The 124,534-nt window shown below is 38.2% G+C and overlaps 1 protein-coding gene across 1 annotated transcript; it reads left to right on the top strand.

Annotated features, from left to right (window-relative positions):
- Positions 1 to 12,128: 12,128 nt before the first annotated feature.
- fam135b (family with sequence similarity 135 member B) lies at positions 12,129 to 113,976 on the top strand. Its single transcript, XM_038281754.1, has 20 exons — positions 12,129 to 12,346; positions 40,112 to 40,208; positions 44,493 to 44,572; positions 65,963 to 66,102; positions 78,866 to 78,936; positions 79,065 to 79,238; positions 80,764 to 80,890; positions 87,450 to 87,609; positions 91,999 to 92,048; positions 92,811 to 92,966; positions 95,384 to 95,457; positions 95,553 to 95,707; positions 98,067 to 99,951; positions 106,492 to 106,658; positions 106,754 to 106,845; positions 106,934 to 107,031; positions 109,304 to 109,455; positions 111,660 to 111,770; positions 112,343 to 112,456; positions 113,625 to 113,976. The coding sequence occupies exons 2-20, from the start codon at positions 40,132 to 40,134 to the stop codon at positions 113,828 to 113,830; spliced, it is 4,089 nt and encodes a 1,362-aa protein (XP_038137682.1). The 5' UTR covers positions 12,129 to 12,346; positions 40,112 to 40,131; the 3' UTR covers positions 113,831 to 113,976.
- Positions 113,977 to 124,534: the final 10,558 nt, after the last annotated feature.

Genomic DNA, 124,534 nt, shown 5'->3' with positions numbered 1-124,534 from the left:
TCTTTGCTCAGCAGCTTCGCTCGTTAAAAAACAACCTATCAGCGCACAGCTCATCTAAATATTCATGAGCATACCATAAAAGGAAGAAAACCTGTCCTTTCACTCTAGGGCTTTTAACCAGAGATGGCAAAAGTACTCACTTTCTGTACTTGAGTAAAAGTACAGATACTTGTGTTAAAAAATACTCTGGTAAAAGTGGAAGTACTGATTAAACTTCTTTACTCAAGTAAAAGTAACAAAGTACAGGCTTGTAAATTTACTTAAAGTATAAAAGTAAAAGTAGAAACCACTTTTTTCATGTCGTTGCCTACATTTTAAATGGATGTCTGCCAATAGGACTAGATGTGCGTTGTGTTAATTTTCAATCATCTCGTCGTCCATGCTACTATGCTAACGCCACCGCCACCAAGCTGCAATGATTTGCCGCCAATGAATACCGCCGAATCTGTCGATTCATCTTGTAGTGGTGCATCAAATGCAACGTAGATTCCCATCCAATTAGATTGAATTTGGTATTGATGACGTGAAAAATAATACTGGTAACTCCATTGAAATGATTCAAAACTAAAGTAACGAGCCAATTTTTAAAAATGTAAGGAGTAGAAAGTACAGATATTTGTATAAAAATGTAAGGAGTAGAAGTAAAAAGTCGCCATAAAAATAAGTAGTAAAGTAAAGTAAAAATATCAGAAAAATCTACTTGTGTACAGTAACGAAGTATTTGTACTTCGTTACTTCCCATCTCTGCTTTTTACCAGGCTTGCATTAGGGCTCATAGAACAGCAAATTTGCCATTTTCAGCCCAATTATGGTACACACCCTATTCAGAGACCTTAAGGACCAGCAACAAATACCCTATATAACCATTCTATGACCCCTTCTAAACAATTAAAACAATTTCTAAAGGAGAAGAATAAATAAATGTATTCTTTTTATTCTGGATATTAAATTAACAATATCAGCTTGTTATATTTTGGAGATAACTATGAATTTATCTTGTACACAATAAAAAACTTCAAAAATACATTTTAATTCTCTTTTACCAAATTACACATAAATAATAAACAATAAATATTCCAAAAAAGTTAAATAAAAAAAAAATCCTCTTGACTTTGTATCCAAATTTGAAACTGTTTCACTTCCCATCCAGGAAGCTTTTTCAATTCAAAACATTTTGGAATTGAAAGGTTTCCTAGATGGAAGTGAAACATCTTCAAACTTGGAAACAAAGTCTATTAGTTTTAACTTTTTTGGTATACATAGGATCAAATATGTATCTATAGAAATATATAGTAAATGAATTGATGTATGTAACCATAAACAGGGTTAAATCAGGGCCAGCTGGAGTTTCACTTGATTTTTCTGGAGATATTTGACACCTTTACACGAGTTGGCTCCTACTATAGCAGTCTGTAGTTGAAGTGCTGATGTTTAAGCATCATGGAGGTCCATCCTGCTGAATAAAAACCAATTCAAATGCAAAAACCCAACCGTCGTTTTCCTAGGTTGTTAAAGTCTTTTGTTGTGTATAGTTTTTGTGTTTGGCCATTTCAGTCAGTTTTCACTCCCACAGCTTTTGTATCCTTTTTAGCTGATTTGTATAGATTTAATGCATTATTGAATCATCTGTACTGTTTACAGATTTTGCACTATGAATCTCTAGAGCTCCACCAGAAATAATGAAATCTTTATTTCTTTTCCAATTGATGCCTTCCATTCCTAATTTGTAAGTTTAGGTCTTGATCCTTTAAAATTGAGGGAGCCTTTTTGCCTTGTGTTAAGCTGAGTAAAAGTCATTTAGAGCCACAAATATTGTCTAACCTCTCAATAAAATACAGCTTGTTATTTTTTGTTTAATCTCTATTATAACAAATCTGCTGCTATTTCAAACAACCAACATTTTATTTTTCATTTTTAGAACAAGGCAAAACAAAATATTGTTCATGAAGATGAACCATGAATATTCTTCCACAAGATATTATTTGATGTAAAAAAAAAATCATAACTATCATAATTTCTGAGCTTATAAAAAAAGGCAGATCTAAAGGCATCCTAAAATTTTCTTTGAAAAAAGACAAAAGCTTCTGAGACTGGTATTTGTTATTAGACTATATTAGCTGCTTCTTAATACCATTTAAGGCCCCTATAAGGAGACATTTTAGAGGGTACAAGACCTCCGGGATATGTGGACAAACATGTCTTGTTAAGTTTACAGCTGTATCACCCAATCTAAATTAGTATGGGGGGAAATTTGTTCCATTAATTTTTTAAAGAAAGAACACATTTTGTAAATGGAAATTGGAATATAAATTGCTGAAATTAAATGTTGAGGTTGACTTTTGTTATTTTATTCTTTTCAAACTGTATTTTAACACCACATTCTTTTCACTTCTGTTGTGTGCTTTTTTTTTTTTTTTTTTTTGCAGTGAATACACATTTCTATTGGTCTGCATGGATGTTAGCAACATTCCTAATGAAGCCAGAACGGAACTGGACCGCTTACCCTCATGTGATCAGAGACTCATCCGTCTGAGAAGCAGCTGTTTAGCATTTAACCAAATCTGTTTGAAATCCAATCAGCATCGTTCCTACTTAAAAGACTTCAATCAACAGCTCAACATGCCACCAACAAGCATCTGAGATGGATCGCATATACAGGTGCTGGTCATAAAATTAGAATATCATGAAAAAGTAGATTGATTTCAGTAATTCCATTTAAAAAGTGAAACTTGTATATTATATTCATACATTACATACAAACTCATATATTTCAGATGTTTATTTTGTTTAATTTTGATGATTACAAATGACAACAAATGAAAATCTCAAATTCATCATATCAGAAAATTAGAATATTGTGAAAAGGTTCAAAATTGATGGCCCCTGGTGCCACACTCTAATCAGCTAATTAACTCAAACCACCTGCAAAAGCCTTTAAATGGTCTTTCAGTCTAGTTCTATAGGCTACACAATCATGGGGAAGACTGCTGACTTGACAGTTGTCCTAAAGACGACCATCGACACCTTGCACAAGGAGGGCAAGACACAAAAGGTCATCGCTAAAGAGGCTGGCTGTTCACAGAGCTCAGTGTCCAAGCACATTAATAGAGAGGCGAAGGGAAGGAAAAGATGTGGTCGAAAAAAGTGTACAAGCAAGAGAGATAACCGCACCCTGGAGAGGATTGTGAAACAAAACCCATTCAAAAATGTGGGGGAGATTCACAAAGAGTGGACTGCAGCTGGAGTGAGTGCTTCAAGAACCACCACACACAGACGTATGAAAGACATGGGTTTCTGCTGTCGCATTCCTTGTGTCAAGCCACTCTTGAACCACAGACAGCGTCAGAAGCGTCTTGCCTGGGCTAAAGAGAAACAGGACTGGACTGCTGGTGAGTGGTCCAAAGTCATGTTCTCTGATGAAAGTAAATTTTGCATTTCCTTTGGAAATCAAGGTCCCAGAGTCTGGAGGAAAAGAAGAGAGGCACTTCATCCACGTTGCTTGAAGTCCAGTGTAAAGTTTCCACAGTCAGTGATGGTTTGGGGTGCCATGTCATCTGCTGGTGTTGGTCCATTGTGTTTTCTGAGGTCCAGGGTCAACGCAGCCACATACCAGGAAGTTTTAGAGCACTTCATGCTTCCTGCAGCTGACCAACTTTTTGGAGATGCAGATTTCATTTTCCAACAGGACTTGGCACCTGCACACAGTGCCAAAGCTACCAGTACCTGGTTGAAGGACCATGGTATCCCTGTTCTTAATTGGCCAGCAAACTCTCCTGACCTTAACCCCATAGAAAAACTATGGGGTATTGTGAAGAAGAAGATGCAATACACCAGACCCAACAATTCAGAAGAGCTAAAAGCCACTATTAGAGCAACCTGGGCTATCATAACACCTGAGCAGTGCCACAGACTGATCGACTCCATGCCACGCCGCATTGCTGCAGTAATACAGGCCAAAGGAGGCCCAACTAAATACTGAGTGCTGTACATGCTCATACTTTTCATGTTCATACTTTTCAGTTGGCCAACATTTCTATAAATCCTTTGTTTTTATTGGTCTTCAGTAATATTCTAATTTTCTGATATGATGAATTTGAGATTTTCATTTGTTGTCATTTGTAATCATCAAAATTAAACAAAATAAACATCTGAAATATATGAGTTTGTATGTAATGTATGAATATAATATACAAGTTTCACTTTTTAAATGGAATTACTGAAATCAATCTACTTTTTCATGATATTCTAATTTTATGACCAGCACCTGTAAGACTTTGATTCTGATGACCCTGATTCAACCCTCGTCTATCCTCTTCTCCACCATCCTCTTCAAGCTCAATCTGGCTCCTTCTCCATGCTGCTGCTTGCCCGTATTGAAGTAAAACCCTGGACTCATACTGCTTTCACAAGGCATCCGCAGCCAGTCAGAACATGCCATGTTGAGCCTGGTTCTGCCAAAGATTTCTACCAAATGGGAGTTTTTTCTCTCCACTGTCACTCTATGCTTGCTCTTCATGAAGATTCATACGAACCTACGCCTTGTTCCAGCTGGCTTTCATCTTCATACCCACTCATTCAGCAGTTCATGAATGTAATCAAAGTAAAATGTATTATTATGTACCCTGCTAGGACCCGAACACCAAATTCTTAAAATATTGTTTGAATAAAACTCTTCTAAATGCCAATTCTCTTTCTGTGAGTTTTTTTTTTAGGTTGAATTGTTTAATATACGAGTCAAGGGTGAGCTCTTGTTTTGGGCACAAAGTGAAGACAGTGTGATCTAAAAAAGGCAATTTTAATCAATCAATCAATTAAAAACTTTTTCCAGACACATGGTCCATAAAAAACAAAAACAACAATAAAAAGACACACTCAAAGTAGGATTCTCGTTCAAATTGAAAACAATTACAAAACATAAAAGTTAATTTAAAGGGGAAGTTTACATAAAATGACAATATAAAATGTGTAAAAAGTTTATAAAAAAACAAACAACCTAGTGGTAATGGCAAAGAGCTTGGAATCCTGAGGTTCTCAGTTTGGGCCCCACTCCCACAGACTGCCACTGTGGGTACCTGAGCAAAACCCTTAACCCCACACTGCTCCCCTGACGCCACACGATGGCAGCCCACTGCTCCCTAAGGGGATGGGTTAAATGCAGAGGTTAATTTCTCTAATGTGAGATCAATAAAGTTCAGCTACTATTATTAATTTGCATGTTTTCTAAACCAAGACCAGGCTTTGTTTGGGCTAACCTATAAAGCTCAACACTAACTTTGACATTTTAGATCAAAAAACCTTCCTGGATGGGAAATGAAACATCTTCAAACTTGAAAAGAAAAATTCCAGTGGATTGTTTTTAACTTTTTTGGAACGACTACTGTATGACCTGGATGACTAAGAAGCTTCATCAGCATAACATAACAAATGTTTACCTAACATAATAGATGAGCTGTCCTGAACTCTAGCGTTAGCATTGCACATCTCGCTCTAAGCATCTCTGGATTGTATGTTGCATCGCTAGTACCAACTGATATGATAGAGTAACTACAGATAGATTGCAAGACATTTATTCAAACCTCAGTTCCTCTACTTCCTGTTTTTTGCAGTAAATTGTAATGTCAGCCTTTGATGGTAATTATGCCCTAATCCCTTATTAAATAGCTCCAAAGACCCAGCGCCTTGAGAGAAGATCAAATATCCATTTCTACTCCAACAATAAATAATCCTGCTTTTCCCCCAGGTTCCTCGGACCCTGGTTTTCAACAATATTGTAACAAGAACATAAAATCCCTTAGTGACCTAGTTGCAGATCATAAACTAATGTCATTTGAACAGCTTGCTAACATTTACAAGCTCTCCAAACAGGAATTCTCCCCTTTCTTGCAAATAAGGCATTATATTACTCAGAGCACAACCCTTATCGACCACCCTGAAACATTTGTTGTTGAGAAAATTCTGTTTGATTAAAAAGTAAAAGTGTCTATGAGCTCACTTTAGCATACACTGAGCGGAGTTTGAGCTACTGATGTGCGGAGGGTCAGGGGTGTGTGGGGGAGGGAGTTTTCTGTAACCATAGATGAGGACAAGTGGGATACTATCTGGTCTTGCAAAAGGGATTTCAGTTTGTACTCGGACAAGAGAAATACAACTTAAGATTTTACATAGACTACATATCTCACCCCATCGTTGCAGCCTCTTTAACCGCTCCCTTTCCCCTCTCTGTTTCAAGTGCAAAATTGATGTGGGAACTCTAACTCACTGTCTCTGGACTTGTAACAAACTTCAAAGATACTGGGCTGAAATTACAAGTGAAATGGTGAAGCTTTTTCATATTGATTTAGAAATGGACCCTACGCCCTTGATTCTGGGTCTGCCATGTGCCTGTCTGAAAACAGTGGCAAACAAAAGACTGTACAATATCTTAACCTTTGCAGCTAGAAAATATATTATTGTGCAATGGTTCAGTGACAAAGTTCCTTCTGGCTGTGGTTGGCGTAAATTTATTTTTGAACTATTTCCTCTGGAATATCCAACAAATATTGCATCACAGTGAAGACCGGTTTTACAGAGTATGGTGCCAATTTTTGGACTATATTGGACCGGACCTCTGCTCCACACTATTACCGTAAGTGGCTTGCTGTTGGCCTGAACAGTATATGTGCATTATAAGACTGATGCTGATGAAGGTTCTCAGTCATCCAGGTCATAGTCATTCCGTAAAAATTCAAAAAATATCCACTGGACTTGGTTTCCATGATTTGAAGACGTTTCACAACCTCTCCAGGAAGCTTTCTCAATTCAAATGAGAAAGCTTTCTCAACTCACATTTAAATTGAGAAAGCTTCCTGGAGAGTTGGCGAAACGTCTTCAAATCTTGGAAACCAAGTCCAGTGGATATTTTTTGAATTTTTACGGAAATATAAGACTGATTTACCACATTTTGCACCATGTTATATTTTCATCTACTATTTAAGAGCTGTCATGTAGGTTTCTTGTTTGTTCTGTGTCTAATATGATAGACACTGTTTGTTGAAACACCGAAAAAACTATAAAAAAAATAGCTCCAATGGATTTAAATATATGTAAGTTTCCTTCTTTTTTTGTTAAAACAATTTACTCAAAGTTCCAATGAAGTTTGTTTCATAACCACATAATCCTAAAAGATTTTATAATAGGATGAATAAAAATCATAAAAGTTTAAAAATAAACCATGAATCATCAATGCAGTTTGCTAGATTATGCATTTGCTATCATGGCTGTTTTAAGAGCTGTGTCCTCACGGCACAGCCACTAAAACTTTGAGCATTTTGGTTCCCTCATCCTGGCAACTGTCTTAAGCTGGAGGGGGAAAATAAATCAATGAAGCTCCCATTTTAATCAAGAGTGCTTGGAGCTTATGGCCAAATGTCCTGAAAGAAAAGAAGCAATTGATTTTGTTTTTGATTTTTTTAAAAGGTGAGTCTTAGAACAAAAAGTGAGGCTTTTTCCAGCAGCCCTGGCTGGTGAATTAGGGTTGAAGAAAGACCTCAGGGAGAAAAAGCAGTACTGGAAACAGACACACTGTTACCATAGCCAGCAGCTTACATGTCATGAACATTTATATTCGTTTGTTACATAATCCTCCCTGCCCCCTTCATGTGACAAGTGATTAGTCTGAGAGGAGTCATTTAACCATGACAGATGGCATTTTAATTGCTCCACATGATTGTCAGGAACAAATGACAAAGCGGTTGGTTACTTTGCTTTGATTGTGTCCATAACAACTGAAGAAACTGAAAAAAAGTCCTTTAGAATCTTCAAAAATAAAAAAGGAGCACATAGTTGAATATTAAATGCTGTTATAAATAATTGTAATCATTTTTCTCAGAGTAGAAAATCATTCCCAGCCAAATAGTTGCTCTTTGAAAAATGTATTTCCATTAAACTCAAAGGTCACAGCTTTTTTTTAGTAAAAATAACACATCAACCAAACATCTGGAGTGGTCCAGAATCAAAGTATTAATTTTACAGAAAAACCCCCAACAACATATACCATATAAATAGCAATTTTATAAATTTTGAATGATTAAAATATTTAACTCTGGTTATCATGATAACTTTGACTCAAATGGGTTGATATTTTCAACCTAGTATTTCAATGAAGTCATGCGAAAAAAAGCAAAACATCGGTCAAGCTTTTGAGGGTTAGTTCTTACTTAATGAAGCAACACAGAAGTTGTGGCTTTTTCTCTGAACCACTGAGTTAAATGTTTGCTTAACAAACCAAAGGTTAGAATTAGCATTATGGAGCAGCAGCTGGCCATTGCATTGCAGGCTATTCTCCAACTCTGCAGAATCTGTTTGTTCAATCTCTAACGTTCTGCTCTCTCTGCTTTTTCTCTTAGTAGCTTTGCCTCGTCTGTTCCTGTTTGGCTGTGACTCCATCCTGGAGAGAAATATCAGCTGTGCTGCTGCCATCAACACCTTTGTTTATAGATGTTGGAGCTCGGCCTGTTTTTCAGTGTAGTCCTGTTTCTCTGACTGTGAGTGGCTGGATGTATTCTCTTCATCCCCTGACATGGGATGAATTGGCGCTATGGACATAAACTAAATTGAATTGAATTAACAAAAGAAGCCAAATGACCCTCCATTCCAAAGGGGAGGACCCGTTCGTCCATTTCAATTTGCATGTTTTCTAAACAAAAACAAGGTTTTTTTGGGCTACTCTATAAAGCCTCATACTCAACGCTATTTCTAAAATTTTTAATTGAAAAAGCTTCCTGGGTTGGAAGTGAAATGTCTTCAAACTTGGAAACGAAGTCTAGTGGATTGCTTTTTAACTTTTTTGGGAAGCAGCTGGCCAGCATGAGTGGACCACTTACATTATAATCAAATCTGCCCTCTGCATTCAGCCCATTCCTTGGGAAGCAGTAAGCAGACTGCAGCACCCAGGAGGCACTGTGGTGTCGTAGGTCCTGCTCAGGGAGCCATAGGCTCAATTTGAATGCATCACTAAAGCCACAGCCGAACTGCATCCAGAGTCACCATAATGACCTGCAGATTGGGAGCAGGTGTGAACAGAGGAGTCTAGAAGGGAGCTAAGGAAAAGGAGACTGACACAAGAGGGCAAGAGAGGGCAAAAAGGATATAACTAAGAACTCAGATACAATCAAAAATAACTAGAATAACACAAAATAAAACAATGAAAACTCAAAGATAAAACTTAAACAGAAAAGAAACCATGACACTTACCTCAAAGAGAACAGTGCATACACACACTATTGCATAGTGACACGTGAAAATGTTTGTACCTTTATATATTTTGGGTTTTATAACAGAGAGCTTCAGCCATTTGTTAATATCTTTACGGATAGCTTTAGTTTTACATTTGAGCGACATAATTCCTCTCTGTTTCTGTCGTGTAATGATGCATGTAAGACTGAAGGCTGGAGTCTGGAGCTCCTATCCTACCCTGGATAGAGTTCTTATTGTTGGGTTATTGCTAAAGGTGAAGGGATTGTAAGTAGGAGCTTCAATTTGTCGTATTTGGAAGAATCCATAATCTGAGGTCTTGATCGAAAATCTCGTAGATCATACCAGACCCAACATGCCCTGCTGTCTCACCATTACTTCTCCACATACAACCAGATGGCTGTTTTACATTGCAACCACAAGCCTATTGTAATTTATTATAATTCGTTGTGTTAGGTTACCCCCAAAGAAGCCCAGATTTATTAAGTTCACGATCAATGTTTGTAAATATATTCATAAATACAATTTTGCAAAGTGTCTCATTTTTGTTGAGTGTGTTTTTCTTCTCTGATGTAAGATATAATCAAATGGTCATGGGTAAAAAACTACTAGTATATTATAAAATAGAAATATATTCTCCTTAACATTTTACATTTAAATGGAAACACCATTGTTACACTGAAATATGGTGGAAGTTGGTTGTAGTTTAATGAAAGGGATAAATGCAGGGTAAGGAAACTTTAAAATAATACAATTACAGCACTGGACCCATGAAGCTGGTCCTGGTCCCTGTTAAAGCTACAGTGTGTAATAATTACAGGGATATACAGTCAGAAATGTAATATATTATACATAACTATGTTATTTATCATCATCTACGAGCTCAGCCTCTTAACCTTAATATTTGCGTTGCCTTAGAATTCGTTATTTATAATTACATAGGAGCGGGTCTCGCAGCCATGGAGGCAGACATCTTTGCGCTACGGCAGCGCAGAGCCAACAAACTAGCGATTGCGAGATCGCCCATTACGCTCGAAAGTAACTACGGCAAGTTGAGAGAGATGAACTGAGACGGTACTGAAATCTATACCCTACACAGACTAATTAAATACTATCTGTAAAATTATCTATGTAAACAAACCTCATCACTTGAGAAGGTAGGTGATGCGGACGTCGTGGAAGACATTTTGTCCCGTAACGCTCGCCGTATTGTTGGGGGGGAGAAGCGGTGGGGGGGAGATGTTCATGTTGCTGCGGTCTGCAGTCTGGACGTTAGATGTCACTGAAAATTACACACTGTAGCTTTAAGGCCAACTGTTCTGAAAAAAAAATAAATACAATGCAATAATCTAAATATAAGACAAAATAACTGTATAATGCAAAATAATTGTTTTTTCCATTGATTCCAGTGGGCAAGTAAGATAACTTGTCAATAGTGATCTATGTTGTCTTGACTAAGTGCATTATACTTGATTATTTCATTGGCAGATAATCCTATTTGCATGTTCAAATTAAGGGTGAAGTATTTTGATTGGTTAACCTATCCCTTCTACAGGACATAGTAGTGTTTTCACATTAGTGGCCTCATACTTCCTCAATAAAGCTACTGTCCACCATTACAATACTTCTATAGCTGGCTAAACCCTCCCAGGAGTGAAAAAAGAAGCAGCCAATTTAATATACGACATTACATGCATTTCAATCTTATTTTTGGTGACTATGATGTAGCCAGTGTGAGACCAATTTAATATCGTAATTTGTGCAATTTAATACTTTTGCCTTGATAATATACCCTTAACAATAACTTAATGAATAGAGGATCATAGTTTCTGTTAGAGCAGAAATCTGCAACCTTAGCTTTTGGCTCATTTAGTATTCTTAATGATGCACTCTTACCCTGGGGTATCAAACAGACGTATAATAATAAAAAGATCTTGATCATTATTTTCATTTATATAGATGTAGCTTTTGTACATGTTTGGTTCCCTACATATAATCCAACTGTGCTCCATGGCATCCTGGATTATTCAGTTTTTGCACAATTTATTCTCAGCACACTTTCTCTATTTATTGATCGTACCCTTCTCTTGTTATATAACAGATTTTTTTCATTAACTCCTTGCAAGCAGTCACACGACCCAACGTGACATCCTTGGTTTGTTATCACAACACTCATTCTTCCGTCTCTCAGCACGGTCATTCCTGTTGAATTACCCTCTTCTCTTTTTTTGTTTATTAAACTTTATTTAGAGCTTTGCACTTAATAAAAATATAATATTTTCAACAAATACTGTACATTATTTACAATACATGCAATATATAGATGTACAATATAAAAATGACAAAATAAAATATGAAAAAAACACTGTACAAATATGCCTTTGAACTGCAACCAATCTAATATATATACATCTGTGTATATATATGTAAATATACATATATATATATATATATATATATACAAATATATACATTTTTAGACAGAAAAAATAATTAGGAAATATAGTTATAGTCGATTAATTACAAATATTTCATTGTATTTACTATTATATTTTACATGGGCAGTTCGACACTGAATAAAGATGCAGTTTAATATCCATTATGATGGGGGGTGTAAGGTCGAGCTCTGACGTCAGCTCGACCTGCCTGACGCGCACATCACCGTCCATCAGCAGGCAATAATAATAATAATAATAATAATAATAATAATAATAATAATAATAATAATAATAATAATAATAATAATAATAATAATAATAATAATAATATTGATCGGAATTGCTGATCTGCTGCATTCAGCATGTTTGGATGTAGACGCTGCGTTAAACCCAGAGAGTCACTGCGCGTCGCAACGCTGCCGCACTTCCCGAAATTAAGAGAGAGAGAGAAACGAGCGAGAGAAAAGAGAGAGAGAGACGGAGCTGAAGCGGATAGAGCAGCGGAGAGGGGCTGCAGAACACACAGAACGAATATATAACCATGGCAACAGCAGCAGCAGCATCACAGGCACGAGACGCTGGGATATAACGCTGCATCTTTCTATCCGCAAACAGCGGCTGAACTCCGATGAAGGACTCGCGCTGGACCCAAAGCCTCTGCAGACATCACTGCTAAGGTGAGGCTGCTTCATTCTCCCTGACACCCTCTTCCTCCTCTCACTCCTCTTCCTCCTGCCCTTGCGGGATGCCTTTCGTCTGGATGTGGAGGAAACAAATCTTATTGTCATTTTAAAGGGAGATGTGTTTCACTGGAGAAATGGTTTCTTTTGCTGCTTCTATGCATCTTTGTCTGACCTGTTGTGTCAGAGACCAAAAACACACAGAAGAATAAATAAAATCATGTATAAGTTTGGAAGCAAAATCGGTTTATGAAGAGTTTGCAATGAATCCTGTGACCTGATATGTCCTCATTCATGTTTTAAAGAGGTGAAACTGTTGGTAAAAGCTCTGCACAACCTGTGCTCTCCAGGTTGACTTACTCTCTCTGATGGTGTCATTTAAAACAGAACCATGGTGTCTACTGCAAACAAAGACAAAGGTCAGGAGCTGTGTTTTTGGCCCAGTCTGTCAACACGGGTGAACACAGGCCGATAGATTTTAAAGCTACACCAGACATTTCTGGGAACTTGATCAAACTAAGTTTGAATCCTATAAAATATTTCAGTTTTATATATCTTAGGAGTGTTTACTTGTATTCTGCATGAACGCTGCATGCATCTATGGAGTGAACACTAATCCATTATTGTTGCAAAGAGCATATCTTGTTTTTCCTCTCCACTGTCGGTAAAAGCATGCTTAGTGCTACGGATTGCATTCGAGTTAATGAGTCGATGGTTTTCCTTAGATAGAAAACTTTGAATTAATATAACTGTATGATCTGGTGAACTGTGAAGTACCTTGAGATGACATGTGGTGTGAATTGGCGCTGTAGAAATAAACTGAATTGAATTGAGTAACTTTGCTATTTAATTAGAGTTTTTTTTCATGTGATCTAGGCATATTTTTGTCATAATGTCCTGACTGTTTGTATTAATGAATTCCAACTTGGCTAGCTTCATTGTTTAGTTTACTTTATAGTTACATGGTTAGCTAAAGCTAACGTTAAAAGCTTGGAGATGGATTTACTGTAATGGGGATGGGCAACTCTATGGGGTAAATTAAGTTTCATTCTTTTTGAAAGCAAACAATGCAATTTAGAAATAGAAAAAAAAAAGCATACCGCTTTGTAAATAGAAATTTTAAAAAAGCAATCCAAAATTGAAACTTTAATATTAACTTTGCTGTCTTCTCATAATTTGTTTTGTTTCTTTTTTTACTGATTACTTTTCTTTTTTACTGTTTTTAAACATTCAAATTTAAATTTCCCATTTTTTTCTTCACCAGGTTAAGGTTCATGAATAGTATTCTTTTCAAATTGCATTTTACAGATCAGATCCTCTTCCCTTCTGGGGCCGGGCTTTCCTCTGTGAGGAGTGAAAGTGGATTTTATCGGTCTTCATGGGGCATGAAGTAAAAAGAATTTGATCTGTAAAATTCAATTTGAAAAGAAGGGAATTTGGAAAACTCAATCTAAAAAAGAGCAATATAAAAAAATAAAATAAAATCTGTAAAAAAGGGAAAAACAAATAAAAAAGCATTTGAAAACTAAAATCTAAGAAAAAAGCAAAGTAAACACCATCAACACCTCATGGACAGAACCACCTTCCCACTGCACCTACAAATCTACTGATGTTGGTAACTTGTGTTTTAAGAGATAAATGTTCACAGATAGGTTGGCTTTCTGATAGAAACTGCTGTTTACTTTGAAATCAACTCTTTGAATTAAACACCTTGATTAACAGCGAACCTTTCGAGGAAATAACTCTCACAAAGTTGAATTAGACAAAACATTGAATCAACACCATACTTTCAACATACAATTTAATTCCAGTTTATTTATATATCTATATAGCACAAATTCACAGCACATATCATCTCAAGACAATATGGTCAGATCATTCAGTAGGGGTGTAAAAAATAATCGTTTTGTATCGATGCATCGATTCAACAGCCGACGATCCGATGCATCGACGTGTCCGCAAGAGAATCGATTCATGTTTTTTTCTTCTCCGGTCTATTTTCATCCATTTGCTCCTGGACGTAATTCAGACTCCCATGCTGCGGTGGCGCTAAACCTATTTTGCCTTCCTACCTCGCTTCCTTTAGCCACGACCCTCTTTCCTCTTGCAGCATTTTTTAATGCAAGGCCTTTCAGAATCTATAATACAGAGACGTTGTTGTTTTTCAGTGAATTAAGGTTTTTTATAGGCCCAGGTGGAATAAGACTTTACTACTTCTGTTATTTGCTGTTGTTTCTCAAATAAAAAGCATAACGATATTACAGCTTCAATTGATTTATTTCAAATTTGAAACGTTGTCTAGCTTGTAAGCTAAAAAGAAATTAACCAATTAATGGAAATGAATTGTGGTGTATTCTTGAGTATCGAAAATAATTGAATCGTTGGGTGAGGAAATAGATACTGAATTGAATCGCGATGGTGATTCAATTATGGCACATATGGCACATATTTACTTCCATATGGGATTTACACCACTATTATTCAGTCTATTTGGTAAAAAGTGTCCATCTTAATTTTTCGTTTTCAGTTACCAGTTATTCTGCTTTAATATTTGGTTTATTTTCCATTATAGCAGTCTTTAGTTACTCTCTGCTGCCCCCTTGTGCTTGTTTCCTTTCCCTTTTAGCTTCCTTGTAGTTAGTTCCACTCACACCTGCTCCTTACTCAGCCTATTAGTCCATCCTTTGTTTTGTTCCCCTTATATACACCATCTCTGCAGTCACTCAGTGCTGTTCTTTGTTGTTGTTTAGTTGCTTCTTCATCTCTGGTTTCCCTCGTGAGTTTTTCCCTGATGTTGTCTAGTCTTTTGGTTCTTGTATTTTGCCTTTGTTCTTGCATCCTGTCATTGGTTTACAGGACACATACATAAAAAAATATTTATCTAATAAGAAATTAGATTTTGCCATGATTGAACAAACATATAAAAAGATGAAGATCAGGAGATATAGATTGTTTATATTGCATCCATGGCTTGTTTTTAGCTCAGAATGCTTCTCATATGGCTTAGAATTTAAGACAAAGCATTTTTCTGCCATATTGTTTACAAAAACCGGCATATTTTGTGATGTTATCAACTGAAACGGAAACAAGGTAGAATCTGCGTGGGAGGTTTTGTCTGCTCTTAAAAGACAGACACTAACACCATGAAAAATAAAGACCTGCTAATGGATGAATATCTCATTTCTTTGTATTTAAAGCCACCATTTGTTAAAATTATTGAATCACACACAAAAAAACATTGTAAAATAAAAGATAAAATGTAAGAAAGATAAAACTTTTTGGAAGACTGCATGCACAGATGGAAGGCACTCATTAATAGGTTCCCAGTGACTCAGAGTTGTAAAAACAAACAGCGTTCACATGCAGCTCTCTAGAGAACACAACAGGCCCCCTTAGCTAACAAACGTGGCATTTTAATTCTGCAGACTGGCATAAATAAAATAAAAAAACTCTGATCATATTTTAATTTTAACCGGAGATTGTAAAGATCCAGCTCCAGCTCAGCGTGCTCTGCTCACAGGGATTTGGCGCTGTGATTTACCAACACACAGCATAAAAGCACCACAGAGGATTTTAGAAAGTGCTAGATTATGCCATCACATGATTGCAGGGCTGCCTCAAAAGGTTTCTGTTAGGGCCTCTGCATATCCGCTTCCAGCAAATCCTCTTTCAATATCCTCACTGTCATGTTGAATTTAAATTGAGAATATTCCAAAATACTCATTTGAAAGAGAAGCTGGTAGCCCCTGCCTGTCCAGGCTATTTTTAGTAACAGGCCTTTGTTTAGGCGTGCTGCAGAGGGTTTGGACACTAATGAAGGGATTAATGCTGCAGATTAATGTCAGGCCCTTTGAGTTCTGCTCATATTCATTGGTTTAAAGCAGAGGGAAGGTGGTTTCTCTCTGTATCACGGGGACACCGACGCCATAATGGCCTGTTCCCAGTCCTTCCACCGTAACCACGTTGCATCCTCATCCTTCCCTGTCAAGCCAGGAGATGTCAACCAGCGATCCCGGCAGAGCTGATGCTGACGGAAGCGACCTGAGGTGGAGGGCAGTTTGAGGGCAGCCCAAATTATTTTATTTTCCCTCTAAGGCGCTGGAAGTAGATTTACTGCGACCTCAGGACCCACAACACAACATGTCTGTGTTTGTGTGAGCCTGTGTCTGTGTGTGGCATGTGTTAAATAGAATTCAGACAACAGATGCTGGTTGCAATTACAGCTGTTTAAAGATTTGCTGAAAAACAAGAAAGAAACATTAAGCTTTTTAAAGTGTTTAAAGAGAAGAATCAAAGCATTAGTTACTGTATGTTGCAGGTTATGCATATATATATATATATATATATATATATATATATATATATATATATATATATATATATATATATATATATATATATATATATATATATATATATATAGGCAGGGGCGGAGCTAGAAGGGGCACCAGGGGTGGCCTCATTTTTAATCAGCACCAATATGGCGAAAATTTCAGTGATGATAATGTTTTTCTTATTCAGAGGATATTTTGAACAAAAGTTCAAAGTATTTAATTATTCCATCTCAGTGTTAAACTTAACAAACCACATAGCATTTCCTGTCTTCCTGTTGCTATCTAGATTTCAAAGTAAAAGCATACGTAGAAAAAAACAATGTGCATCTCCATGTTTACACAAAGCATTTCTGCTTTCAGTGAGGTTTATCCACTCTAAAAAGGATCTGTGATCAATAAGGGTGTGCAAAATAATCGTCATGACGATGCATCGAGATTTTAATTTTTGTGATCTACTGCATCGATTTTTGAGGGCAAAAATCGATTATAAAAAAAAAAAAAAAGAACAAATAAAATACATGGATGGTTGGCGCACATCAGCCAAACCAAGTGGAATACAACTTCCAGTCCAGCAGATGTCGCTGCGGATGTGTTGACGCCCGCTGCTTTGTGTCACAAGCATGTCCGGCTGTGGGATACTGTGACGAGTCATATGAAATAAAGTTCCATCACATTTCAAGTCAGATGCTTGGATGCATTTTGGCTTTAAAAACAAAGAAGGTAAAAATTAAATTGATATGATGCACGACATTTGCAAAAGGGGAAATATACATTTGAATGTTTTCATTTCATTGGTTTAAAGGCACTGCATGAAAAGTGGGATTTTCGTCAATATACGGCACTGTAGATTGTCGTGGAACTTCAGGTTAGCGGCAGTTTACGGCAATTTGCAACCTTCGCCGAAAACTCCCGGAAATTGTCAGAAATTGACGTGGAATTTCTTAGGCAGTGTTCCCCCCATGCCTCCCCCCCATGGAATTCTAGGGGAGGCTTTAACATGTAAATGAACATGCTGTGAGCTATACAAATGCAAACCAGGTAAGAAAATCTCTGATACAAAGAGATCAGGTATAGCCTCTTACATTTTAGGTTGAATTGATTTATTTAATTAAAGTATAGAGACCAAAACAGATCTTTAGCTGACAGAGCAATACATTTAGAGCAGTAATTTTTTTTTTTTATTTGCATTTAAGATAAAAAATAAAATGTTGTCTGTCAATATGCTCAATTCACAATTACTTAAGTGGAAAAGTTTCAAGAAATGATTCTGAGATGATTCACTTTATAACATGGCGCATTATCCTGTTGGAAGTAGCCATCAGAAGATTGGTACACTGTGGTCATAAGGACATAGGTCAGCATGCTAAATTGGTTTTAAGTGGCCCAAAGTGTGGCAATAAATATCCCCCAAATAGATGGTAGAAATAGATCAGGCTCAGTATAGCCTAATTATAGACTCTTACATTTTAGCTTGAATTGATTTATTTAATTAAAGTACGCTAGATTACTGTGTATGCAAATGTTATGTAAAAAAAAAATACACAAAATAATTTACTTCAAAAATTAGTTTTAATCAGAATCAGTTGGCTGTAATGGTTAATTTTTTTTTTTTAGATTTCCACTTTTTTTTTTTTTTTTGTTATTGAATATATAAGAAAACAATAACAATCTCAAATAACAAGTCAATAACCAATATTTCAATACAAGAAGAAATATCACAACTCCTGCTTTTGAAAAATAAAATTAAATGCACAGGCTGGAACAAAGTATAAAATAAAATAAATAAAAATAAATAAAATAATAATAGTAGTTAAAGTAAATTAATCAGTGGGGACTACCAACTGAAATTCTTCAATTAACTCAAACAATTTAATTGCATTTAAATTCTGCATCTTTCTCAGACATCTTTTGAAAAGGGAAAGTTCATTTTTGAGAGCAGAGATTGAGAGGGAGCATTTTGCATAGCGACATTTATGGATATAATACTTTGTTACAATTATTAGAATATTGATTAAAAATTCCATTTTTTTTTCTTTAATGGATAAACCGAATTGAATGTTTTGCCAGGAAATAAAATCTAAATTTATTGTTTTAGAAGACAGAAAGGTTCGAAGTTGATCCCATAAGTTTAATACTTCTTTACATTCATAAAAAAGATGTTTAGTTGTTTCCAATTGAGTTGTACAAAAGCCACAATTCTCAACATTAAACTTAAATCTCTCTCTTAAAAACTCATTTGAAGGATATATGTTATTTATTATTTTAAATTGTAATTCTTTATATTTAGGAGGAATTGGGAATTTCAAATAATTTGTCCTAATTTTGACTATCATAGATTTCTTAAAAATTTGTAAGAGAGCTGTGCTTTTTGTTCTTCCTGGGTACATATTATTTATAGAATATTCATTCAAAAACTTGTTGTTGCATTTATTATCTCTAATGTCCACCTGCTCAAATTCAATCTTATGGAGACAAACAATTGCAATTGCAAACAATTTATAGGAGCGACGCGAGCTCTACTCGCGAGTCCTTCCGTATAACAATGACGTCGTATGTGATTGGAGGAGCCTGATGAGCCTTCGGCCCCATCGTCCAATCACGTGTGAGCTTTTGTGCACTACGACTTCTCGCGAGACCAGCATATTAGCAGACATGTTTGTGTTACTACACTTACCCCCAGATTCCACATACTCCGTCAGCGCTCCGCTCCGCTCCGCCCCGCTGACGTACGTCGTGCGGAGCGCTTGTCTTTCATGGAAATCAATGAGAACTGTTCCACATCCACCGCTACTCCTCCGCACGTCTCCGTCCACGTACGTCTTCTCCGTCCGTCACCGACAAATTACGGAGCCGAGCTATTTTTTGCTCCGCTCCGGTCCGGCCAAGTCAAGATCCGCAATTGCAATCACACCATACAGGAAAAAGAACATCGACAAATTCCGGTTCGTCAAATTAAAATATAGTAGCAACAGATTGGTGACTTTGCGTGGAACTGTTTATAAAGCCGTATGTTCGGAAAGGAAGCTCGAGGCGGAGAAAAAGCTAGAGAATATATATACGTATATATGTGTGTGTGTGTGTGTGTGTGTGTGTTTACATACATACAGGAGTCATGGAACTCTGCTTACAGCTCCTTCATATTTCATGTACACTAATAACTTGTGTAGGCCTACATGGTTCTGGTTGATGGCATTAAAATCATTTCTAATAGCAATAAAATAGCATTAAATTAGAGTCACCCACTCCTGTATGAACCCTGTGAGCGCTTAATTTAATATGGCATATTAAAAAAATCCCACCATCATCCAGCATATGTTCAGTTTCTGCCCAAATATATAAATATATATTTGTAGATTTTTGTAACAGAGATAAGGTTAATTCAAAACTGCTTTTTTTTAATGAACTTGTTCTCTACAACTCAGCATCTCTTTTCATTCCTGTAATAAGAAGTTTCTTTTGAATGGATTTGATTAAACTTTAAGTCCCTCGGTATAAAATAAATATTTTAATGGAGATGAGAAATCTGCTTCCTGGTTGGTGAATAACCAATAGTTTGGATCCAATCATTTAAATAAACGTTTTTTTTTTTTTTAGATATTTATATATATTTATAGATATTTTTTAGATAATATCTGACGAAATTGTTTTTAGAAGCATTTTTATTAAAGAATCATAAATGCAACGATAAACATATTTAATTAATTTTAGTGCCAATTAAGGCCTTGATTAAAAAAAGAATTAGGAATTGTAATTATTTTTAATGATCCGCGGAAACCCTGGTTCATCTGGCGCATGCCCTCTATGATCTCCAAGGAACTCGGAGCGGAGTGGACGGAGCAACAGCGGCGGCTGTAGGCTTTGCTTTGTGCAGGCGGTCTGCAGCGCAGCGGGGCGGAGCGGAGCGGAGCGCAGACGGAGTATGTGGGATTTCGGGGTTAGAAGAACTTAATCTCCAGTTACCGTGTTTGTATTTTGTTGTTACGTGAACAATGGCTGCACGACGTCTCGCGTTCAACTCGCCTCCAACTGCTCTTAGTCCACAACTTTCGGCCAGCCTGCAGACTGACGAGAAGAAACTGCTGATTGCTATCAGCGGACTGTCTCGTCAGCTTGCTCAACATACTGCCGACATGAATGAGCGCTGGAGAATTCGATGCACTCTAGGTTGTAGTCCATAGAGGACAAGATGGCGGCTCTGCAGTCGACCAACTTTGCGGGATATACAACTCGAGGAAGAGAAGACGGGTGCACAACGCCACGCTAGTGGTAAATATAAGTTCGATTACTGGTAGCTATGCTAAAAGCAGCCTAGCTTAGCTAGGCAAGCTAAAGACAACCTAGCCTAGCTAGGTAAGCTAAAAGCAGCCTAGCCTAAAGCTTTATTAAAGTGTATTTTTTGTGATTCACAGGATGCAGTATGCCGTCTTAACAACTCGGAGACTAATTGCAGGCGCTATGAACCGGAGCAGGGGTAAGGTTTAAAGAATATGCTTTCATTCTGCGGTAAAAGGACATGGATACGGATAAATACCGACCATAGCTGTACTTTTTTTTTTTCACAGACTACAGTCGCCTCACAATGAGGCGGTGACCTCCTATTTGCTCGGATTTGCACGATGTTGATAAAGACGACATTGTGTGTAAGTGACTTGTTTTAATGTTTTCTCCTTCCTTGTTACTGTGACTTGCGTTTGATTTTTTTTTTTTTTTATTCATACCTCTCTCATTTAATTGTTTTCCAGCTGCCTGTAAGAGGTATTATGAGACGGTATGCAGGAGCTTCAGATACACGCTGCTAGCCAGCACGCTGCGTGCGGAGGCTGCCAGGCTATCTGCTCGGAGTCGGGCCAGAAGAAAGAGGGTAAGACTTTATTTGGTGACTATTTTTCAGGTGCATTAACAGATGTGTTGTGTCCGTATGCAGTGCGCTGATTCATTGTTTTTTTTTTTTTTCAGCTGCTGAAGGCGAGGCAGAGTGTGCTGGCAGATGAGGAAGTGGAACTCTGTAAGTCCGCCACCGTCGACCTCATGTCCGACGAAGAAGATGGCGGCGTCGTCGGCGGTGTCTCTGGATGGATTGTACGGTCGCCGCCATTTCGTAGGCCGGATCTCACTGAACTCTGTGTTAAGCTGCAGTCCCGGTTAGAAGCGATGCCGAAGTACAGGGCCACGCACAGTATGCGTCTGCACATCGGCCCTGCCTCGGAGGGAATGCTGCCAGTTACCTCCAACCCCGATGAAGCAAACGGACCGTTCACGGAGTTTTAATTTTTAGAAACGCATGTGTTTGGATACGCGTTGTATATAGTTGTGTGTGTTTTAATAAAGCTCTTTCTTTGCATAAACAGCTTCCTGGCAAATGTTCATTTCCTGTATAAATTCATTCATGTCCTTGATGGTAGCATAATAATTGTGTAGTAGTGTAGGATAACATAAATACACAGCATATGAATGAATGAATAAATATATGAATATATATATATATGAATGAATAAATATATATATATATGTGAATAAATATATATATGTAAATATATATATATGCCAACCAATCACGAGCGACTTTACTTGTTTAAAAAGAAGTGGTTTCGTCCAATACTCAGTAAGAAAATTAAAGCCTGGCGTGGCCACGTGTGGTTTTGCTGCCAATCACGAGCGATTTCATTTGTTTGAGAATAGTGGTTTCAGCCAATACTGAGAAGGTTATTCAAGCCAGACCTGGCCAGCCGCGCGGGTTTGCTGCATTCATATGCTAATTAGGGCCATTAGTACAGCTGATTGCTCTCCACATACGTCACGGTACGTTTTCGACAATTTGTGGCACGACAAACGCGGACAAGCACGGGTTGCAAATTGTCGGAAACTGACGAAAATCAGGCAGATCTGCGGGAGTTTACGGGGACGAAGATCTCACTTTTCATGCAGTGAGGACCACTGTAAACGGCACTGATTATCCTTATTTTGTTATTTTAAGTTTGATGAATCCTAAGATCTTTTTGTCAGTGTGTCCACGCCAGTAATAGTAATATTTCTGTCCAGTATTTGTTTTCATGGCAACACCTCCAAAAGTCGTTTCAATAAATACAGCTATGTATGAATTCAGTTTCTTTCAGTTATGTATCAATTGAAGACATGATCCAGATCACACCCAGCCAGTCAGCCACTGGTAAGGGCTGTATCTTTTTCTTACAGTGTTCAGTGAAAATATCGCAATACATCGCAATATTTCAAGTATCGTGATGCATCGTGATAGAATCGCATCGTGGCATGTAAATCGTGATTCGAACCGAATCATGACTTCTTTGCCAATCCCCACCCCTAGTGATCAATGCACAGTAATGTTTGATTGCAGCCATCGTTGGTAGAGGAGTTTCTGAAATCTTTAAGCTGAAGCAACAAAAACTATTTTTTATCGGTTAAAACTTCCAACCATTTAGTTATTATAACCTGGAACCTGGAAGCTTTGTTTTGCTGTCAGGGTTCTGCCCTCTGCTTGAGTTTATTTTTAAGTTTATTTGTGTTCAGTGTATTTGTAGTTTCTTTCTTTCTTTGAGTTCTTAAGTTACCGTCGGTTGTCCCCTTGTGCTTGTTTTCCTTTCCCCTTGTCTTCCTCCTTGTTGGTCCTGCCCACACCTGCTCCCAACCTGCTGATTAGCCTGTTGGTTCAGTCTCCCATATTTACACCACCTCTGCAGTCACTCAGGGTTGGTTTGTTCTGTCAGGTTTGGATGGAGGTTTTTGAGGACCCAAAGGTAGATATCAGGGGGCGGAGTTGAGTCTTGCAGATTTAATAGGTAACTGAGGCAGAAATCCAAAAATATATCTGCGTTAACTGCGACACACATGCAGACAATCTGGTTTCTGAATATAAATCAGCGTTAAGGCATTAATGGAACTAGCTTATGACGACGTTTTCTTACATTTAAAGTATTTATATATTAGTTCTTCTGTGTTCCTTTTTTTATGTCTCCTATAACCACAGTCGGCCTCAGCAGAAGGCCACTCACAATGAGCCTGGTTATGCTTGAGGTTTCTTCCTGTTAAAAGGGAGTTTTTCCTCTCCACCTTTGCCTCATGCATGTTCAGGGTAAGGGATTTCTGTTGGGTCAACAAAACAATGCAAGCAGATGTCTACTGTCGCCACTTGCTCATCCTCATCAGCAATGAAGTCTAAGTGCTTCGATAGAAAGCTTTTAACCAATCTGACTGGATGAACTGGATGAGCCTTTCCAAGTGTTGGTTCTGTATAAATAAACTGAATTGAGTTGAAAAGTTTTCGGAAAAAACTGGAATACATGCAAATGCAAATTTGACCTTAATTTAATTGTTTTCTTCAAAAACCTTCAGAAACAAAATTATGCTATGTTTGGGTTTTCACTAAAATCAGAAAAGCATCATCACTATTTCCCCTGTAAGGCGCTGGTAGCACATTGTTGCAATATCTATATGTGTAGATCTCAAACATTAAGTTAGACAGGATACAATTTTTGTTTTCAATGTAAAACATAAAATAAAACATTAATCAAAGGTCCTACCTACAGTTCAGCTTTAGCTGATTAATCTTTCCCCCCTCGTCATCGTCCATGATCTGCATGGAAGGAAACAGCGTGTATCTTCCTTGATTGACAGACATATGCTGTTAAGGCTGTCAGCGTGGGCGCTTTGAGCTGTTCTTCCCTGATTTGATTAACTTACAGATATATTTCCAAGAGCAGCAGCCCCTTCAGTCATTAAATTTGCCTTTGTGCTCTTGACCTTTCTCCTGTTGGGGAACGACACTAACTCAGCAAAGTACACGGTGTACATTCTCCTTTTTATTGCCAAGTTAGCTCACAGCTACAGGAGCGCGGCCCTCCTCATAATGAACTGGTGAGTCTGCAGATAACTGATAACTAGAGCTGCTAGTTTACAGCAAAGCTCAGTGAATCAGAAACCAAATTACAGAAGCTTCAGCAAAATTCAGAACTGCAACAGCACAGACATGCCTTCATTAGATAATTTGCTAAAGGTTCAGGACACAGGCATAAAGCTGACTCAGCAAACGCAAGGAATAGAGCTTTGGCTTCCGGCCAGTTCTAGCAGAGACCACCTTCCTCATAAAGCACTTTACTGCATCTGAGAACTGTACTGTTTTGTTTTTATGATGCATTGCTCAGTGATTTAGACATCGGGCCAGAGAGCACCAGGAGGCTGGTGAGAAAAGCTGCACTTTAAGACATACCTTCCCTCATTTCTATCTATCTTCACCAGTTAATTAAAGGTATTGTGGAGGATTTTTTAAAAGACCTGCCTTCTCCAATAAAATAAAAAAAAATGTGCGTGCAAGAGCGTGCACAAGCCCATTTCTCCTCGTGCACACCCTGCTTAAAACGTGCTGTTCTCATAACGTATACAAGCTGACTGTGTCCACACACAGCGGCGACTATATAGCGGACTTTATAGCGAACTCAGTTAACTGACCATTTGGAAAGATGGTCACTGCTTTTTGCTCCGTTGGTCATGTATCTCCTCCTCCACTACGTGGTGCCTGCACCATCTTTGTTATTAGTCACCACTGTCGGGTAGCGACAGCCTATGGCGACAGCGTGCCTCTGTGACAATAAATCCCACAGAGCTCTCTGCGCAAAGCATTCTGGGATATATCTGCCTCTTCTGAGGCCTTTCTTTTCTTCTCATGGGCCGTTTCTCAATTCTCGAGAACGCAAGTACGTACTCGCGTTCTCGTCAAGTCCGTTCTTGGCGAGAACGCAGGAAGATCGGACTTGACGAGAACGCGAGCACGCAAGCATGTATGTGTATTGGAACAGAAGCGTACTCGTGATGTCATCAAATGCAACGTTCTTTAGCATTTCTTTAACAGTCAAAACTATTTATTAACGAGCGGTAGTTCACACATACCTAGACTGAGAGAAGTGCACTACAGACGGGGTAACATTAGCCCTGGCTGCGGTTACCGTCGGAGGTCTGCTGGTCACTCTGGTCCGCTCAACGTCGGACTTTTTTTTTTTTTCGCATTAACTCTGTAAACAGACCACACAGGGAGGCTTAAATGAATAATTTTATCGCCTCAAACGATTTCAAAATGTACTTTTGAAGAACAACAGCAGCAGAAAAGGGAATGTTTAACTTAACACTGTGAGCGCTGTCTCGAATCAAGCTGCGGCCACGGGGCATTCTGGGGAAGCGGTCAGTCTGAAGAACGCACAAGTCTGCTCTGTTGCATGCTCGATAAAGAGGGCGGGGTGAGAACAACATCCGGGGATTTGGTGCGTTCTCGATCTGGCGTTCTCGAGAATTGGAACGGTACTCGGGCTGAGGCTGATGACGTGTCACGAGCACACGAGAACGCTCAAGAACGCATATTGAGAAACGGCCATGCACTTCGTAGACACTTTTTCTCTTACGACCCTCGGCCATTTTAAAGAACCGCGGTGAGAAAGGTGAGCTTCAATGACTGTCTGAAACTGTAGCTTACCATAGATAAACGCCTGAAAGTGCGAATGCGCAGAGAAAGATAGCTAACGGAACGAGCACGAAGGACGGCCTTACGTAAACATATCACCAGAATGATTGACAGTTAGGAGGACCACTTTTTTAGATGATCCATCTGGAAATAAAAGACTGTCCTCTATAATTTTAAGATAGATAGGAAGTTGACATTTAAAGTTACAGTTTTTAAAGCAACAGTGTGTAAAAAATTTGGCATTTTCTAGCTTTAATAAATACATATTATACCAAAGTCCAATAACATAACAAACTTTTGAGCTTAATGAGTTTTATCTTTATCTGAAAATGCGTTGTCAGTGTGGAAGGAGCTTAAAAGAAGCAAAAAGGACCGTAGATCATTCTACCTTCTTCTTTCTGTTGCATTCATGAACCATCCGCATTCACTGCCCGGTGTAAGGACACAAAATTAACTGATAACAAGGAGAACACAAGTCTACATCAGAGCAGCTTTGACCATGTAGGGATGATTTATTTGGGGGCGGGGCTTCAAAACAGATGCTGAGGTCTCAGGTTTAAAGTTATTTAGTGAGTCTGTTCCTCCAGGAGAGACGGCTAGGTTTTTGTTAGCCTAAGCAGGATGTGCACCAGTGAAATTCTGAATGGCTACTACTCTGACAGCTGCTGTTAGAAGTCACAGAAGTCCTACCAGCTAACACACGTAGGCTCCTTTCAGTCCTGTTTTCAGAGAAACGATTTGTGTGTTTCATCGTTTAATGGACCTGATTTGACCAAGATGAAACGGTCATTCAGCAAAGAGTAGAAAGTCCCTCCGTGGCTTCCGTAGTGGGTCTCACATGTTTGACAGGGAGGCACCAGTCGCTGTTTTTTTTCATTCATTGTCGCACCATTAGATAGAGGTTTTATTTACACACTGTCGCTTTAATATATTAACTATCAACACAAATCAAATAGATTATTCACAAAAGAAAAAGGAGAGGAAAAAAACAATGTCACTTAGTTTAGAATTAAAAGAAAATGTCTTAATTGCCTTAAAGACAACGGCGTGTAACAATTAATAACAATAGCGAAGCGCACTCCTATGCCTTGCTTTTTAGCATGGAGTTACAGAAGCTCTATATCCTGTACAGGTTTGTTAAAGCTGAACGATTTGGCCAAAAATCTAAAATGGGATTATTTGAAACTAATATTCTGAGGTTATATCGATTTACCACATTGAATAACCACAAGCTTTTAGATGTTTTATGAGTACAAAACACTTGGAACCAAAAACCAGACGACTTTGTGGGAAAAACTCACATGGGGACCCAGGAAAAGAGGAGGAGCCAGCACTGAGGAACAGGAAGAGTATATATGGGAGATTGAACAAAGACAGGATTAATGAGCTGGCTGGGAGCAGGTGTGAACAAAGGATTCTAGAAAAGAGGTTGGGAAAAGGACACCAACACAAGAGGGCGACAGAAGGCAATCAAGAAATGCCTAAGAACTCAAATATATCCAGAAAACACCACAAATACAAGTTAAAACAACAAAACTGGAAAACAAAGAAAAACATGGATCAAAGTGAAGTGAAAACTCAAAAGAAAACTTAAACAGAACCAAGACTGTGACTTAAACGGGTAAAACAGAGAGGGCTGACAAGTTTGTCCCCTTTCAGCCACAGTACTGTAGTCAAAGATGGCGACACAACATGGCTTCTTATTTTGGGGGCACTGCCAACTACCTATTTATAAACACCTCATTCTAAGCTATGGGAAAACTTATATTTTTGATTTGATTGTTAGACTTTGACAGAATATGTATTTATGAAATTAATACTTGATGTTTACTAATTAGTTACACGCTGTCCCTTTTAATCCCTCAATACAATTTTACAAAAGCTATTAATTAAAGTATTTTTCCGGGGAAGAGATGACGTCAAACCAGTCCGTGTTAAAGCTGTTGGTGTAAAATGAATTATAAGGTTTTATAACAGAGACAATTTTTTGATTTTTTTAATTACATCTTCCTGTTAGCACAGTTCTCCCTACGTATTACACTGAGGTCATCGATCCCTAATATAACAAAGGGCTGCAAATCCATTGTGGTCTTTAAGCAAAGTTCAAAAAGATTAAACAGAACAATTTAACTGTAATCTATTTAGCCTTCCTGTATTCTGCTGAAATGCTCAGTCTCTCTTGCAGCCTGAATGAAATACTGATATATCTAGAAATGAGAGTTTACTGCGAATGCCTTCTAACAGCGCCTCTTCTTGACTTTATCTTTAAACACGTCATTAATACTTAAAGAGATGGCTAAGACTCCTTTCGTTAGCTAACTGTGTTCACAACTCATTGATGCGTTATTGTGGACCTTAAGGTGATTACCAATGGGGGATTTTATATCAAGATATTTGGTTTTCTGACTGTCAGGACTGATTAGGGTTTAAGTATGTCTGGCTTCATTTAGCAGCAATTTTCTGAGTGCATGTCATATCAAATGGTTTAAGTTGATTTCAGTAAAATGTCCTGCGAAATTATCAGTTGGCTATGGTGAGAAACAGAAATTACTACCCAAAATTAATACAAATCAATACTATTTTGTATTTATTATTTTTTTTTTTGTTGATTGATTTTGTAAAAAAAAAAGAAACCTTTGGGTTAAAAAAATCTGTTTCCAGCAGACATGACCAGCTTTTATGATCAGCGTTATTTTCTTTTAGGTGCAAGTAATTTTTAAGTCTTTTATTAGCTCTATTTTAGGCAAATGACATCACACTTAAGATGTGTAAAACATTCCGACATATCTCATCTAAATTTATATTATCTATTTTTACCTTTTTACAGTTTGGATATTATAGTAATTAACTCAGCATGTGCTCCATTAGTAGATAAAGGATAAAATAGTCCAAATCTCAGTACATATTGTTGGATTTAACTGTCAGAGGGAAACTTCTGCTACATTTATCAGGCTTTTTTCATGGTAGTTTTGGCTGAAATAATGCATCAGATTATTCATGATTGTTTGCTAAAATATTGTCAACTAATTAAATAAAGATTTGATATACAACTGGAGAATACAGATTCTGACACATTCACTTAGCTGAAAAAGAAACACACTCAAGGCAGTAAATGTGCCATAAGTGTATAAAAATATAAAAACATTTTCTATTTAACATGAGAAGCTTTATTTTTTTATAAATTTGTTCTTTTTTTGCAATAATCCAGAACTCCTTAGTTTTATCTTCACCTGATTCATATTCTGCATAAAATCTTCTTCAAGGCACCTTTGGTTATCCAATTATTATTTGAAAACTAATGAACAGATTAATTGATTAGTACAAATAATTGTTAGCTGCAGCCTTAATGACGATACTATGAAGCACTGGGTTGAATTTAAGTTAGGCTAAGTCAAAGCAATGTTAAAGTCGTCATTTTCATCAAGATACTTTCAGGATGTCTAGCGGTAAGACCTGAAATTAGATCTAAGGGGAAAGATAGAGAAAGTTCTCCATAAATAATGATGATAATGATAAAATAATAATAATATAAAATAATAAAATGCACGATGCACAATATAATTGGCCCCCTATCGGCCTGTATCGGCCTTAAAACTGAATATCGGACATCAGCCACCCCACCGATATTTAACCCGATATTTGATCAGCTTCAGAGTTTCTAAAGTCTAAAAAAAAAAAAAAATACTACTTCTTCTTCTTCCTCAAAAACTTCTTTTTTACAGACTAAAAAACTTCTAAAGACGAGGGAAAAAATATTGATACATTAAAATATCCCAATATCTTCATATGCTGATATATTACCATTTAAAAACACCATATCAATCTCTTTTACTAATGAAATATTGCTATATGTCATTGTTATGCTACGAAATCCCCCGAAAATTCACGAAATTTTGCCATATTTTTATATGTTGATATATTGATGCAGTATCAATCTATTTTACTAACAAAATCTCACAAGAATTTGCAAAATATCTCGAGAGTTTGTAACAGAACGATGAAATTTCACGAGATTTTGAAAGTAAAATTGATCGATACCGCGTTTTTAAAAATCAATTTGATATCAGCATATGAAAATATATTTGAGTATATTATTTTTCAAATTAGTCAGAAATGGATAACAAAACTGCTATTTTCAATGACTACTTATTTTTGTCCAGCTTTAACATCAGTATGGATATTGGTTATCGGATAAATGAGTTTTAAAATATCGGCATATCGGATATCGGCCAAAATCCCAATATTATGCATCCCAAATAAAAATAATAGCGAAATATCACCATCACATGCTAACAGTTTAAAATTTGAGATATGCCCCACTGGGCCAGCTTGCGGACCCACCCTAACGTCAGCATTTTCTGTCTCTGATTGGTCAGTTAGAGCAAAATGATTACAGCCAAGTTAAGATAGCGACAATATGCATTTTAGTTTCACTTTTGTTAAGATTCTGGCCTCAATGGTTGATATTAAATGGAGATAATAAGACTTCCTGCACCATGACAGAAGGATGGATTTTGATGTAAATAATCAGCATCTGTGGTGTGTGAGATTTATTTTACTTCCATGCTTTATGCTGTATTTAATCTGGTTATTAGATGCACATTGCATCTGAAATGCTACTGATGTAAATGTGGCAGAGCTGTGGTTATAGAGGATTGCGGTTGTCTTAACTGGGCTTCCTGCTTAATTGATCCCTGTATTCACCCTCACAATAATCTTCCTCTTGCTTATATCTGCGCTTGATATATTTCATATTTGAATACTATTGTTGGTGTGTTTAATTAAAATGTGAAAGTGGTGATATTAACCATTTGACAGCTATTTTTGCAAATATGCAACAACCCCTTTGTATTACCAAGATCTCACGTGCATTCTAGTTAATGTACCAGTTAAAACACATTCAGTGAACATTAGGAGTATAAATCACACCCATCATTCAGATTTGATTTTCTTCGCTACTCAGGAAGTCAGAATTACGTTCATGAGCAAGTGAATAAAAATAGACCGGAGGGAGAAAAAAAAAATGAATCGATACTCTTGCGGACATATCGGTGCATCGGATCATCGGCTGTTGGATCGATACATCGATACAAAACAATTAGTATTTATAGATAGATAGATAGATAGATAGATAGATAGATAGATAGATAGATAGATAGATAGATAGATAGATAGATAGATAGATAGATAGATAGATAGATAGATAGATAGATAGATAGATAGATAGATAGATAGATAGATAGATAGAAAGAAACTTGGAGGTCAAGGTGTTAAGAAGTATAATAAGTTGAGGGGTTCCTACTGCAGGCCTAGGAACCAGATGCACCGCTGCAACTGTTTCCATCAGATAATAGATTTTACTCCTACTGTATAAGTGGCATCTCTTTAGGTCAAATAAAGGCCCAACTTTTGCTCTTCTTTATAGAATGGAAATACAAACAAGTACGACAAGCATTTCTGTTGTAAATGTCGTGAAACATTGGCACTATCATACTTAGGCTAGGGATGGGCTAAGACCTGGAACAAATGATCCATTTATGATTAATTGTCAATAAGGCTTTATTGAGTTAACCTTTTTCCTCCATCAACTGATAATGTCAACTTTCTTTTAGTGTTGTAATGCTGCAAACATCCAGATGATGCCTCTTTTCAGTCCTAAGCAGGCCCTACTAGTAATCGGAAAAAAGGTAACTCCAGAGCCAAAACTTGAATCGATCCAGAATTAATTCAAGATTATTCACAGTTTAAAGGTGAAAAGGATGCAGAATGAACTTCATATAATTCTGTTTGCATACAGTAATACTTGATAAAATCCTTATGTTGACCCTTAAGTACTGCCCATTTAACCACATGTATAAAGTTGCTGCTAGCAGTTCAAAATCTTTCTCAGCACAGGATGCTTGATAACACTAAAACAGATCAGTCACCTTCCATCTTATTGAAATTAAGTGGTAAACAGCCTGACAGCATGTCAGAGCGACATATTCTGTCCGTAAATGATAGTTTTACATCATCTGTACATTTGAAATCCATTTTCCGTCACGCTTACCCCATGCAGGGTTGTGAGGGGTGCTGGTGCCTATGTCCAGCTGTCTACAGGCGAGAGGCGGGGGTACACCCTGGACAGGTCCACAGTCCATCATAGGGCGACACAGAGACAAACAGGACAAACAACCATTCACACACACACTCACACCTAAGGAGAATTTAGAGAAGCTAAATCAGAGATCACATAAGAATGAGCATGAAAGCCATTTCAATTCAATTCAATTCAATTTCAATTCAGTTTATTTATATAGCGCCAAATTCACAACACATCATCTCAAGGCACTTTACAGTTCAACCAGATCATACAGTCAAATTGATACAAAGTTTTCTATCTAAGGAAAACCAGTTGATTGCATTGACTCAAATACAATCCCCCACACTAAGCATGCTTGTAGCGACAGTGGAGAGGAAAAACTCCCTTTTAACAGGAAGAAACCTCCAGCAGAACCAGGCTCAGTGTGAGCGGCCATCTGCCGAGGCCGACTGGGGTTCAAGGAGACAGAAGCAGAGATACAAAAAGCAGCTGTAAAAGGCGGCCCCGTCCAGGAAACACACATTTCACTACCCTTTTACCTGGTGTTTCATGACACCCTAACAGTTATGTTTTTGGACTGTGGGAGGAAACTGGAGTACCTGGAGAGAACCCACACATGCTCAGGGAGAACATGCAGAAAAACCCTGGGCCGGGAATCAAACCTGGAACCTTCTTGCTGAAAGGCAGCAGTGCTACCCAGAGCAGCCTATACATTTGAATTTATTCATATTAATAATGTTAATTTGATAAAACACAATACAACAAAGTTTTCACTATAGATTATAATCACAGGTGTTTCACATATTTTCATTAATCTATTTTTACCTCAGTGACCTTGATTCCTGTTTTGGTATATCTTCTAAAAATATTCAGTCTAAAAACGTTAAAGAAAACACTTTGTTGTTTGTTCAGTCGGTATTTAACACGGCTGGAATTGTTGTTTGAATTGTTCAAATATAAAGATATTTATTTTCAGAGGTGTCAAGTAACTAAGTACAAATGCTTCGTTACTGTACTTAAGTACACTTTATAGGTATCTATATTTTACTCCATTACTTATTTTTCTTCCTACTTCTACTCATTACATTTTCACACAAGTATCTGTACTTTCTAATCCTTACATTTTTAAAACAACGGCTGGTACGGCTGATTTATTTGTTGTAATCTCTTGTTATTCACACACAACAATAAACAGTGATAGCCGACGTGAGTTTTGAAACTGCAAAGCTTTGTCTTAGCAGAAAATCAAACGCGCATCACAGTGTTCACAGACCAGTGTGATGCATTCGCAAGCGTCAGATAGCTATGGTGCATTCAGGAGCATGGGACATTTCACACTTACAAGGAAAGAGACATGCTGTAAAGGGAACAGAACTTAACTCATACAATAATGTATTTATTCAGAAACAGTGTGGGCTTTCTTATAATACCGAATGTTCTATAATTCTATTTCTGTTATTTTTTGATTCTGCACATCTGTTAGCTGTTTATTCTAAAAAATCTATAATATTACAGCAGCAAATTATCAAAGTTTTTCAAAAGCCTGTTTAAAAGCTCCAATGAGGCTTCAGATCATAGAGAGACAATTACACTGTCATTGTTTTACAGGCAGAATTAGCATTTGCTGACCCTCGTCCTTTAACTACTGATTGATATACAGGAATACAGTCATGCAAGTGTCAACTCCTCTGAGATAGAATGGGATGCAATTGTTGGCAATTTCTATGTTTTTTTTTATTTCAAAAATTCAATGTATAACATGAATGCATAAATACCTCATTTTATTTCAGGGTTAAATTCTGTTTAAAGTAACAGATTATAAATCTACCTGGGTGCCAAAGTTCAAATCTCTGTGACTTACAGTTTCCCCCAACTCACGTTAGGGGGCGCTGTGGCGTAATTTGGGGGCGGCCATTTTGGACTCCATTACAGTCCGGCTATTTCACGCGGGGGACAATTTACTGCCACGTTTTCCTGAGTTTTTGAATATGCGAAGTCCCCGTAAAATGCGTTCGAAATGCCAAAAGAACCGCAATAATAATAATAATAATAATAATAAGAAGAAGAAGAAGAAGAAACTTTCGAAATACAATAGGCCTTCGCAGCGCTTTGCTGCTCGGGCCTAATTAAAGTGTCTCCCGACCTTTACTGGTTAATTTTCTTTATTCGTACCCCACTGATTTTTAATTGGTTACCCCAGTTTAATTTTTCTAAAGATTCATTTCATGTCATGTGCTCCATCCAATGCAGATCATTGGCTCCATCCATATCTAGTGAAAACTAGTGTAATTGGATGAGTCGTATAACGCAAACACTCATTGGTTAGCTAAAGGAAATCATCAGAAGCAAGCAGGTGTTCTTCAAACTGTAAACGCTAATAGTTTACGCCATGCTGCAATGTTGGATTCAGAAAAAGATGTTGAAATGTCTGAAAGGTCGGACACAGGTGAGAGCGTATCGGGAGATGGAGACCAATACGGCTGCAACAACGAATCGATAAAATCGATAAAAATCGACTTTTAAAAGCGTTGGCAACAAATTTCATCATCGATTAGTTGTGTCGCGCGATTAATCAGCCGCCGCTGTCATCACTGCCACTTGACTGAAAGGGGGGGAGGAAAAAATTACGGCAGAGCGAGCCAGCGCTGCAGGTGCGCAGTGTTGCCAACTCAGCGACTTTGTCGCTATATTTAGCGACTTTTCAGACCCCTCCAGCGACTATTTTTTTTAAAAAGCGATTAGCGACAAATCTGGCGACTTTTTACGGTGTCGCTGGCGGCTTTTGGAGACTCTTACGTGAAAGCATGTATCGTTCCTACTCTTGTCCTGCAGCAGCAGCTGCTGCCGTGAGGCGCCTCCCCCATCCCAACCCCGCTTTCCCGCAGGAGTCCCTCTCAGCGCTGCTGTCAGACCCGCTGGATGTTTCAGCGTCCAGGCAACAAATGAAGCGCACATGCACCGGGATTGACGGCGCAAATTGATCACAATAATTAAAATAGCCTTTATAAATAAATTAACTTGCAAATTATGAGGGCAAGGCTTTTAAAGTTTAAATCTTCTGGCAAAGATAAAGTAAAGAAGATCCTGCAATGTATGGAAGTAAAGCAGAATAAAATCCACCAAGATCAGTAATGTGTCAATTAATTATATGCCACATTCCCATGTAAATATCTGTCTTTGGAGGATGTGTTTTTTAGCACCCCTAGTTCTCTAATTTTTATTCCAAATACAATTTATAATTTGAATCACAGGGCTATTTTTATCTCTATGGTTCAGTATTTTCTCAAGTAGCAACTTTAACTGCTATACTTTCCTGTCTTAAAAGGCAGAACTCTTCTAGTCTAAAAAAAACTAATTTGTTGAAATGGGGGGACCTATTGTTTGAGCCCCTTAGGGGCTTTAAAAAACAAAAATGCCTGTCTTTTTTGCGCTTTATGAAACAAAGTAGCCTATATTTTGTGGATGTACAGCTACATTTCTCATGTAAGTTTGCGTAGTTTAATCACAAACATTTATTTTTCATATTGCACCAGTACAGTTAATGAGCAACCTGTACTTGTGTGCTTGTTTGTTCTGTCTAAAATGTTTATTTTCAAATAAAGAGGTTAATATAAAAAAATATTTTTTGTCCGATTCATCGATTAATCGAAAAAATAATCGGCCGATTCATCGATTTTTAAAATAATCGTTAGTTGCAGCCCTAGAGACCAACAACTCCTCCCTCATTATCGGCCCTAAAAATGTAGCTTTCAGTTCATATAGTGGCATCTGGCTGTTAATTTTTTAAAGGTTACTTTATACTTCTATACTTTAAGTAGTTTCTGGAGCAGCTACTTTTTCACTTTTACTTGAGTAAAGAGGTCAAGATGCTACTTCAGCTTTTAAACTGCAGTATCTATACTTCTACTTAAATAACAACTGTGTGTACTTTTGACACCACTGAGTATTTTTAATTCAGCATATTACAGCTCTACTTCATCCATCTATCTAGATGCCCATCAGATAATCATTGGCGTTATAAATGTAGGCTCACTCTTCCTCACTTTGATGATTAACATCCACTTGATTTCTTTGCTTAGTGTTTTGTGAAAGATGCTTCTAATGATGCCAGAGGTCAATAACAATGTACAGTAAACCAGAACATCATGACAAATCTCTGCTGATAAGATAAGAGTACAAATTCAAGTCTTTTAACCGGACTGATTTCTCTGCACAATCTACACCTCTCTGAGGTACAGTACTGTATTTTGCAGCAGGGATGATATATTTGTTATTATGTCCCACCTTCTTTCAACTCCTTGTGTTGCTGTTGCAGCACTTGCAGGAGTGCTATCCCCATCCCACTGCATATGTGTGGATTACATTTCATAGCATTCAATGAGAAGCTATTTGATACACTTTGTTGTAAACACTGTCAGTACTTCCTCCACTTTAGGTTGATGGGAGCTCAGCTTTCAGTGCACTTTCTATTGGTGTTGCTGTGCGTCGACTAAAAGTGTTACACTGAGTAATGTTCTTACGTTTATTGACTTTTCAATCATATTGTTTACTTGGGTGCATTTGATGCTTGTCTTTATTTTAATTCAGTCAAATCATATTGATTAGGATTAAACTAGAGTCAGCCTAAAAGTTTATTTTTTATTTTTTTATGTTCGCTTTTTAGTTTTATTTTTCATGTTTTTTACAGATCTCATATTTTCTAATTAAAATCAAAATTGTCAGATTGAGATTTACAAATTGCATTCTTTTCAAATGATGTATGATGGATCACATTATCTTCACTTCAGGCACAATAAAAATGCAAGCATCAAAGCAGACCAATAGAAATGCGTTTTCACTCCTCAGCCCCCCCAGAAATAAAGGGAATGTGGTCTGGGGTCTGGAAAGAGACAAAATAATATAAGCAAGCAACTGAATACAGTATATTATTATTAGTTTTTTTTTTTTTTTTAAGCTTAATGCTGATATCGGCCCGCAGTACTCTGGGTGCCAATGCACAAGGGTGTTGGGATCTGGAGGTCTGTCCACTTTCTCAACCAGAGGGCGTACGAGATCTCCTGGAGCCGGAGCTGATTGCACCACCTGTCGCTCATCTGCTCATCAGGAGATCCGTATTTAAGGAGGCAGAGGACTTCTCTCCAGTGCCAGAGTGTTTGCCAGTAACGATGAACCTGGGAGAGAGCTTACGGGACATGGATTTGAGGGGAATGTCACATGTGGAGAGCCAAACCTGTTGTCCGGGTGTGTAGGTGGGAGCAGGGCATCGTTTGCGGTCAGCGAATCTCTTATTTTGGGCAGATGTCCGGTTCAGAGCAGAAATTGTCTCCCACACATCTTCTGCAACCGGTCTGTCCCCTTTCGAAATCTCCCTAGGTTATCAGCCACCCTTGTTCCGCGCCGACGAAAAGGAAATCTCTGTTCCATCTGTTCAGCAACACATCCGCCGTTGCCGTAAGATCTGGAAAGACACAATTTCTGCTCTGAACCGGACATCTGCCCAAATAAAGAGATTCGCTGCCCGCAAACGACGCCCTGCTCCCACCTACACACCCGGACAACAGGTTTGGCTCTCCACACGTGACATTCCCCTCAAATCCATGTCCCGTAAGCTCTCTCCCAGGTTCAATCGTTACTGGCAAACACTCTGGCACTGGAGAGAAGTCCTCTGCCTCCTTAAATATGGATCTCCTGATGAGCAGATGAGCGACAGGTGGTGCAATATGCTCCGGCTCCAGGAGATCTCGTACGCCCTCTGGTGGAGAAAGTGGATAGACCTCCAGATCCCAACAAAGGGTGTAAATGTGGGTTTTGGCCTGATGTGTTTGTGTATGAATGAATAGGATATAAATCTAGTTATTTATTATTAATTGATGATTATAACTGTAACACGCTTACTGACTAGGGTTTTAGCCCCTTTCCTAAAAGGATGGACTCCTGAATCTGGCTTTTAAAAATCCAGTTGTCTTTCATCAATTTAGTAATTCAGGCTGTGGCTCGCAGCAACGTTATTAATCACCAACCAAATAAATGTGTCTCTGTTCATTTAGATGCTACTGAAAGAAAAGTGAATCCAACCTGAGTGATAAATCGTTCACTGTGTAAAATGATAACAAAAGACCACGAGTTAAAATACAATGGTGCCTTTATTAGCTACAATCACACAGTATTATATCTAATAACTGAGCAAAACACTAAACACTTCTGAAAATAAGCAAAATAAAAGAAATAAAAGGGGAAGAGGGGTTTAAGAGTCTGTTTGAAGTCTTTGATGTTTGAAGTTTAAGGCTTAATGCTTTTGAAAGTGTCCATAGCAGCAGATAAAATGTGAATAAACCCTGACACAGAGACGTTAACTGCAGTCAAAACAGTGAAGTTTAGTTCAGTTTATGGCGAAAAATGAATGACTCAGGAAAGCATTAAACTATGATGAGGCGGAAATACCCGTTAGCTCAGCTGGCCCCAGGGGTTCTGGTTCTGGTCTGGTCCAACTGAAACAATGAGAGGGTTAGCTCACGATGTAGCAGTTAGCTTCAGCAACACGTGACTCGTTCGCTCTGTAGTGAGTATTAGCATTCAGTGAAACCGTTAATCATCAGCAGTTGAATCACAAATCTTAATAAAAACACCAACACGACTATTCTGTCTACCTGTAGTTTACCCAAGAAGAGCAGTTATGAAGCATCAGATGGAAGAAGGGGGATGCAGTTACAGTTTTTGGTTCAGTGGAGGGAAGGCCTTCGGCTCAGTCCAGTTCTCTGCAAGCCCGTCTTTGGTCCAGTCTGTTTCTCCAACACCAACGCAAAGAGATTTGGACCAATCAGACAATAACAGGCGATTTTCAAGAGGGTTAATTTTATAACTCATGGTACCAATTGACATCTCCCTTTGGCTATGGTTGCTAGCAGTTGGGTTGACTTGATAGTGGATTTTCATTGTTTTCTTCCCAACTCTATTGAGTCAGTATTATTTTTTGGGTTTACAGTGTGTGTTGACTGTAGGTCACAGTCCTCTCTGGCCTAACTGCATTTTCAACCCAGCATGCACTGCTCACTTTAAAAAAAAATAGCAACTTCTGTGGAAAAAAAAATAAAGGATATTTTGAAGTAATTATCTGTTTTTAAATGTCATATACGGCATTTTTTTCAAAGTAAATAGGGAAATGAAAACACGGATGCCTTTAGAGGATTTAACTAACGCAGACGTCAGAGTGACAGGTCTGTAGTCATTAAGCTCTTGAAGATGTACTTCTCAGGGGCCCGGATGACGGTGGGGCATTTAAAACAGGCAATACTGAGTACTTCTAGTTTTATGTTCTGGGTAATTGTCCCGTGGAAATGACTCAGAGATTGCAAAGTGCTTTTTCCACTGAGCATGAGGCATCCAGGCACACAACTGCTTTTTATTTACTTAGTTTCTGAAGAAATGAAGCATTATTGAAATCAGATGTAAATGCCCAAAATAAAAAATCTTTCCTTGTCTGTGAGATATATTTGGTAAATAATTAATTATTTTATTTATTGAGTAATTTGTATAAAGAGAATCACATAATTACCACATCAGCAAAGGGCTGTAATACTTTGATGCTTATCCAACATCAGCACAGGGAAGCTGCCACTCCACACATCCGTTTTTTTCTCCCAGAAATAATTAAATCTTATCCCAGAAGTAATAATCTGCGCTATATTAAGAGCAAGGTGTCTATCTTGTGGCCAAATGGTTCTTTTCCTACCATCCGATGGATGGTCTGAGTCACTCCTCCGCAGATGACAGAAGACAAAATGAAGCAAACTAATTTTAGAAGTATCATCAGTCATCTTTCCTTTTGCTGTGCATACTGTTTGTCTGATCAGTCATATTCAATAGGCATTTTCTTCTTTTCTCAGGTGATGAGTGGGACTATATCATGTCTGAAGTACAGGGAACGCTGGAGTTTTCTGTAGAACTGCACAAGTTTCATAATGTGGATCTTTTTCAAAGGGGGTAAGTAAATGGTAATGTTTAATTTAGTGAGCCTACTATAAACACAGTACAGACTTATTTGAATTTCTACACTAATTCAAGGTTTAAACTGACTGATTGAGTGGCTATAAGATTTGTAATTGATTAGCCTTTATGTTTAATAAGTTAAAGGACTTAACAATGGACTATCATTGCTTTTAGGAGGATTACAAAGCCTATCAACACAAAATGTTCCCATTATCCAACCAAGGTGCTGTGGAATAAAATGATGCAGTGACTTTATGTTATTTAATTAAATTATTTTGGGACTGTAATGTATTGTTCTATGAACAAAACAGTTTAGACAACAAATAAAAGTGACATAAAAGCTCAAATTTTGGTCAAACGGTTAAAGGAATAGTACACCCAAAACATGATTAGCCTTCATTTTCTACTCACCCCCATGCTGAACAACACCCTGGAGTACTTTTTGATATCTCAAATGCATCTGGAGATCTGGGAGGCTTCTTGCTGTCTGCTGACATTCAAATAATGGAGGTCTATGGTACCCGAGACAGAAAGGTCCATAAAAGTCCACAAAAAACGTGTCAATATTCCTCCATACTGCTCGTCCAATGTATTCCAAGTGTCCTGAGTGGGTAGCATCCAGAATTTACTCGAAACGCAGTCATTTAGAATGTTTTTAGAGCATAAACAGTAGTGTATAGGATTTCCTGAAACGCTACGGAAACCGCGGCAGACCAAACCGGATGAAAGTGCGCATTCAGCTCGGCACAGAACTCATGCTCTTCCTCAACACTGAAGTCCTCAGACATTTTTCTTTTGTTGTTTCTTTCTTTGCACAGGTAAACAGCACATTTCTTCTTCTATGCTTGCATTATTGGCAGAGCAGACGCTGAATGCGCACTTTCATCTGGTTTGGTCTGCCGGCTTCCGTAGCGTCGTGAACGTGCGGGCGCGCGCTTTCAGGAAATCCTATACACTACTGTTTATGCTCTAAAAACATTCTAAATGACTTCGTTTCGAGTAAATTCTGGACGCTACCCACTCAGGACACTTGGAATACATTGGACGAGCAGTATGGAGGGATATTGACACGTTTTTTGTGGACTTTTATGGACCTTTCTGCCTCGGGCACCATAGACCTCCATTATTTGAATGTCAGCAGTCAGCAAGAAGCCTCCCAGATCTCCAGATGCATTTGAGATATCAAAAAAGTACTCCAGAGTGTTGTTCAGCATGGGGGTGAGTAGAAAATGAAGGCTAATCATGTTTTGGGTGTACTATTCCTTTAAGTCATATAAGTTATGTATGGAATAAATTCACAAAAAATTCCATTAAAATTTTAAAAAATTATTCAACTCCAAGTCAAACAAATTTTATTTGGAAAAAGCTTTGAATTAAACTAATGAAACTCAACAAAACCAATTAGTTACTATGTACACATAGGAAACAAATGAAAATGGTTGTAAAGCATAGTCAATAAAATTGTTTAGGATTCTTTTCTAACTTTTTTAATTTTGGTCGTGGGCAAGACACTGTTTGGATGAAATAATGGGCAGGAATACAGTAGAGAAGCTGCAGAGAGGTGTGTTAAACTACGACTCTCTTCCTGGTCTGCACCCTGGGCTCTCAGGGTTTTAGAGGACTAATACATTCGGCCAGATTCCTGGAAAAAAAGAGCTGCACCAACCAAAGTGGGATGGATGCCGTTTTTTCTGAATCAGACCAGGTTCTCCCCACCATTCCCAGTTATGAATGTAACCCACGTTGTTTTCAGGACACCACCTAGACAACCAGCAGATGAATGACAACATGCAGCCAAACATGCAAACACAGGTCAGATCAGGGAGGGGACCAGAGAAAATTACGGCACCCAACATTTTTTCCGCAAACTTACACAAATCGAAGCTACACGTCATTTATTGACCTTCACTCATTACCGTCAGCATGAATAACAATCTTTTTGTATTTAAACTCATTCTTAGCCAGCAGTTTCAGGTTGGTTTTATGTCACCTATTCTGGTCCCCGACAAACATTTATCAATGGTCTCTGGTGCCTCCAGCTCCATGTACGTAGCTGTCAACTGTCCGAGTTGACTTCTAAACAGGTGAGCCGCAAAGTCGGCTAAAGTCTGTTAGAAATGTGGACAGGTTGGTGGGAACCAGTGGGCAAAGATGTAGGACTACACTTTCTGCTCAGTAACTTTAGGAGGACCTCTATGTGAACATTTCCCTGGTTTCAGTGGCTCTGACCTGTTAACTACTGGGCCCGGTCTAACAACAGTCCAAAGGCAGGAACTCTCTAACTCTGTCACTGTCGCCTCCAAAGCTACAAAAGAACTAAAGCTAGCCTTTAATTCTAATTTAACTTGCCCGGTCATGTTGCACTTAACTTTACCCTAACATCTATGAGCTTGACACCCTAATAAATTATCCATTCACCTTTTATAAATGGCTTAGATGCTGTTTATGGATATTTATCTAAAATTGATAGGATGTCTCTTAATCATTAATATATATATATATTTTTTTTTTACCTATTATAAATAATGGTTATTGTAAACTTTATTGTAAAGTACTCTATGGGAAATCTGAATAGTGCATTCAAAGAAGATGTTAATAAATGGCACATATATTAGGCAAATATTGTTCAGATTTTTGACTTAATTTAATTAAGAAGAATCTTAAAGAGGATTTTTCTTCCTAGTAAAAGGATCTGTAAATTCTGCCATGTATAGAAACCATAGGGAGAAGGGGTCTGTAAAGAGCTGCAAGGCCTTGATTCAAAATATGACTGTGGTATTCATGCGTTGAAGATCTACCATCTGCCAACCATCTGCTGTAGATCATATAGACAAATGGGAACGCCTCCTTAATGTCCGGCTACATTAGTAAGTCTATTTGTTTTCATTTCTGGTAAAGGAGAATTAGAGGAAAACAATCATTTCAATGACAGGATGATAATACAGGTCTAAACAATATTAAGTCGATTTTGGAAATCTTTGATTATTCTGTAATAGGGCTGGGCGATAATTCAATAACGATATATATCGATCGATAGACGTGTGGCGCAATAGAAAAAAATAGTGTCGATAAAAGTTCGATAAAAAAGAAACGTAGTTTTCCTTCCTTCTCATTGTAGCCTAGCATGTAGGTTTATGCTAGTCACTGCTTCCTCCCAACCAATCACAATCGCCGTCACCAAGCGCCGCCCTCTCAAACCACAACACAGAGCACATGAAGCTGTGCAGCAAGGAGAGGCGGAGGAAATTGTTCCAAAGAAGGTTTTTGTAGTTCGGCAGTCTGGCAGTATTTCAGTCATGGCAAGTCGGACCAAAAACAAACCACAGTCATCTGGAAAATGTGTCGGGAACCAGTGAAACCAGTCTGATAACGAAACCAACTTTTTTTTATCATCTCAGCCGCTCACAGCCGCAGGAGTACGATCTGTGTAGGCCCCGACGCGGCTCTCCTCCGAGGAATCTTCGGAAAATATATATATATTTTCAGTTCTGGGCAGTTTCCCACGTAGTTCTAACAATTGAGATAAAAATGCTGAGGGGCCAGAAACTTCAAAGTAATAACTCAGGTTAAAGCAGGAAACGGGGGCGGTGGGGGGGCATTTATTTATTTGTTATATTTATTTTGGTCACTTTTCTGGTCACTTTAGTTTATTCTTTGTCAGTATTTAATAACATAACTCAGGCCTCTTAAGTTATTTTTCTTTAAAACAATTCTGTTATGGTTAAAAAAGTTGGTTAAATAAAGATTTAATTCGAAGTCTGTGTTTGTGTTTTTTATTAAAATTAAATCATTTAGCAATATTATAAAAAGTCCAAGCAGAGCTGAACATAAAATATGGTTTCAAATCTTTTCAATAATTATCGATATCGATCAATATGCATTTTTTTTTATCGATAAGCTTTTTTTCTATATCGCCCAGCCCTATTCTGTAACACATTATCTGGCCAAATTAGAAAAATTACTACTGATCAATAATGAAAGATAAATGCACTGATAAAAATGACTTGGTTTTCCCAAAGTTTTGACATTTCAATACCAGTCTCAAGCTTATTTCCTTCAATTTTAAGTTCCGTTCTAGATTCAACAGGAAGCTAATGATGGTAAACTAAAATGATGAAGTCTTTTTTTAGCAAGCTGAGGACTTTTTACCGTATTTTTTGGACTTTGTGATGGCAAACATTTACAACATTTTCGTCTTAGATTACAACTCCTATGGTAATTTTCTTCAATTTCCTCAAGTATAGTTTTAAACGTGTTGGCGTTTCTTTGTTTTCTCAGGTTCTATCAGATAAGAGCGGCACTCAAAGTTTCACCTCGAGTGCCCCACAGACTGACCGTGACAACCAATGACAATGCAGGTGAGGGACTTGATTTTTATTTATTTATTTACTTTAAAAATATCTCTTCGGACATGAAACTACATCCAGTCTTGCATGGTTATTATCTCCCAGTTTGGTATTAGTAAGAGTTTTATGAATGAACTTTGAGTTTAGTTTGGTATTTGGTTTTCAGCTCTTTCTATCTAATCATCTTTTGAAGTTTCTAATTAGTTGTGTTCAGTTGAATTAGGTATGTAATGCCAAATCACAACTAATTTCATCTCAAGTCTTTTTACTGTGTCAACCCAGTCAGCTTGGTTCAAAGTTTTCCAATTGAGTAAAAACAGCTGATTGCATCTATTAATTAACTTCACAGGATTCAGTAGACATGCATTATGTGCATTATGTTCACTGTTATTTTACAGATCTAGCCGGCAACCACAGCTCCCAGATTTGTGCCTTAAAAAAAAGAAAATGTTTTGGTGCCATATTTTTATTTTTACGGGCATTTTCAGCAACTGCTGGTATTTTACCGTAAAGGAAAAAAGTGTTCTGGTGCCGTTTTCTTATTTTTACGGAGTTTTTTCGGCAACCACAGCTGCCGGTACTTTACCGTAAAGTAACAAATGTTCTGCTCCCGTATTCTTATTTTTACGGAGTTTTTTCGGCAACTGCGGCTGCCGGCGTTGTACCGTGAACAACAACAGGTTTTTTTTTTTTACGGTGATAGAGCAATCACTCACACTGGGCATTAAGGGACAGTGGGAATAAAAATTCTAATTTTCTTTTAACCTCCACAAGACAAGGCTCTGCGTGGGCGGACTTTTGTTGAGACTAACTAATGATTAAGGAGAAAGAAGCAAAATTTTACTATGTAATAGGTAAATGATACATAATAATATGTAAAATATCATTATCTAAATGATAGAGGCGTTATTAAAGCTCCCATATCATGCAAAATTCACCTTATGTGTCTGTGTATGAGGTTCATAAATAAAAAAAACATTTCACCTCTTTTCGCTGCCTTTCTTCACCTCTTAGCTAATGTGTTCCCTAAAATGCTCTGTTTGAAATGATTCCCATTATGATGTCATCAGGGGAAATAAGCTATCCAGAGCATTCTGTAGCAGCTCATCGGTCACTCCACAGCATTCATCTGATGTATCATTCTGTAATCCTAGGCTATTTTACAAACTGGTTGTCATAGTTGTGGCTTTGAGGGCGTGGCCTTCGGGAGAACCGGGTGTGGAAAGCAAAAACAGGTAATTCAGAGGAAAGATGAATAAGGAGGCTTTTTGGTTCAGGCTGTCTGCCTAATCTGAGAGGAATATTCCTGCACAAATGGCAAAAAATGCTCTGCGTGCCTCATTAATGATACTTTTTATTTTTTTTAATGTAGAATAATATAGGACCTTTATAAAAAAAAATTAAATACTAAGATGGAAAATCTTTGCGAATGTAATGATTGTAAAAAAAAAGACTAGACTAGACATATAATTAGTGTTTTCAATGTGATTATCTTTGTGAATGCACCCTTCTCTCTGAGTGGATCTATGGGAGAATTATCCTGCCATAATGCAAGAGCACATAATTTCAATTTGAGAAAAGAATTTCATCTTCTTGCACTCAAAACTTATAATGCTCACACTCAAAACATGCGCTCTCTCTCAAATATTTTCTCTTCTCTCTCAAATCTTTGTTTCTTCTCTCAGATTTAATGCTTCTTGCACAGAAATTTTCTCCTCTTGATTGCCTCCTTCTCTTCGCGCACAAACCGCGCTCTGCTTGAGTCTCAGTTACGCTCGCAAACCCAGAGGCTCTGCTTGCGGATTTTTTTTGCTCTCTCTCAGATTGGATCGGATCGTCGCCTAGCAACCTTTCCAGCCAATAGAACGACAGCCTCGGAAAGGGTGCGCTTGTCTAACTCTACTGAGTGTGCCTGTGATAAACCTTACCGACAATAAATTGGCTTTTTAATTTAAAAGCTATTAAAATAAGAAGCTGAAAAACAACAACAATCAGGAAAATAAAAAAGGAAATAATAAAGGGCAATTCAAGAATCACCAATGAAAAGTCACTTGCTAATTCTGCCTCCAGCAGATATTATCTGCCCTGACTAGCTTTTTTTTTTTCTGACGAGCAACTCTGAGGCGGGAGTTTTCTGTTCACATCACGTCACGTCTGAAAATGGATAGCTTTTAAATTAAAAGGCAATTTTATTGTCGGTAAGGTAACTACTCAGTAACTCAGTAGAGTTAGACAAGCGCACCCTTTCCGAGGCTGTCGTTATATTGGCTGGAAAGGTTGCTAGGCGACGATCCGATCCAATCTGAGAGAGAGCAAAAAAAATCTGCAAGCAGAGCCTACGGGTTTGCGAGCGTAACTGAGACTTGTGCATAGCGCGGTTTGTGCGCGGAGAGAAGGAGGCAAGCGAGAGGAGAAAATTTCCGTGCAAGAAGCATTAAATCTGAGAGAAGAAACAAAGATTTTAGAGAGAAGAGAAAATATTTGAGAGAGAGCGCATGTTTTGAGTGTGAGCATTATAAGTTTTGAGTGCAAGAAGATTAAATTCTTTTCTCAAATTGAAATTATGTGCTCTTGCATTATGGCAGGATAATTCTCCCATATGGATCTTTTTACATACATCATCGAGCATACAGGTCCTTCTGTCTGTTTTTACTTGCAATTTAAAAATCCTTGATTCTGCTTTACTGAATTATTCTCAAATAGAGGAATTCTCAAACAAGATGCAAAAGGGCTGCATTGTCAACTAAACCTTTTCATATCTAATATATTTACTCTTTTACCACATCTCGGCTGTAATTGAAAATACTGTCCATCTTTAAAGCTTATAGGACATTAAATGGCTGTTCTGGGTTCTGTCTCTGGGAATATTTTTGCTCTGTCTTGTCCTTCTTGTTGTGACATTTGTCTTGCTTTGTGCTGAAGGCTGTCTGAGTCACACTGCAGAAAATCCTCCCTGTCTAGAATAGAATTCACTCTCAGACTGAGCCAATGCCCCTTTATTGCTTTACTGGTGGTTTGTAAAAACACCGTAGTGGAATCGTTAAGCACAATGGAGAAGATTTCACCTACGAAAGCATAAAAGTGAACTCTGTTTAAATCGCACCCTTTCGCAGGTCAGGAACCCAAAATTCTTTGCTGTAAAAAAGTAAAATAAATTCATATTACAAATAGGACGAGAAGTTAACTTGTTTATTTTCTTTTTTAAGAAATTATGAAGATATTAGAATATGTTTAGTCAGTATGTTAAAACCGTTGACAAATAACATCTAGCTGTAGATTTCATAGTGATATTTAGAAATGAGTCAGAATTAACCCAAAAGTCCATCTTTTGAAAAACGGACAGCTCTCTCACTGATAATGAAATTGTGCTGCAGTTTTAGCTAAATTTAGCTTGTCACTTGTGAAATGTGTGTGAGGACGTGTGAACTAGCTGTACATCGTTTAAAACATACTTGTTTTGTAGTCAGCTTGTTTTCCTAATTAATACTTTATAGGGCAATCCCTAAAAATGCATATCCCTTACAAATAGAGTCCACCCCCCCACACACCCGACCCTCCGTGAGGTCTAGACGCACAAGATCTATATCCAGCCATTCAGCAAAGATATTCCTACATGGCTGCACATCTGATTTTGGCATTTGACCAATTAGATGAGCCCTTGAATGATATATTACCTACTGTAAATTAAGCAGAAAAAATGATAAAAAGCTAATTGAAAAGTTACAAAGTAAAGTTAAAAAGTTAATAAGCCTAGTTAACAATTATTTTTATGCTTATATACTTAAAAACTTAAGTGCCCATATCAGCATTAAGTCTTCTAAGTTTATGTTGTACCAAAAAAATGTGATTCTTTCACTTTTCATTATTTTTTTAAAGGAGCACGTTTGTTATTTTTCTTAATACAGTATATTCTTGTTATTACATTTAGATGAATTTTTGCCATAAAAATATCAATATTTTATTAATGTTACAAAGGTAATAAGGTCTTGTCCTTGATTCTAATAACACTATTAACTTGAAGTATTTCACTGAGTGTGCTATAAAGGGTTAAGGTCAAGCTCAAACATTTAAAGTTCATGGGGAAGCTAACATGGACAAGGCTGTTTGGGAAATTGGGAATGGACTAAATGTAAATAGAAGTTTTCTGGTCACACTAACAATTCCAACATTTTACTATGAAGTCAAATTCATTCATTTATGGGGATATTTATGCAGCAGTGCACACATTCGGAGGCCTTGCCCAATGGACGTGTTTCCATCAACCTTTTTCTTTGCACATTTTGAAGAATGATATCAACAGAGTTGATGAAAATAGAACTAATCCCATGGGACAAATAAAGTTCAGTCTGTAAGTCTAAAATTGAATCCTGTTACTATTTTTCGCAAAAATGGTTTAATATGAGCTTGAGGTGGTTGTTGATTTATTTTAAAAAGCATAAATGCACTCCAGAGGAGTTGAAAAGACATTCTTCTAAAAATTTCCTAATGTAACTCAAGTACCTTCATAAAAGATAAGCTGTTTCCCTCGCTGAGTGCAGCATTAGAATGACAGCAACCCTCACTAATACTAGATGACATGAGAGAGTAAGGTCAACACTAAAACACTGTGGCCCATGGCCGCCTCCTATCTTTACTTCCTTTTTATTAACTTCAAGCGTAATGACATTTTTTTTACACATTTCATAGTTCACTCAAAATTTGCACATGAGGATGGAAAAAACGGCTACTCTTAGATTTAAAGGTACACTATGCAACTGGTGTTGATTTTCCAGCGAGGCTCCCCCCAGAGGGCGAAAGTAAAAGTGCACTGTCGTAAATATGCTCAGCTGTTCTCCTGGTTTCTCCTTCAAGCCAGGCGCGCTTGTTTTGAGATTAGCAGACAGGCGAACGCAACGAATCACCATGTCTACTGCGGTAAGTGCCTATTTTGTTCCAATTTTTGAGTTTGAAAATTCTCGCTGGTTCCGCCATGATAACTGCACAAACATCGCCACTGTGCTAGCAATGAGCATGCGTTTAACTGGGGGCGTGTAGAAGTTCTTGCCGTAAAGCAAGACCGACTCTCGCGATGCACGAGACTTCTGAGCCTGTGGGTGCGGGCCGAGGGCTCCTGCAATTGCAAGTACGGTATTTCCCCCCACAGACCACCAGGGCGGCCGAGAAAACATTTGTTCGACCTGAAATGACTCATTTAATCATCCAAAACGTTATGGAACACATTAATTAACTGAAAAATGTTGCATAGTGTGCCTTTAAAGTAAGCTCTAAACAGCTATTTATCTCCACTAACTCTTCACAGCACCCGCTTAACCCTTAAAACTTGCAAACCACAAGGTATGCAAAAAAACAACATTGTGCATTTTCAGTCGTGCATAAAATTTTTTTTTTATTTTGCTTTCATATAAATGTGGTGTATTAAAATGCTAAAATCAAAGGCTGATTTATACTCAGAAACCAGGTCGTCTGCGTGTGTCTCGCGATGAATGCAAATGTGCCCCCGCCCCTTCCGTAGACACTCTGTGCATCTCTCCAAAATTGTAGGTGAACGCAGACAGTGCCGCAGACAGGAGGCCTCTGATTGGTCAAATCTACATCCGCTCTACACTATGCATATTTCCTGTTTGGTACCTTACCAGCTTGTTTTGTTTGTATGACCGCCATTGTGGAAACGACACTGCTGCGGGGGGTATAACCAGCCCTTTAGGCTCACACTGATAGCCAAACTGATATGGCATACTCTGCATTCAGTCTGGTAAAAAGCTGGTTGAGCTTGAAATCAGTAGCATCATGAAGTTAGAACCAATCAGATAACTTTGGATGTGATGCAAAAACTACAAATGACGAGAATGACAAATACAGGTGCTGGTCATAAAATTAGAATATCATGAAAAAGTAGATTGATTTCAGTAATTCCATTTAAAAAGTGAAACTTGTATATTATATTCATACATTACATACAAACTCATTTTTTCAGATGTTTATTTTGTTTAATTTTGATGATTACAAATGACAACAAATGAAAATCTCAAATTCATCATATCAGAAAATTAGAATATTACTGAAGACCAATAAAAACAAAGGATTTATAGAAATGTTGGCCAACTGAAAAGTATGAACATGAAAAGTATGAGCATGTACAGCACTCAGTATTTAGTTGGGCCTCCTTTGGCCTGTATTACTGCAGCAATGCGGCGTGGCATGGAGTCGATCAGTCTGTGGCACTGCTCAGGTGTTATGATAGCCCAGGTTGCTCTAATAGTGGCTTTTAGCTCTTCTGAATTGTTGGGTCTGGTGTATTGCATCTTCTTCTTCACAATACCCCATAGATTTTCTATGGGGTTAAGGTCAGGAGAGTTTGCTGGCCAATTAAGAACAGGGATACCATGGTCCTTCAACCAGGTACTGGTAGCTTTGGCACTGTGTGGAGGTGCCAAGTCCTGTTGGAAAATGAAATCTGCATCTCCAAAAAGTTGGTCAGCTGCAGGAAGCATGAAGTGCTCTAAAACTTCCTGGTATGTGGCTGCGTTGACCCTGGACCTCAGAAAACACAATGGACCAACACCAGCAGATGACATGGCACCCCAAACCATCACTGACTGTGGAAACTTTACACTGGACTTCAAGCAACGTGGATGAAGTGCCTCTCTTCTTTTCCTCCAGACTCTGGGACCTTGATTTCCAAAGGAAATGCAAAATTTACTTTCATCAGAGAACATGACTTTGGACCACTCACCAGCAGTCCAGTCCTGTTTCTCTTTAGCCCAGGCAAGACGCTTCTGACGCTGTCTGTGGTTCAAGAGTGGCTTGACACAAGGAATGCGACAGCAGAAACCCATGTCTTTCATACGTCTGTGTGTGGTGGTTCTTGAAGCACTCACTCCAGCTGCAGTCCACTCTTTGTGAATCTCCCCCACATTTTTGAATGGGTTTTGTTTCACAATCCTCTCCAGGGTGCGGTTATCTCTCTTGCTTGTACACTTTTTTCGACCACATCTTTTCCTTCCCTTCGCCTCTCTATTAATGTGCTTGGACACTGAGCTCTGTGAACAGCCAGCCTCTTTAGCGATGACCTTTTGTGTCTTGCCCTCCTTGTGCAAGGTGTCGATGGTCGTCTTTTGGACAACTGTCAAGTCAGCAGTCTTCCCCATGATTGTGTAGCCTATAGAACTAGACTAAAAGACCATTTAAAGGCTTTTGCAGGTGGTTTGAGTTAATTAGCTGATTAGAGTGTGGCACCAGGGGCCATCAATTTTGAACCTTTTCACAATATTCTAATTTTCTGATATGATGAATTTGAGATTTTCATTTGTTGTCATTTGTAATCATCAAAATTAAACAAAATAAACATCTGAAATATATGAGTTTGTATGTAATGTATGAATATAATATACAAGTTTCACTTTTTAAATGGAATTACTGAAATCAATCCACTTTTTCATGATATTCTAATTTTATGACCAGCACCTGTACGTCTTTTCTTTAAAGAAATTATACTACAGTGGTCCGTTGTTGAGGTTTCAAAGTTAGATCAATCTCACTTAGGACATAGTTAAAACATTTCTCTGTTGTGGTCGAAGTCTTGGTATTATGCTAGCAGGAAAGCAGACAGGTGCTGAAAGTGATGCATCTTAAAGTGATTGGTCTGGCCAGAGAGTCAACTGCTGTTTTCCATGTCACTACCAGATCTGTAGCGGTAGCATGATCCGTACCATCAGCTCATTCGCACAACCAGATACACATCCGGGTCACCCTCGATTTTATTTTGTAAAAAAGACCTAAATTACGTTTTCCCCTCCCCAAAAATACTTAGTTTACAAAACTATAATGTGTTAAGTGTTAATAATGTAATTCCTGAGAAATATAAATGCATTAAAATCCTTTCTGTTTGATCACTCGTCTTTGCCCGATTTGTACCGGAAATAAGATCATATGCTACTTCCTGGAGCTAACTTTTTCGGGTTTGGATTTAAACATAAATCTAGTCTTTTTAAGTTTTGCTTTTGCCTTTTATGTTAACATTATGGTGTATAGTGCACAACCTAAAAAAAGAAATAACAAAAAAAAAAAAAAACATTGTTTAATCTTATTTTGCCGGAATACTCTGAGCATGTTCGATGATGTCAGATGAGCTGTTTAACGGAGAAAATGTAAGAAGCATCAGATGGTCTCAGAAATGTCAGAATGTTTTAAAGATTTGTATTATTATCATTCTTTAGTGATTTAAGGATAGAAATAAGTAATTTTACTACAGTGATTACATTATTTATGGCGACCTGGATGTATATCTGCGTGCGCATGCACAAATGAGCAGATGGTACGTCGTGCTTCCGGTGCGGATCGGGTAGTGAAAGTCACTCATACTGAACACATCAACCATCCTCTTTCGGCTATGGCTCCTGCTACTGAAATGGTGTTTAGGAGAAAAAAAGTTCACATAGGTTCACTTTCTTTTTTGCACTAGCCAAGTAAGTCGTGGATCAATTATTATTATTATTTTTTAACGGTCCCCTGTCTGGCAACATGGCAATAAGAATAATTGTCATGATGCCAAAAAAGGTTCCAACAGATTCTGCTTTCACAGGTGGAGCATTACGGCTATAGCCATAGTGTTCCGCTTGATTTATGCATATAAATATCTTTATTATAATTAATGCAGGGAGTATTCCACATTATTTGGACACTGCAATGTAAGTAGAACAGGAAAGGAAAAAGAGGAAAAAGGAGAAAAGATGAAAGAAAGAGGAGATAAAAGGGAGACAATGATAAAACATATTCAGTCTGCTTCATCACCTGCAAAGAGATGTAAAAAGAACAGCACAACCAACGGATATACTATACGGTACTATTACTGAAGTATATTATTTAATCTGACATGTATACTGTGGTAGCTTAAGATAAGAATATGGGCTTTCTGTATGGAAGTGAATCTCTAAGCAATCAATTTAATACATTTCATTTGATTTTAGAAGGACATTTTTTCTGTTTGATGGCACCTTCACATGTTTAGCGAGCGAAATTCAGGAGCTTAATATAGGGAACGCTGCAACTAACTACTTTCTCACAGAAACACTTTGTTGCATCTGCGCTGCACTGTGGCTGATGTCAATGTACTCATTGATTATAATGATTTGGATTCCTAGGATTCCACACAGCAGCTACACCACAGTTGTACCACGTTAAGTGTGAGAAGAGCATGACACATCTAAAACCCGCTGTGAACATCAAGGACTGACTTTTGTCACTGAATGGTATAAATATGAAGATGTTATTTTATAATTAATTTTCTCTCCTTTTTAATTGTTGTCTTCTCCATAATGCAAAACAGGAAATTAGATATAAAAATTACAAATACCACCTTATAAGGCTTATATGGTGTAATAAACCCAATACACTGTATTTTTTTTCATCTCAAAATAGTTTTTTTCACTGTTTAATGTTATAATAATCCAGGTCATCTTTTTTGCTGCCTTTTTTCCTGTAAAATATGTCCTGCTGTATCTGATATAACAGTGCAGCAGCATAACAGACAGCTAAAGAATGAGCTGCAATGCTCCACAAAGCCTAGGGAAGCTGCAGATTCAGGCAATAAGTCTTTCTGACACGTTGTTAGTGTAAAAAACATTGATTGTGATCTAGTGCACAATCAAATTGGTCTGACTAAATAGTCCAAGTGTTTTATCTCATAGCATGCTCTTCCACAGCAATAGTGTGTGTTACAGTAGGAATCTTATCTATTTTGTCATTGGAAAGCTGCAGCTATTCTCTCCTCCTACAGCTCCTCTCACAAGGTCATACATTAAACGGCCATGCCTCACTTGCTAAATTTTGAACTGAAATGCATTAATCAGATCTTCAGCCTTGCAAATAGATTAAGCATAAACACTTGCACTGAAAGAATCCATTGCTCTACATGCGTGAAATTCTGGGGAAAAGAGGATAGTTTTTGTGAAAGATCATTCAATCACTCAGCCACTCCATTTCTGTCCAATAGTAAATAGAATTTTAATGTAGGTTATCAGTGTTCGCACCTGTAGGAAGTTACAATTAGAAATAGACTAATATATAGGTCAGCCAACTCTTTGGGTTGATTTTTTTCACCTAATGAATATACATAAAATTCTTATTGCTAATTTATTAGGAAACAGATATTTCCTAATAAGATATTAAGATATTTCCATGCGATGCATATAAAGTGCATAGATTGCTACTGACTCTAGAAATACACTCACCGGCCACTTTATTAGGTACCCCATGCTAGTAACGGGTTGGACCCCTTTTGCCTTCAGAACTGCCTCAATTCTTCGTGGCATAGATTCAACAAGGTGCTGGAAGCATTCCTCAGGGAGTTTGGTCCATATTGACATGATGGAATCACACAGTTGCCGCAGATTTGTCGGCTGCACATCCATGATGCGAATCTCCCATTCCACCACATCCCAAAGATGCTCTATTGGATTGAGATCTGGTGACTGTGGAGGCCATTTGAGTACAGTGAACTCATTGTCATGTTCAAGAAACCAGTCTGAGATGATTCCAGCTTTATGACATGGCACATTATCCTGCTGAAAGTAGCCATCAGAAGTTGGGTACATTGTTGTCATAAAGGGATGGACATGGTCAGCAACAATACTCAGGTAGGCTGTGGCGTTGCAACTATGCTCAATTGGTACCAAGGGGCCCAAAGAGGGCCAAGAAAATATTCCCCACACCATGACACCACCACCACCAGCCTGAACCGTTGATACAAGGCAGGATGGATCCATGCTTTCATGTTGTAGACGCCAAATTCTGACCCTACCATCCGAATGTGGCAGCAGGAATCGAGACTCATCAGACCAGGCAACGTTTTTCCAATCTTCTATTGTCCAATTTCGATGAGCTTGTGCAAATTGTAGCCTCAGTTTCCTGTTCTTAGCTGAAAGGAGTGGCACTCGGTGTGGTCTTCTGCTGCTGTAGCCCATCTGCCTCAAAGTTCGACGTACTGTACGTTCAGAGATGCTCTTCTGCCCACCTTGGTTGTAACGGGTGGTTATTTGAGTCACTGTTGCCCTTCTATCAGCTCGAACCAGTCTGGTCATTCTCCTCTGACCTCTGGCATCAACAAGGCATTTCCGCCCACAGAACTGCCGCTCACTGGATGTTTTTTCTTTTTCAGACCATTCTCTGTAAACCCTAGAGATGGTTGTGCGTGAAAATCCCAGTAGATCAGCAGTTTCTGAAATACTCAGACCAGCCCTTCTGGCACCAACAATCATGCCACGTTCAAAGTCACTCAAATCACCTTTCTTCCCCATACTGATGCTCGGTTTGAACCGAAGGAGATTGTCTTGACCATGTCTACATGCCTAAATGCACTGAGTTGCCGCCATGTGATTGGCTGCTTAGAAATTAAGTGTTAAGGAGCAGTTGGACAGGTGTACCTAATAAAGTGGCCGGTGAGTGTAGATATTGAAGTACATGTATGTTAAAATAAAAAGACTAAAACAGGGCTTGTCATCAACATAAATCTTTGGACAGATGTTAAATGTACAGTAAATAGGGGAGCAAGATGTCAAGAAACTTGAAAAGACTAAAGCATTAAAAGTTATTGGAATAGTTTGTGTCATAAAACGGCACAGATGGACCCAGTAATCAAGGTGAGAAAGTCAGTAGGAAAGTACAAAACATTTATTAAAATAAAAACATAAATAGACAGAACAGAAGCGCGGAGATGTGGACCGCAGCGGCTTTAGGAGGGGGGCAGGGCACCTCCCTATCACTGACACTCTGGAGGGAGAAACTCAGGTAAGTGATCACGATCATCCGACAGGAGATGATTATGAGTCACTTACCTGGTTTAACATTTCAGTCCGTCCTCTCAATGATAGGCAGGATCAGCCGATGCATTACCAACAACATGCGGCCCTTAGCCATTCAGAGTGTCCCCAATGCAGCAACCCCAAGCAGTGGGCAGGCAGGAATCCCATCCATGACAGGAATACCGATCAGACAGGAACAGTTTCTAGAAGCATAGGTCTGTAGTCCGGTCAGGGTTTCCGAACAACACAGGAAAGATCCAGGAACCCACAGAGTTAGAAGGCAGGTTTAGAGTCACAACGGGTCCAGAAGCGTGCCCAGACAGAGGCGCAAAGATGCTGACAAGCAGGATCAGATGCCGACTGGCAGGCTCAGTGGTTGAGGGACAGAGCCAAGATGTGGTACCGGGATTACTGCAGTAAACTTTGAACTGGTCTCCTCCTTGGAGCCAGGCTTACGGGAATAAACTGATCCTCCCCGAGTTCCGCGCCAAAACCCTGAGGGCCCCACGTAGAAGCACCAGGGCATGATCAGGAGACAAGACAAACACTAAAACCCTCTCAATCCACTGGCTGCCATGAACCAAAACACGAACCATGGAATTAACTAAACTTATTAAACAGACAAACTAACAGACATAAAGAAACAGGCAGAAAAAAAATTATCTGGCCCTGATAGCTTGGGCTGAACCGAATATAAAGGAACAGACGCAGGTGGATGAGATCAGTGATAATTAGAAGACCGGGCAGAGTGAACCATCAGGTGAACTAAGGTGAACCATCAGGGCAGAAGATTGCTCATGATAGAATGCTATGCTTTGCAAATAACTATGCAAATAGCTTCACACTGCAACTCACATATTTACCTACTGATGGTGGTGAGCTACTCTGTCGCTGCAGCTGTGCTGGTGCAGGCTGACAGAAACATGGCTGCCAAACAATCAATACCAATGGTCCATTGGACCAACAAAAGTAGGTGAGGTGGGAAAGTATTTTACCTAAAGACACAACACCTGAGCTGGTTGAGCAGAGGGCTTAAACCAGGAACTAGTCCTACGACACCTTCTCAGCCACGACTTTGCAAAATATCCTTGTTTTTCTTACAGAATAATTTCTTCCTTACTTACTTTGGGTATCTGTCTCCTGTTTAATTTGGTGCTTTTGTCAAATAAGTGGCCACATTCAGTCCCAGATATTTTCAAATGACTTCATTGTTTTCTAAATGTATTATTTTATGACGAAAAAAAACAAAAAACTTTTTAAAATTTTGTATTTTAACACAAAAATCAAATAGTCACTTGTTTTTAGAGGTGAGTAGTAATGAGTTACATTTACTCAGTTACAATTATCTGTGTATTATTTGGCAAAAAAACACTTTTAGGTGTCATTTTCCTGCAATGTACTTCTTACTTTTACCTGAGTAACATTCTTGTGAAGTATTGCCTCTCATACTTCAGTAAAATTTCTTGCTACTGTCACAGTCAGGGTTGATTTATTTTTTAATGCTGAAAAATACTGATTTTTAAAAGTATTTCTTCTGGAAGGAGTTTTTTTTTGTAATCAGATTTGTTTTGTTTTCAATGTATTTTGGCCTTTAAAGTATCGGAGCGTGCACATAAATCTATCTGACTACATCATTCTTTTACTTTCTTTCTTGGATGACAACTTTCCACTTTTACGTGAGTGAAAACATTTTTAAATTATTGCTATTCTTACTTGAGTACAATTGAGTAAAATTCAGTAAATCAATTATTTCAAATAAAACTTTCAATACTAAGACCAAATCTAAGTTAGATTTTGCTGAGTGGAGGGGGGCATTCAAGTTGCCAGTCTTCTTAATTACAATTGTGTATCAGAATCACTTTATTAACCCTGTGGGAAATTCTTTTCTTGCTTTGCAACTGCTTACAGAAGAAGAAGAAAAAGAATTGTAAGTAAAATAGAGAACAATAAAATATAAAAAGACAGAATACAATAAGTAAAATTACAACAAACACAGTAAAACTACGCCCCTCCCCTATAAACAGTGTAAAATAAGATAAAAATGGATAAAATAAGATGAGGATCACATTATATACAATCAACTGCATTTTTTATTTATCATGCTCAGTACCAAACAACAATTATTGCACATGTAATTGCACATAATGAGGTAGTGAAATAAATAATACATAATGAATTACCTGTAGCGATCTGTGGTGCAGCGAGCTGAAATGAGTCTCTGACTGAAGGGGTTTCTGTTGGTGACCAGCACATCATGAGGAGGATGTGCATAACTTTTAAACGTTCTCCTCCCTGAAACTGCTGTCAGAGAGTTCAGCTGCTCTCCAACAACCTGACTGGCCTTGCAGATGGGTTTAAGTCTGTTGCCATCCTTCACCTTCAGTCTGCTGCCCCAGCACAGACTCACAAAACATCCGCAGCATTGTCCAGCAGGTGTTAAAAGACCTCAGCCACCTCTCCCTGTAGAGCGTATTTGTGTTTTCGGTCCAGTCCAGTTTAAAGTCCAAGTGCATCCCTAAGTATTAATTATCCTCCACATTGACTCTACAGATAGAAACAGATCCACCATCATTTCTTTGGTCTACCCCACGCCGAGCTGAAAAGATAGTTCTGCTCACACCACTTGATAAAGTTCTCACCTGGTACACTCTAGGAATGCCCGATATATCACTGTTGGCATCGATACCAGGCTGGAAGGTGAAGGCATCCTTAGTGGCCATAGAGCATTGGGACAGAAACACACACAGTGGAGAAGTGGCTCCAATAGATTCCTACAGAAGCATCAGAGATCTCACTCCAGAAATAAGCATTCTATTCGAACTATTTGTTGAATGTAAAATATAAAAAAGATTAACTTTATTGCTTTAGTAACAAAAAATAAATGTATAGTTATAAAAGTTTCCAACCAGTATACCTTCATTAATTTCTTTTTATTCACCTTAGGGCAGTGGTTCCCAAAGATTATCTTCTGGGCCCCCCTTTGGATTACAATAAATTTTCCATGCCCCCCCCCCCCCCCCCCCCCCGAGCCCAAAAAAAAAAAAAGAATCAACTGGTCACACACATCGTTCAACCAGATACAATAAATCTATACACATATTTTGTTTTCAAACTCCACTGAAGTTTATTTCACACTTCAGGTTGCAACAAAACAAACTACAACATCTTTACAGTGGAACACTTTTGTGTAACTGTATTTTTTTCATAGTTCTATACTGTAGATTAGAAGAGGATTCTTTGTTGTCTGTGTTACTTTAAACATATTTCTTTTTTTTATTTGTAACAATATTTAACTTTGCTATAATCTATACATTAAAAAAGCCTCTGTGCAAAATGGAGTGAAAACATTGAACAGCTCCCTGAGAGTTTTTTCTTTGTACTTTAATCCTCCCATCTTTTCAGTGGCTGTAGTGAGCCTGCTTTTTGCTGTAGATCTTCTCAAATCTGAGTTGCAGTGTCACAACTGTCCATTATGCTTAGTCAAGCAACCGCTGTTTTTTTTTTCTTCTTCATTCATCCATACCGCTTCCCGCGGGGCGCGCCCCACGCTTTGGGAACCACTGCCTTAGGGTAACCTGACTCCGATAGATGGATTTGCTCCGCATATCCATCTGGAAACCTTTCGTTTGAAGTAATTTTGGGAAGGAGCGAAAATACTGGTTAGCTGATTGGCCTATGTTGGTGATAGACGGGCCAAATAAACCAATCAGATCAACGAAGCATATGACGTAACAGAGCGACGACGAAAACACAACCACAAGCCAGGCTACTCTTGCCGAAACCCGTCAGGAGAAGAGCAAAAACATCTTTTCCTCTGAGAAAAGCCTCCATAGCAGTGTTTTGCTCTTCTTTCAGTGAAGAAATACTCTGTAATTCCGATAAAACTTGCTCGATAGCCACGCTAACGCTAGTTTCATCGGCTGAAGCCGCCATGTTCTTTAGACTGAACTGTCGCGCTTCTCGTTGCGTCACACCTCAACCCGCCTCAAAGCCAACACTGATTGGACGTTCGTTTGGTGAACGGCTCTAAATTTTCTTTAATGGAGAATCTCCAGACTGATCTGCGAGTGAAACCTTGAAAGCTCGCGAGATCAGGATGGTCTCACGAGGCTACCTCGTGGGGGCTTGATAACAAAAATAACAACATTCAAAACTGCCTTGTAATGCCATGATAATCTAGAGTGTAATAAAAAGGGTGACAAACTAAGAAGTTAAAATATTAAGGAAATAGAGAAAACATTAGGATAATGAAAGTAAACTTTTACATCTAATTGGATGGATAGAAATAGAGGAACAGTCACAGAGAGAAACCTCCTTTTATCATCTATACAAAAGTAATCAGTAACATAATTAAATATTTATTCTTAAAATCAACATTTTCCATCCCCTTTTGTGAGGTGGAAGAAAGAAAAACCCTCAAAGTTTGCCATAGGATTTTCTAGACTTTACATAGATTGTTAAGCCACATACTAAGCAGTAGGCAGATGTTGATGTTGAGAGAGCAATGAGCTTTCCACCAGGGCAGAGAGCAAGAGCAGACACGGCGCTAAGCATGTAAAATTGATTCGTCCACGCAAAGCTCTTGAGAAAGAGTTTGTTAGTTGTGGCAAAAAAATAACTGCAGTATTGCAGGCACCAGGTCTTTCTGGAAGTGACCCTAAAGCTTTTACTGGAATACAGGAGCAATCCGTCTTATGCTACGTTCACACCGGACGCAGCAAGAGCAGCAAAATCGCGTCTGCTGCTTCATTTTTGCTGCTTGTACCAGTTAGTTCCGACGCGCAGCTGAAGCAGCTTTGCTGCTCTGGCTGTGCAGTGTGAAAGTGGGTCTGACGCGCGTTGGGCGGAGCTTCACTATCCTTTCTCTGCCTTGCAGCTATATTTGCTGTGATCAGTGGGAATAAAGTAGTTTTAATATGTTTTTAAGTTAGAAAATACACCCGAAAACGTAATCAGTTCAGTCAGTTCATTCAGATTACCATCCTGCCTTCCAATATTTTTTCTGTCAGAGCCGCTCAGACCCCCACATACTGGTGGTGCGCTGACAGTAGGAATCCCTTCAACAGCAGCCTCTGGCCGGGTCGCCTCCTCGCGGTTCACCGCGGCGGCTGGTAGGTGTTTTTCATCTAAATAATCCAAACTGCAGGCAGCAGGATAATAAAAGCGAAAACATATTCTGCCGGCAGATTTCTGCATTTTAAGTTAATTTAGGCATCAATAAACTGTTTAAGAGGAGTGATCATAGCGCTCTGATCATCAGCGCTGTGTCTCTCTCCCTGCCAGCTCCCAGATCAGCTTCTCTGATTGGTTGACGCGGCGCGTCGAGCAGCAAAAATTAAATTTTTCCATCTCGAGCAGCAGCGCGTTTGCGGCGCGTCACCCGCGTCAGATGCTTAAACGCGCACGACGCGCTGCTTCAGCTGCTCAGACGCGCTGCGCCTGCTGCTCAAAGCGCGCCGCGGGACCTTTTGCTGCGCCTTGACGCGCATCAACCATTGACTTTGCATGTAAACTCGCTGCTTCTGTCGCGCCTGCTGCGTCCGGTGTGAACGCAGCATTACTTTCCCCCCTGGATCTCTGTATTGTAAAATTTAAGCTTATTACTATTAGATATTTTCGAGATGCATCAGCCCTTAGCAAGGCATGGTTTGAAAGAGTGTATGATGCTGTTGATTACATTAATTTTATTTAGGCAAAATAAAATAATAATAATAAAAAAAAGCACTTAAAAAACTTACTTCTTGATTTGATTTTCTAATAAATAACCAAATGTCCTTAAATCTAAAAAAATTCATTCGGGCAGTACTGAATTCTCTCCAGAGTGATTTATGGTGCCGCTTTGACACGACGACAGAGTCTGTGACAAGTCGTGCTCATTCACATCAATTCTTCTGATTCGTACTGTACTGCTTGATGCTGCAGGTAGCAACAGCATTATCAAGAGGATGCCTGCAGAGACGGGCAGAATAAGAATGGAACGGAAAAGGGCAAAACCTCAGCAGGGGATTAAAAAAACCTCTCCCAGCTCATAGCTGGAGTGCAAGGTTTCCTCTGCAGCTGTAGTCGAGAATAGTAGGATGTAAACTGCAGAAAATGTATTGAAATACTGATTGATAACAAAAGGAATGCATGATATTATAATGCACATAATAGTGTAGTTTGTGCAAAATAAACTTGTGAAAAGTATTTTTTTTACTGTTCATATAAAAGAAAAACTTGTTTTTTTTCTAAATCAACAATAAAAATTTCCAAAGGTTTCTGCTAAATAGAATTCTTTATTCTATTGGAGTTATTACTAGCATGTTTAACAACTTTAGTTAAGTTGTGATTGAAATGAAGATCATCTTCCTGAGGGGATGATTGTTATAAAAGTAAGGTAAGTAATTTGTGTTATTTTAGTTTTTTTAATCTGAAACAAGGAAGAAAAAACTAATTTTTATGATCAGTTTTGGTAGAGTTAGATTTTATTTTTAAGCCATATCGCCCAGCCCTATCTAAGGGTAGGGAAAACTACCTCCAGTGACAATGTATAACTGTTACTGTATCTAATCTTGACCTCCATATGTAATAGAAGGCTTATAGAGGTGAATTAAGAAAAAAATAAAACTAATTTAGTCAAACCTCAAAAGTATGTCTGTAACTGGTGCATTTTAGTTTAAAAGGTGCTTGATCTTGACTAAAAAAAAAAATTCATCGTAGATAGAGTAAAATGTGCTCAATCGAGAGTAGCTATACTTCATTAAAGGTTTATTTAAGTAAAAGTAATAATTATAGTGCCCTAAAACTACTCCTAAATGTGAACTTTCATTAGAAGATCACTCTAGTGAATTTAGGCTGTCTGCCCATTAATAAAGACACGGTTTAAAATGTTCCTTTTTGATAAAGCTTATAGTTAGAGTGGCTCAGGTTATCCTGAGCTATCTCTATAGTTATGCTGCTATAGGCTTAGACTGCTGGAGGACATAGGGACCACTTTTCATCATTCTGCTTCATTCTATCTCGATTCTCCCATTCTGCATTAATTTAGTTCAGTCTGTAAAATTCTACTCTCTCTGCTTTTTCTCATCATAGAAGCTTCATCTAGTTTTATTCTGTTTTGCTGTGACACCATCCTGGACAGATCAGCTGTGCTGCTGCCATCAACACCTTTGTTTATAGTAGTTGGAGCTTTTCCAGTTTTTTTCAGTGGTCCTGTTTCTCAGTGTAGTTCTGTGCTCTCTTTCAACCTCTGACGCGGGAGCTGGCTTGGAGCTCGTCTGCCTGGCTGTGTGTTTCCTGGACCGGGCTGCCTGTGGAGCTGGTTAAAAGTTACCTTTTTTATCTCTGCTTCTTTTTCTATGTCTGCTTCTGTCTCCTTGAACCCCAGTCGGCCTCAGCAGATGGCCGCTCAAACCTAGCCTGTTTCTGCTGAAGGTATTATCCTGCTAAAAGGCAGTGGCGGCTGGTGAAAAATATTGTTGGTGGGGGTGATATAGCCTAGTGTATGTCTCCAACTAATCCAGAATAAGAATTCAAATAAACAATTGGAAATGAAATACAATTTAACAGTAATGATTTAATTTACTATATAATAACAGTAACAGTGATGATTTGGGTCACTGTGACGGGGTTCTTTGGCCTCCAAGAATCCAGGCTCAGTCGGGTTACCGGTGTTGGTGATTTATTGTGCTCAAAAACTCAAAACAGGGTGCAAAAGAAACTAAACATATACAAGATACTCTGGGCCTCAACCTCCCTCCAGTTACCAGCAATGGAACAAAGAAACAGAAAACAAAAATGGCCGCTCTTCTTCCCACAGCCCTCATTAAATAGTTTAAGCCCCTCAGGCTCTCTTATTTCTGAATTCTTCTCATAAATCATTTTTGTCCATATATTACCTCCACAAACAATTGATGTACAAAAACAAATAATTTTTACAACTTAATTCCTTTACACAGATTAATTGACTTATTCAATTACACCAAACTGGGTTTGAACCCAGCAAAGACGCAGCCAGACTGAAGATGACCTGTCCCCGTAGCATAAACACGTACACACACACACACACACACACACACACGGCTAACCCCACTGAAATATTAAGTGTGCACCCTCAATACGCCAGCAGGTAACCAGGAACAGCTTGTGTGTTTTAAGTTAATGGAGCTACTGGGCTCAGCGCGAGCGGATTGGTCCTCACAAACACAGTATAACAGGAATGTGTGCAGCGCGCAAAGTTAGAGGTTATTTAAAGTGAGGAGGTGGATTCGTCACAGTCACAATAACCATGACAGGAAATTTTCATATCCTACAACAGGGATGTTTTTCTGGCAAAAGGGTGGATAAATAAGGATCTCACCGAATTTGGGGGAAGCTGCATCTCGCTCGTTACGTTCGCCATCTTCCCTCCAATTGTCTGCACCTGCGCATTGGGTGCAGAAGCCTGTTAAAGCGCAGTATTTTCAGCGCCCCAAGACCATAAAGTTCTGAGACGCTGATTGGCCATTAAATTATTAAATTCACCTAGCAATAGTACATGATTGGCAGATTCTCTGTAAATGTGGGGCTGTCTGATCAGCGCCCCCAGAACAGAGACGGTAGGAGTCTGTCTGTGGAAATCCACAAATGAATGACAGTAGGTAGGAAAATGTAGTTTATATAATTTGTTTTGCTTATAGGTACACACTCTAAAGAGTAAAACTGACATTTATGAGTTAATTTTTAAAAATATATTTTACGTTTCTCTCTTCTTATCAGGGAGGGTGGTGCCCCAGCGCCCCCTATGGGCCGGCCGCCACTGCTAAAAGGGAGTTTTCCTCTCCACTGTCCCTACAAGCATGCTTTGCGTGAGGGATGTTATCTATGCAATCAGCTGGTTTTCCTTAGATAGAAAACATAACTAATCTGACTGTATGATCAGGGGAAATTGTCTCCTTAAAGTTCCTTGAGTTGTATAGTAATGTGTTGTGAATCTGCGCTATATAGATAAAGTGAATTGAATTGAACTGAGTAAAAGTAACTACTGTAGTTACTACTCACCTCTGGATACAATTACACCATTCGTAAAAGTCTGAACTACTGATAAAAGGCATAATATATCCATGATTAGATTTTTTTTTCTGAATGTTGAAGATGTTATGTGTCTCATTTTATCCATTTTTGGTGACTATTCATACTGACTGTTCCTTTTAAAGTTATATGGGATATTTTATTTAATTTTTTTTTTAATTTAAGAATACTTTATTGATCCCCAATGTAAATTTGATATTGTAGTAACTTGTTTTTTTCCACTAGATGTTTTGTATTTTGAGGGCAGGACTGATCTTCTGTAGGGGGGGGCATCATTTTTGATGGGATGATTGTGAGGTAGCTTGAAATTTATCTTCAAATTTTCCAGGCTACACTTACATGGTTCACCTCAGTTCCGTATTTTTCAAATTTCTGGAAAATCACTCTCACTGTGGTTTACTGAAGTTCAATCCTTACTGTAACACATCTTCTATAAAAACAGGCTGTAAAAGGCCTGCACTGTGTGAACTGTGAAGGTTGCACTTAGTGAGTTAGTGATCCAGCCGCCACAGTGAACTCATAATTATTTTGCTATTTTGGTTGTGTTCCACTCCAGAAGAGTGCAGCTTCAGCTCAGCGGGGGTGTACGACGGCAGCGTCTTCAGCCGGATATTTCAGATTCTTTACAGAAATGAGGAGATTGCTGTTAATGACTGCATGATCTTCAAAGTCCACCTGCTACTGGATGGAGAAAGGGTGAGTCACACTGGCGACATTACAAAAAACATGCACGCACTTAATTTTCCTAATGAAACACATAAGTTACTAATGGAATAAACACTTTGAAGCTGGATTTATTTATTGCTAAAACAATTACAGAGTAGTTTTCTTTCACAGATGCAGCTGCGGTCTTTAGAGCACATTAAGGGGTCATTGTTATTAATTGTCTGCAGCCTTCTGCACCACATTGTGGTAAAAACAAGAACTACAGTATGGTACTCATCAATGATCCTTTCTACTGTATTGATCCCAAAGGGAAAAAAATTAATAAATAAAATAAGGAAATAAATGAATTAGTATAATAAAATAGAAATAATAGAGTAAAAAAGAAATTAAAATCAATGTATTTTTCAAATAGATTGTAATGATGAACTAAAATATCCTCGTGAGACCATCCTGATCTCGCGAGCTTTCGAGGTTTCATTCGCAGATCAGTCTGGAGACTCTCCGTTAAAGAAAATTTGGAGCCGTTCACCAAACGAACGTCCAATCAGAGTTGGCTTTGAGGCGGGTTGAGGTGTGACGCAACGAGAAGCGCGACAGTTCAGTCTAAAGAACATGGCGGCTTCAGCCGATGAAACTAGCGTTAGCGTGGCTATCGGGCAAGGTTTATTGGAAATACAGAGTATTTCTTCACTGAAAGAAGAGCAAAACACTGCTCTGGAGGCTTTTCTCAGAGGAAAATATGTTTTTGCTCTTCTACCGACTGGTTTCGGCAAGAGTTTGATCTATCAATTGGCTCCTCTTCGTCGTCGCTCTGTTACGTCATATGCTTCGTTGATCTGATTGGTTTATTTGGCCCGTCTATCACCAACATAGGCCAATCAGCTAACCAGTATTTTCGCCCCTTCCCAAAATTACTTCAACGGAAGGTTTCCAGATGGATATGTGGAGCAAATCCATCTGGCGGAGTCAGGTTAGAACATTTTTGCTCTTTCAATTTTATGCAGGTGGATTGGAACAAAATGTGTTGTAAGAGATTTAATAATAAACCAAACCTCGGGGTTCTTTCTTTGTTTTTGTTGTTGTTGTTTTTTAAGTAATATCCTTTATTACTGCTTTGCTTACACTGGTAGATCATTATAAAGGCTTTTCTTCGCCAAATTTTGTCTTTCTGTGCATACCTAAAGGCTTCTTCACCAGTGGGCCTAGTTAAATCTTCAGCCTCTCACAAAGACGACATCTCTGATGTTCAGATAACGAGCAATCAGGTCTAAGCGAGCACCGTTATTCTTTTTGCTCATTAAGAAAGAAGAATATTAGAGTCCCCAATGTCATACAAAATATAGTTGTGGATCCATGTTCCTCTTGCTGTCAGGAGTGATTGTTTGCTCACTATCAGTTTTCATTCCATAAATATTTGTGTTTTTCAAACCAAAATAAAAAAAAAAATTATAACAAAATATTTTTGCTAGAGAAGAAAAGGAGTTTAAGTCTTAGAGTCGGCTGTTTAAGGGTTTAACCTCATTACTCTGTGCTCTATACCGCTGGAGAAAAGTGACTCCAGCATTCTCTCTGAGCACCTCATTAATGGACTTCCAATTAGAGGAACAGTATAACAGATTCTAAGGTTTTTATATCTGTATTTTGTTACGTTTTTATACCTTCATACCACTAAACATCCCATGCTGTAATTACACGACAAAAAAATAACACTGCAAAGGTGACATTGTTGCACTATTGTACATAAAGTGATGTGAAAAAAAGATTTGACCCATTTATTAAAAAATATCAATTGAACAGGTGGTAATTATGACACAGTGAAAATATATTACTGTTTACAGGATCTACAGAGGCAGTCGACAGGAAGTGACATATAGAAAGCTATGTTTTCTTCTGTTTTTATGTCTTGTCACATTTAAATGTTTTACATTATCCAAAAATATCTTATATTAGATGGAGAAAACCTGAGAAAATTCAAAATGCAGAGTTAACAAACAGTGGAAAGGATGTTGGTCCAATCTCCTTTAAGGTATTCCTGTAGGATCAAGATCAGTATGGTGAGAACACAAATAAAAATGTCTTCAAGCAAGAATAGAAATACTTCATCACGTTTTTATTCTTGTAAGAGTTAAAAAGTATTTGGTAAAAAAAAGGCGTCTGAACTACTGAGTAACTCATCATATCATCTGAAATCTAAAATACTGTAATAAAGACAGATCAAACTGTAAAGTTATAGGCAAAATCCTGGTATTTTAAAGACTATAATAGCATCATTAGTAATACATAATAATAAAACAATCAAATGTTGCAGTTCCAGGCAGAAACCTTTTTTCCAGTCCATTTTTGCTTTTAACGTAAAACATGAAAACAGTACGATATTTACCTCCCTATTGTGTATTAGCTTGACCTCCAAATGTCATGTTAGGTTCAGGGTAGGTTGTGTAAAAAAGAAAACTAATTTCAACATACATCTCTGAAATTTTTGGTGTAAAAAATACAGAGCACATCAAACAAATTTTATACGGAGCTATAAGCTTACCAGAATGATTGCATCAGGTGATCATCTTACTCTCCCAGTATTTCACAGTTGTCTATGACTGCAAAAAAACAGACATACCTAAAGCTATGTACAATTATATTTTCAATTCAATACAGTTTATTTATATATTGCAAATTTACAACACATGTCATCTCAAGGCACTTGACAGTTCACCAGATCATTCAGTGAAATTGATTAAAAGTTTTCTATCTAAGGAAAACCATTTGATTGCATCGACTTTTTGACTCGAAGGCAATCCCTCAGACTAAGCATGCTTGTAGCGACAGTGGAGAGGAAAAAAATCCCTTTTAACAGGACGACACCTCCAGCAAAACCAGACTCATTGTGAGCGGTGAGAAAAGAAGAGAGACCAACATAAGAGATTGAACAAACAGAACAGATGCTGCATAGTGGGAGAATAGAGATAGAATGAAGCAGAATGATAAAATATCTCTCCAGAAGTCTAAGCCTAAAGCAGCATAACTATCAGTGTTGGGTAAGTTACTTTAAAAATGTAATCCGTTACAGTTACAAGTTACCTTGTTTAAAATGTAATTGTAGTGTAACTTTTTCGATTACTTTTAAAAAGTAATGTAACTAATTACTCTTGATTACTTTAGTAAGTAAGTAACTACGGCAAGTTGAGAGAGATTAACTGAAATCTATACCCTACACAGACTAATGAAATACTATCTGTAAAATTATCTATGTAAACAAACCTCATCACTTGAGAAGGTAGGTGATGCGGACGTCGTGGAAGACATTTTGTCCCGTAACGCTCGCCGTACTGTTGGGGGGGAGAAGCGGTGGGGGGAGATGTTCATGTTGCTGCGGTCTGCAGTCTGGACGTTAGATTTCGCTGAAAATTACACACTGTAGCTTTAAGGTTTTAATGAGTATTGACCCATGTTCAACATTTAATTTTTGAGAACTGAATGTGAACCTTAAAAAAGCACTAAACTGAGAGGGAACTGCTGACAGGCAATCACAGGATGTCCACAAGAAGAGATGCCAGCACCAGGCATGTAAGATTTTCTCAGACTCCTCTCATTGGGCCATACTCTTTTCTGTTCCTCCCCAAGGCTCTACCATTTACGCAGTTTGCAGACTAACACAAGCAGGTTTAGGTTGATAGCCGGCAAACACTTCTTGCACTGCACGGTTAAATTTGAGCCATTTTCACAGCTGTAAATGAAATGCTCCTTAAATTTCCAGCGCTGGAAGGCTGTCATTTTTGATGCGCTGCTTGAGCTGAAATAGAACCGTCCGCTCGCTTGCTGTTCCTCAAGGAGGCTCCACCAGCACAGGATGGATCATCAGAGTGGCAAATGTGATAGAGACAAGGAACCGTAGTGGGAAACGGCGATACAGGGCGCGAAGCAATAAAAATATCATTACATATTTCGCAAAGGTTTTTGTTTATATTTAAAAAAAAAATGTAGCAAAATTTGTAATTCTTAATATTTTCGGAAGTAACTGTAACTGAATTACATATTTTCTCATTGTAACTGTAATGAATTACAGTTACTCTGTTTTTGTAATTAAATTACGAAACGTCGTTGCATGTAATCCGTTACTCCCCAACACTGAGAGACAGCTCAGGTCCACAAATCACTAACACAAATTAGCATCTAACTAATAGCTCCTTAATTAAAAAGTAAAACCGGACAATTCTTAATCTATCTTTGGATGAACCTTAGACTTAGGCAGACTTTATTGTCATTTTGTACATACACAGTTTATATAAAACTAGATTTCGTTCAGTGCAGCTCTCAAGACATTTCCATTTCTATAGTGCAGCAGTGCAAAATGTAAACATAAGACTGGTAAATGATTTAGTTTCCATTTTTCAGTTGTTGTTTTTTTATCTCCATTTTATACAACATTCAGCAGTCTAATAGCACTGGGGAAGAAGCTGTTCTGGTATCTGCTGGTCCTGCATCGGATGCTTCGAAGCCTCTTCCTTCCAAAACTTTTGTTGACACTGTAGGCGGAGGTTAATAAGGAGATCTTTTTTGTATTCTAAATTAAATAATTAAGACACTATGTTGCAGTGAACCAAGCCTTCACCAGGACAAGGATCAGGGCAGTCAAAAACGTTTTTAATCAGCATAAACATGGCGAACATTTTATCTGTGACATGTTTGTCTGATTTATCAACATTTCAAAGTATGTATCTATTCAAGCTCAGTGTTAAACTAATGTCATTTGCTGCTACAAAATTAGCATCTGCTCTGATTTCCAGCTGCCGTTACCCCAGTAACCACCTAGCATTTCCTGTTGTCACTTCGGTATCTAAACTTCAAATTAAAAGCACACATGGAGCGTTGTGAATATCATAGCAGGTTCCCACCTCACAAGATGTGCTAAGCGCTCAACCCTAGAGTAGAGCAATGTGGATCTCCATGACGATGAAATGCTTTGCTGATTTCAGTGGGACTTATCCACTCTGAAAAGGATCTTCAATCAACGCAGAAGCATGTAGCATGCAGGATTAGGGAGTGAAGAAATAAAATTCATAGTCTGCAAAAACTGATCAGCATTATAAAATGTAGCAGTAAATATGCTACTAGTTTCCCTACATTTTAAAAGAAACTCCTAACCATTTACATTATTTTAACCATAAGAAAATAAGAACAAGGGTCACACTGAGTCTGGTTCTGCTGGAGGTTTCTTCCTGCTAAAGGGAGTTTTTCCTCTCCACTGTCGCTACAAGCATGCTTATTGTGAGGGATTGCCTTCGAGTCGATGAGTCGATGGAATCAGCTGGTTTTTCTTAGATAGTAAACTTTGTATCAATTTGACTCTATGATCTGGTTGAACTGTTAAGTGCACTGAGATGACATGTGCTGTGAATTGGCGCTATAGAAATAAACTGAATTGATTTGAAGAAAATGTTTGTTTACTGATACTTTGTCCTCTTCTTTAACTTAACCCTTTAAAGCCCGATCCAAGAATAAAACAAAACAGAAAATTACTTTTTTTTGGTTTGAAGTCCTTATTTGGCCTTTTAACAAAATATGTAAAAAGAAAGAACTGAAATACATTTTTGATTTTAATAATTTATTACTATGCAATAAGTCAAGATTATTTTTTGTGTAGTCTTCTGCCCTCTGTTATCAGGTATATCTGATTGTGTACAATAGGATTTTGAGCAAAGTTTTTACCATTAAATTATGCAAAAGGTGTCAGACGCAAAACCTTTCAGAAACCGTATGTATCAAATATGATACATTTGGCATTACAGGGTTAAAGATGCAAAATTCAACTAACATAATTTTTAAGGAATTTTAATCTGAAACAATAGGCCAATTGCTATAAAATAAAACAAGAAGTGTAGATTTTTTGATTTGTCTGCTGAAAGAAAAATCCAAACATGACACCAACTGTTCTTTTTTCTTAGCTAATATCTAAATTGCCAAAATACGATGTTTTTTTTTGTTTTCATGGCTTTGAGAGGTCTTAGGCTTTGTTCATCCTTCTTTTGGAAGAGCCCAATGCATAGAGGTGGTGTGATGCTATAATGTGGCACAATGGAATGGGTGGCAGTTTAGGCAGGCTCGTTTCACACCAGAAAACAATATTTATTAATGAGCTGGTGAAGGTTCTCAGTTATCCAGGTCATAGACATTCAAAAAAAAAAAAAAAACACAATCCACTGGACTTTGTGTCCAAATTTGAAGATGTTTCACTTCCCATCCAGGAAGCTTTTTCAAATCAAAATGTCAGGAATAGCGTTGAGTTGCTTTATACAGTTGCCCAACAAAATGGCTATCATCGCAACCCCAACCCCTGTACAGGAGACCTTGCCTATTCAGCCGGGCCAACAATTCCCTTCAACGACTTTTCAGACACTTAGACGGGTATGGAGCATTGCAGGCTAACAAGAGAAGCCAAACGACCCCCATACGAAAGGGTGGACCCCTTCATCTGTTCCAATTTGCATGTTTTCAAAACAAAAACAAGGCTTTGCCTTTTATTTCAAAAATTCTTCAGAAGGTAGTCTGTAATCAGCTAATGGCCTATCTTAATGAACATAATATATTAGAGGTTTTTCAGTCTGGTTTTAAACCATTTCATAGCACAGAGTCAGCCCTTTTAAAAGTTTTTAATGATATACCTTTAGCAACTGATTCAGGTGACGTTTTTGTTTTGGTGCTGTTGGATTTATCATCTGCTTTTGATACAGTTGATCATGTCATTTTACTTTCCCGTCTGGAACAGTGGGTGGGCGTCGGTCACATAGCTCTAGATTGGTTTAGATCATATTTGGCTGGACGTACTTTTTGTGTCTGTCTTGATGGCCATAGGTCCCCCTCTGCTCCACTGTCGTGTGGTGTCCCACAGGGCTCAGTTCTAGGCCCGCTCCTTTTCTTACTTTACCTTCTTCCGCTCGGCTCTATTTTTAGAAAACATGGGATTGCCTTTCACTGCTATGCAGATGACACACAGATATACTTACCGCTAAAGAATGTAAACTCCACCTCTCTTCGGTCTCTGTTTTTATGTCCTGAAGATGTGAAGGCCTGGGTGGCCCTAATTTTTTTTAAACTCAATGAAGACAAAACAGAGGTAATGATCTTTGGCAGATCCACTGCTGATTCCTTGACCAGTCTTGGCTCCTTCACTCAGTACGTTAAGCCGGTTATTACTAACCTAGGGGTTAAGATGGATGCTGGTCTTAAGATGGAAGCGCACATCAGAGTCGTTATAAAGGCCAGTTTTTTCCACTTAAGGCAGCTAGCCAAAGTAAAACCCATTTTATCAAAACAACATTTTGAAACAGTGATCCATGCATTTGTGTCTACACGGCTGGATTACTGTAACTCACTTTAGATAGGGTTCAGTGACTTGTATATTTCCCAACTTCAGAGGGTTCAAAATGCTGCTGCACATCTTTTAACAGGTACAGGAAAATTTGACCACATTTCCCCTGTTTTAGCTTCCTTACACTGGCTGCCAGTACATTTTAGGATTGATTTTAATCTTTTATTTGTTTTTAAAACTCTTAATGGCCTTCCCCTTCTTATCTGTCTGAGCTGTTACATTCTTATACACCCTCCCGTTCCCTCAGGTCAGCTGATCAGTTGCTTCTGAGGGTCCCAAAGACAAAATGCAAGCTCAGAGGAGACCGTGCTTTTTCTGTGGCAGCTCCTAAGCTGTGGAATGATCTGCCTCTGAGCATAAGACAGGCATCTCCTCTTGCTGTTTTTAAGTCCCTTCTTAAGACTCATCTTTTTTCCTTGGCTTTTGGCACAATTTGAGAGGTTTCACTTTGTTTTATTCTCTTTGTATACTATGTGTTTTACACTCTTTTTTTATTTTTGTTTTATAATTTTATTGTATTTTATGATTGTGTAAAGTGCTTCATAAATAAAGTTGGTATGGTATGGTATGGCTTTGTTGGGCTGCTGTATAAAACCCTGAACTCATCGCTATTCCTAACATGTTGAATTGAGAAAGCTTCTTGGATGCGAAGCGAAATGTCTTCAAACTTGGAAACAAAGACCAGTGGATTGTTTTTCTTTTTTTTTTATAATATTAATTAACAAAAGCAATATTTTACCATACGTATTTTTCTGTAGGGTCTGGAGGTTTGAGCACAACCCACAATATGGATTAATGGTCAAATGTAAAGTCCCGTAGAAAAATTCATACAATTATTAAAATTATTTTGTTGGGGGATAATTTTGTGAGCAGGAAGTCAACATCTCTAAAGTCTTACAAATGCTACAGATGATAAAATGTAACCTGCTGTTTTGACTACTGCCCTTAAAGGAATAGTACACCCAAAACATGATTAGCCTTCATTTTCTACTCACCCCCATGCTGAACAACACTCTGGAGTACTTTTTTGATATCTCAAATGCATCTGGAGATCTGGGAGGCTTCTTGCTGTCTGCTGACATTCAAATAATGGAGGTCTATGGCGCCCGAGACAGAAAGGTCCATAAAAGTCCATAAAAACGTGTCAATATTCCTCCATACTGCTCGTCCAATGTATTCCAAGTGTCCTGAGTGGGTAGCGTCCATAATTTACTCGAAACGAAGTCATTTAGAATGTTTTTAGAGCATAAACAGTAGTGTATAGGATTTCCTAATAGCGCCCCCATGCGCGCTCACGGCGCTACGGAAGCCGGCAGACCAAACCAGCGCATTCAGCTCGGCAAAGAACTCATGCTCTTCCTCAACACTGAAGTCCTCAGACATTTTTCTTTCGTTGTTTCTTTCTTTGCACAGGTAAACAGCACATTTCTTCTTCTACGCTTGCATTATCGGCAGAGCAGACGCTGAATGCGCACTTCCTTCCGGTTTGGTCTGCCGGCTTCCGTAGAATCGTGAGCGCGCATGGGGGCGCTATTAGGAAATCCTATACACTACTGTTTAGGCTCTAAAACGTTCTAAATGACTTCGTTTCGAGTAAATTCTGGATGCTACCCACTCAGGACACTTGGATTACATTGGACGAGCAGTATGGAGGAATATTGACACGTTTTTGTGGACTTTTGTGGACCTTTCTGTCTCGGGCACAATAGACCTCCATTATTTGAATGTCAGCAGACAGCAAGAAGCCTCCCAGATCTCCAGATGCATTTGAGATATCAAAAAAGTACTCCAGAGTTTTGTTCAGCATGGGGGTGAGTAGAAAATGAAGGCTAATCATGTTTTGGGTGTACTATTCCTTTAAGGTTACCCCCCCCCCATTTTAAGATCATTGAGTTCAGGGCTCTGCCTCTTGTGATTGATGGGTTTTAACTGACATGTGTGCTAATTGCCTGTGTCCTAAAATGCCCATTATAGCTCAAATAACCAACTGTGCAAACCTGCCAGACAGGTATTGATGTTCCATCCTTTCAGTTTTCACTGTGGATTCGTCCTGGAAATCCACCCTGCCTGTTTAGTGGAAGGGAGCCATCCTCTGTGACGGCTCTGGTTGAGTATGTGGACTGGGATGTGTGGTAACACATGCTCTGAGTTAATTATCCATTTGATCTTTGCTGCTCATGCATTTACATTACCCTTTCAGTCATCTATTTGATGATTTGACTGAATCGAGTCTGTGAAGTGGCCTAAGACGGCATGTGTTGTGAATTGGTGCTACGTAATACATCAGATTGAATTGAACGGATTGATTTAGTTTGGGTTCTGATTGATTCTGTGGGGACGTGACTTCTCATTTGCCTAGATTTCATTAAAGGCGGAAGTTTTAGTGCAGAGCTTAAAGACAAAGATCTTTAAATGAAAATCAGACTTCATCTGAAGGGCCTCCGGAGAGCTTTCCACTCATTAACCTTCCGCAGGCTATCTGCTGATCACAGAGTGCAGATAAAAATAGCCCCTCATTTCCCCTGTGTAGACCAGAATGTGTGCTTAATCAATCTGAACATCAATGTGAAGCAGAAAGGCTAACATTTGTACTTTTATTGCCAGAGTACACTTACTGTCATAGCTGAAATAAAAACAACAACTTTTTTTATTGAGTGTTAATCTGCAATACTTTTTATAAAGCACTGCTGCTTGCACAGTTGACATAAATGTATTTTTTCTTGGTTAAAAGAAGCTCCCATGTATTTGACTGAGATTTGAAATGATAAACCAACATGATGTAAATATAAAAGAAATGAAAGTTTAAACATATTCCCTAGTAAATATCTGATAGGTGTGGCTAATATTACTAACCCAGCTCTTCACTGTGATACTTGTGGGTCCAGAGCATGTGAGCGGAGCGAATATGGTGGAGCGCAGAGCGGTTTTCAATTCAAAGGCAGGAGCGAGGATTTCGCTCACAACTTAAATTCAAAATGTTGAATTATATATTTGGTAAAATAACATTTATTTGATTTAAGTCTGGTAAAATAAATGAATAATTAAATAGGAAATGCAGGGCAACATGAATGGAGCGAGGTGTTACGTTCACAGCTGGGAAACGATAATTTAACATCCAGTTAACCCATTTAGGCCTAAAACGCCTGGAAAAAACACCTTAAAAACCTATGGCCGATTTTAAAAAATACCCCTAAAACCTGAAGTTTTTCTGTAAATTCAGCAACTGTGTCAACACCTAGTAAATTATTGATATCTCAGCTTCTGTAGCAGATAGAACTCAAAATATATTTTATCTTTGAAATTCTTCAAAAAAAAAAAGTGAAAAGCAGTAATCAAAAAGAAAAAAAAAAATTCAACCTTTATTTTTTCCATATGTGATCATGTCTTCATTGAGAATGTGCAATATAAAACGTTTTTAAAATAAAGAACAAACATTACATAAATAACTATCTGATGATTACTTATTAACAGTATTATTATGCATAATAATGCATATGTCTGTGTTATAAATTGCAATACAACTTACCTCCAGATGGCCACAAATCTGTCCCGGGACATATTTTGGGGGAACTGCGTCCTGAAGAGAGGTTTACTCTGTCGCCAATAATCTCTTCGTACTGGCAACACAAGAAGTCCCATGCCCATACACAGCCCAATAAATGTCTTCATCTCCGTCACAGTCACGGGTGACCACTTTGCCATCTTTGCTCTTGTTGGAGTTTGGTTTGTTTGGTCACTGTACCTATTCGTCTCGGTAACAAGATGCATCCAAAGTTCTTCATTAAAAATATGCTCAAATGCCTGCAGCGGTGTGGCGTCTCCAGGCAAATCAACTTTCACTCCAGGTGTGCGGTTTGAAATTTAAAAACTACATTTGTGGCTTCTTGCGGCTGGTTTGCTGAACATTCAGATGTTCATGTCCAGCTTAGCTCGAGTCGATCTCCTGCATTTGCATGTGAATGCTTATGGTGTGTTCAAAGACGGCTCGGAAATAGAACTTACTGCATACTAATAACGGGTTTAATTGGGGTTATAGCTGAAGAAAGTGTGGGGGACTGAAGGGAGAGATAGGGAAAGTGCAGGGGACACGTCCCACACGAATCGATGTGCTCTCTTCGTCCTCTGACATGGGAGCTGGCTCGGAGCTCGTCTGCCTGGCTGTGTGTTTCCTGGACGGGGCCGCCTTTTACAGCTGCTTTTTGAATCTCTGCTTCTGTCTCCTTGAACCCCAGTCGGCCTCAGCAGATGGCCGCTCACACTGAGCCTGGTTCTGTTGAAGGTTTCTTCCTGTTAAAAGGGAGTTTTTCCTCTCCACTGTCGCTACAAGCATGCTTTGCGTGAGGGACGTTATCTATGCAATCAGCTAGTTTTCCTTAGATAGAAAACATAACTAATCTGACTGTATGATCAGGGGAAATTGTCTCCTTAAAGTGCCTTGAGTTGTATAGTAATGTGTTGTGAATCTGCGCTATATAAATAAAGTGAATTGAATTGAACTGGCCGCTCACACTGAGTCTAGTTCTGTTGAAGGTTTCTTCCTGTTAAAAGGGAGTTTTCCTCTCCACTGTCGCTACAAGCATACTTAGTGTGAGGGATTGCCCTCAAGTCAGTGAGTCGATACAATCAACTGGTTTTCCTTAGATAGAAAACGTAATAATAAGAGAATAAATTTAATAATAGAATAAATTTGACTGGATGATCTGGTTGAACTATAAAGTGCCTTGAGATGAAATGTGTTGTGAATTGGCGCTTTAGAAATAAACTGAATTGCATTTAAATGAATTGAACACTGCGTCTGTTGCATTTTTTTTTTAATCTTGACTGAAAAATCAGGAGATTATCAGGCTCAGCGGGTGATCAGGAGTCTTCTGTGATTAAAGGTAGCTACAGAAAATAAAGACATTTGAACCTTTATTAAGCATACTTTTAATAATTGTTTTTATGTTCTTTCTTATTAGCCTAATGCAATATTTTAATCTTAAATATAATTTAAATCCCCTTTGGATCCTTAAATTCTAGTCCACCTACTCCCTCCTGACTAATATATGGAGGCCATATGTGTTTAAAGTAATCTCATTATAGATACAGCTGTTCTGCAAATGCCTCAGAGGTTTGCTAGAGAGCAATGGAAAACAAACATCAACAAACCAGTTGGAAAGAAACCTAAAATGGAGCTTAAAGCTCCAGGCTGATGACATCTGGTTGAGCTGGAGACATTTTGTAAATATCTGACAAAAAGATGCTCAAAACTGGTAGAAACTTGCAGCTAAAACTGCACCAATGGTAATCAAGAAGTCTAAATAATTAAGGCACGAAGCATTTTGGCCAAAGCAGTTGACAAATTTGGTCGATTAAAGGCAGAAAAGTTTTTTTTTCTTCTTTCTGTTGATCTTGTGATGATGTATTGGAATTATGTCCTTGTTTTTTCAGCTGGAGGAAGCCTTGAGTGAAGTGGACTTTCAGCTGAAGTTGGATCTTCACTTCACTGACAATGAGCAACAGTGAGTTTGTTTTCTGTTTTTCTCTTCTCCTAGGAATCCTTTGGGTTTTTTTTTTTTAGAGATGCTGAAATGTTTTTTCTGTTCCAATTAACATGTCCTTCCCTCGGTTTGCTCTTTCACTCCATCAGGCTGGCAGATATAGTGACGGTTCCGTTGATCAGCAGTCGGACCCTTAGCCTCCACTTCCATCCGCGGCGAGGCCTTCACCATCACGTCCCAGTCATGTTTGACTACTTCCACTTGTCTGTCATTTCTGTCTCTGTGCATGCTTCACTGGTTGCCTTACATCAGCCACTGATCAGGTACGGTTTAATCATCCTATATAAACATCCAACAGTTGGTTCTGTTTAAAGTAGATATACCCAACTATTAATCATAACTGTTGTTACTCAGGTTCTGCTTGACAGTAAGACTACCTTCATAGAGGCTTAAATTGTTTATAGTTATGCTGCTAAATAAATGTAAAGACTTTACATCTCATTCATAGGTACTTATTATTTATTACTTGTGGAGGAGCAGGAGAAGAAACTGACTGGTTTCTTGCCAAATAGTGACCCTAATCTGTGCAACTATATGCTGTATTTCATCTAATGTTGCTTATGGCCAATAGCTTATGCTATTTATTAATTAATTTATTTATTTATCATACAGTTTTAGCCTGTAACCCTGAAATGAATGTTAATTCCTACATATAAGTTGAAATAATTATATGAATCTTTAGATACATTTCTTTTTAATTCCATTTACTCATTTAATTAGTAATTTCAAGGAATTGTGAATTATTTAATCTTATAATGTATTAAATAAATGCATAAATAAATAAATATATACATACATAAAAATAAATAAATGAATACAGAAATTCCTGAATAAAATAAATAAATTAATAAATACATCAATAAAATGTGAGTTTAATCATAAATTTATTTTCTATGATAGATTTTGGCCCTCCATGTACCATTACCTGGTATCTCTCCATCCCCACTTTATGAACCCCTGATCTAATATATGATTCAAACATCAATGATGTAATAAATCTTAGTTAAATTAATAATAAAAACTTTTTAAATAGCGAATTAAGTACTTAGATGTCAGAAAAATAATTTATTTAAAGATTAATATAATTATTTCACTTTATATGTATAGATAATTTAGTGTGAAGTAATTATTATTATGTCCACGGTCAGTTTCATGTTAATTTTGCTACAGGCTGAAAGGTTTCAGTACCTCTGCACTAGATTAAACCATGCAATTTGCCTAAAGAATAACATACAGCGGTAATTATGACCAAACTTTACAATTATAAAATACAAACTATTTTCCTTTCATTGATGTCATTGTAAAGTACAGTAAAAATGTTATAATTAAATAACAACAAAACAAATAAATAAACAAAATAGAAAGACGATCAGCCACACACACAAAATGTTATTATTTGATTAATCAAAAAACAGAACATAATATATTAATCAAATCTGGGGAAAAGCAAAAGGTGAAGTTCTAAAAATTATATTTTGTCACTATGATCTTTCTGTGGAAAAAAATATGGTGGATATAGGCAGAGATCCCTGAATATAGGTTATTAATAACTAACGTCTTAACAGATGATTTCAATATCTTTTAAATAAAATATTATTCGGACTGCCATATAGCGCTTTTCTCCTTTTTTAATGCTATTTCTCTAAGTTTTTTAAAAACTCATCTGATCCATTCAACAGACAATGTAATAATGTAGGATTCCGTGTTTGCTGCTCTGTTTGTTTTTCTTTGCTGACACAGAGACACTCAGTCACTGTTAGTTCCTCTATTGTCCTCTATCTTCTGCAGCTTTGCACGCACAGGGAAGGGCTCCTGGCTGGGGAAAGGCTCGCCAGAGAGCGTGAGCGACCCATCTGCTGTTTCTGTAGAGAACCTTGTGTTCGGAGCTGGCTACTGCAAGCCTGTTATCTCTGAGGTATGTTAACCTCTTGAAGGGAAGTCAAAGCCTGTTCTGTCTCTATAAACACCACAGCTGTCCGCTCTCTCCTGGGTATTCTTCAGTGTTGGAAAAAACATACCGTAAATAAACCCCCAACAATATCATGAATGCAATTAGAATGGTATTAACAAGCACTAAGATTCTGATTAGTGAAGTCTTCTGATCTAGATGACAGATTTCTAGTTTCCAGATTCCTCTGAATCTGTTATTGCTTTGATTTTATGTTTTTATTTTATTTTACTTTACATACTCTAATAATCCCAGAGGGAAATTACTTCTCTACCCCAGGGAGCAGTTAAGGGTCTCGCTCAGGGACCCAGAGTGGCAGACTGTGGGAGTGGGGGATCGAACTCACAATCTCAGGATTCAAAGCCCTATGACCTAACCACTACGCCGCTACTCCCCCTTTATAGCTCTACTTTGTGATTTTTTCTCTGTTCATGATCTCACAGTAACCCATAGTGCCCGGCTTGTAGGCATTAAGATGGCCATCTGAAATCAATGGTTGGAATCAATGGGAAGCATTCAGCAGTGTTTTTCATTTCTGTGGTTTATACAGAAGCATGCAAAGGTTATCTTTAGCAATAAAAACATCCAGTAACCTGCACATCTGTGAATAACAAATCAGCACTTTAAAGGTGCATAGTGGGGTTATATGACAGGAACTCACTTATTATGTTGAAAGATTACTGCATCCCTCTGGCATATTATTATTTGCTATTTTTGCAAATAAAGGACACAACGACACTGAAAGTCGGAGTCGGGGCTTGAACCGTCAACCCTTCGATTTCAGGGCAAACTCCTACATCCAACGCCGCTAATCTAGTTAGCACCTTCTGGAAAGCATGGAAAAAATGAAGCCCAAAAATCCAGTGTGGTGTTAGATTCCAAGAAGTATTAGCCTTGAACAGTGCTGGTAACACAGTATGAACGTTGGCATTCATTCAGAAAGTAAAGCTGCAGATTCTTTTTTCCAGCGTTGAGGAACAGCTACAATGCACAACTACGATTAAAGGTTAATCGAGGAGGCTTGGAAGTACAACCACTTGTACAATGCCTCAGACAAATTATATAAAGATGCCAAGGTTCTCGTGACCATCTGCCAAAGTTCAAGCAAGTTCTTGATTAGGCTCCCCCTTGCACTTTGCTGGTAAACTGCTGTGTGTCCCTAGATTCCAGACCGACGGTGTAGAAAAATACCAGCAAAACTAGTTCGCGACCAGACCCAAGGAACATATTATGTGTGCGGCTGCAGAAGTATAATCTGCCCTTAAAGGGGAACACCGTTTATTTTTTTTTAATTGGCCCCTTGAATTTCGGTTTTGTTACATCCAAGTAACATCTTCCTATGGGCAACGAGTTTAAGGCGCAAACTGAACTGTTTGGGCCTTAAACTAACCAGCCAGTGGAAGAGGGCAGGAGCGGGGGAATGGGCTCCACCTTGCCGGAGACTTGAGATGTTCTTGGGAGAGGGAGCAGCTCAGATCCGAAACTGACAAGTAAACAGAAAAAAAAAAACAGCCTTGATCACACCTTCCCACCCTAGTGCCCCCACTAGGGGTGCCAGGTCCCAGGACTACCGGATGACCCAGGAGGTAATTTTGCCTCTCTGCTGCAAAGCTGATAAGATCGAAGTGAAAGGAGAAAATTGGAAACACTGATTGGTCAGTTTTTAATGACCCTCTAGATTTGATTGACAGGTGGTGTCATATAAATTAAAGTAATTTACTACAGGTCATAGGTGACAGATACTTATGAAAACAAATATAAATATCACCTTCCAACAAGAACTAAAATGTTTGAACTTTGTTTAGTTTCCTTTTTTTATCTAGGTACATGTCAAGGTTGATGAACATTTATGTATTATCTATAGATTTGCTGGTTATTATAGTAATGCTTTTTGCCAGTTTTCTCTAATATTTGTAGAGAATTTTTATTTAGAAAGCCAGAACATACATGTGTACAGGCGCACACTGGAGTCAGTTTCTATGTAAAATAATTTTGTTTTACGTTTCTTGCATGTTCTCTAATTACACCAAAGTACAGCTGTAAAGCTGCAGGTTGCATTTTTTTTCTGTGCAAACGTCACAGCCTGCACTGTAAATCTTAATGAGCACCAGAACTCCCCCTCACCCCACCCGCCACCTCCTGGTTTATACCCCTACCCCCAGCTGGGGGCTTTAATAAGCCACACTGGGGGGGTTGGAGGTTGATCAAAGTAACGGGTTCTGCTCACAAGCGCCACGTCCCACATACCTGCAGGTGAAATGTGTTCAAACCTACAGCTCCTCCCTCACCTTTATTTATTTAGAGCTCTTTAACCTGCAGCTATCTTTTTATCACTTTCCCTCCTCACTATGTGGCTTCGTCCTTTTAATTACTTCCTGTTGTTTCTGGAGGAAACACTCATGTGTTTCAGATTTATTTATATGGAACAAAAAGAAACAGCATTCTTACTGACATCAGCATTTAAACAGTTTTTCAGTTTGATTATAAACTGTAAAAAAAAAAAAAGTTGTGCAGAGTACCAGAAATACCAGCTCATGTCATGATAGTAAAGTGAAGTTATCTAGAAACAAATGTCAGGGCGACTGATACTTGCAGCATAATGACTAGTTCTTCCATGAAAATAGTTATTTTTCTTAGTTTCTTAGTCTCAAACTGATCCCAGCAGGCACCCATAAAGAAACAGAAATATTAAGCGTACAGATGTTCCTTCCTGGTTTAGGTTGTAACACACAGTTGGAATTACAGAGCATAAACATGTATGATGACAGGGCCGGTGACTCTACCTGCTCCAGGCAAATTACAGTATATCCTCAGTCCGTCAGTCAGGCTCCCAGAGCTGAGCAGCAGAATTGATGTAAAAACATCACAGCTTTGGGAAGAACTCCTTAGATGACAGAAACCGATCCTCCTGACTGTTGTGTTGTCATATATCCATGAGCTTTTAAGGAAGATCCAAAGCGTGTCTGATCACATCCCTTCAGCTTCCCCACATTTTGTTGCATTTCAGCCACATACACTCACCGGCCACTTTATTAGGTACACCTGTCCACCTGCTCGTTAACACTTAATTTCTAAGCAGCCAATCACATGGCGGCAACTCGGTGCATTTAGGCATGTAGACATGGTCAAGACAATCTCCTGCAGTTCGAACCGAGCATCAGTATGGGGAAGAAAGGTGATTTGAGTGACTTTGAACGTGGCGTGATTGTTGGTGCCAGAAGGGCTGGTCTGAGTATTTCAGAAACTGCTGATCTACTGGGATTTTCACGCACAACCATCTCTAGGGTTTACAGAGAATGGTCCGAAAAAGAGAAAACATCTAGTGAGCGGCAGTTCTGTGGGCGGAAATGCCTTGTTGATGCCAGAGGTCAGAGGAGAATGACCAGACTGGTTCGAGCTGATAGAAGGGCAACAGTGACTGAAATAACCACCCGTTACAACCAAGGTGGGCAGAAGAGCATCTCTGAACGCACAGTACGTCGAACTTTGAGGCAGATGGGCTACAGCAGCAGAAGACCACACCGGGTGCCACTCCTTTCAGCTAAGAACAGGAAACTGAGGCTACAATTTGCACAAGCTCATCGAAATTGGACAATAGAAGATTGGAAAAACGTTGCCTGGTCTGATGAGTCTCGATTTCTGCTGCGACATTCGGATGGTAGGGTCAGAATTTGGCGTCTACAACATGAAAGCATGGATCCATCCTGCCTTGTATCAACGGTTCAGGCTGGTGGTGGTGGTGTCATGGTGTGGGGAATATTTTCTTGGCACTCTTTGGGCCCCTTGGTACCAATTGAGCATCGTTGCAACGCCACAGCCTACCTGAGTATTGTTGCTGACCATGTCCATCCCTTTATGACCACAATGTAGCCAACTTCTGATGGCTACTTTCAGCAGGATAATGCGCCATGTCATAAAGCTGGAATCATCTCAGACTGGTTTCTTGAACAGGACAATGAGTTCACTGTACTCAAATGGCCTCCACAGTCACCAGATCTCAATCCAATAGAGCATCTTTGGGATGTGGTGGAACGGGAGATTCGCATCATGGATGTGCAGCCGACAAATCTGCGGCAACTGTGTGATGCCATCATGTCAATATGGACCAAACTCCCTGAGGAATGCTTCCAGCACCTTGTTGAATCTATGCCACCAAGAATTGAGGCAGTTCTGAAGGCAAAAGGGGGTCCAACCCGTTACTAGCATGGGGTACCTAATAAACTGGCCGGTGAGTGTATATAACAGGTCATATTATTGAGATCTTATGTTGCAGACCAACTAGGGCTGAAAAACGTATCATGATATACACCTTTCATATCCACTGATATTTATTGATTTTTTATTTTGGTTTCAGCGATTATGGAGATAAAGACCATTTTTAATTGTGATTCTAACACCATTTAAACATAGCTAATAAAGCTATATAATGATGTTATAAGGGGGCTGCTCAGTGGGGCAGTGGGTAGCACTTTTTACTGCCGCCTTCAGGCAAGAAGATCAGGGTTCGATTCCCGGCCCAGCTCTTTCTGCATGGAGTTTGCATGTTCTCCCTGAGCATGCATGGGTTCCCTCCGAGTACTCTGGCTTCCTCCTATAGTCCATAAAGCATGACTGTTAATTGGCTTCTCTAAATTCTCCTTAGGTGTGAGTGTGTGTGTGAATGGTTGTTTATCCTGTTTCTCTCTATGTTGCCCTGTGATGGACTGGCGACCTGTCCAGGGTGGACCCCGCCTCTCGCCCATAGATAGTTGGAGTTAGGAACCAGCATCCCTGGAGACCCCACTTGGAATAAGCGTGACAGAAAATGGATGGATGGATGGATGGATGGATCATGTTATTTGACATTTACTAATTTACATACTAGTAACTTATTCTGATTACATACAAACATTTCTGTAATGGGAATCCCTTTATGGGGAAATTCAGTTTCTTCCTTTGACCCATCCCCCTTGGGGAGCAGTGGGCTGCCATTGTTTGGCGCCCGGGGAGCGGTGTGAGGTTAAGGGTTTTGCTGAGTAACGAAGAGTGGAGGCTGTGGGGATCGAACCGGGTACTTGCAACCATCTCAGAGCACATGCGCACTGCTCTAACCACTTTGCCAATTCAATTGCAATTTAGGGTTTCTTGTGGGCGTAGAATTTGTCCTTGTTTTTTTTACACTTTTTTCTTTCGTTTTGTAAGTGAATGTGCTTTATATTAGATTTAAACCAGTCCAGTACTCGACCTGAAACTGACCCAGTTTTCCAAATGCTCTGATAAAAAGGAGTTATCAACAGTGTTTAATGTTGCTCTATGGTCCAATATCAGCAGCTCTTCCACATCTTGCATTATGGATGTCATTTAAAGGAAAAGTCCGGTCAGCAAGGAATAACTAACTGGTCGTTAATTATCCCTAAAACTTAATGAATTAACATAAAAACTATATTTTTTTTTTGTCGCAATCACTGAGTACGACAGTAGACTCCCACCCCACCCCAAAAAAAAAAAAAAAAAAAAAAAAAAAAAAAAAAAAATGTGTCCTCCTTTTCAGAAACCCAAATCTGGTCACCCTACAGTACTGCATACCCTACTACTGGCATACTGTGGCATAAGTAGGGGATCAGCCAACCACTATGCTTTGTTCACATCTTACAGTTATTCATAAAACACAGGACAGAGTAAGGTCGGCTTAGGTAGACCACCATCTTCCTAAGTTTGCAAGTGTACAATACACTTCCTGTTAGATGTGACATTATATGCACGTGAATCCTAGCAACTGGAACCCCCACAGCTGCTAAAGCATTCAGAAAATTTAGTGTCTGAATAAAAATGTTACATATCTTTTAGGTTTTTTTATGTAATATTTTTTTACAAACTAATATATGTATTTGGACACTTTGAGGAGTCTTTCAGAATTTTCATTATATCTGAAAAAGGCTGAATTTAATTTATTGCTTGGAACATAAATGAGAATAAAAGCTGGTGTTAAAGGGTTGATAATAAAAGAAACAAAACACAGGCAAGAAATCACTTCAATTGCTCTGTTTGGCTGCCATCTGGTGGATTTAATGTCAACATTACAGCTCGTGGAAGAAAGGCTAAAAGATTGGGCAACAACGTCTGAGAGCTTCCCATCGTTTCTCATATGGATTGATGTTTTCTTTTTAACCATTTAAAACAACAATCTTATCGTTCTTTATAGGCTCTTTACTCTTTATAAACACTGTTTGACAGACACTGCTGCTCCTCAGTCCTTTTTACAGGCACCCACTTCAGCTGACATGCTTTGCAACCTAATATAGTGAGTTCTCTACGGAGACGTTCCACAAAAAATGTATTGATCTGCTTTTATACCTCACTGTGTTTAAGGGCCATTTGTTTCCAAATAGCTCCCTATTATTGATGCGACTCTGAAGCAGGATTGTGTTACTGCTGGTGCAGAACTGTTGCGGTTGGGCTGTTAAAGCCTGTGAGCGTGTCTGCTAATAAGAGCTGAATGCTTAGCGTGCAGCAGCTCTTATTTCCTGTCCTGTCTCTGTACCTGCAGGGAAGCTTTTATGTGCCCAGTGAAAACTGCCTGCAGAGAGCCCATACGTGGCATCGGAGGCTCTGTCGCCTTCTGCTGGCGGCTCACAGAGGACTGCATGCCTACTGCAGCACACTGGCGGAGGAGATCCCACAGCTCCAGCAGGTTCCATTAGAATCAGGTGATGCTTTGTATGTTATTCATATGGTTTAAATGAACCTTGTTAAAGGTATAGAGGAGGATTTTCGCAAATTTTTGAAAAGAAAATCAAAATTTCCTGCCAATAGTGTTATTGGAATCCAGGACAAGACCTTATGACCTTTGTAAAATTAAAACATATGGATATTTGATGGCATATATTAATGTTAATGTTATAACAAGAAACAACAATTTGCCCAAATATATTAAGAGAAATAACAACAGTGCTTCTATAAGAAATTCATGAAAAACACACTGAAAGTAAAAGAAACACATTTTTTTTTTTGGGGTACAACATAACCTTAGGGGCATTAATGCTAATACTGGTTTATTAACCTTAAATATAACTGTTAACAAGGCTTATTACTTACGTTTTAAGTTTTCAATTAGCTTTTTACCTTTTTTTTTGGCTTGTTTACTTTTTTTCAACTTAATTTCCAGTAGGTAATATATCATTCAAGGGCTCATCTAATTGGCCAAATGCCAAAATAAGATGTAGAGCCATGTAGCAGTATCTTTGCTGAAAGGCTGGATGTAGATCTAGTGCTTCTAGACCTCACTGAGGGACTAAACACCTCTTGAGCATGCACGACCGCATTTCTCCTCGTGCTCTGTGTAAAACTTGCTGTTTGCATCGCTCAAGCTTATTTTTAAAAGAAGATTCGCAACTTAGCTACTATAAGGATGAGCACGAAGGTCTGCCTTACGTAAACATATCACCAGAATGATCGACAATTAGGAGGACGAATTATTTTGATGATCCACCTGAAAAAAAGAACGTCCTCCACTCTTTAACTGGATGCTCAATTCTTGTTTTTTTTTTGTACAGATTTAAGTTAAATTTTTGTTCAAATACCTGTAACTATCTCCAAAAAAAATAAAGGTTCATCTCCTGTAGTATAACTGCACTTAAGCCTATAGTGAAATCAAAAGAGTTCTACTCCTTTAAAGGAATAGTACACCCAAAACATGATTAGCCTTCATTTTCTACTCACCCCCATGCTGAACAACACTCTGGAGTACTTTTTTGATATCTCAAATGCATCTGGAGATCTGGGAGGCTTCTTGCTGTCTGCTGACATTCAAATAATGGAGGTCTATGGTGACCGAGACAGAAAGGTCCATAAAAGTCCACAAAAAACGTGTCAATATTCCTCCATACTGCTCGTCCAATGTATTCCAAGTGTCCTGAGTGGGTAGCATCCAGAATTTACTCGAAACTAAGTCATTTAGAATGTTTTTAGAGCATAAACAGTAGTGTATAGGATTTCCTAAGAAACCAGCGCATTCAGCTCGGCAAAGAACTCATGCTCTTCCTCAACACTGAAGTCCTCAGACATTTTTCTTTCGTTGTTTCTTTCTTTGCACAGGTAAACAGCACATTTCTTCTTCTACGCTTGCATTATCGTCAGAGCAGATGCTGAATGCGCACTTTCATCTGGTTTGGTCTGCCGCAGTTTCCGTAGCGTCGTGAGCGCGCAGGCGCGCGCTTTTAGGAAATCCTATTCACTACTGTTTATGCTCTAAAAACATTATAAATGACTTCGTTTCGAGTAAATTCTGGATGCTACCCACTCAGGACACTTGGAATACATTGGACGAGCAGTATGGAGGAATATTGACATGTTTTTTGTGGACTTTTATGGACCTTTCTGCCTCGGGCACCATAGACCTCCATTATTTGAATGTCAGCAGACAGCAAGAAGCCTCCCAGATCTCCAGATGCATTTGAGATATCAAAAAAGTACTCCAGAGTGTTGTTCAGCATGGGGGTGAGTAGAAAATGAAGGCTAATCATGTTTTGGGTGTACTATTCCTTTAAGCCTATAGTGAAATCAAAAGAGTTCCCCTCCTTTAAGGTATGTTTTCTTTTTTTTATCAAACCAATGTAATTATCAGACAAAGATAACCTGAGTTAATGTGCTTTTGATTTGTGAGTCACTGCAAACTTGACCCAAACATGCCAGAAATGAAGGATCCAGGCGAAAATGTTTCTTTTATGGAGTCTGGGATCAGCTCGCCACAGTTCCATCATGCTGCCATCATGGTTAACTAAAGGCCTTAAAATGAAAAATGACTTTGATTTTTTTTCTATTTTATTTTATTTTTTACCAAATTGAAAGATGAGGAAGGACTTCCTCTGATCTTGAATATTTTGGTTCAGGACATGCACGTCTTTTGCTTTAAAGATGTTTGTATCCTACTTGAGATTGTCAGACTGGTCCCATAGTATGCAGTTTATTATTTTTTTTTTCATTCTGTAGGATTAAAGGAAATCCATTACGAGTCTTGCTAGTGTCAGTTAAGGGGGGCATCCTTAGTTTACAGCAGAGATCTGCAGCTCTGTTATGGCATCTTTAATGTGTTTCTTCCTGCCAGTATCTTACAGCCATCTGTAGGATGATGGATCGTTTCTCGAACCTTTACCTGGAATCTGAGCCAAAACAACTAGAAAAGAGATAAAAAACCAGATTAAACAGACAATCGAACACAGGTGTCCATTAAAAAACAGAAGTCAATGAAAATGCTGAAGGAAATATATATTATATTTCCCTCTGTCCAAGATCCCTTATATGATGCTCAATTATGAAGAAAATAAACATCAATGATTCATTTTTAACACTTGTCAGAGTTTAACATTCACTTCACTACATCAGATAAAGGAACATTCATCTTTAAAAAAATAAATAAATTTTTTTTGATTTTCTTTTTTTTCTCAAATTGAAAGATTATGAATGACTTATTTCATCTGATTTTGAATATTTTGGTTTTGAGATGTTTTTATTCTACTTCAGATTGTCAGACTGGTCCCATAGTATGCATTCTATTTTTTTTTTCCGAAGCTCTATGCGCTAACCACTAGGCTGCCACTCCCCTTAAAAGGGAAAATTATTAATTTTCATGGAGAGCAAATTTATTTTGGGATTATTTTAATCTTGTAGAATAAATTAATAATTTAATAATGCATTTTAGATCACTGGAGTCTTTAAAAAAAGACTCCCATTGGTCATAAAAGTGGGCTGGTTAGCCGCCTATCATGACCAATGGGGTCTTTTTGGCTTCAATTCTTTTTGCCTTTTTGTTAGCTTGCATCTTAAAGTCCCGCCGGATTCTCGGTTGGTTATTATGAAGCCTCAGCGGAAGTTCAAATGAAGAAACTAAACTACCTGCATCATCAGAGGCTCACCTGTTTCTGACCCAAACCAGTTCATCTTAAAAGGTCTTCAGGTCCACGACCCAGACTGCTGCGCAGTCAGATGCGCTGTGTCTTATTTTGGCTCAGATTCTCATGTATCTGTTCATGCATATTAAAATAAAATTCAGCGCTAATGTTTCCTAACCAGTTCTGAGCACCAAAACCTTAACATTATTGTATAAATACAATTCTTCTAATTGTCTTTTTCTTTCTTTGTCTTTCTTTGTTTGACATTCTCCTTTTTCTCTTGGGTTCTCAGGTTTATAGCAGGGGGTGTCCTGATACAATTATTTCAATATCCAATATTGCAGATTTGAGAATTTCCTGATACCAGTATTGAACTGATACGATATTAGCATGAATCATACGGGCTTTTATTACTAATTTTATACTGTAAAATGTAAGAAAAGCCCCAATCAAGTAATATTACTGAAACAAAGAACAAAAGTCAACAACCAACCAACCCTTTTTTTTAACAGAAGCAGGGTGTTTCTCTCAGCATGAAAATATCAGAGATTTTAGGGACCGGCCAATAAAATCTGATTTTTATTATTTTTTTTGGCTACTATCGGACGGATATCCGATATTAATTTCAGATGGGGATACTATTAGTTTACAGCAGAGGTGTGTCGGAAAATTTTACCAGCAGCTCTGTTAGGATATTTTTCATGTGTTTCTTCCTGCCAGTATATTACAGCCATCTGTAGGATGATGGATCGTTTCTAGAACCTTTACCTGGAATCTGAGCCAAAACAATTAGAAAAGAGATAAAAACCAAACAAATCAAACAGATAAAACAAACAAAAGTGTCCATTAAAAAACAGAAGTCAATGAAAATGCTGAATACATACAGAGGGACTGAAGAAAAAATTAATTTCCCTCTGTCCAAGATCCCTTCACTTCACTATATCAGATAAAAGAACAGTCATGTTAAAAAATAAAATAAAATACAGTGAGGAGAGAGAAGATAAATTAAAGGGTTTAGTTAAAAAAATAACAGTTATGAATATAAAACAGAATTCTAGATGTAGAAACAGGCAGTATTACCAAAACACCTGCAAATATTTGATTTATATTACAGTAATTTGATCTTTTACTTTGGACAAATGTTAAGTCAATTTATCGTCCTGCTCGGTTTCTTTCCACTAATCTCTGCAAATACTTTATTTTCCACAGAGGTGCTGCCTGTAGAAGAAATCCTAAATCAGCTCTCCATAGAGTTACAGGTAAGTCCAAAAACTAACATACATCTACATTTTAGAATATAGCTGTTTAGTGAGATAGACAGACATACAGATAGATCAGATAATCACTGAGTCCTTATAGATAAAGCTACACATTTGTGCACCAATGCTGTCTAAATTAATCATTTATTGTTTTGCATAATTTTGAGTTGATTAATTGTTCTTGTTTTTTTTGTTTGTTTGTTTGTTTTTTACACTGAAGACTTTTTTGCAGAGGATTAACTTTCCCTTCTCCTCCATTAAGCACAAAAAATAGAAATATTTAAATAGCATCTTTAATGATGTGATTAATTAACCAATGTGCATTTTTTGTCTGTTTATTGTTGATATTCTAACAATCAAAATGTCAAAAAAAGATAACAGCTAAAAGTACCACTGCTGCCACCCTCTGGATTAGAGGGGAATTGTTATTTTTCTCTACTCTAGGTAGGGAGTTATGTCCACATGGGAGCGGCAGAGATTATTCTTCCCAACTTGCTTCTAAATCTGCTGGTTTTTGATGCCAAGGAGCCAAAATGTGTCACTTTTGATCAAAGTGCTCTATTTTTCATCATAGTGATTTTAACTAACTATGTGGTCGAGCTGTTTCTTACACACAAACGAGCTTCATCAAAGGACATATAATGTTAATAGGTGTGAGCTGAGCAGGAAACACACAGCTCCTAAAATAGATTGATCCAAGCTGTACTGCTGATGACCTTCCTGCTGATTCTGGTTTAAATTAGATGAATGCATGTTTCTCAGCTGCAGGAGGGCCATGAGAAAGTAGCCGAGCAGATCAGCAGGGACGTGAGCCAGCTATGCTCCCAGCTGGCTGAGCTGTGGAGCCATTTCCTGGAAGTCGCCGTGCTCAACCCCTACATCCTGTCCTATCTGACCCAAGAGCATCACACACTTAGGGTGAGTTTCAAAATAATAATAAAAAAAAGAAATCCGCCAATGACATCTTGCTGAGTTACTGTGTAATAGAAGCGAGTGCAGATTATATTTGATATGATCCCTTTTGTGTGAAAAAACAGGTTTATCTGAAAAAAACTAAATAATAAAATGTTTTTTTTATTATTTTAGTTAGTCGCTATAAAAAAAATGAAGCTCATAAATTACATTTATTAATTTCAAGTAAGTTAATTTTTGTTGAAATAAGTGTTCTTTCCCTTGATTTTGTCAGTTCAGTGAGACAATTTGCCAATGTGAGTTTGGTTATTTCGTAATCCAGATAATAATTATAATTTTGACTAACTTTGAGTTACAATGACTATCAGAATCAGAAATACTTTAATAATCCCAGAGGGAAATTACTTTTATTACATGCTCCAGTTACAGTTTTATATAATATATACACACATCCAACTATACAATATAATAAAGATAAAAAAATAAGAATAAAAAGAGATAAAATATATACACATATAGCTCTTCTGTATATATATCTGTACGTATATCTATGCATATGTAAAAAACTAAATCCAAATAAAGTGAAAATCCAAGTAAAGTGATAAATCCAAGTAAAGTGATACGTGGCGTGCAAAAATAGTGCATAAATGTCAATTCCAGATATGTCACAGTTTAAATGAGGAATAAGGTGAGATCATTCAAGATACCTCAAAAGGCTTTTTGATTCTCCATAATGTGATGAAAATAACTGTTATTTTCACTAGTCATAATAAGAATTCTGATATCTTAAAGTATCATTTAGGGCAGTCAAAATGTAGTTTTTCTTTGTCAAAACTCTGTTTGATAACTTACAAGTAATTACGCATAGTCATAAGAAGCTTTTATGTTAAAATGGCCTGCCATATTTATTGCTCGTAGGGGATGATCACACAATGATACAACTCGGAAAATGTATGCAAAGAAATGGGTTTGAAAAATTGTGTGGCACATAATAGTCATACCACTACCTCACCGTTGTTCCTCACCTACTACCGGTACACTTTAATGTAAAAGTCAATCCAACTGTATATAAGATATCCTGATTTTACATATGTCACCTCAAATCTCTGTGTTACTCCCTTGGATTTTTTTTTTTATTTCTTATTTTTATTTATTTTTTAATTTATTTGTATTTATTTTTTATTCCTAATGCACCTTTTCCTCCTTGTTTGCACCTTTTTTAATTACTATGCCAATATGTGACGAGTGAATTTCTCCGCGATGAGATCAATAAAGCTCATCTAATGTAATCTAATTTTTTTATATCTTTTGTATCACTTTAACCGGTGTATAAAATATATATTTAAGATAAACAAACAATGCTTAGGGCCCAGGTAAAGCCTGGCAGGTCACTGGTTTTGCAAACCAATGGCAAAACCATGCAGAAAGATGCTCATGCACCACCGTTTTTCGACACTTTGACAAGAATAAAAAAATCCAGTCTGGACTGCCTGATGGTGTCTCCAATTTCTTTTAAGGCAATACAAGATTTTTTATTTATTTTTTTATCCGTATATGCATGTAAATATATAGTAGTGTAATAGGGAATAATGAAAAAAATATTAGCAATGTGTAGCAACAGGTTGGGCGGTCAGTACACTTGTCTACAGTGATAAACCTGTAGCTGCTAAATGCCCTGTTTACTTCCAGCATGCTCTCAGTTACCCAAAAGAAACCTGAACCCTTGAAATGTTCAGCTGACAAATAAAGGATCTTTAATTCCAGAACAAAAGCAAATAAACTTTCATAATAGAAACATCTTTGCACCTCCAATAACTACGGATGATAAAATATATAATGAAAATTAAATGCGTTATAGAAAGTCTCACTGATGCCTTCTTTTCAGAAATACTAGAATATCTGGCTTATTAGAAAATTGAGAAACAGCCTGGATCCAGTAGCTAAAGCCATCCATCTAGTCAGGCTAATGTAGTGTCCAGAGTAATTTCTTTCTGATCACTGGACTGTAAAATAGGATAGCCGTATGTTCCTCACTGCAGTAGCTCATAGGACTTTATTATGCTTCACTGTTTTATCTCACTTATCTGCAAACAATGAACATGTAGGCCTCTGTATTTAATTACCCCAGGAGGGTACAGTCATGCCTCTTCTCTCTGGGAGAGTTAGGGTTTCAATTAACACTTATTTTCTAATTACTGTCAAAGGAAATACACAAGAAAGTGTGTTGGCGGTGATCTGGGTGTCATGCTCACTTACTGTTAGAGTTGATGCATTTCTAATTAGACAAAGATTTGCTCTGTTGCACAGACTGTAGGGGCTGGATTTTTTTCTCTTTGCTTCTATTTTAATCACCTCTTGTGCTTAAGACGGTAAATAGAGACTGAGTTGAAAATATTTTTCTTTCTTGTGTTTGGAAATACCAGGTGAGAAGGTTCTCTGAGGCATATTTCTTCACTCAACACCCAAAAGAGGTCTGTCTGACATTTCAAGAAGAGCTGTAAGTTTATGTACTTTCATAAAGCTGCTGATTTGAGCTGAGAGAGTTTGTTAGATTTCTTAAACATTTCTTGTTGTTATTTTTGTTTTTTTTAGAATCAACAGACATGGCAAGATAGCTGCAGAAGTCCGTAGCTCATACTACTTGACCAAAATGCCTCCTTTACCTGTCGAGTGCCTGGACATTGATGGAGACTGGAATAGTTTGCCCATCATCTTTGAGGACAGATATGCTGATTCTCTGCAGACAGGTAGCACAGGTTCTACAGCAAGCATTCCCTTTCTAAATTCTCAGTGATGCGGGTCACGGCAACAGCAAAACAGGGTTTATTCAAGGAATAGTGCACCCAAAACAGGATTAGCCTTCATTTTCTACTCACCCCCATGCTGAACAACACTCTTGAGTACTTTTTTGATATCTCAAATGCATCTGGAGATCTGGGAGGCTTCTTGCTGTCTGCTGACATTCAAATAATGGAGGTCTATGGCGCCCGAGGCAGAAAGGTCCATAAAAGTCCACAAAAAACGTGTCAATATTCCTCCATACTGCTCGTCCAATGTATTCCAAGTGTCCTGAGTGGGTAGCATCCAGAATTTACTCGAAACAAAGTCATTTAGAATGTTTTAGAGGATAAACAGTAGTGTATAGGATTTCCTGAAAGCGCGCGCCTGCAAGTTCACGACGCTACGGAAGCCGGCAGACCAAACCAGCGCATTCAGCTCGGCAAAGAACTCATGCTCTTCCTCAACACTGAAGTCCTCAGACATTTTTCTTTCGTTGTTTCTTTCTTTGCACAGGTAAACAGCACATTTCTTCTTCTACGCTTGCATTATTGGCAGAGCAGACGCTGAATGCGCACTTTCATCTGGTTTGGTCTGCCGGCTTCTGCGCGCGCTCAGGAAATCCTATACACTACTGTTTATGCTCTAAAAACATTCTAAATGACTTCGTTTCGAGTAAATTCTGGATGCTACCCACTCAGGACACTTGGAATACATTGGACGAGCAGTATGGAGGAATATTGACACGTTTTTTGTGGACTTTTATGGACCTTTCTGCCTCGGGCACCATAGACCTCCATTATTTGAATGTCAGCAGACAGCAAGAAGCCTCCCAGATCTCCAGATGCATTTGAGATATCAAAAAAGTACTCCAGAGTGTTGTTCAGCATGGGGGTGAGTAGAAAATGAAGGCTAATCATGTTTTGGGTGTACTATTCCTTTCAGAGGCAACAGTGCGAGATGACAGAATTGACAAATAATCCTGAATAGGTGTCAAAACCTCTAAGCGAAAGTCCCATTTGCCTCCTATTTAAGCCTGTATGTGATACAGGAAGCATTAGCCCCATTTACACTCGAAACCGACACTTTCTTGTGTGCACGGTAACCGATATAACTGAAGAGTATAAATCGCATGCAAAACTGAACTGGAACGTGCTATACAACCAAACCATGCTAACCTGGTACTAGTTCATCAATAGGGCTCGGTGCGGTTCAGTTCTGGCTCAGTTCTCAGATAACAAAGAGTGCATGAGCAGACTGCGTCATCTCCTTCCAGTCAGCCTCTGTAATTATGAAATTTCAGCCATTCATGAAAATACTAGCTTCCCTACCGTGCCTCACGATTTCCGGTGATGATTCTACTTAGCAGTGAGATTAACCTCAACGTCTGTCGTTGTTTCCTGGGTCTGTAAGCCCTGATTAGACTATCGTTTGTCGTATCTACTTCCCAAAAGCCGACTATGTCAGGTAAATTCACAAAAAGCTGCCTTCTTCGCCTGACTCTCCTAGCTTTGTGAGACCATCCTGATATGGTGAGCTTTCTAGGTTTCACTCGCTAATCAGTCTGGAGACTCTCCATTAAAGAAAATTTGGAGTCGTTCACCAAACGAACGTCCAATCAGCGTTGGCTTTGAGGCGGGTTGAGGTGTGACGCAACGAGAAGCACGACAGTGCAGTCTAAAGAACATGGCGGCTTCAGCTGATGAAACTAGCGTTAGCGTGGCTATCGAGCAAGTTTTATCGGAATTACAGAGTATTTCTTCACAGAAAGAAGAGCAAAACACTGCTCTGGAGGCTTTTCTCAGAGGAAAAGATGTTTTTGCTCTTCTCCCGACTGGTTTCGGCAAGAGTACCCTGGCTTGTGGTTGTGTTTTTGTCGTCATCTGTTAGTACGTCATATGCTTCGTTGATCTGATTGGTTTATTTAGCCCGTCTATCACCAATAGGCCAATCAGCTAACCAGTATTTTCGCCCCTTCCCAAAATTACTTCAACGGAAGGTTTCCAGATGGATATGCGGAGCAAATCCATCTGGCGGAGTCAGGTTATGACTCTCCGCAAACAACGAAATATCACAATTACAATCTAACTTCCTGAATGCTACGGCCTCTGCCATGTTGATTTGCTTGTTTTAGAGAGCAGTAGTACAGAAGATCGTGACTAGGAGGCGAGGAACCATGCTAGCATGGTGTGTAAACGGTCATAAGGAACCAAGTTCGACACGTTTAACAGATCCAAGCTCAGTCCGAACTCGGCGCAGATCGGTTTTCACAGGGTAGTGTAAATGGGGCTATTTATACAGATTGTGTTTTTTTGTTTTGTTTTGCAGAAGCTGTATCACATGTGCCAACTAGAGACAGAATTGGCTTACAGTCACCCGTCCAGTGTCCTGCTCAAAGGATTCTTCATAGCAGCATTGAAGCCATATCGCCAGCGTTATCCCAGCATTCCTTGGAGACTGAAGAATGCAGGGAGCTGCCTGAGCATAACCCAGACATAGCGAATTGTAGTCCAAATAACATTGTCTGTAGCAGTGCTCTAAACCCGGCAGAGCAGAGTCTGGAACATTCTGAGGTTTCAGAACAGAACTTAAAGGAACCAGAAGAAAGTCAAGGCACTGATACGGCTACATATATTAAAGATGATCCTTCCTCTAAAATTAATCTCCTCACTGATTGTACGGACAGTGGTAAGGAATCTCCTGTTCTCAATGGAAAAGAAAATATCTCTATACCTTTTGATAGTAACATTAGTGCAACAAAAGAAGAAGAAAACACTGAAGAGGACAGTGACAGCGCTTTACCATTGAATCAGTCTATTGACGATGACAGCGAAGACGCTCCCATGAACAGCCTGCTGACCTCCACTGTTAGTCCTGCTCTACTGCCGTTAGCAGGAGACATCAGAAGAGAAATGACTCCCAGTGGAGGTTTAAGAAGCTCAAAGATCATGAAGCGGTCATCATCTGTAATTTCAGATTCGGGTATTGAAAGCGAGCCCAGTTCGGTGGCATGGCCTGTGGAAGCTGCACTTCGTGAACGACCATCTCTAGATTTTTCTAGTGAGCGGGAGATCCCAAAGCAAATGGTGATCGACCACCCAGTCCATCGCAGCTGCCTGGAAGGCCTGCGAATGGAGAGCAACAGCAGCCTACCGAGTGGAGGCATACAGGCCTCCCTTACCTCAATTAGCTCGTTGCCTTACGAAGAGGACCAGCAACAGAGGAAACTCAGCAAACTGACCAAGTCTGTCTCTGCACCGCAAATAAGTAGCCCCGAAGATGCAGAGGAAGATCAGGTTCTTATCAGTTTGGAAAAAGAAAGAATGAGAGCAGTACAGCACCAGGATTTTCTTACTATGAACACTAAAACGGCATTAGAGCAGGCAGAGATGCCTCCGCTCAGCATAAACACCGACCACATTGATATGGACATGGGCTCTACAAATTCAAACTCTCAGCAGGATCTGCCAGAGACCTGCAGAAGAAAGTCGGTGTTAAGTGGTGCGTCTGATGTGTTACTTTCCCCAAGCTCTAGAGAAAAGCTTTATGTACAGACGAGTGTTGTCATTGAAAGCAGTTTGGATGAAAATAAACATCAATCACACATGAGTAGAGAAAGTGCTTCGGTGGAAGATGTGCATCTCCAGGAATCAGAAATAGCTCCCTGTAGCTGCCAAAACAAACCATGTGTGTGTGAAAGTCCGCCGGAGCAGGACAGAAGTAGCTGCAAAGATGATTGTCAGAGTTTTCATCAGAGTGAGCAGGGAGACATTGATGAGGGAAGTCTGGATCCTTCACAGATGCCCCTGACATCGTCACAGTCCAACAATCTTACCAGCAGGAGCAACATCAGACCAAGTGACCTCACAGGGCTGAAGGCCATGGAAATAACATCACCTGCTACCCTCAATAGAGCATCAACAAGTGATAAAGATCCTTTGGACTGTCAGAATAAACCCTCGAGAATTCCCAACTCCGGCTTGGCCTTCGTGAATAAGAAGATGGTGGAGGTGGTAAACATGTCGGTGTCCTGTGCTCCGACTTGTCTGCCGTTTTCTTCCGTCCTGAGAGACTCTCCTTCTATCAGTGGAATATCTGCTCGACAAAGTTCCTCACCAATTACCCATCAGCCACTGGGCTCCTTCGGTATCATCTCCTCATCTTCACACAGCCCCTTAACCATGGATCAGGAAACCAACGAACGGATGCTGAAGTGAGTTACAACACTTGGCAAATTTATCGGGAGAAATTTAAAATAAAAAAGCAAACATTGTTTTTTAAACATTTAAAGCAGTTTTATTTTTATTTTTAAACATAGATAGCTGCAGAATAATAAGTAATGTCCAAATTATTTCCCATGTATGATGCAAGCAGCCAAATTAAAACGTATTGTGCCTTTTTGCAGCTATGTATTGTCACACCTTGCTGTTTTATGTATATATTTCCATTATTGTTGAAATCAAACAACACATTTTCTAAATGAAAATCTGTAAAAGAAAAAATATGCAATCAAGGAATGAAATTTAGAAAAACTTTGCTGTTTTCTCTGAGCACATAAGAAAAATCTCCCTCCATCCTTTTTGTACTCATACCAAAGCCTCCTTCTTGACGAAAATTTAATTTTTTTGATATTTTTGCATGTCAGTTTGCTCCTGACTTTTAGAAGTACGATTTTGAAAACTGCTTTGCATGTGGTAAATGTTTAAATTTAATATCCTTCACCCATGAATTTGCACAGTTTGATATTAGAATATTATCTGCATAATAATATTCTAAAATAGAAAAGAAAATGTGCGCACATTGCCTGCAGGACATCAAATGCAAATCACTTTGCACCTTTCTTAAATACCTGGTCTGCGCATATGAAACTTCTGAAGATCAGGCCAGGACCTTATAAGCCTCCAAACTGTGTTGCAGGTTTGTTATCCAGTAGGAGAAAAAAAATTAACTAGAGCTAAAATGAGACAGTTTAGATCAAAGCATATTGTCGTGTTAAAATGTCGCAGTCTAAGCCTAGACCAGGGGTAACCAATTGAAAATCAGCGGGGTCCAAATAAAGAAAATCAACAACCAGTAAAGGTCTGGAGGCATTTTTAATTATAATCTGTTACTTTAAACAGCATTTAACACTGAAATAAAGTACAGGTATTTATGCATCCATGTTATACATTGATTTTTTTTATTAAAAAACATAAAAAAATTAGGACATTTTTCCATTTTAAAATCTAAAGTGTTTTTTGAAGTATAGAACAACAATTGTTCAGCTTGGTATATAGACAATTTCCTGATTCACATATTTTATAAAACACAGTTTGTTGTTTTTTCTGTCTTTTTTCAGAGAAGTGGGTTTTATGCTGACCTGCAAGGCTTTACCTCAGCAGCAGGCTGAGCCAAACATACTCAAAATGTGCAAGGTCATCTTTCAATTCAATTCAGTTTAATTCTATAGCGCCAATTCTCAACACATGTCATCTCAAGGCACTTTACAGTTCACAAGATCATAGAGTCAGATTGATTCAAAGTTTTCTATCTAAAGAAAACCAGTTGAATACATCGACTCATTGATTCGAAGGCAATCCCTCACACTTAAGTATGATTGTAGCGACAGTGGAGAGGAAAAACTCCCTTATAACAGGAAGAAACCTCCAGCAGAACCAGACTCAGTGTGAGCGGCCATCTGCCGAGGCCGACTGGGGTTCAAGGAGACAGAAGCAGAGATACAAAAAGCAGCTGTAAAAGGCGGCCCCGTCCAGGAAACACACAGCCAGGCAGATGAGCTCTGAGCCAGCTCTATAAGCAAAGGTGTTTATGGCAGCAGCATAGCTGATATTTGTCTCGAGGACGGTGTCACAGCCAAACAGGAACAGACGAGGCAAAGCTACTATGTGACAAAAACAGAGAGAGCAGATTATTAGAGTTGAACTAACAGATTATGCAGATTGGGAGAATAGAGATAGAATGAAACAGAAAGATGAAACAGGGGTCCCTATGTCCTCCAGCAGTCTAAGCCTATGGCAGCATAACTATAGAGATAGCTCAGGATAACCTGAGCCACTCTGACTATAAGCTTTATCAAAAAGGAACATTCTCCCACTCTGCAGAATCTGTTAATTAAATCTCTAACGTTCTGCTCTCTCTTCTTTTTCTCATAGTAGCTTCATCTGGTCTCTTCCTGTTTGGCTGTGACTCCATTCTGGAGAGAAATATCAGCTGTGCTGCTTCCACAAACACATTTGTTTATAGATGCTTGGCCTGTTTTTCAGTGTAGTCCTTTTTCTCTGACCGTGACTGGCTGGATGTGCTCTCTTCATCCTCTGACATGGAAGCTGGCTCGGAGCTCGTCTGCCTGGCTGTGTGTTTCCTGGACGGGGTCGCCTTTTACAGCTGCTTTTTGTATCTCTGCTTCTGTCTCCTTGAACCCCAGTCGGCCTCGGCAGATGGCCGCTCACACTGAGCCTGGTTCTGCTGGAGGTTTCTTCCTGTTAAAAGGGAGTTTTTCCTCTCCACTGTCGCTACAAGCATGCTTAGTGTGAGGGATTGCATTCGAGTCAATGATTCAATGCTTTCCACTTGTTTTCCTTAGATAGAAAACTTTGAATTAATTTGACTGGATGATCTGGTGAATTGTAGAGTGCCTTGAGATGACATGTGTTGTGAATTGGCGCTATAGAAATTAACTGAATTGAATTTAAATTTAAACCTACCCTTAAAAGTAGAAAGAGTGTCTGCCTCATGGACTAAAACTGATAGTTGGTTCCACAGCAGAGGAGCTTCATAATTAATCTGCCTCCTATTCATCCCAACTCATTGGCTAATCTGTATCACGTGTAGCCTGGTCCCAGACCCGGACGGCTTTACCTTATTAACAGGAGAAGTAGCGCAAGTGAAGTTAGACAACATGTGGTAATTTATAAATGTTTTAAATCAGGTTGTTCCGGATTAGCCAGCAGGTGGATCCAGATCTAGACCCTGGTCCGCTAATCTGTGACCTCTGACCTATAACTTAACGCACGTAGGGTTATATATTTTAAGTATCCATCCTGATATTTTTTTGATCATCCTCTTTGAGCCTAAATAGAAGGACAGCACTGGGCGCCATTAGTTGACACAGACAGATACTGATACAGCTTAAATACTGCTGAACTGCTACCTTTAGTGCAACTGCGCTCGGAGTTCAACACTCATTCACCTCCAGTTTCGGCTTGTTTACCAACTATACTCATGCACAGAAAAGCTATTTTTACTAAAGATCTAAGCAAAAACAAACCTTCTAAGAAAACTTTAACAAATACTTCGCTAGCTGGATGCCATAATTGTATGCAGTCTAAGTTACTAAGGTATAAATATCAAATAATGTCACTGTGTAATGGTGTTTTTTAAGACCTAACTAATGTTTACAAAGAATAATCTGCAGCAAGTTTGATGCTCCGAGACCTAGAATGGCAGGCTGTGGGATTTGAACTTGCAGCCTTCTCAGAACACAAGGGTCCTCTGTCCAATCTGAGTCATACCCACTGCTACAGCGATAACAGCCAAGCTCTAATTATCTTGCTTATTTGATGTTGTCCAAGAGGAAATTCAAAATGACTAACATCAAAGCCTAGAAATTAAATTTTATAAAAAAGTGCATCAAACACTGCAGGAGAAGGAGGCTGACGTCTGCTATAGGAGCTGGCAGTTACTCCCACCTGGAAAGTCTAGCACAACAGAATGAAGAGGGGGCTAAATTTGAAGAGGGAAAGTCAAGAAGAGGTGAAACGCCTCCTGAGTGTATTAAATCACATCAAAGAGCGTGAAGACAAATCCTCCCTGATTAGCTGTGAGTTTAGGAAGTGCAATCGGATTTGTTTTGACTCCTGTGCAGCTGGAGTCTGGAACCTGGCGGGATGACAGGCCCCAACTTCAAAGAGCTTATTTAGGAGTGTGAAAATGTTGCTTAGAAGCTTTGCTTCACCTCAAAGTGGGCAATAGAACTGTGCTACCAAATAAGTAGAATGCAAGCGCGGTGTTTTTTCACATTTTAAGTGAAAGTTTAATAAAACTACACCCCTCAAATATTCAACATCTATGGAGGCCTTTTTATTAGCGTTGCGCAGATAAAATCGGCGAGTACCAACAAATAGGGCAACGATAACATTTTGAGAGCCGAAAGTTTATTCAACTATTGTCACCCATTCCAGGTAGGCAATAAAAAGTTCTACTGGATTCACTTTGTTTTAGTCTTTTTCCTGCTTTACAAAGGTAGACAGCAGCTTGACAAAGCCATGATGGCAATTATCTTACATCCAAGTAGTATGCAGTTCTTCATATAGAAACACACATCAATTTCAAACAGATGGTATCGGTATGGTATTGGTATGGGCCAATACAGCACAGCCAGGTATCGGGTATCGGTATCAGGACCAAAAAAAAAAAAAAAAGGCATCGGTGCAAGGCAAGGCAAGGCAAGGCAAAATTATTTGTATAGCACAATTCAGTACAAAGACAATGCAAAGTGCTTTACATGATTAAAATATAGGAAAATAAAACAGAATCAAAGCTAGTAGGAAAAAAAAAATCAAATAAAAAATGCAGAAACAAAAAAGAATATATTGGACTAAAAAAATAACAAGGTTGAACTAAGGATGTTTCATGTTTCAGTGCAACACTACTTTTTATTAAAATTTAGGATTGTGGAGTCCCTGTCTTTATCTTGTTCAAAAGTTCCAAAATAGCCTTTCTTGGCCTACAGGTACTGACTCATGTTAAAGGAGAAGTTCGCTTTTTTACACTTTAAGCCCATTTTCTGTAGTGTCCAGGATGAAATCGAATGATCGACACCAAAAGTTTGACAATTGCTCCTGTCTCTGCTTTTTGGCTCATTTAGAATCACCCCCTGGCTGCTTTAGAATGGCTTGCATAGAGCATGTCCGATAATGTCCTTAAAACAACCTTAAACGTTCTTTTTTTTAAATATGCTACTCACCGGGTCGTCAGCGCTGTTCAATGACGTTCCAAAAAAAGTTTCGTAAAGAAAAAACGTTCCTGTAGTGTTTTATTTAGCATTTTGTAAATCCCATTGAGTTCTGTAGGAATAGTCAATATCCCTCCGCCACCGGCAACGGAAATGGGGCCTGTTTACACAGTTGTAGTCTTTTCGCTTCACTCTGTGTACTCCGACATCGAGGTGCTAACGTCTCTGTTAAACACTTTAAAAAACTCTGAAAATGGAATACGAAAGGTGGATTCTTGATTCTCGACGTCGGAGTACACAGAGTGAAGCGAAAAGACTACAACTGTGTAAACAGGCCCCATTTCCGTTTCCGGTGGCAGGGGAATATTGACTATTCCTACAGAACTCAATGGGATTTACAAAATGCTAAATAAAACACTACAGGAAGGTTTTTTCTTCACGAAACTTTTTTTGGAACGTCATTGAACAGCGCTGACGACACGGTGAGTAGCATATTTTAAAAAAAGAACGTTTAAGGTTGTTTTAAGGACATTATCGGACATGCTCTATGCAAGCCATTCTAAAGCAGCCAGGGGGTGATTCTAAATGAGCCAAAAAGCAGAGACAGGAGCAATTGTCAAACTTTTGGTGTCGATCATTCGATTTCATCCTGGACACTACAGAAAATGGGCTTAAAGTGTAAAAAAGCGAACTTCTCCTTTAAGTCAAATAAAGATGTTAAATAATTTGGGGGGGATGCTTTGGTGGCACAGTGGATGGTGCACACGACCCATGTATGGAGAACCTAGTCCTCCACGCAGGGGACCCGGGTTCGGATCCGGCCTATGGTCCTTTCCCGCACATCTCTCTCGTGCGCCCTTTCCTGTCCATAAAGATGAGCCACTACTGCCGTAAAAACTTAAAAAAAAAAAAGATGTTCTTTCTCTTTTTTTTTTCTTCTGTTTTTCTGCTATATAATTATAATTATAATAAAGCAATTTATATGCATGAAACAAGTGTAGCAATATGGCAATTGCCATACTGCTCTAGCCTGACGTAGTCCTACTCAATTCTAGTCAGAATATGAGTCTGATACTGCTCCATAGAGCTGTGATTATGGGGCGTGTTTCGAACGAACCAGGAAAAAAAATGCCTTTGCACTCAATTGGATAGACCTACAACCAATAAGAGCAACGGAGTGCGTGACGTATGTTAAGCAATGCATAGGTGTTGTCAACAAAAATCAAAGCGTGCAGTTGCACGCCAAGAATAAGAAGATGAGCCTTGATCACGTTTCTCTGTTCCTCTTTTAAAATTAATTTGCTGTCGATATCTTCTAGAACAGACCTAATAGCAGAATCTACTCACCTAAACTCTCCAGCGGCAGCCATTGTTGTTGTCACCCATGCGCGCTTTGGTCACGTGGTTGATTACGTTACTGTTGATCATCTGTCCATCATCGTATAAAGCCCGCCCTGACAATTTCATTGGCCCGCCCGAGAGTGGGTGATCATACTCGCGCTACTACTGAGCAATGCCAGATCGAACTTCCCGACCTCAAACGTTGTGGGCGGGACTAAGTTCGGAATGGCACCCAGGCTATTACTGCTCCACTTGTGAAAGTAAAATCTGTTGGGCTCTTTTTGGCATCAAGACAATTATTCTTATTGCCACATCGCCAGACAGGACACTGTTAAAAAAAAAAAAAAGATGTTAAATCTCCTTTATCAACCCCAAAAACCTTTCGACCACATTTAGGCATCAGCTAGTGTGTAAACCACCCGATTTTACAGGACCATTTTGTTCTTCCTGTTTCTCTAGTTTCTACAAAGCCAAAGACGACCTTCTGAAAGAATTAAAGTTCCAGGCTAGCTTGTACAGCGACGTTCCTCTCCTCGCGTCAGATCTGCCCTACTTTCCTCCTGAGGAAGACGATGAGGAGTTCGAAGATGGCATACATCTTGTAGTTTGTGTCCACGGGCTCGATGGTGAGCCGCCCTCCTTTTTTTCTAAGCAAATGTCTTTCAGTATACCAAACGAACCTCATTAAGTCCCTGAGCTGAACCTCCTCTCTCTCCTGCAGGTAACAGCGCAGACCTGCGTCTGGTCAAGACCTTCATCGAGCTGGGTCTGCCGGGATCCAGGCTTGACTTTCTTATGTCTGAGAGGAATCAGGTGGGAAGAACAATGATTGTCACATCAGAGAGCAATTCACCGTGCGCGTATATGGCCGTGCAGTTTATTCCAGTAATTTTCCCCACAGGCGGATACGTTTGCGGATTTCGACACCATGACAGACAGGCTCCTGGATGAGATTATTCAGCATATCCAGCTGTACAATCTCACCATTGGCAGGATAAGGTCAGTGGCTAAAGGTTTCTAACAAGGAAGTAAGTGAAAAAAGGAAATCTGTAATTTGATTTTACCAAAGCTAACGCCATTCTAAAAAAGATATTACATCCACATCTGTTTTTCGTTTGTTTGTACGCTTTGTTGCAAAATATTAAATTTAATAAATCATTGCAATGTAAAGCGTAAAACACTTGTTGTTTAATGAAAGATAAGCAGGGATTGCATGGTGGCGCAGTTTTTTGCACTAATGCTGTCTTTAGGTTAGATCTTGTGTTCTTTCTGCATGAAGTTTGTTCTCCCTGTACCTGTACGGGTGTTCTCTGGGTACTCTAGCTTTTTTCTACTGCCCAAAATCATGACTATAATGGTAATTTCTGACTACGTGGGTTATGTCCAGGGTGTACCTTGCCTTCTGCTCAATGGCGTAACGACACAACAATAGGCCATGTGTTGGGGTATAAATAAGGTCCAGTCAGTCAACCTAGTATCAGGTGGGTTTAAGAGGAATTTTTCGCACCATTACATCTGCAAAGAGATGTCCAAGTCCACAATTTTTTAGGGGGCCAACCAGGTGTCAGTGACGGGGCCCCTATAAGGTCGGGGGCCCCTAAGCAACTGCATTCTCTGCCAACCGATAGTTACGCCATTGCTTCTGCTCATAGACTGCGGAAGATGGACACCAAGACCCTGACGTATAAGTGGAACGAAACATAGAAAAATGACAGAATTTAAAATAAAAAAACTTCAATTGAATTTTTTAATGGGACCATATGAATAAAAATCTAACTTTTTAACTTTAAATTGAAATTTGAAAAAAAAAGAGTCTAAATATTATTCAATATTTTTTTAAATGCAATAAAGGCAAAGCTGCTCCAGTCCCTCATGTCATGAGCAAGCTGCCACACATTGCTGTGAAATCAGAAAAGGTAAAGGATTTTAATAGAAAATAGTATAAAAACTACATAAAAATAGTTGCCACAATAAAGACGGATGGGGAGAGGGGTTTAAAGGAACAAAAAAAGCAAAGCTGAAAAGGCCCAATCTGTCAACAGTGCCTTTAATAAGCACACTGCAAAAAATCTAAATCTAGATAAGTCATTTTTTCTTAAAATAAGTGCATTTGTTTTTGAATTGAGGAGCTAAAAGAGACATTTTGCCAATGGAACAAGACAATTTACACTTAAAATAAGAAAACACAATTGCAATGTCTTATTTCAAGTGCATATTACCTAATTATCTTATTTTAAGACTAAAAATACTCATTCCATTGGCAAACTATCTCATTTACCTGTTGAAATTAAGGGTAAATTCACTTAATTTAAGACATTTTTTACTTATTTCTAGATCGTTTTTGCAGTGCATCCTAAATGTCCCACATTTGCTGTTTTAAAATCCACTCACAACACTTGGTAGGGTTGAACTTAGTGCCATAGTCCTAATTTCTAGGTGTTAAATTGAACAGATCTGTGTGAGAGAGTGACCAACATCTTAAAGCCCATTGTTAATTTCCATTAGTTTGTTTTGGTCTTTATAAAATCACTTTTGTTAAACACATTCTGAAACTTAGTTAACAAAACTGTGTTTGGCCACCAGGTGGCAGCAAAGCTTTACTTTAAAGCCAGACCTATAGAAGGAGCAGAATTGGTGTATGTATGAAAATATATTGACCTAGTATGAATAAATGACAGAAAATGGATGAGAAGCTCTTATCATATGTTGCCAATGAGCCTCTGACTTTCACATGATAGACCGTGTTCCTTTATGCAGCACTTTGCTGTCGAACTCTAATCAAATTAAGCTATTCATCTTCTTTCTTAATTGCCCCCAATGTGCCAATTTGTTGTTATGTTTTTTTTTTTTTGTTAGTTTCCACCTAAGTTTCTCCAACTCTCTTTTATTGTGACGTATTCTCTTGAGAGTTGGTATCAAAGGCAGAAAGCAGCGGACTGCCTCAGCAGCATCTGCTTTTCTCAACATTACCTCTATATTTAGTTTGGAAGGAGACAGATGAGGGATTGTAAGCATGGCTGCAGTATTACAGTAATTAAACTAAGTGACAGAAACAGCTTGATGAATCTAACATTTCCCTCTGCTATTAGTTCATATGTCCTCTAAACTCGGCTCAATTGTCAGTGTCTTTGAGAATGTTCAATTACCAGTTGCTGCTGTGTGAAGCTGCTGAGTGGTGTCATGGGTCAGCAATGCTGGAGGATATTTTTTGCAGCCATCCACTTGAGGTGTTGGTTTCTCTGTCTGATAGTTGTTTCTCTCTGGCTTGCAGCTTCATCGGCCACTCTCTGGGCAACGTCATCATCCGGTCCGTGCTGACGAGGCCCCGCTTCCGCTGCTACCTGCCCAAGCTGCACACTTTCCTCTCGCTGTCCGGTCCACACCTGGGAACGCTGTACAACAACAGCACATTGGTCAGCACAGGTAGGGCCGCCTTTCCACACTGGGGAACAAAATCCAGAAACACAGCTGGCTCATCTGTATGTACACATCTTTGTAAATATGACAGGTTTCCATGTCATGAAATGATGGGAACATGAACAAGGCTAAGAAATTACCAAAATGTATTTAATGTGTTAATTAAAAACAGGGATGTCTGGATGCAACTTTTTAATTTCCAAAACAATACGGATATTACAGCTTTGGGAATTGGCCAACGGAATATTAGCCAGTATAATATTAGCACAAATCATAGCAGTTTTTATTACTTGTTTTCTTCTGTAGAACAGAGGCCATGGATTAGCGGACCGCTGATCCAGACCTACCTGCTGGCTAATCCAGACCGAACCTCATTTAAGACATTTATAAATTACTGCATTTTGTTTAATGACTGTGACTTAATTTCACTTGCGCCTCTTCTCCTGTTAATATGGTAAAGCCATTCGTAGCGTCCGGCTCCAGGCCGCACGTGATACACATTAGCCAATGAGCTGCTGGCAGTCTGGGTTGCTGCTGCTGCTACTTTTAGACACAGCAGGCAAACCTGTGGCAAGCCGGGCGATGGGAAATAAGGAGAAGATGATGAGAAAAAGAGAGCAGAGAAAGTGTGGACTGCTGGAAGAACTGTGGTGAACTGGTGAAAGAAAAGTGAAATGGTGCTCAAAGATGACCCTGCACATTTAGAGGATGTTTGGCTCAACCTGCTGCTGTGAAGCAGGATTCTCCACCATGAACAGAATCAAAAATAAATCTGGATCCAGGCTCAAAATGAGCTCCTTGATATGTGCTTTAGAATGGCTTAGTCTCCATTCAAACCAGGTTTAAAGCCTTGCAGGGCAGCATAAAGCCCACTGCCAACATTAAGACAGAAAAAAAGATAAGAAAACAAACCTTCAGTTCTGGTGTTTAATAAAATATGTGAATCAGGAAATTGTTCTCTACTTAAAAAAACACTTTAGATTTCAAAATTTTTATTTTATTTTATTTATTTTTAATTCAATGTATAACAAGAACGCATAAACACCTACACCTAAACACATTCTGTCTAAAGTAACAAGATTATAATTAAAAATTTCTCCGCATCTTTACTGGTTTATTTTTAATCGGTTAGCCCTGCTGTAGAATGTGAGAAAGGCTTGGTCAATTAATATCACCAACAATTGGAACAAAAGTCAGCAACAGAAGGTATGAAAACAACTGACCATCGATCTCCAGCATCTATAAACCAAGGTGTTGATGGAAGCAGCACAGATTGATTTATTAAGCAAGAGTAGACTCTTAAATAATTGATCTTCTTTTGAGAAGATTCTACTCAAAACAAGATCAAAACACTTTCTAGTGATCAGTGGCCTTTTATTACTACATGGGTTATGTCCAAGGTGTACCTTGCCTTCTGCTCATAGACTAGACACCCGGACCCTGACGGATAAGTGGAACAAAACATTAAAGAAGGACAGAATTTAAAATAAAAACACTTCCATTGAATTTTTTCAGTGGGCCCATATCAACAAAAATCTATTTTTAAATCTTTTAACTTTAAATTGAAAAAGAAAAAGTCTAAATAACATTTGATCTTTACTTTAATGCAAAGCAAAGCGTCTCCAGTCCCCCTGGTCATGAGCGATTTTAGATGCTGGCTGAAAAAAATCTGCTATCAGTTTTTGGCTAATATTGAACCGACATCCAATGTTAATATTGGATCGGGGCAATCCTAAATTATTTCCTACTCTGCAAAAGTTTTCCTTCTAACCAATTAAAAACTTAGAACAACCAAAAAGCATTTTGCACCTGGTTTTAAGATTAATATATTAAGCAAGAATAGACTCTTTTAAAATATTGATCTTTTGAGAAGATTTTTCTCAAAACAAGATCAAAAACACTTTCTAGTTATCAGTGGCCTTTTATTGTGGGAAGCTGAGGTCTAACCTGTGCACTAATCATGGTGTCTAATCAGCATCTTGACATGGCACACCTGTGAGTTGGCATAGATTGTCTCAGTGCTCACTATCACAGATTTAGACTGGTTTGAGGGAAATGCTTATATAGTGTATGTGGAAAAACTTTAAGATCTTTAAGTTTATCTCATAAAAAACTGGAGCAAAACCAAAAGCTTAATGTTTTGTTTTTGTTTTGCTGAGTGTAGTATCAGAAAGTGTAAAGTGTTTTATGTCTGTGGGTTTGTTCATTAGGTCTTTGGGTGATGCAGAAGTTGAAGAAATCTGGATCCTTGCTGCAGCTGACATTCAGAGACCACGTTGATCCGCGGAAAACATTTCTCTACCTCCTGAGTCAGAAACCAGGTACGATATGAATGCATCCCGAACAAAGGCAGCATGCTGACGGCCGCGCTTTACAAGCGGCATCCTGAAAGGCACTCTTTTCAAATATTCATAAAACCAAGTTGTCACTTTGTCTATTTTGTTTGTCAAAATCCTACGAGTGTCAGCTTGGAAACACACACACACACACACCAAAGAGCTGCGTGATGCCTCCCCACTGAGGGCTCGGAACAAAGCAGCCGTTTGTCACACAGGCATGAAGAAGATAAGCCTGAAAATGCTACCCCCCCCCCCCCCCCCCCCCCCCACACACACACACACACACACACACACACATCCCCAGAGCTGTGGCTGACAAAATGATCCAAAGGCCTGTCAACTCAACATTGAAGTGTCTTAAAAGCGTGCCAGTATATAACAAAAAAAAGCAACAACACACCTTTATCATATCAAGCCTGTTGCACTTGGTGATTGTACTTTATGTTTTACAACTGATTTCTTCCCTTACTTCATCTCGCCCTACCTCTGTCTGCCTCTAACACTTCAAAACAAGCTGCCGTTTCATTTGTTTTATGCTTTTATGGGGCTTTTAGGGCTGCAGTACTTCAAGAACGTGGTGCTGGTCGCGTCACCTCAGGACCGATATGTTCCTTTCCACTCAGCCAGGATAGAGATGTGCACAACTGCCCTGAAAGACAGAACTACAGGTCAAAAAGTGATATTTTGGAACTCCATAACCCTGGGTTGTCAAAGATATGTTATCTGTAAATATATTTTAGTATTGCCTTGTGATATTATTATTTACACTTTTTATTTTTACAATTTTTTTCATTGTTATGTCCTCAAAACCTATTCAGTTTGAAGCTCCGGTTGTTTATAAATATGTTTCCTGGATAGCTGAAGTGCAATGGGTAGCCTTCTGCAGCCTGGATTACGCTGGAAAATAACCAAAATATAGATTAGATAGAGATAGATTAGATAAAGATAGACTTTTTTTTCTTAAAATAAGTGCATTTGCTCTTGGACTGAGGAGGTAAAAGAAACATCTTTTCAATGACAATTAACATTTAAAATAAGAAAACACAATTTCATCATCTTATTTAAAATGCATATTATCTAATTATCTCATTTTAAGAATAATAATCACTTATTCATGTCTCTAACTACGTTGCTTTCTGTTTTATATCTTAGGGTTAGGATTAGGGTCAGGGTTAGGGTTAGGGCTAATTGTAATTTATATTCTACATTCGTGAATGGTGCGTCAGATGCGCATGCGCATACCACGAAAAAAACGTCCAAAACGTACGAAATTACGGTGCATAACTTTTCGTACGATTTCATACGCACTCATAATGAGAATAGGTTGATACAACAGTGGAATAAACAAAAAATAAAGTGCTTACGATATCAAAAAAATCATTTAAAAAAATCCATCAAAAAAGTGGCATCGGACGATGAGACGCAGGGTTCAAAGCTTGTGAAACGGCTTATAGTCCCTAATATTAGGGTACTCTTTTATGAGATGTCATTATCGGACGTCGTTGGGCGTTGTTTATCAGGGGTGAAAAAATCCCCTGTTCTCTTAGTTTATTGCATATAATATATTTATAACTGTCATTCAGGGCTGGTCTGATGTGGAACAGTTAAAGGAGTATAATGTGTTTGCAAGGAAGGTTAGTGTCATAGTTGCTGCTTCCCACCAAATTTATAAACATAGTTTGAACCTTTGATGTTAGTTGTTTGGTCTTTAAATATTGCCATTGGGTGATATTTCACCTTTAAACAACCTGCATAAAGAGATGGTATTTTAACTTTTTTAAGGCGACATCTTCCGTAAAAAGTTGTTAATGTGTCATTCCTTGTTTTGTTCTAAAGGGCCTGTTTACACAGAGATGATCAACAACCTCCTTCAGCCAGTTGTGGAGGCCAAGGAGTGCCGACTGATCCGGCAGAACGTGTTTCATGCCCTACCGAACACAGCAAACACCCTGATCGGCCGCGCCGCCCACATCGCCGTCCTGGACTCTGAGCTGTTCCTGGAGAAGTTCTTCTTGGTAGCGGGTCTCGACTATTTCAAATAGAAGTGGAAGCACCACTGATTAACCAATACCTATGCTCACAACGGCTTGAAGCCGGAGGGTACAGACCTCACTGTTACTGTATACATGTACATATTAGGAATGTAAAAAAAAAAAAAAAAAAGGTCAGAGCTGTAAATCCTACCTTTTGACCTGGTTATCCATTGTTAAAGAGAAATATTGATGTGTCTGATGTGTAACTATTCAACACAAGATGTCTGATGGCAGCGATCAGAAAAAAATGTTTGTCTGCCTTATGAGTACACTGGAAAAAAATCTAAATCTAAGTCTTTTTTTTTTTATAAGTGCATTTATTCTTGGATTGAGGAGGTAAAAGAGACACATTGCCAATGGAACAAGACAATTTACAGTTAGAATAAGAAAACACAATTGCAATGTCTTATTTCAAAGTGCATATTATCTAATTGTGTTATTTTAAGAGTAAAAATGCTAATTCCATTTTCAAGATCTCATTTACCTACTCAAAGTAAGGGTAAATACACTTAATTTAAGACATTTTAACTTTTTCTAGATCTGTTTTCCAGTGTATACTCTCAGAAACACATACACTGGAAAAACGATCTAGAAAAAAGTAAAAATATTTCTTAAATTAAGCGTATTTACCCTTATTTTGAGTATGTAAATGAGGTAGTTTGCCAATGGAATGAGTATTTTTACTTTTAAAATAAGATAATTAGATAATATTAACTTAAAATAAGACAATGCAATTGTATTTTCTTATTTTAAGTGTAAATTGTCTTGTTCCATTGGCAAAATGTATCTTTTACGTCCTCAATCCAAGAACAAATGCACTTATTTTAAGAATAAATAACTTATCTAGATTTCAATTTTTTTTTCCAGTGTACGGAGCAAATGTTGCCCCCTGCTTTCCCTTTAGCCCTCCTAAGAGCATTCTTTATCACTGGTTGATTAATTTTTTGGGTAGATGTTACACTGAAGGTAGTCTTTACTCTGTCCTTAGAACAAGGGTGATAGATGTGCAGCGTTTAACCCTGCGATTGTACATGGAGTATATTGTTGTACAGGAAATGGCTTTTCCTTTATACAAATCGAATATATTGTTTAAATTATGTACAATTATGTATCTAAAGTGTAAGTACTTCTAAATGTGAACTTTGTGTCTTTGTGTGACGACTAACAATGTGTTGTGCAAATGTAGGCGAGGTGGAATAGCATGTAGCTAAAAAAACATTTCATTCATATACATCATAACTAAACCTACTTTACTTGTTTTTCTTAATGTAATGTCTTCAGAAAAAGATTGGTTTTGTTTTTATTTTTGTCCTGGGTGATAAATCTAGTTCAGAAGGAAGAGCAGCTACTCTACTCTGAGCCGCTCCCAGATCAACTAGATCCTGATCCTATCCTTTAGAGAGTGCATGGTCACCCTCTGGAGGTCTCTTAAAAAAATAAAGCTGGAATCCAGTTCAACTTTAGTCACTTTGAGGGGTGGGGGGTACAAAACAGAGAAATTAAATTGTCTGTGATTGGCTACTTTTTAAGAAATCCCACTTCTTGGAACAGTAATGTTAGCAAAACATCTTTAAGCTAATAGCAGTTGAAAGACTTAAAACCCTGAGTTAAAATTTGGTTAAATTAAGTCATCACTGAATAACTAAAACAGTTTAAAACAGTTATAAACGTTTCAGTCATAAATGTCTGACAAGAGTAGCCATATGTTCTAAAATGAATAATGATAGTATTTGGAACTTTGTATAAGCTAACATTAGCTTTGCTGTTCATATGAAGGAAAGTGAAGCTTAAAGAAACCCACTCATTTATGGTGGGATACAGTCAGTTTGCAGCTATTGTTAAGAATTGTCTTTATAAAAATCAGTGTCTGATTTTGAGTGGAAACTCTTGCATATACTCTCAAGTCAGAATTATACTCTTAAAGAGAGCAACTATTAGCCTAATGATGCTTTGCTACTAACAACAAAATAGTAGCCTACTGTCTCAAGAGGTGGGATTTCCTGAAAATTAGGCAATCACAAGCAGGTTATTTTCTCAGGTTCCTATGAAATAAAAACAGTCTAATTAAATCTGCCTTTTTTTTTTTACACCGAATTTTAAATACTGTATTTATGCAAGCAGATTTTTTGCCAGAGAATTTTTACCAGATAAAAATTCACTGTAAGGAATGTCTTTAAAAAAAGTTCTCGGTTTGAAATTCGGTGCTAAAAAAATTTCAGTGTTTAAAATTCGGTGTTAAAAAAAAATCAGTGTTTAAAATACAGTGTTAAAAAAATTCAGTATTTCAAATTCGGAGTTAAAAAAATTCAGCGTTTAAAAGTCGGTGCTAAAAATTCAATGTTTAAAATATGGTGTTTAAAAAAATTCAGTGTTTAAAATTCGGAGTAAAAATAAAAAGGCAGATTGCAATGAGACTGTTTTTCTTCCATAGATTCCACCCTCAGAGTGTTAAATGTTTGGAGAGAATCTACAGGCATTGTAGAAAGATAGCCATTGGCGTATAGAAGGATCATACACTCATAATTATTATACATTTGAGGGCTTCATGGTATTGAATCAGCACGCAAAGAATGTTCAAAGTGCGCATTGAGAGTAGTTTAGGTGTGTGTGTGTGTTTTAAATAAAACTGCTTCTATCAGTAGGCCCTATTTATTTCACATGTGCACTTTGGGCAGACTGATTTCTCCCTTCAGTATCTGAGGCCATGAAATGCCGTTAGTGATTTTCATCAACACCTATTCAGTGCTACGATAAGCTCTAAAACCCAAAGGACTTTCTTTAAAGTCTAGTCGTGTGCAAATGCCGACACAAACAATAAACAGCATCTTTCAGGAAGTTCAGATAGGTTACAAAGATAAGACATGGAAGTGAGATTAGTACAGACATCTGAACACAGATCAGGGTCTACTGGTAATTGTAATGTTATCACAGCTAAGGTTGACATTGAAGGGGTTACCCTTAGGTCATTTTGAAAAAATAAAATGTGTCATAAATGGATTCCTCTGTGTTTTTAATACACAACGAAGGTGCTTATCAAAAAATACAAAAATGTTTATTTCTACTGTAGAAGGAAGAAATGTTGGGTGTAGAAATGTTTGGTGGACGGTACTAAAACTGGATAGTTTATTAATTGGAAATGCTTTAAAGTTAAAATATCACTTAGTATTGATCATCTCTAACTATTTCTTGTTCTTACTCTGTTAATTGTTTTTATATCTCATAGAAGTGTAAGGCAGTAATGTAATCTACAAGCCAATTTAACATCATTAGCTAGGTTATCTTGCTGTGACCACTATACTGCAGGCTTTTCTTAAAAGACAAATTTTGGAGAACTGAAGTTAGAGAAGACAGTTTTGTTCATCAAAATATGCTGTGTTTCGCATTTGTTTTCTATCATAGTGATTTTTTTTTTTCTGAGCGGATCTAATCCAATTATTTATACAGCAATGACAACCCCAACTAGCCATTAGACCAATTTTTAAGGGTCACTCACTAGTATGATGGTGATTATTTACTAAGAAAGGAATGTCTAATTACTTTTTGGTTGTCATCTAATAGCCATTATTTTCCTAATAAGCCATTTTGAATCCTGGATTATAATTTTTTATAAAGGTAGTGTGTCATTGCTGTCATTTTCAAAATACTTTGTTCCTATGTTTAATCATAATGATGCATATCACAATATCATCAGCATAATGAGGGATTTTTTTTTTTTATTCCCTGTTACATATACTAGCATAATGTTATTTTCCGTTCATACACCTAACCAGCTCATTGTGTTTACACCTTGTGAAATTAGTTATGTTTTTGTTGGCATTTCATATCCAGCAGCGCTGCATAATCTGGGTCTGCTGTGTAATGTATTTATGTACATACAGAGAGCTATATTTTAACCTTTTCACTGATTTGTTGGCAAGTGCACTTTATTGACAACCTTGAATCAACCTCTATTAGCTTTAAAAAGTATTAGCAGCTTTTTGTGCGGTCATTGTTAGAAAAATGCACTTGCTTCTTTTTGTCTGAAGGTCTTGTCCTTGGCTTATTGTAAGAGGTAACTCTTGTCCGTCTTCGTCCAGTCAGCCATTGTCTTGTTATCGAATTGCATTGTCTTGGAGTGCTACTAATGACCTGGAAGAAGAGCTCTTGATGGGGAAACTTTTGCATAGTAAGCAGTGAGAGTCACACTTCATCAACTGGGCCTACTGTATATTTTAGAAGCAAAGACTGTTTTCTAAAAGCCAATACTAAAGCCTGCATAAGCAGTCTTCACAAACTGCCATGCCTCATTTTACTAATAACATACTGCACCCCCACTACACATGGTATTTTTATGACACTTCGACAAGTTTTCTTTTCTTTTGTGTTTGGCCTCATGTGTTTAGCCAACAGGAGTCCATACAAAGGAAATGGGTTTGGGCGTTATTACAATTAGACCTTCAAGGTTTCCTAATCTGTTAGAATGGGTTACTGTTAAAAAGATTTTACAGAATTGCATTTAGAAAAGGACAAATATAGTTTTTAACTCTGATCATGTAGTATAAAAGTATAAAATAGAATTTGTTTTTTCATTTTAACACCGTAGCTGTAGAAGATGGCATTGTTGTAACTAGGTGTGCTTATGACGTGTTCCACAAACGAAGATCATCCTTTTTGTTTCTGTCAACCGTTAAAATATATCTGACTTTTATCTGACCCCTTTGTGAGTGAGTGAATTATTTATGTCAGAGAACTATTCTCATAATTGTTGCTTGTCCACATTTCCTTTTTGAACTGAATGTAAAAAAAAGTATAAAATGAATATAAAGAAGTTGTATTTATTTATTTTTACTTACTTTTATGTAAAGTACCATAACTTTTACTACATCCGTGCCAATACCACTGTAATACTTTTATATGTTGCTGACCATACTGTATCTACTCTGAATTAACATTCATGTACCAGGTTCAAATAAAAGTATAATTTATGCATATATATATATATATATATATATATATATATATATATATATATATATATATATATATATATATATATATATATATATATATATATATATATATATATATATATATATATATATATATATATATATATATATATAATTTAATTATACATATTTATATATAGCATAGTGCTCTCTATGAATAAATAATTCCGTTTTATTGAGTCATGATTTGACTTTCTTTTCATTTCCAGGTACTGTTTCTTTTAGTTGATTTTGAAAATTACTACAATTGATGCCAAACATGTTCCCCGTATTTAAATATTCCTCATCTTCTAGCTTTAGGGGTGGGTCACACACTGTCATAATTTTCTCCATTTGTATTCAGTTTTTCTCCATTTAATTTTTTCCATGAACACCTAATAGAGAAGAATAGAAAAGAAAATAATGTTCTGGTCTTTGGTAACACATTGCCAGTAAAAGCTGTCAGTGTAAACTCACGTATCTGTACACACACACACACACACACACACACACATATATATATATATATATATATATATATATATATATATATATATATATATATATATATATATATATATATATATATATATATATATATATATGAGTCATGGGTACTTGTTGAGGCATTAAAATTATTTATTAAAATCATTAAAAACCATTCAATTATAGTTACTCATTCCTGAATAAACCTTGTCTATACATGTTGGTCTGATATTATATCTTGTTATTGTACTGAGACATAAATTAAATTTTTGTAATCAATATGCAATAGACAGACAGTATGTGACTACATCCACCCTGAACAGGCAGATTTGTCGCAACCTTTAACCTTTACCTGGCTATTCTATATCAATATATCATGTTGTGCAACTCCCCATTGTGATATCCCTCCTATATATGCACAGTAAACATAGCCTAGTGTCAATTCCCCACTGATGGCCCATTTGGACAGCATCAACGTATGACTTCCATGTTTGGGATTCCTGGGAGCTATAAATCTAAGCCAACAACGATCCATACCCCATTTGATTTCTGGGTGTTCTTGCTCATTCTGTTGCCTATTTGTCACCAGATGCTAAACTCACTAGCCAACAGAGGCGTGTTGGAGTCCCTCTCCTTGTATTTTCTCGCTCCTTCCTTCCCTTACCTGAAATCAATAGAGCTCATTTTTCCACCGTGAGCCTCCAGACAACACTTTGTCACCACAAACTGGAGACCTGCGCTCGTACAAAGCGATGGCTTTTATTTGCTTCAAGTTAACGGCGAGTTGCTCAGTCACATTCACTCATCATCAAATCAAATGAAATCATAGCTAATAAAAGGTGGTCTCTTGTTTACAGTTCGGCCCACGCAAGCTAATGCCCTTGGAGACCCGTCTTTGTTTTACATGTGTCGCTCTTCTTTCAGTAGGAAAAATGATTTTGTCATTAAATCCATCTCCCACAGCTGGATGAGTCAATGTTCATTCTGCTGTTTGGCTTGTGAGGGATTGAAACCATTAGTCCCAGAGTGATGCTTTGGGCAGACGTCGTCAATAAGCAACCCGCCACTGGGAGTAATTACTGCTGCGTGAAACTGTCTGCGCATAAAAGTAATAAGATCTCACACAGTCTTATAATCTCCCATGATACAGGATTTCAGATGTAACTATCAGCCAGACAAAGGAAATCAGAATATAACATTGACAACCTCTTTGAGTCATATATTTCTGTGTCTTTTTAGTGGTTCCTGGAGTGGGAATTGTTAGCTTTTGTTTGTGAGCATGTTTGCTTTGAGAGCCATTTCTTTGAAGGACTGCTTGAGATGAGAACAATAATGGCTTTGCACAAAGTATATGCTTTCAAAAACAAGTGCAGTGTATGATTATGTAGAGCAGACAAGGAGAAATGGGTCCTTTTAACTTCAAGCTGCAAATCAGAGTGGCCATAATAATGAGAGGGAGGTGGAAATAGGAACCGGAAGCGTCTGTCCAATTTTATGTCAGTCAAATATAAAGCAGTCTAAAAATAGGCACATTTCACTTCTACTGACTGTGTTTGCTTAAAAAGCACACTTAGATAGCTGTATTTTTAGTAGGAAAAAATGACAATACTGTTTATTTTGTGGTTTCAGAACAAAATAGTACAAAGTTGCCATTAGTCTGATGCAAGGTGTTAAAGATCTGAGGCATTTGGACAATATATAGATATTATGTATTACTTCATACTGTTTGTATAATAAGATTTTGAAATATTGTCATTCAAAAAAGAGTCTTGTGTCTGACAGACAAATGACAATAGAGCAATTACTAATTGAACTCTAAAAAGGTGAAGGAGGTAAGAGGCTGATCAAAGAATTATATAAGATTTTTTTGTCCATGGACATTAGTGGACCCACTTGGACGAAACAAAGATGGGAGGCAGAGATGGCCAAAATTATTTCTGAAGATATTAGGGAGTAATTCTGGAATGAGGCACATCGAGTTAAAAGCACAAACGTATGGCGGGAATATAAATGGAAAATTATCAGCAGATATTTCAGAATGCCAGACATACTGTAGTTTCTAGGATGGTAAAAAGTAAAGGAAAGTACCAAGTTTGTGTTGGAGAAACTGTGGCTTTGCAATCCCCATCATACACATGTTCTGGTCATGTCCCAAATTTCAAACCTTTTGGGATGACGTGTACAAGGCTATAAACCAATGTAATGGTTGCAATAATCCGTATTTTTCCAGTTGGGCTACAAGGACGAGCCAAATCATATCTCTTAAATGTTCTTCTCGGCCCTGAAATGCATCACAATTAAGTGGAAGCAACCAGAGCCGCCTTCGTACAACATATGGGTCCAAATTGTAAGGGAATTATACCAAATGGAAAGGATAATATACTCGGTAAGACACCAAAAAGACATTTTAAGCCAACGCTGGGGTCCTGTGGAAGATTTACTCAAGTAAGTCTTCCAACTTAATTTTTATTTTATTTATTTCTTTTTTACTAGATTATGTTACATAGACCTGCCATACGAGGTGAATTCTCGTGCTAGGTTTGTACGGTGAAGCTGAGACCACAATTATGATGCTAAAACTTTAAAATGTCAAGCTGGGACGATTAATCGATTGTAAAATTTCACACTGTAAAAAACTTTTGTCATTTTATGCTGTGTATTTGGTCTGTTTTAAAATCAATAAAATTTAAGTTAAAAAAAAACAACAACTTTGCAAGCCTATAGTACTACACATCAAATTAGCAAAGATCAAATAGTGCTTTAATAAACACATATTCTGCAAAAAGAAAATCTTAGCATTGCTTAGAATTTGTACCTTATAAAAACATAGGGGGTAGTGCACCCAATGGGAGACGCCATGTTGTGTCACCATTTTTGATCAGAGTAAAGGAAGGGGCACTAACTTTTGAGCCTGATGTGTTTTACCTTTACCTGTTTGTGGGAGAGGAGTTAAAAACGAGCAAAAACCACCGTAGATTATTCTACCTTCCACTTTCTGCTGCCGTGGAAGACCATCCATACTGTTTGTCTAGTGAAAAGGAAAATAAACAAACCAAAAAAAGAATAAAGAAGTGATAACTGGAAAAGACATTGTCTACATTGGTGCAGTTCTTTTCAGATGGAGACAATTGATGAGGGAGAGGGACTTCAAAAGAAACACAGAAGTTTCAGGCTTTCTGCTGGACAGATGAGGTAATTTAATATAACAACGACTTTTATTTTGGCATTATATTAGAAACAGGGCACTGTAGTTCAGGAACTTTAATGTCCCCCTGGTAGAGACGGCAGGTTTTCTTGGTCAAGCTTTGATGTAATAGTTATCAGCTGCTGTCATTCCTCACAGCAGTGAAGACAAACTAACAAGGGTGAACTTCTTTCAGCTCGATTTTCAGGGAAACATTTTTTCTTGTGTGTGTTTCATTTTTTGTAAGAGATTTTTGTTTCAGAAAGATTAGAATGTTACTCTGCAGCTTCAGTAGTTTTACCAAACATGTTTGCAATGTCTTTAGTTCACCACTAGATGGAGGTAAATCTGAACATTACGGCTTTAAGTTGACAGCTGTAGATAAGGAGATCTACTGGGGTGGCATAGGGTGGCAAATGCCACCCTAAATGACAGCCTTGCCATCCCTGCTGCCACCCCAGTTGGCGGTAGGGGTGGCGAGGCTTATAAATTATGGATAATTTGAGAATTGCGACCGCTAATTTCCAATGTCGGACTGCAGTGAATGCAGCACGAGATGACGCGAGAGCGACTGAGACTGATTAGTTTTGAAAACCGAGCGGGGCAAAGCGAGGGAGCCAGGGGTCATGGGGAGAGGAGAAACGGGATGAAACAGGTAAAACTGATTAACTATCTATCGAGAAAAAAATCATAATGAAAGCTCAATGTTGCTAGCATAGCTGCAATGCTGATTTTGAGATTATAAAAATCAGGTAGCAGAACGTTATTTCTCTAACTATGATGTTAGTTAGGCCTGACGTCTCAGCCTCATAAAGACATATTTACGGTCAACTATGACAGAAAAGAGACGATCAAGTTTGGTTGTACTCAAATCCAAACGTACAAAGGTATTGGATCTAAATACATTTGTGAAGCGTTTTTCTGAGCAACATGGAAATCGCTGCATTCAGCTGTTATAGTCATGTTAACTTTATGTTATGCTCTCTGGTGAACCTTTACAGAGCTGCTACATTTTGTTTTGGCACCTCAGAAAATCTGATATTTCCTTTAATAAAACCAAAAGTGTTAAAAGTTAAAAATGTGATACTGGTGTAAATCCTGCTTAATATGAAGCAGTGTTGTTGTTTCTTTTTTTGTATATATAATATGAAACTATCCAGAAATGACCTGTATGAACCTACTCACAAGCAAAATGTATTTTTATGTTGCTTCTTTTCAGATTTGTGGAGATTTTGATGTAACATACAGAACCCGCCTTTTTGTTGATACAGCAGTATGGAGGACCAACTCTGCCATATTTAAAAATAAATACAGAAATAAATAAATGCTCAATAAATAAATAAGCATACAATTAATTGCCACCAAAAATGCAAACAACAAATAAATGTAATTAGAAATTAAATTATACAGCGAGTCATAAAGGTATATAACTCTTTTAATTGGCTTCTTTATTTCTTTGCCTTTTTAATATTTACCTTATTTATTTTTTGTCATTTATTATCTTCAACTTCATTTTTTAATTACCGGTACTTATATTTTTAAGTATTTATTTATGTGCATGTTATAATATTTTTGTCTGTTTTATTCTTCCTTTGTATTTTTTTACCCTAGTTATTTCTTCGCCGCTATTTCTTTCTGCCTGCCCTTTTTACATTTCTGCCTGCCATTATAATATAATTTCTAATTACATTTATTTGTTGATTGTATTTTTGGTGGCAATTAATTGTATGCTTATTTATTTATTGAGCATTTATTTATTTCTGTATTTATTTTTAAATATGGCAGAGTTGGTCCTCCATATACAGCTCTATCTACAGCATATTTACATGCATGAAATGTCCCTTTCATGTTGCCGTTACTGCTGTATGTCAAGTTACTGAGGAGCAAATGGGGTAAATCTGTGTTCAGAGTAAACAATACATAGATGTCCAGTACCTTGTTGGGGTGCCTTGACCCATTTATTTCTACTGTTTAGTTCTGCTCACTTTAGTACAGCTCAGTCCATAGATCTCTGATGGGAAACTTTTTCTTTCTATAGTTTCTTCTTGTGCAAATGTTGCAAAGCTGCCCCTCTGA

Source organism: Cyprinodon tularosa, unplaced genomic scaffold, assembly GCF_016077235.1.
Source record: "Cyprinodon tularosa strain WSP-4 unplaced genomic scaffold, ASM1607723v1 ctg175, whole genome shotgun sequence".
NCBI lineage: Eukaryota > Metazoa > Chordata > Actinopteri > Cyprinodontiformes > Cyprinodontidae > Cyprinodon > Cyprinodon tularosa.
Note: the sequence above shows the minus strand (reverse complement) of the source record. Positions and strands in the feature narration are given on the sequence as shown.

What these genes read in the sequence shown, in the direction of transcription:
- fam135b (XM_038281754.1), top strand. Translation starts at nt 40,132, where the DNA reads ATGTCTGAAGTACAGGGAACGCTGGAGTTTTCTGTAGAACTGCACAAG. An exon ending in GCAGGTTCCATTAGAATCAG is followed by an intron (nt 87,610 to 91,998) that starts GTGATGCTTTGT and finishes TATTTTCCACAG; the next exon opens with AGGTGCTGCCTGTAGAAGAA. An exon ending in TTGTGTCCACGGGCTCGATG is followed by an intron (nt 106,659 to 106,753) that starts GTGAGCCGCCCT and finishes TCTCTCCTGCAG; the next exon opens with GTAACAGCGCAGACCTGCGT.